The sequence below is a fragment of the Erythrolamprus reginae genome, chromosome 5 (genome assembly GCF_031021105.1).
Source record: "Erythrolamprus reginae isolate rEryReg1 chromosome 5, rEryReg1.hap1, whole genome shotgun sequence".
Lineage (NCBI taxonomy): Eukaryota > Metazoa > Chordata > Lepidosauria > Squamata > Dipsadidae > Erythrolamprus > Erythrolamprus reginae.
This window is the reverse complement of record NC_091954.1, coordinates 107,409,746-107,539,557: the sequence shown is the minus strand read 5'-3', so window position 1 is coordinate 107,539,557 and position 129,812 is coordinate 107,409,746. Positions and strand designations below refer to the sequence as shown.

The window sequence follows — 129,812 nt, the reverse complement described above, 5'->3', positions numbered from 1 at the left end:
GTGGGTTTTAAGGAGTTTACGAAAGGCAAGTAGGGTGGGGGCAATTCTAATCTCAGGGGGGAGCTGGTTCCAGAGGGCCGGGGCCGCTACAGAGAAGGCTCTTCCCCTGGGACCCGCCAGACGACATTGTTTAGTCGACGGGACCCGGAGAAGGCCAACTCTGTGGGACCTAATCGGTCGCTGGGATTCATATAGGAAATCCTCAACTTATGACCACAATTGAGCTCAAAATTCCTGTCATTAAGTGAGGCATTTTTAAAAGTGAATTTTGCCCCATTTTATGACCTTTCTTGCCCCTGTTGTTAAATGACTCACAGAAGTGGGTAAGCTAGAAACCCAATTGTTAAGCGAATCTGGCTTCCCCATTGACTTTGGCAGTCAACGGATCCCCTTGCGTATAACATGTGCTCAGTGATCCCATCACCAGACAATCAATCATTCCCCACCACCAGTTGGGGGTATTTCTTGTATAAATAATTTAAACCCAAGAATGAAATATCTCTTTACATATTATAGAGCAGTGATTTTCAACCTTTTTTGAGCCGCGGCACATTTTTTACATTTACAAAATCCTGGGGCGCACCACCAACCAAAAGGACACAAAATGACACTCTAACACAGTACATATTATACATATAGTTAATAATATAGCAGCTTCAACTACTCACCGCGGCCATACAATGACAAGTGCGCGGCAGCCCGAGCGGGGACCTTCCTGGGTGTGGATGAGAGGTGGCCTGCTATTGGTTCATCGCTAGTAGTCGGGATGAATCCTAGAAAGTGATTGGTCAGTGAGCGTTCCCTGTGCCTCCACTCCTCCTGTCGCTGATAGCTGGAGGGATTGTGAGGGGAATGTTTATGTTCGGATGGAGGCGGCTGGCGGCGGGTAAGATAAATGGCCTCCATGGGCCGTATCCGGCACGCGGGCCATAGTTTGGGGACCCATGTTTCATTTCCCCATGGCACACCTGACCATGTCTCACGGCACACTGGTTGAAAAACACTGTTATAGAGTGATTCCAACTTGTTTCTTATAGCTTGGTCTCGGATCCTACTAGCCATATATCGTCTATTAATTGTCTGGTGGTGGGATCACTGAGCACATGTTATATGTAATATGTTGTGTGTATGCTTTATATTATAAAAATCAATAAAATATTAATTTAAAAAAACTGATCCCCTTGCACAAGGGGATCTCATGACCTCAGGACACAGCAACGGTCGTAACCAGGGGAAGAGCCTTCTCTGTGGGGGCCCCGACCCTCTGGAACCAGCTCCCCCCTGAGATTAGGATTGCCCCCACCCTCTCTGCCTTTCGTAAACTCCTTAAGACCCACCTCTGCCGTCAGGCATAGGGGAACTAAAACACCTCCCCCTTGCCCATGCTGTTTTGTTGATTGATTGACTGTGTGCCTGTTTTTTATATATATTGGGATTGTTTTATGAAATTACTAATTTTAAATTGTAATTAGATTGGTGGGCATTGGATTTGTTATTGTGTACTGTTTTTTATTATTGTTGTGAGCCGCCCCGAGTTTTCGGAGAGGGGCGACATATAAATCCAATAAATCTAATCTAATCTAATCTAATCAGTTACCAAGCATCTGAATTCTGATCACGTGATCATGCTACAAAGGTTGTAGCTGTGAAACTTGGCATTAAGTCACATTTTGTTTCCATGCCATCATGACTTTGAACGTTGTAAGTCAAGAGTTGTCTGTAACTGGAATCAGTTCAAGATGGCTCCCATCCCCAAAATGGTCGGAGAGGGTTTCACGCAGTTGCTAGGCAACAGCAATGTGCTTCCTTCAATCAACAGACCAGCACTGTTGGCTCACAGGTATGATGAAAAAGCAAACAGGAGTTTTTAGCAGCTGGCTGCCTTATGTCTCAGCAGGTATCTGGCTGTTGTATCTGCTGAACCTTGTTTTGAGCAGAGCTCACAACATAGAGTTTATAAAACTTGCACTTTAATCTAGCTTTCTTGTTTTTTCTTTTAAAGGAAGACCACATGCTGTGCTTTCAACTCCTCAAAAGCCAGGGTTGTGCTGAGCTAAACCAAGGTTCCCTAGCTTTAAGTGGCTGTGGACTTCAACTCCCAGAATTCCCCAGTCAATGTGGCTGAATGGAGAATTCTGGGAGTCGAAGTCCACACCCTTTAAAGTTGCCAAGTTTGGAAAAGCACAAGAAGAAGGCTACCTTTTAAAATAAATAAATAAATAAATAAATAGAAGTTGCACAATTACAGTGGAAGATTGAGATAACATGGATGGCAAATATTGGCAATGAGAGAAGGTACAACTGTTCCTTCACCTATCTCAAGAAAATGTGTATATGGGCACATCAATGTCTGAAGTGGTATAGGCCGCAGGGGTAGGCAAAGTTGGCTCTTCTGTGACATGTGGACTTCAGCTCCCAGAGTTCCTGAGCTAGCATAATTGGCTCAGGAATTCTGGGAGTTGAAGTCCATAAGTCATAGAAGAGCCAACTTTCCTAGTGCAAGGTTTCCTGCCTAAGCAGGGGGTTAGACTAGAAGACCTCCAAGATCTCATCCAACTCTGTTATTCTATATTCCTGCCAAAATCTTTTGGTCAATGTTAAAGGGGGGGTTAAAATACCCCCACCCCCACAACTCCAATAGGAAAGAAGCAAATTGAGCTTCCTTTAAACACAAATGCAGGAGTTTGTGATCTATTGGCTCCAGGTACCTCAAGACAATAAAGTGCCTCATGAAGAAAAAAACCCCATCCCCTTAATTCATCAAGAAAGGGTCATAATCAGTAGTGCTACCCGTACAGTAGGGGACGGCGCTCCGGTAGGGGCTGCTAGATTGTGCAATTTGCGCACTAACGCTACTGTGCCAATCCTATAGGCACCACCATTTTTTTTCTTCAATTTTTCGTATTTTTGCTTTGTGCGCATGGGCAGAAGCTAAAGGGACCATACGGGTCATCAAGTCCAACCCCCTGCCTAAGCAGGAACCCTATAGCATCCCAGCCAAATGGCAGTCCAATTTCCTCTTTAAAATGTCCAGAGTATTGGAGTTCACAACGTCCGCTGGTAGGTTGTTCCACTGGTTGATCGCTCTGACCGTCAGGAAGTTCCTCCTTATCTCCATGTTGAATCTCTCCTTGGTCAGCTTCCAGCCGTTATTCCTCGTCCGGCCCTCTGGTGCCCTGGAGAATAAAGTGATCCCCTCCTCTCTGAAGCAACCCCTCGTATACTTGTAGACTGCTATCATGTCCCCTCTGGCCCTCCTTTTCTCTAGGCTATCCATGCCCAGTTCCCACAGTCTCTCTTCGAAAGTCTCGGTTTCTAGACCCCTGATCATTTTGGTTGCTCTTTTCTGCACCTTCTCCAGAGTTTCAATGTCTTTTTTGAAGTGTGGTGACCAGAACTGAACATAGTACTCTAGGTGTGGTCTGACCAGGGCGTAATAGAGTGGTATTAAGACTTCCCTGGTCTTGGAGTGTATTCCCCTGTTGATGCAGCTTAGGATTGTATTGGCTTTTTTGGCTGCTGCTGCACATTGTTGGCTCATGTTTAGTTGAACCTGTACATACGTACAGATTACATACATACATACATACATACATACATACATACATACATACATACATACATACAAAAGTGAACTTCTGCCAGTTTAAACCAGTTCACGTGAACTAGTAATTAAGATTCTGTGCAGTTTGACAAATCGGTGAATCCCACCACTGGCTGCCCTATTGCCTCCGCTTGTTTTTCAGCCCGTTTCAGCCCATTTTGGGGGGTAAAGTGTCCTGAAAACAACCTCAAAAGCAGCCCCAAAACACCCAATAAACAGGCCAAAAAATGGGCAGGGGTGGGACCAGCCAGTGGTAGAATTAGCCCCAACTGATTGAATCCTATCTCTGCCTTTGAGGCGAGTGGCTGGGAGGCGGGACAGGGTGTGATAGGTGACATCACCCGCCCAGTCACATGACCAGAAGTGAGCTGCTGCATGGACAGATCAATGCGCAGTTCCAGTTGCAAAAATTGGAATAAAAATGCCGCTGTGCATCCCCGACGCACGCACACTTGCCCTTCATGAGATTCGGCTTCTGCGCAGGTACCAGGAGTGAAATCTTGCATGAGGTTGCTCATGTGAGTGAGATTTTGGTGATTTTTGCTGATTTTTCTGCGCATGCAAAAATATCAGCAAAAATTGCTGAAATCTCTCTCTCATGCGCGGCCTAACACAAGATTTCACTTCCGGCCGGTATGCAGAAGCCAAATCTTATGCGACACACGCACACCACCCGCTCACGCACATGTGCCAGCCTCCAGGAGCACACTGGTAGCACCGGCGATGGGTAGCCCTTCACTGCACATGACCAACCAACCACGGCTACCCAACCAGAGAACTGCTTAAGTTATTCCAGTCTCATCACTGCATACAGCAGTGTTTCCCAACCTTGGCTACTTGAAGATATTTGGACTTCAACTTTTTATTTTTATTTTATTTTATTTTTATTTTTTATTATTTTTTATTATTTTTTATTATTTTTATTTATTCTTTGTCCAATATACAATACATATGAAAGAGAATAGACATTAAGTAATATATATAAAGATAGAAAGTAAGAAAGAAGAGAAGTAGAAGGGAAGGAGAGAAAATATATGATATATGAGATAAGGAAAGACAATTGGACAGGGGACGATAGGCACATCAGTGCACTTATGTACGCCCCTTATGTATGAATGCTGGCTGGGGAATTCTGGGAGTTGAAGTCCAGATATCTTCAAGTTGACAAAATTGGGAAACACTGGCATACAGCATGCTACCTGTATCTTCCGATGAAAGCAAGTATCTGGGATCTCTTTTGTTAACTCTTCCAACTATCCACTCTTATTTCTGAACGTGGAATTGCAAGGCTTCCCACCGGCCCGAAATATCAAATGTTATTTTCAGCACATGCCCACAAAGGAAAGCTATTCGGTTATAATAGCCAGGGACCTTAGCAGATGCAATAACATTTAGATGCAAATGCTGCAATCCATCTTGCCGCTTCCCTCACCACCCTTCACCCTCTCCAGTGAGGTTATAAAGCAGCTCATGCATATCTATGGGAAAGTGCCATTTATTTTTATGATGAGTGAGCAAATGACCTCTCCTGCCTCTCGGATGGCTCTCCGAGAGAGAGTCGAGATGCAACAGTTCATTAGCAGGACTGAAATAACTCCCATTATATTGTTTCACAGTAGACTGGAATGTCAATGTAATGGGATGAATGGTGCCTTAAGGGAGGGAGGAGGCAAGCCCAGAAAAGGATCTTTGATGAGATGACTGCCTACATGACTGTATATTTCATGTGAGAGCTCTCTCTTTCATAAAAACATAGAAGATCGACGGCAGAAAAAGACCTCCTGGTCCATCTATTCTGCCCTTATACTATTTCCTGTATTTTATCTTAGGATGGATATATGTTGATCCCAGGCATGTTTAAATTCAGTTCCTGTGGATTTATCTACCACGTCTGCTGGAAGTTTGTTCCAAACATCTATTACTCTTTCAGTAAAATAATATTTTCTCACATTGCTTTTGATCTTTCCCCCAACTAACCTCAGATTGTGCCCCCTTCTTCTTGTGTTCACTTTCCTATTAAAAACACTTCCCTCCTGAACCTTATTTAACCCTTTAACATATTTAAATGTTTCGATCATGTCCCCCCTTTCCCTTCTGTCCTCCAGACTATACAGATTGAGTTTTATGATAAGTTTTATGCTTAAGAACTTCCACCATTTTTGTAGCCCGTCTTTGGACCCATTCAATTTTGTCAATATCTTTTTGTAGGTGAAGTCTCCAGAATTGAACCCAGTATTCCAAATGTGGTCTCACCAGCGCTCTATACAGCGGGTTCACCATCTCCCTCTTCCTGCTTGTTATACCTCTAGCTATGCAGCCAAGCATTCTACTTGCTTTTCCTATCACCTGACTGCACTGTTCACCCATTTTGAGACTGTCAGAAATCACTACCCCTAAATGTTCATCATAAAAGTTTGATCAGGATTGAATGTAGATTGCATAGGGACAGGGGTGGTATTCACTTCCCTTCCCTGCCGGTTTTCAAATGTGACCTCAGCGCATGCGCATGACTTCTCATGCATGTGCTTCATACATGCACGGACCTTCCATGAATGCGGCCAGCCTCAAAATTGTGGCTAAATAGGACAGCATTATATGGCTGAATAGGACAGCATTACGTCTGGATTCGCTGCTATCAGTTTGCCCGAACCAGTTTGAACCAGCAGAATACCATCTCTGCATTGGGACACATGCTGGATAGTGAGGGGCAAACCGAACTCGCACAATTTGGGTCCGTACCGAATTTTGCGGTGTTCAATATGCCGAACACGAACACGAAATTTTTTGAAACTTCGGGCAAAGTTCGGGGTCGTGTTTGGCATTCGGAGCTTTGACGTCACCGGCAGGTTGCTAAGGATGCCAAGGTGATCACTTCCTGGATTCCATAGAATCCAGGAAATGATCACCTTGGCGTCCTTAGCAACCTGCCGGTGACGTCAAAGCTCCACCCCCAGAATCTCTTCGTGGGAGGGATTCCCCAGCTCCTTCAAAGGGAGGTCTTCACGTAAAAATAAACATTCTTATTTTTACGTGAAAGGATGCCGCAGGGGAGCTGCAAGCAAAGGGCGGTCTTTTCACGTAAAAATAAGCAATACACAATAATACACAATGAAGGTTATAGAGTATATAGTAGAGAAGAAATACAAGACATAGGAGAGGCTATAGGACAGGGGAGGGAAGGCACTGGCTGAGGAATTCTGGGATTTGAAGTCCGCAAGTCTTAAGGTTGCCAAGGTTAAAGACCACTGTTGTAGAAATGGTTTTCAACCTGTGGTCCACAGAACCCGGGAAGAGCTTCCCAAAGCAAAGTCTGTCCTCCAAAGCACTGCAGCGACATATCTCAGCTTTTGTCAATTTTTAAGGCCTTGTGGGTTTCAACTCCTAGAATTCCAGCAAAATTGGCTGAAGAATTCTAGGAGTTAAAAGTCTGCATCTTTTCAAGTTGTCAAGGCTGAGAAATGCCGCAATAGTGTGAAACTAGTGTGTGTGTGTGTGTGTGTGTGTGTGTGTGTGTGAATCAGCCTCAGGTTTTATAGTTCTGCAGGCAAGTCAAAGATTCACACATTTGCGAGACCCCAATATTTCTGTTTTCTCCATCTGCATCATTTCTAGGACTTACAGACAAGATGAAGACTGCATTTTATGTTTGCAGCTTTTAATCTATGCTACCCGCTGTACATTTAGAGGATATATTTATAAATATACATATATATTTGATAACTCAAGTATAAGGTCTAGATGAAACTCAAGTATATAATTTACAGGAGAATTTTATGCTGCTTTTGCTATGTGATGTTTGCGATTTAAGGTTATTTCTTTTGAACTACAGTGGATAAGAAGAAAGTCTGACCACTCTGCCCTCATTTACATCATGATATATAAATATAATTTGTGTACGCATCAAAATTAAAATTATTGGATTGTTACATGAATTGAAGGGAAAGAGTCATTTCTCACTCTAATGAATGTTGTACTTTTATCCAACTTTTCTGCATTTTACATGTTACATGTTTTTCCTCTAAGTTTTACATGTTATATGTCTTTCCTCATTGACTTGCTGGCACATGGAAAATACATTTAAAGGACTGCCATCACTATACAGGTAGTCATTGATTTACCATAATTTAGCCAGGAATTTCGGTCAGAATTTGTGATACTCATAAAATGGATCCTCAAATAAACCCACCCAACTGTCCAATCTTCTTTGCAGTAAGCAAACACAAGAGTTATAAAGCAAGCATTGGCAGTCGTAAAGCAAACAGACATCCTTAAGTAGAACCATGGTTCTTGGTGGGTGTGTTTTGCCAAAAACCAGAAGTAAATGTCAGTTTCTGGAGGGGGGAAAAACCATAGTAAATGCAAGCCAATTGCCGAAAATTCAATTATGTGACTAGGGATATAAAAACATAGAAGATTGATGGCAGAAAAAGACCTCATGGTCCATCTAGTCTGCCCTTATACTATTTTCTGTATTTTATCTTAGGATGGATATGTTTATCCCAGGCATGTTTAAATTCAGTTGCTGTGGATTTACCAACCACATCTGCTGGAAGTTTGTTCCAAGGATCTACTACTCTTTCAGTCAAATAATATTTTCCCACGTTGCTTCTGATCTTTCCCCCAACTAACCTCAGATTGTGGCCCCTTGTTCTTGTGTTCACTTTCCTATTAAAAACACTTCCCTCCTGAACCTTATTTAACCCTTTAACATATTTAAATGTTTCGATTATGTTCTCCCCTTTCTCTTCTGTCCTCCAATACTATACAGATTGAGTTCATTAAGTCTTTCCTGATAAGGAAATTATGTCAGAACTTGAATCTGGGTTGTAAGTCCCTTTTTTCAGGATCTGTTGTAACTTCAAACTAGTCATAACTCAAGGACTACCTGTATACAGTGCCAGTTTTGTCTCCAACCTGATGTGTTCCAGATATGTTGACTGTCAACTGGAGGACATCAGTTGGAGAAGTCATAATTCTTGGAACTTCATCCTTTGGGGGGTGTCAAAGGAATTCAGCATCACCTCTGTCAAGGTTTTTAAATATTAGCGCATATGGGTCATACATTCAAGATCAAACTCCATTGTGTAGTAATTTAGTATGCTTTAAAATCATGCTTAAATTGGTTGTGTTCATTATGAAGGAATCACCTCTCGAATCTGCAGATTCATTACTCACTCCACCTTTTCTCCCTTACCTGTTTGCTAGACTCTGGCAAGACAGGGAGAATATAAACAATTGTGGGAAATCAGATGTCACAATTTTTTCAAAATTAGAAGCTTATTCCAGACTACATGACAAAGATGCATGTATGAGCAGAATAACCCTTTCTCTTAGGATTTGTTCTCATTTGATAGGATAAACCTGGATTGGGCTAATTTCTAATCCAATGAGGTTTATCTCCAATCAATAGAAACAACTTTGCTCCCATATATTTAGTGTGTTATTAGCAGCAAATACCAACTTCTATAATTAACTGCATCTTTAAAGTGATTTTATTTTTGCTGTGCTCATTAATGCAATTTACAGCTTTATTTTGGAACTTGTACGGAATCAAACTATGTTTAATTTATATGGCTGACAAAACCTACAGAGCACCACAGTAAATGTATTTTTGTACAGTAACGGAGGAAGCATGCCTTCCTGTTTTATTTTCCTGTATTTCTATAAAATTGTGCAATTTTTAAATAAGTTTTAAAAAAATAAACTTTTCTCTATGGCTTCAAGTTCATTGCTTAGCTGGACATTTGCACTGATTATTTCTGTTACTGGTGATGGCTTTCTTATTATTTGAAGTTAATTTGTTTTAGTTTTTACTGAATTAAGCCAAGGAAGGAGACAAAAGCTTTCTTTGTATTGTGCCTTGCCAAAAGTAGCGCATACATTTTTATCATTTATTTATTTATTTATTTATTAATCAGATTTGTATGCCGTCCCTCTCCGCAGACTCGGGGCGGCTCACAGCAATAATAATACAATGTAAACAAATCTAATATTTAAGTTAATTTAAAACCCCAATTTAGAAACCAATCATACATACTAGCATACCATGCATAAATTTTATAAGCCTAGGGGGAGGGAAAAGTATCAATTCCCCCATGCCTGACGACAGAGGTGGGTTTTAAGGAGCTTACGAAAGGCTAGGAGGGTGGGGGCAGCTCTGATATCTGGGGGGAGTTGGTTCCAAAGGGTCGGGGCCACCACAGAGAAGTCTCTTCCCCTGGGTCCTGCCAAACGACATTGTTTAGTTGACGGGACCCGGAGAAGGCCAACTCTGTGGGACCTAACTGGTCGCTGCGGCAGAAGGCGGTCCCGGAGATATTCTGGTCCGGTGCCATGAAGGGCTTTATAGGTCATAACCAACACTTTGAATTGTGACCGGAAACTGATCGGCAACCAATGCAGACTGCGGAGTGTTGGTGTGACATGGGCATATTTAGGAAAGCCCATGATTGCTCTCGCAGCTGCATTCTGCACAATCTGAAGTTTCCGAACACTTTTCAAAGGTAGCCCCATGTAGAGAGCATTACAGTAGTCGAGCCTCGAGGTGATGAGGGCATGAGTGACTGTGAGCAGTGACTCCTGGTCCAATTTTGATGGAGATATCCGTTCTGTTGGAAATGGTGGCCTCAAACACAAACACACATACTCACAAATGACAAACTGAACCAAGGGATGCAACTTTGTTCGTTTTAATTTTAAAAAATGGCAAATCATTGTTTCTTCGAGTCAGACAAAGCCTTTCCAAAATATGAATAACGATTCAAGAAAAGAAATCTAAACAATGCAAAACTCACCAAAGTTACAAACACTTCCATGGATGGAGGAGTTAGCTGCAAGTAACAAGGAAAGACCTTAAACTGCGAACTAACTCAGTTTGAAAACCAGGGTGACCAAGAGATGAAATTCAGAGGCACATCCTGTCAGGAATTCAAAAGCCCGAGGTAATCTCTTAATGAAGAATGTAGGCCTCTGTTAGGAATGCTGAGTCATTATGAGGCAGTTGAGCATGCAGCAACCTAGTAATTATGTGAAAAGTATTTAACTAGGCAAGAGGTCTTTGCTCTTTCTCTCTGTCTGTTCGCTGTTAGCTGTGTGCTGTTGTTGTTCATGAGAAGTGTGCTCTGAAGAAGCAGTATTGCTGTATAGGTTGGTTCCTATGAGGTATTGAACTAAGATAGTTGTGGCAAGGTACTAGTAAGATACTAGTTTATTGTATGTATAGTATAGGTAGTTGTTCTGTCGGGCTCTCTGGTAGAATCCTCCCAAAAATTCACAGGTACAAATTTCAGACACACACACGTTTGAAAATTCAAAACAATGTTCTTTATAATGAAAGTTCACTTAAACCAAGCCCTCTTTTGGTATAGCAAAGAGCACTGGTCTCCAAACAAACTGGTAATTTGTACAAGTCCCTTATCAGTTCTGTGATACTTAGCTTGCAGCTGTGAGGCAATTCACAGTCCTTCTTTCACAAAGTGAAAAACACTTTGCTCTGGTTTAGTTTCAAAGCAGGGAAAAATCAGCACACAACAAGTCAGTCAGTAAAGCAGTCACGAAATACAACAATCAGATAATTCTCCACAATGGCCAAACCCACAGGCTGCTATTTATAGCAGCCTCACTAATTACCACAGCCCCACCCAACCACAGGTGGCCTCATTTTCTTTTATAATAATCTCTCAGTTGTTGTTGCCTATGCATCGCTCTCCGCATGCCTGGCTGTATCATTAACTCTTGTTCTGAATCCAAGGAGGAGCTAGATAATTGATCTCCTTTTGAGCTGTCTGCCACACTCTCCTCCTCCCTGTCACTCATGTCTTCTTGGTCAGAGGAGCCTTCATCAGTAGATTCCACCGGGGGCAAAACAGACCTGCAGCATGTGGATGTCTCCCCCACATCCACAGTCCTTGGGGCAGGAGCTGGGCCAGAGCTAACCACAACAGGTAGTAGTAGTAGTATAAAGAAGTAAATATATTTTTCCACAACTTCCTACTGCTGCTATCTTTCATTGAAGACTTCAACTCCATTTCTACTGGTCTGTGGCTGGCTGGTTAGGTTGGTGGGCTGGCCAGACTGGTTTGCTGCTTGGGCACAAACTGGCTAATTTATGCAAATGCAGCTCTGATACATCCAATTCTACTATAATTTTGCGTAGCTCAGAGTCAGAAGTGAGAAAGGAATGAAATCAAATAGAATATGCATCAAATTAATTTAGACATATGCAATTGGTAACTAGGGACAGGTCTTACAACTCAACATTTCTCTTGTGGATGCTTTCAAATGCTCCATATCTGTAGTTACAAGCAGTGGTGGGCTGCTACGGGTTGGCCTGGGTTCAGGTCAGTAGCGGGTTGCTACTGGAATGGTAAAGGACGCCGCACCGGTAGTAAAATTTGAGCTGCGCATGCAGATTTGGGTGTGTTGCATGTTCGCACATGCATCCCAGTGAGATTTTGCACTTGCGCATGTGCAGGAAGCAAAATCTCATAAGGGAACATGCACACGTATGAGATTTTGGCCATTTTGGCATGCGCAGAAGCAAAGAAATCACTGAAATCTTGTCCGTGTGTCCAGTAATGGGCAGTCAAAATTTTTACTGCCACACTGTGGGTGTGGCTTATTTTGTGGGTGTGGCTTAATGGTCATGTGACTGGGTAGGCGTGGCTTGCTGGCTATGTGACCAGGTGGCAGTGGCTTGAACGATCATCATCATTCAAGTTCAACTCTTAGAAACATAGAAACATAGAAGTCTGATGGCAGAAAAAGACCTCATGGTCCATCTAGTCTGCCCTTATACTATTTTCTGTATTTTATCTTAGGATGGATATATGTTTATCCCAGGCATGTTTAAATTCAGTTACTGTGGATTTATCTACCACGTCTGCTGGAAGTTTGTTCCAAGGATCTACTACTCTTTCAGTAAAATAATATTTTCTCATGTTGCTTTTGATCTTTCCCCCAATTAACTTCAGATTGTGTCCCCTTGTTCTTGTGTTCACTTTCCTATTAAAAACACTTCCCTCCTGGACCTTATTTAACCCTTTAACATATTTAAATGTTTCTATCATGTCCCCCCTTTTCCTTCTGTCCTCCAGACTATACAGATTGAGTTCATTCAGTCTTTCCTGATACGTTTTATGCTTAAGACCTTCCACTATTCTTGTAGCCCGTCTTTGGACCCATTCAATTTTGTCAATATCTTTTTGTAGGTGAGGTCTCCAGAACTGGACACAGTATTCCAAATGTGGTCTCACCAGCATTCTATATAGCGGGATCATAATCTCCCTCTTCCTGCTTGTTATACCTCTAGCTATGCAGCCAAGCATCCTACTTGCTTTCCCTACCACCTGACTGCACTGTTCACCCATTTTGAGACTGTCAGAAATCACTACCCCTAAATCCTTTACTTCTGAAGTCCTCTTAAGTCCTCGACTTACAACCTTACCAGTGTCACTCGCTGGGGTGACAATTTGCTTCATGTTTCCCATGCTTCCTGGGTCACCCCCTTGCCTCAGGCTGGGTAGCTAGGCGAATGGGTGCTGCCAAAAGCATAAATGCTGCCAGAACCGCTTCCACCCAGGCCTTCTGCTTGCACCTCAGGTGGGAGGTGGCTGTGTGAGGCTGGAGGGGAGCCAAACAGGAGAGAGGGAAGCTCGTCTGAGGCCAGGAAGGAGGAAAGAGGGAAAAAGCAAGGAGTGCAGACGTAGCAGCAGCAGCAGAGGAAAAAAGGAGAGCTGAGCCGAGATCAGTAATCCAGGAAGTGACAGCCGCCGATCAGCTGGAGTTGCACATGCATCTTCATTTCCGCCAGTGGAATTGCATTCCACCCCGTCCTGCCTGCTGCCCACCCCTGCGTGTGTCCCCTCACGAGATTTTGCTTCCTGTACATGCGCAGAAGCAAAATCTCACTGGGACACATGCACTCACACGCAACACACCTGAAGCTGTGTGTGCAGCACACTGGTAGCAATGGTAGGAGGAATCCACCCCTGGTTCAGTTTAACCCGTAGCCAATGTTATTGCCGGTTTGGAAAATCTCCAAATCCCACCCCTTGGTTGGCCCCACCCACTCCACCCCTCCCACCCTGCCCTACCCCTTCCAGGAGTCTCCACGCGGCCCGTTTTGGATGCGAGGTAAGCGCAGGGTCCATGTGGAGGCTCAGGGAGAAGGAAAAAACAGGCCTCTCGGAAGCTCCGGAAGGCCGGAAACGGGCACATTTTTCATATGAGGGAATAGGGGGCTTTTATTCTTCTCTTACAATGTGTATGTGGTAGATACATCAACAAATTCTCCTGCTATTTACTTGATGTTCCAGTGAAATACATTATCACAACCATCCCAAAACATTGTCACATTTTTGGAAAGCAAAACTAATTCAATTTAACTCCATGCAGTTAAAATTGATAAGGAAGAAGTGTTTGCTATGACCAATAACTATTTAACTTTGATTTGTCATCCTGAAGAATCACCCAATAAGATAAGGATTTGTTTTTCTCCAAACAAAATCTCTCTGAAATAAACTAAAGACTTCTTTTTTAAAAAAAACACCTTAAAACTTCTATTTAATAAAGTCCCATTTAGCAAATTTTGAAGAGGACAACCAAATTTATTTGGAGTAAAGGACTAAGTTCAGTTTCCCCTCTAAAGTTGAGTTCTTTGTCCTACTGATGTAATTCATACTCTATTTCCATCATTTGCATAATTATACAATTAACATCTTTTGTGTCAATTTAGGCCCTCCGGGTATCATAAATGATGAAAATGGACACAATTGACACTAATGATGAAAACAATGTAATTACATTAATTATCAACATTGAAGTTTGACAGAAGTTTGCATTTAGCTAACACCCGTTTCCCCTAAATGGGTAGTTAAATCAATGCTGCACTCTATAACTTTTTAGCCAAATATATAGATTAAACCAGGCTCTTTGAAATCATTATCCCAGAAAAGAGTCTAGCAGGATCATAATTTCATTATCCCATGGGTTTTGCAGATAATTCCTTCAGGACTTTTTTTCTACACAAAATCAAATTAACCTTCCTGCCTTTCAGAATAATATTTCAGCATAAATATTTTTTAAAAGTCTGGCTCGTTTTGAATAAAACCAATAACATCTGATGTTCTAAGAAGAAGAAAAAAAATCAGTTGGCAGCAAAGCTGCCCTGACTAAATGTTTTGCATTCAAAACACTCCCCCCAGAGATTCGCACTGCCCCCACCCTCCTTGCCATTGGTAAGAATTTGAAAACGCATTTATGCCGTCAGGCTTGGGGTCAGTAGACCTCTGCCCAGTGAATGTGTTGGATGTAGTAGCATGCATGTGAATGTTTGATTTTTTTTAAATGTTTAGGTTTTTTTAAGATAAATTTTAAATTAATTATTTCTGTTAATTGGATTAGAAGTGTTTTATATATTGTATCTTTTTTATTGAAATGTTGTAAGCCATCCCAAGTCCACAGAGAGGGGTGGTATATAAGAGAAAGAAAGAAAAAAAGAAAGAAGGAAAGAAAAAGAAAGAAAGAGAAAGAAAGAAAGAAGGAAGGAAGAAAGGAAGGAAGGAAGGAAAGAAAAAAGAAAGAAAGAGAAAGAAAGAAGGAGAAGAAAGAAAGAAAGAAAGAAAGAAAGAAAGAAAGAAAGAAAGAAAGAAAGAAAGAAAGAAACATTATCTTTGAAATAAGCGGTTCCAACCTTACCAGAAGCCATCTGCATTTGAAACAGCTCTTTGGTACTGCAGTTGGAAAAACTAATTTCAACCTTATAATGCTTTCAGGGGTGTTTGGTGCTCTCCAAGCTTGGTTGCTTTCTAGCTCAAACCACTGCAAATGATTCTCTTAACAACTGTGGCGAGAAAGGTCTTAAAATGGGACAAAACCAACTTGACAACTGCCCTGCTTAACAACAGATTTTGGTCTCAGTTGTGGCTGCTAAATCAAGAACGTACACTGCTCAAAAAATAAAGGGAACACTTAAGCAACACAATATAACTCCAAGTAAATCAAACTTCTGTGAAATCAAACTGTGCACTTAGGAAGCAACATTGATTGACAATCAATTTCACATGCTGTTGTGCCCATTCAACTTTGTACAGAACAAAGTATTCAATGAGAATATTTCATTCATTCAGATCTAGGATGTGTTATTTGAGTGCTCCCTTTATTTATTTTTATTTGTTTTTATTTTTGAGTAGTATAGAAACATAGAAGACTGACGGCAGAAAAAGAACTCATGGTCCATGTAGTCTGCCCTTATACTATTTCCTGTATTTTATCTTACAATTGATATATGTTTATCCCAGGCATGTTTAAATTCAATTACTGTGGATTTACCAACCACGTCTGCTGGAAGTTTGTTCCAAGGATCTACTACTCTTTCAGTAAAATACTATTTTCTCATGTTGCTTTTGATCTTTCCCCCAACTAAGAAAGAGTAGTAGTAGTAGTTTGATGCTAAAGGCTGTAGTAGCAACCTTTGGGATCAAAGTACAGGAATGCCGCGTTCTTGAAAGTAATGCCTAATACAAGTAGTCCTCAACTTATGACCACAGTTGAACCCAAAATGCATGTTGCTCAGTGAGAAATTTGTTAAGTGAGTTTTGCCCCATTTTACAAATATTTTGGCTACATTTGTGAAATGGATCCATGCAGTTGTTAAATTAGAAACACATTGTTAAATGAATCTGGCTTATGACACACAAATTGACTTTGCTTGTCACAAATATAGCAATAGCACTTACATTTATATACCGCTTCATAGTGATTTACAGCCCGCTCTGGGTGGTTTACAGAATCAGCATATTGCCCCCAACAATCATGTTACCCACCTCGGAAGGATGGAAGGCTGAGTCAACCTTGAGCCTGGTGAGATTTGATCTGCCAAACTGCTGGCAGCTGGTGATCAGCAGAAGTATCCTGTAGTACTGTACTCTAACCACTGTGCCACTGCAACTCTTAAGGGGAATCACATGACCATGGGATACTGCAATTGTCATAAAGCATCTAAATGTAAATCATATGACCATGAAGAGGAAACAATTATCTCAAGTGTAAATCATGGTCGCTCCTTTTTTTCCAGTGCCTTGTTTGATCGTTTGTAACTTCAAATGATCACTAAACGAACTGTTGTAATTTGCAACCTATAGTTTGCTAATCTCCATTTCTGGTTATGGTTGCATTGTGAATCTTAACTTTTTAGAAGAACTTCTGGGCGTACAAATTCTTTGCTAGTGAGTTCTTGTCTTTGACCTTTATTTAGGTATTCTTACAATTTATATTAATATTGTTTCCTTGTTTTTATTTGTACCTTATGACAATCATTGTGTTGAACCTCATGATTCTTGACAAATGTATCTTTTCTTTTATGTAGATTGAGATCATATGCACCAAAGACAAAACGATCCCTTGTGTGTCCAATAACACTTGGTCAATAAAGAATAAAGAATTCTATTCTATTTTCTCATTTTGGCTCATGGGAAAGCCAGCCAGGACTTGAAATGATTACATTTTGACTTCTAGACCATTTTGATTATTGATTATTGTCCCAGGTGCTAGTAAAACAGTTTGACTGTTTTGCCCCTACTGACTTATGGTTCATAAGTAGCCCCTTCTAGAATTATGTCTTGAACTGTCCAACTATTTCTCTCTTTCCTAATTCCTAAGGATAATCTTTCAGGATAAATTTGGAAAAATGAAAAAATAAGTCAGATTGGAGAAAGGATCAAAATAAGAAAAAAAAATCCAATTGCCTCTCTGGCTAAGTATAAAGATACAGAAGGTCAAACTTGTGTTGAAAACTCCCAAATCTACCACTGGAGCAGCCCAGATCAGTATGCCAGGATGACTATAAAGAAATAGCAGGAGATACCACATTGAGTTGGAAGGAGATCAAAATCAGAAGTTACTCCTTAAAGTAGGGTTTCTCAACCTTGGTAACTTTTAAGATGTGCAGACTTCAATTCCTAAAATTTCCTGGTCAGCCTGCTGGCCAGGGAATTCTGGGAGTTGAAGTCCATACTTAAGGTTATTTTAGGGCATCATTATTTATTTATTTATTTATTTATTTATTTATTTATTTATTTATTTTATTACTTAGATTTGTATGCCGCCCCTCTCCGAAGACTCGGACTATTTATAAAGGTAATATACAGGGGGTGGACAAAAAAATGGAAAAACCTTGCAGCTCTTCCATGGAATCCAGATTTGTGAAGCTCCCTTCGAACAGTTTTTGTGGAAACTGGGTTCTGTACGTGTCTATTGAGCTCTGCAGTGATTTTAGGAGCTGTGGTCTTGCGATCCGCTCTAACAATTCGCTTTAGAGTCCGACGGTCTCTCTCAGACAACTTCGACTTTCGACCTGACCTGTGCTTGGCTAAGGATGTTTTCCCTTCTCTTTCAAAAGCAGTCATTACTTTTGAGACATTACCTCTTGAAACGCCAAACATTCGGGCACTTTCTGTTACACTAGCGCCTGCCATTCGAGCACCAACAATTTGGCCTCTTTGAAAGTCTGAGAGGTCTGCCATTTCTAGAAGGTTATAACCCATTTCCTTAAATTTCTGTTTTAAAAAAAGGTAGTTTAAAAAACATATCAAATAACAGAATTTAAAAAACAACAACATTAAAATATGTCAAGTTTTGATTGACTTGAACATGTTCAAACATTATGATGCCAAAAAGTCAAGTGTTTCCATCTTTTTGTCCACTCCCTGTACGGTAGTATTATTATGCCTTGTCTTGTAGGGTTCTGGATACAAGCCCTTAAACTGCAGAATATAGAACCTCAAACATAAGGAACTTTAATAACTGCCTTTCCATATGAGATGGGGATACATGTATAAATGTGTTTTAACGTAAATTTGTTCATCCATCCATCCATCATAATTTCCCACTGTTTTAATCCAGGTGACTTGCCCTTGGATTTGAGTTTCTTTTCCAATTATTAGAAATGATTTTACATGCCATTGTAAAGTCCTCAATGAACAAATGATTCAGGAAATGATAATGCTTCTCAGGCCTATGATTTATGCAAACAATCAAAGTCCAGAAAAGCTATTAAAATGTTCGAGAAGAGAGGGTTTAAAAAAAAACAACAACCACAAGTCTCCAAAATGCAGCCACGTGGAACAGCCGGTAGACTGACTTCATTGCAAACTACCGGTGAGCCAGCACAATCTGTGTTTAAAATGAAAAAGAGGAAAAATCAAGTGGTCAGCACTTTTACTAACCAATAATTTCCACTGAAGAATGAAATTATTAAAAGATCTTAGTCCTGATATCAAGACAATATACCTGAGTGCTTCTCAGACCTGGATAAATAACCAAACTTGGATAGAGTTTGTTTTATCATAAAATAAGGGATTTTAGAGCAAGGCGTTGCCCTATGTCAGATTAAAATCCCTGGGTAATATCATAATGCAGAAAGTAGGCCTCAGGTAAGAATGCTGAGTCATTCTGAGGCAGCTGAGCATGCAGCAACCTAGTAATTATGTGAAAAGTATTCAACTAAGCAAGAACTCTTTTCTGTGTCTCTCTGCTCGCTGTTCACTGTTAGCTGTGTTCTGTTGCTGTTCATGAGAAGTGTGCTCTGAAGAAGCTGTAATGCTGTATAAATTGGTTCCTACTGCTCCCACCCTGCTGGTTTTTCATAAGGCCATGAATACCTGGCTGTGCCAGCAGGCTTGGGGACCCTAAATTAACACCAACGGAGAGGCCCCGGCATCTCCGCCTTACCGGAGTTGGACAACCTCTTCAAGAGGATCGGGACCATCACCAGCATGCCTGGGATGGTCTATGAGGACTTGAGATACAAGCTGTCCTTGGAATTCCCCAGCGGTTACCGCTACAACGCCCCCACTGTCCGGCTCCTCACCCCCTGCTACCACCCCAACGTGGACCTTCAGGGCAACATCTGCCTGGACATTCTCAAGGACAAGTGGTCAGCCCTCTACGACGTCTGGACCATCCTGCTCTCCATCCAGAGCCTGCTGGGAGAGCCGAATGTGGAAAGTCCTTTGAACACAGAGGCTGCCGAACTCTGGAAGAACCAAGCAGCCTACAAAAGACGCCTCCACGAATCCTACCAGAAACACCGAGTCTACAGAGAGGGGCGGCATACAAATCTAATTAATAATAATAATAATAATAATAATAATAATAATAATAATAATAATAATAACAACTTGAAGAACCAGGATACTTGACGTCCTTCCCAGGCAGCAGCACTTTGCCTTGGGGGTGGGTGGGTAATATCTTTTCCCTCTTCTGTTTTGTCCTTGGGTTTCTGTACGTCAGTCCCTCTTGTATTACAGGCCGTGTTAAAGTTTTGTTTCTTTGTTTTACCCCTGGTATTAACGTATAAATAAACGTGTTTTGCTTTTATAAACCAACTGACCACCTGTATGAATATGACTCTGCGTGAATGATATGAACGTGTGTTGTTGAGCCCCTATTATAACTTTTAATTAAGGTTTTAGATTTCTTGACTTATTTATTATTGTTTTGTAACTGTATATGTAATTTTATATTGTTGTAAGCCGCCTGAGTCCTTCAGGATTGGATGGCATAGAAGTCAAATTAAGTAAGTAAGTAAGTAAGTAAGTAAGTAAGTAAGTAGGTAAGTAAGTAAGTAAGTAAGTAAGTAAGTAACTAAGTAACTAAGTAAGTAAGTAAGTAAGTAAGTAAGTAAGTAAGTAAGTAAGCAAGTAACTAAATAACTAAGTAAGTAAGTAAGTAAGCTCACATTAGAGAACCATCTTTCAGCTGTGGTGAGGGGGGCGTTTGCCCAGGTTCGCCTGGTGCACCAGTTGCGGCCCTATCTGGACCGGGACTCATTGCTCACAGTCACTCATGCCCTCATCACCTCGACGTTCAACTACTGTAATGCTCTCTACATGGGGCTACCTTTGAAAAGTGTTCGGAAACTTCAGATCGTGCAGAATGCAGCTGCGAGAGCGGTCATGGGCTTACCTAGCTATGCCCATGTTTCACCATCACTCCGCAGTCTGCATTGGCTGCCGATCAATTTTTGGTCACAATTCAAAGTGTTGGTTATGACCTTTAAAGCCCTTCATGGCACTGGACCAGGATATCTCCGAGACCGCCTTCTGCCGCATGAATCCCAGCGACCGATTAGGTCCCACAAAGTGGGCCTTCTCCGGGTCCCGTCAACTAAACAATGTCGGTTGGCGGGCCCCAGGGGAAGAGCCAACTCCCCCCAGAGATTAGAACTGCCCCTACTCTCCCTGCCTTCCGTAAACTCCTTAAAACCCACCTTTGTCGTCAGGCATGGGGGAACTGAAACACCTCCCCCGGGCATGTACAATTTATGCATGGTATGTTTGTGTGTGTGTTTGTTAGAGAAATGGGTTTTTAAAAAATACTTTAAAGTTATTTGGATTTGTTATTAATTGTTGTGTCTTACTGTGAGCCGCCCATAAATAAATGAATGAATGAATGAATGAATGAATGAATGAATGAATGAATGAATGAATAAATAAATAAATAAATAAGTAAGTAAGTTCATCCAGTGAGGACGACCAACTGCTTATCCCCATCACAAGATAATATTGAGAGCCATTTCCCATGCATTTCTATGATGCATGTTTACAACTTTATTTGCAATTCATAACAGAAAACAGAAAAATAGCCGTAGTGATGTTTATGGATCCACAGACCCACATAAACAATTGTGCAGGGTGGTGGTAGGGACACCGTTCTACAGCTATATAAATGCAAATGTGCTTATGCTGATTCATTGAAGTAGATGACGTGGTCACTTTCTTGCAGGGAAACTTTAGGACCATCAAACATTCGGTGCAGAAATTTTTTAAAAAATCATGGTGTGTGATCAAATCCCAAATGAAAAAAAAAGAACATTCAGACTGTATTGGAACACAATACAAGTCACCTTGGCTTCAATAATTAGGTTTAATTTCAAGCTCTGACGTCTGCAAAATATTCTGGGGTCTCACTTTTGTTTTTGTTTCCTTTTTAATCAGAGATTTTGGGCTCCAGATAAGCAACTTTTCATGCTAGCAAATAGCCAGCATAGTGGTGAATTCCTAGTTCAAAGCAACTGCTCAACTACCATCAGTCCTTTAGGATTAAAACGAAGATGGCAGGTTCTTCTCAGTGTGGGAACAGTTTTGTGTTTTCTGGATGTTTGCTGCGACCTCTTCTAGTGGTTCAGAACAGTCTTAAGGTCTCCACAAAATGTAGACAAACTTTTAAGCCCTACAATGCACCATCATTTAACAGAAAACTCTCCTCTAAAGGTTTAAGAAGGCATCAATTGAATCATTCTGATTTAAGCTATAAATAGGACCAAATATTTTTCCTTCTTGCTTTTCTTTTTTCTTTTTGGCAGTCCAAAGGCTTTGCTTACATGAAACACATTTTTTGGCAGAATAAAAAGGCTTATGGCTTTTTAAAGGCCAGAGAACATAGTGAGGTCTAACTTGGTATCCTGTGATAGAAGTAAATATATCCTAGCTCTACGGGTGGCTGCTCGGAGGCACAAACTTTATGGTCGTTGTAGATGACCCACCTGAAAAGGAGAAAGAAGAAGAAAGTGCAGTGAGCATCATGAAATTGAATGAAACAGACAAGCAAAACTTACAACCGCTGACACCACTATTACTATCACCGCCATCTTACTTCATTAAGCCCGTATATTGATTTTTCTTATCTGGAGAATTAGGATAATGAACAAGCTTCAGTCTGACTGCTTCCAACATTTAAAAGAATCTGTGGTAGGCTCTTAATCCTCATCCAAAACCACTGCTGATATGGAAGTCAGCCTCATCCATCCATCCATCTATCCATCCATTCATCTTGCCTACATTTAGGCAAGAAAAATAGAAGCCACAGGTACAGTATAGGTGATACATTTATTTATTTTATTTATTTATTTATTCATTGGATTTGAATGCCGCCCCTCTCCAGAGACTCGGGGCGGCTAACAGCAATAATAAGACAGCATATAATAATAATCCAATACTAAAAACAATTAAAAACCCATTATAATAAAAACCAAACAGACATACAGACATACCATGCATAAAATTGTAAAGGCCTAGGGGGAAAGGGTATCTCAATTCCCCCATGCCTGGTGGCAGAGGTAGGTTTTAAGTAGCTTACGAAAGGCAAGGAGGGTGGGGGAAATTCTAATCTCTGGGGGGAGTTGGTTCCAGAGGGCCGGGGCCGCTACAGAGAAGGCTCTTCCCCTGGGTCCCCCGCCAAGCGGCATTGTTTAGTTGACGGGACCCGGAGAAGACCTACTCTGTGGGACCTTACTGGTTGCTGGGATTTGTGCAGCAGAAGGTCAACAGATATTTCTCAACAGTAATAACTGTGAGAGGGATCTTGGAGTCCTAGTGGACGACCATTTAAATATGAGCCAGCAGTGTGCAGCACCTGCCAAAAAAGCCAACACAGTTCTAGGCTGCATTAATGGAGGGCTAGAATCAAGATCACGTGAAGTGTCAATACCACTTTATAAGGCCTTGGTAAGGCCACACTTGGAATCCTGTATCCAGTTTTGGTCATCATGATACAAAAAAGGATATTGAGACTCTAGAAAAAGTGCTGAGTAGAACAACAAAGATGATTATGGGACTGGAGGCTAAAACATATGAAGAATGTTTGCAGGAACTGGGTATGGCTAGTTTAATGAAAAGAAGGACCAGGGGGGACATGATAGCAGTGTTCCAATATCTCAGGGGTTGCCACAAAGAAGGAGTCAACCTGTTCTCCAAAGCACCTGAGAGTAGAACAAGAAGCAATGGGTGGAAACTAAACAAGGAGAGAAGTGACTTAGAACTAAGAAGAAATTTCCTGACGGTCAGAACAATTAATCAATGGAACAGCTTGCCTCCAGAAGTTGTGAATGCCCCAACACTGGAAGTTTTTAGTAGAAGACCTCCAAGGTCCCTTCCAACTCTGTTGTTGTTATTATTATTTGTTATTTTCCATCCATCCATTCATGGATGTTAGCAATGGAATTTTCTGACATGGTTGGTTTCCATAGAAGCCTATGGAGATTCTCAGTCATCCAGGTCATGGTTATTCCCAAAATGCTTTATCAAAAAGTATCTGGACAGTTCTTTCCTTGAGAAATTTCGCTTCTCATTCAAAGAAGCTTCATTAGCTCTGACTGAATGGTGGAGGATGAAAAGATTTACATTGCTTGCAGTCACCTTCTCATTAGCATTCTTTCTGAGAGTTGTTGAGTCTACTTGAAGGGAATTTATGAATCCTTCCATCCTCGAAACGCCTTCAAGGGGGAAAAAACCCAAGTCCAGTGGCCTTTTGGAAAAAGCCAGAGAGGACCAGTTGCTAACTTCCTAAGCAGTTTTGTGAACATGTTGTTGGAAAAAATCATTAGGGCAGAGAAATTATTTGAATCACACCACAGGGTTTTGGGTTTCCATAGAAGCATCAATCTCAAAATATTTGTCCAACTTTGGGCACTACCTAACCATTGTAACCCAACGAGTAATGCCATGCTGTATTACCTTCCTTCCTTTTTAAGATGACAAACATAATGGCCGCTCATGGTGGATGTTCCCATGTGACTGATGAAGCCAAAGAGTTCATATCCTGTCCAAGAAAACATCAGGGTATGATGAGCAAAGGTATGATGAAGACAGTCCAGAAATCTTGCCCACCTTCCTCTAGCAACAATTCCTTAACCAACTCACACTTGATTTCTTAAAAAAGCTACCTTCAAGAATACAATGGGCAGTTTTTGAAAATTGCAAACTTTCAAACATGCACCCAAATATATCTCCTCTCTGTTGGAAGTGTAAAAAGAAACAAGGAACCTATTATCATATCTATGGTGGACATGTACATACGCCAAAAAATTTTGGACAGAAATGAAAAGAATAATAGACCAAGTCATATCGATAACGATAACAATCAAACCCGAACTATTAATGTTAAACATTAATCAAACATTAATCACATATTCTGTCTGAATTTAATTTTTCTTGATACTTACCTATAACCTACTAATAACTTAACCCACAATTATTCTTCAACATATATATGCATCACACATAATCAAACAATATGTCGTTAAAATACATACGCCTGCTACATTGCAGGTACTAATCCTCTTCCCTTTCCCCATCCAAACTCCCTCTCAGCTTATCTATCTCTTAATATCTACACTATCTCACTAACATATTCTTAAACCAACGTATATCATAGATATGAAATCACGCAACTCTAAACTTTGAATATAACAAGAATATGTATACTTTAATGTTTGCAATTGATATACAATTAGTTATATACGTTATCTATGTTGTTTCTAACCTTTTTTTTCACTTTTTATCCCTTTCATTTTCTGTATCCCCACCCACCCTTTTCTTTTTTTCAATAAATTAATAAACTATTTTTTAAAAAAAAGAAAATTGCAAACTCACATGACTATAGATCAGGCATTATTTATTATTATTATTATTATTATTATTATTATTATTATTATTATTATTTATTAGATTTGTATGCCGCCCCTCTCCGTAGATTCGGGGCGGCTCACAACAATAACAAGAACAATGTTAGAACAAATCTAATAATTTAAAAAATGCTAAAAAACCCATTATTAAAAGCAAACATACACACAAACATAACATGTATAAACTGTATAGGTCCGGGGGAGATGTCTCAGTTCCCCCATGCCTGACGGCAGAGATGGGTCTTAAGAACTTTACAAAGGGCAAGGAGGGTGGGGGCAGTTCTAATCTCCGGGGGGAGCTGGTTCCAGAGGGTCGGGGCCGCCACAGAGAAGGCTCTTCTCCTGGGTCCCACCAAACGACACTGTTTAGTCAACGGGACCCGGAGAAGGCCAACTCTGTGGGACCTAACCGGTTGCTGGATTCGTGAGGCAGGCATGTCAAACTCACAGGTACCCCTAACATGAGTGATGTTGAACTGGCCACACCCATCCCACAGTCAAACGCAGCCCTGATGTGGCCTTCAATGAAATCGAGTTTGACACCCCTGCTATAGATCATTAAGCATTGCACACTGTAACTCCCTAGCATTTATAAACCCTGCGAATATATTCTGCGTGTGGTTGTCATGAATCACATCTACTTTAATGCTATTTCCTAGAAAAGATGACATAGCGTAATAGCCCCGAGCAATATTCAACCTTCCCTGGACTGCACACAATATCTCTCGGGATATTGTTTTTTTATTTCAGACATTCATTATCTCCCTTAAAAGTTCCATAGTTAGGCGCATCAAGTATTACTTTGTATTCTCAGGTTACTTGGATTGTGCTGTTGCATTCGTTGATGCTCAACAAATTTTAACTGCTATCTAAAAGCTCCACCCTGTGGTTTATTCTCTTGCAAGAGTTATGATGGTTAAAAAAAATAAAGGTTAAAAAAGCAGGGAATGTTGCAAACAAATTTAAGCATGAGCACAATTCCTTAAAGATATACCCCCATACCAAAATCTATATGTGTATCTTTCACTTTTACGATCAGCTACTTCATACTGTAGCTGATCGTAAATCAATTTATTTTAACCATTTTTGCTGGCTGGGGAATATTCAGAAAAAGGCGAGATCATTTAGTGATGGCAAAGACTGAACTAGGGTCATCTAAAGCAGGCGTCTCCAACCTTGGCAACTTGAAGCCTGGAGGACATCAACTCCCAGAATTCCCCAAGCAGCTTTTGCTGGCTGGGGAATTCTGGGAGTTGAAATCCCCCAGACTTCAAGTTACCAAGGTTGGAGACCCCTGCTCTAAAGGATTGTTCAACACAGCAACAATCAAATTCGACATTAAGCAAATATTTAACCGAAACTAGAAATCATCCCTGTTCTTTAGTTATTATTATACATATAATGTACATGTTTGGCTCACTGATACATTCATAGGTATGTAACTTTGCAAATCACTGGTGTATTAAAACATATGAAAAGTCTAAAAGCCTACTGTCATAACCTAATATTAAAAATAAAATAAAATGACATTATCTAAGTTTTAAAAAACAAAACTTGTGTTTTTTGTTTGCCGGCATCCTGAAACCGCTATTTTCTTCCCTGTATCATTCTTCAGCTTTTACACAATCCCAATAGATTATGTACAGAGATTCCCATTGGTCAGAACTAACCTATATTATTTATTAAATTTATATGATGCCCATCTGACTGATACAGCAACTCTGGGCAGTAGTTTACCCATTGCTGTTTGTTTTATAGCTATTCTATTTGATGCATCTGAAATGGATAGAAAAACAATTAATAAGCGTAATCAACGCACAGAGGTACCTCTGCCTAAGAACGCCTCTACTTATGAACTTTTCTAGATAAGAACTGGGTGTTCAAGATTTTTTTGCCTCTTCTCAAGAACCATTTTCTACTTACAAACACAAGCCTCCAAAACTGTAACCAGAAAAGACAGGGAGAAGCCTCCGTCGGGCCTCTCTAGGAATATCCTGGGAGGAAACAGGGCCAGAAAAGGAGGGGAGAAGCCTCCGTGGGGCCTCTCTAGGAATCTCCTGGGAGGAAACAGGGCCAGAAAAGGTGGAGAGAAGCCTCCTTGGGGCCTCTCTAGGAATCTCCTGGGAGGAAACAGGGCCAGAAAAGGTGAAGAGAAGCCTCCTTGGGGCCTCTCTAGGAATCTCCTGGGAGGAAACAGGGCCAGAAAAGGTGGAGAGAAGCCTCCTTGGGGCCTCTCTAGGAATCTCCTGGGAGGAAACAGGGCCAGAAAAGGTGAAGAGAAGCCTCCTTGGGGCCTCTCTAGGAATCTCCTGAGAGGAAACAGGTCCAGAAAAGGTGAAGAGAAGCGTCCTTGGGGCCTCTCTAGGAATCTCCTGGGAGGAAACAGGGCCTCCACCCTCCCTGTGGTTTCCCCAATGGCACACATTGTTTGCTTTTACATTGATTCCTATGGGAAAAATTGCTTCTTCTTACAAATATTTCTGCTGAAGAACCTGGTCACAGAACAAATTAAATAAGTAGAGGTACCACTGTATATGGAAAGGGGAAAAATGAATAAACCAGGCAGATCAACATATGCAACATAGCAAGGAGAAACTTACTTCCTGGCCCATCTTTGATCCGAGGCCCTTCTGGATCTGATTCTGCAAGGATGTTAGCATTCACATGGTTTTCTATATTCATGACCTCAGAAGCCACTTCGGTCTCTTCCTCTGTTTCAGGATGACTAAAAATCCACTCCAATGCGTGCTCCAAGTTGTTATTCTTCCAGTCAAAATAGCAAGGAATAATAAAATAGACAAGAGCTGTCAATATCTGGTCAGAGCTCCATAGTATTTTCTCTTAATGAGTAGTGTTGGGCAAACTTTGTGTGGTTCAGTATACCGAACCTGAATTTTTGCAAAAGTTCGGCAAAAGTTTGGCAAAGGTTCAGCAAAAGTTCGGGTTTGGGAGAGCGCCAGGAAGCACCGTGGTTCAGCTGTCACCTTCCGAAACAGCCAGGGAGCTGTCGGCCAGTCGGGAGGTGAAAAAGGAGGTGGGGAATCCCACAAAGAGATTCCAGGGGTGGAGCGTTCCTTCCTGGCCGGCTGAAATGGGGACTCCAGGAAGGACGTCTCAGTGATGTCAAAGCTCCGCCCCTGGAATCCCCTTGTGGGATTCCCCACCTCCTTTTGCGCCTCCCGACCGGCCAACAGCTCCCCGGCTGTTCTGGGAAGTGCCGCCGCCCAGCTGTCACCTTCAGAAACAGCCGGGGCGCTTCTCAGCGGTCTCCCGAACGCTGAACCCAGAGATTTGGCAAAAGTACGGGTACGGGTTTGGGTTCAGGAGAGCCCGGGAAGCGTCCCGGCTGTTCCAGAAGGTGACAGCTGGGCGGCGGCGCTTCCTGGCGCTTTCCCGAGCGCCAAACTCGAAAGTTCAGCAAAGGTTCGGGGTCAGGTTCAGGTGCCGAACCCGAACTTTTTTAAAAATTTGGGTGCCAAACCCGAACCTCGTTGGGTTCGCCCAACACTATTAATGAGCTGTTGTTTTGGGTTATGACTGGTGATTGTTCTAACATAGGATTCCGCAAACCATGAAGCAGACTCCACGTCCCGACCAAAAACCCTTTTAGTTAAATTATTGTGAATTCTTCTCATTCACATCCAGCAAAGTGTTTCAAAGGTAAATTTACAGTCACAGAGCTTATCTGGCTTGGAGGGCCAGACAAGGCAGATGGCTGGGGGCGGAGCCTTCCAGGTGGGTGGGTGGAGCCTTCTGACACCAACACGATTGGTTCGCGGAACCAAGCCTAACCGAGAGTAACCCACTGCTGCTAAAGGATCATCGGGGGAGGAAGCATCTCCCTTTTGGCTACCAATAAATCCCAAAGAACTTTCCAGAAAACTCACTGTTGCTCGTAGTGCCTGAAGAGCTACATTCCGCTGAAATCCCATAGAGGAAATTATGGCTACTATCTCTTCTGGCGGCCGATTATCCAGTCCAGGAACTACTGAGCCTCCTGTTTGGGGAAGAGCTGTCCCCCCATAACCAGGGATGGATAAAGGCTCTGCAAAATCTGGAATAAAATGGAAGGTATTCATTTATTCATTTTATTATTATTATTATTATTATTGGCAGATGGAATCTCAGTAGGCTCAAGGTTGACTCAGCCTTCCAAGGTGGGTAAAATGAAGACCCAGATGGGGGGCAATAGGCTTACTCTCCATAAACTGCTTAGAGAAGGCTGTAAATCACTGTGAAGCGGTACATAAGTCTCACCTACATTGGAGACCTCACCTACAAAAAGATATTGACAAAATTGAACGGGTCCAAAGACGGGCTACAAGAATGGTGGAAGGTCTTAAGCATAAAACGTATCAGGAAAGACTTCATGAACTCAATCTGTATAGTCTGGAGGACAGAAGGGAAATGGGGGACATGATCGAAACATTTAAATATGTCAAAGGGTTAAATAAGGTCCAGGAGGGAAGTGTTTTTAATAGGAAAGTGAACACAAGAACAAGGGGACACAATCTGAAGTTAGTTGGGGGAAAGATCAAAAGCAACGTGAGAAAATATTATTTTACTGAAAGAGTAGTAGATGCTTGGAACAAACTTCCAGCAGACGTGGTAGATAAATCCACAGTAACTGAATTTAAACATGCCTGGGATAAACATATATCCATCCTAAGGTAAAATACAGAAAATAGTATAAGGGCAGACTAGATGGACCATGAGGTCTTTTTCTGCCGTCAATCTTCTAGGTTTCTAAATGCTAAATGTTAAATGCTAAAAAAAATACTTTAAAAAAAAGAGAATCTCCATAGACATCAGACCTGGTTCTTCCATGTGTGCAATGATCCAGTTGAAAGCCATCTCAGCGCCCATGTTGCCAGTGTAGTACACGGCTTTCCGGCATGCTTCCAATGGGAACCCCATCTCTGCCAGCTGCATCACAGAGGATTCATCAACATCTGGGGCTGAGAGAGAGAGAGAGGACATTCCAGGTGAAAAATGACATCATCACTTCCCAGTCAATGACCCCGGCTACATTTATCCCCCAAGACACAAATAGGGGCATCAAACTGTGACCCAGCAAAACATTGCACAGGTAGTCCTTGACTTACAACCGTTCAGTGTAATGACCGTTCGAAGTTACAACGGCACTGATAATTCATTAAAAATCAGACAATGTGATTTTCTGGATGCGTTTTCTCATGTTGTCTCTCATGGTTGAAGTCTACTTATGATGACAATTACAGGCCTCTCTCATCTTTTTAAGTGGTAGAACTTGCACAACTGGTGTTTTACTAAATCCCCCCCCCCATTGTAGATCACTTTATTGGCCAGGGGGTCTAGACCTAATTGCCCCAAGCCTGGTGACATAAGTGAGTCTTGAGACTCTTGCGGAAGGCAAGGAGGGTCGGGGCAGTGCGAATCTAGTGGGGGAGCTGATTCCAGAGGGCTGCCCCCCCCACAAAGAAGGCTCTTTCCCTAGACCCCACCTAATGACATTGTCTGGTTGATGGGACCTGGAGAGGGCCGACTGTGGGACCTAACCAGCCGCTGGGATTCATGCAGCAGAAGGCAGCCCCTTAAGTAATCTGGCCCAATGCCATGTAGGTCATTACCAACACTTTGAATTGTGTTGTCAGAGAGCCGGTCACAAAGTGTTGGTTATGACCTATAAAGCCCTTCATGGCATCGGACGAGAATATCTCCAGGACCGCCTTCTGCCGCACGATCCCAGTGACCGGTTAGGTCCCACAGAGTTGGCCTTCTCCGGGTTCCGTCGCCTAAACAATGCCGTTTGACGGGACCCAGGAGAAGAGTCTTCTCTGTGGCAGCTCCGAACCCTCTGGAACCAGCTCCCCCCGGAGATCAGAACTGCCCCCACCCTCCTTGCCTTTCGTAAAGTTCTTAAGACCCAACTCTGCCATCAGGCATGGGGGAACTGAGACATCTCCCCCTATACAGTTTATACATGGTATGTTTGTGTGTATGCTTGCTTTTAATAATGGGGGTTTTAGTGTTTTTTAAATTATTAGATTTGTTCTTACATTGTCTTTGTTATTGTTGTGAGCCACCCCGAGTCTATGGAGAGGGGCGGCATACAAATCTAATAAATGAATGAATGAATGAATGAATCAATGAATCAATGAATAAATAAGAAAGAAAGAAAGAAAGAAAGAAAGAAAGAAAGAAAGAAAGAAAGAAAGGCAATGTGAGGCTCCACCCACCTGCCTGGACACTGCCATTTGTGACCGCCCACCTACCCAGAACAATTTACGTATGCGCAGGGGGTAAAAGAACCCAAATACTGGCATCCGGGCGAGTGGGCAGAGCCTAGCGCTGCCTTCGCAACCAGCTCTCCAACGACCGACAGGCACGAGTGAACCATGAGCATTTCAACCCTGAACTTACGGCAACAAAAGTCGTAAAATGGGACAAATCCGCTTAACCATTTTTTTTCACTCAACGACATACATATTGGACTGCGTTGTGGTCCTAAGTTGAGGACTACCTGTAATTGGTTTCTTAATACGAATGCTATAGCCTTGGCTTTGCGGCTGTTTAAAAAAATCATAACCACAGCATTAGATGGAGGTACAAATTAGAAATTACGGAGAGTTCGCCATTCCTTTTCATTCCTTGTACAAGAACGGCACACCAAGTTGAGATGTTAAGTTTTTGCTATGATCATTGCAAAAAAAAGAAAATGATGGCACAGTGGTTAGAATGCAGTACTGCAAGCTACTTCTGCTGACTGCCGGCTACCTGCAATTTTGGCAGTTCGAATCTCACCCGGCTCAAGGTTGACTCAGCCTTCCATCCTTCCAAGGGGAATAAAATGAGGAGTCAGGTTGTTGGGGGCAATAGGCTGTAAACCCGCTGAGAGAGGGCTGCAAAAGCACTGTGAAGTGGTATATAAGTGGTTTTTGCTATTGCTATCAGTCTAGGAACTAAACATGCAAAGGAAGAGCTGTGCAAATTCTTGCGACAGTCTTCACATGGTTTGAAGAATAGCAACGCCAGCATTGAGAGAAAGTGCTGACCCAAATCACTCCTAAAAGCAAAAGTGACAAAGGTTATTAGACTCTACAAACATCGGCTAAAGCTTTGGCTGTTCTCCATGCAAAACCGTTTCCAAAGTTAAGCTATTCCAGGCTCTGTGTGTGTGTGTGTGTGTGTGTGTTTCTGAATTTTAAAGGTCACACATATTGATGGAGCTCCTGCACTGAAATCATCAGTCAGAGCAAGCATAAATGATCAATTGAAGCAACACCCTCAATCTTCATCTGGTTTAAGTAATGGTTGGGTCTTACATACAATTAATCGTCCAGAGGAGTTGGCATTTATGCGCAAAGGCAAAATTATGCTGCAGTATCAGAGAATCTTGATCTCTGTTCTATTCATACCTTTAAAGTTTCTAGTTCTCATTCATGTAAGGCTAGATAGGAATGCATGAACCAAAATTGATATTATTCCTCCTTTCTGCCTCTCTCAGTCTCTCTTTAACACTGCAGTGGCTATTGATTCAGAAGATCTTGCTTTCTATTCATCTGCAAGTCTCTGATAATATTCTTTTGCTAAGCAGTGAAGAAAAAAGTTTCTTTTTAAAGGTAGATATTCTGAAAAGCGGAGAAAACTGTAGCTCTTATCTTCAATTTTTGCCAAATCCCTGTGTTGTGAAATCAGGGAATGTTCCAATCGAATAAGGTTGGAAAGTGTCCAAGACTTGATTTTAAATCTGGGATATTGATCAAATTTGAGTCCAGAATTTTTACAAGAAGCTGACCCAAAAATTGTCCTGTGACTATGGAATGTTACAAATGGCTCTAAAGGTGAGTCAATTGCCAAGCTCAAAATGACTCTATATATGTATGTCTGTGCGGCCATACACATGCAATGGTCATTGTAACTTCAAAAGTGGGTCATAAATAAAAGTCCATCATAACTTCATTAGGCAAAGATGAACTTGTGATTCTTTGATCTTTATTTATTTATTTTTATTTATTTATTTTGTCCAGTACACAATGAAGGTTTTAGTGGGTGTGTGTATGTATGTGTGTGTGTGTGTGTGTATATATATATATATATACAGTGATCCCTCGATTATCGCGAGGGTTCCGTTCCAAGACCCCTCGCGATAATCGATTTTTCGCGATGTAGGGTTGCAGAAGTAAAAACACCATCTGCGCATGCGCGCCCTTTTTTCATGGCCGCGCATGCGCAGATGGTGGAGTTTGCGTGGGCGGCAGGAAAACCCGGATCTTCGTCTGCTCGCTGCTGCTGCGGCCGCCCAGCAGCTGATCTGCTCGGTGGCAGCAGCGAACAGACGAAGATCGGGGTTTCCCCGCCGCCCACGCAAAGGGGAAACCCCGGCTCCTCGCTGATGCCCCCGCTCACCCGCCCGCCCACCCACCCGCCGCCCGCCAGCAAGAGGGGGAGAGATAGAGAAAGAGAGAGAAGGAAAGAAAGAGATGAGAGAGGGAGGAAGAGAGTGTGAGAGAGGAAGAAGCAAGATAGAGAAAGAGAGAGAGAAAGAAAGATGAGAAAGGAAGGAAGAGAGTGACGTCATCGGGTGGAAAAATCGCGATATAGCGTTTCGCGAAGAACGAGATCACGAAAATTGAGGGATCACTGTATATATATACACACACATAGTAAAATACATGATGAAGGTTATAGAGGAGAAACTCATAGTAAAATATATCTAAGAAAGAATAGAAAAGAAGGTATAGTAATATAACATATCAATGAAAGAATAGAAGAAGAGATATAGGAATAGAAGAAAGATATAGGAGATATAGGAGAGCAATAGGACAGGGAACGGAAGGCACTCTAGTGCACTTGTACTCGCCCCTTACTGACCTCTTAGGAATCTGGATAGGCCAACCGTAGATAATCTAAGAGTAAAGTATTGGGGGTTTGGGGATGACACTATGGAGTGCGGTAATGAGTTCCATGCTTTGACAACTTGGTTGCTGAAGTCATATTTTTTACAGTCAAGTTTGGAGCGGTTAATATTAAGTTTAAATCTGTTGTGTGCTCTTGTGTTGTTGTGGTTGAAGCTGAAGTAGTTGCCGACATGCAGGACGTTGCAGCATATGATCTTGTGGGCAATACTTAGATCTTGTTTAAGGCGTCTTAGTTCTAAACTTTCTAGGCCCAGGATTGAAAGTCTAGTCTCATAGGGTATTCTATTTCAAGTGGAGGAGTGAAGGGCTCTTCTGGTGAAGTATCTTTGGACATTTTCAAGGGTGTTAATGTCTTACATGCGATATGGGTTCCAAACAGATGAGCTCTCTTATATCCGTGATGGGAACCTATGGCACATGGGCCACAAGTGGTACACGAAGCCATATTGGTGGGCACATTTTTTCAGGTCCGGTGCGGCCAGCTGATTTTGGGGCCTTCTGGGCCCACCTGGGTGTCAGGAAACAGGCTGTGAGAATGTATGAGAATGGCTGGTCCAAATTTACCCAGCCAGCTTTCACGTCTAAAGCAGAATTCACTATTCCATAATTTCTAAAATGGTGTCTTAACTACTAGACCACATTTTATTTCTTCCTTTGTCTTTCTTTGTCCTGCTTTACATTAGTTTGGGTTAGGAGGAGCAAAATAATAAAAGAGGCTGTTGCCATCGCATCTAAATTTCAAAGGAGCATTTGATTAGCAGTGGCAAACAAAATACGAATCCCTTGGATTAATCCAGTGGTTCCCAATTTGGGGGTCAGGATCTCTTTGGGAATCAAACAACCATTTCACAGGGGTCACCTAAGACCATGGGGAAAAAACTAAATTTCCCATGGTATTAGGACCTAAAGCTTCTATTCTGGCACCTTGGAACATATTTTTACAATCCGACCAATCGGGCATTTACAGTGGAAATGTCCCTCTGACCTTCCTGCCAATCAGCTTAAAGCTCTGTCGGGCGAATTGGAGCTAGACTTATGGGTGGGGGTCACCACAACATGAGGAATTGTATTAAGGGGTCATGACATTAGAAAGGTTAAGAATCACTGGATTAATCTTTGGTTGCAAAAATTAATAAAAATAATATTTAAACCCAACTTTAAGGAAGTGAAATAATCCAAGATAGGGAACATCTCTCTCCAGAGTTTTAAGATTTCTTCAACTATGTCAACACAGACCCAGGGCAGGGGAAAAGTTATGAAGGAGAAGAGCACCGTTAAATGAAGAGCTCTCGTGCAATCTGTAAAAGCTTTTCTGTAAATCACAGCAAGTAAGCTCAGCCATTTCAAACAAAAATAAAACTGAACGTAAAGAAATGGGATACATACGCTCCATGAAATGGTTCATCATGCCATCTGCAAGTCAAGAAAGTAAATTAAGGGAGACCAAAGTATTTTGGAATGGCAGGAAAATGGAAATTGGCCAGTTCTGCATTTGGTGTAAATACTAAATCGCCATCCTAGAACTTAAAAGAGTGGGTGCGGTGGCCTAGACATGGAGCTCTCGCCTCACAATCAAGAGGCTGTAAATTCGATCCTAGGTAGAGGCAGATATTTCTCTCTCTGGGCACAATGAGAATGTCTCTGCTGGAAAAAAACCTCCACATTGGCAACAGGAAGGGCATCTGCCAGTAAATACTCCACTCCATTCAGTTGCCCAAATTCCACCCCGCAAGGGATTATGGGGTCATTAAAAGAAGATGATCACTCTATAACTTTTTTTAAAAAGTTCTTTGTGGTCCTATTCTAATCTGGTGTCTTCAGAGTTATTACCTGTTCCAGGGGTAGGCAAAGTTGGCTCTTCTATGACTTGTGGACTTCAACTCCCAGAATTCCTGAGCCAAACATGCTAGATCAGGAATTCTGGGAGTTGAAGTCCACATGTCATAGAAGAGCCAACTTTGCCTACCCCTGACCTATTCCATTTTGGAAATGATAAGAATTTTAACTTAAACCAGGGGGAGAAAAAAATTATACTAGAAAGTCCAAATGAACCACTTTGACCTTTAGACAGAATTGAGTCCAACTTTTTCTGGCCACACCACTTCTGCAGAAACCTTTCTTTTGAGGAGTTAAAAATAATGCCTACACCCCCCCTCCCCTTAGTATATATGCTTGAATTCCAATCCTGAAAATTGTGTTTGTGGATAATCCATGAATGGCACACACCTTCCTTAACTTAGAGTGGTTGAACTGGTACCTTACGTCAAACTCCTACTAGAGTTTCCATGACTCTACCCCTTCCCTACTCCAGGTAAGGGGCTACAGTATATCAGGAAATATTTGATAGTTCTACAGAGGAATGACTGAGTCTGTCATTTGTACCTCGGCAACTATCTGGTTTGCTACAGCAACCAAATAAGACAGACACAGATTATCTAATGCAGAAAAATATAATTGCAACCAGGCTGCCTTCCATCAAGGACCTGTACACTGCAAGAGCCAGAAAGAGGGGTGAGACTTCTAACATTCGAGACATAAGCTGCTTCAACTCCAGGACGCTGCTATAGGGCACTGCAGGCCAAACAGCTAAACACAACACAGTTCTCCCCCACATACCATCACTCTGCTAAACAACTATTTCCCACAATACTGTGTTAGGCCTAAAGATATTTACCCATATAATAGGTTGCATTGCTACTGATCTTCTCATCTTTTTCATCTTCTCATTTCTCATCTTTCCTACTATCCTCTCCTATTGGTATCTTATGTTTTCTCACTTGTTGTTTGCAACTTTTTATCAATGATTGTAACTATGGTTTATGATCTTCTGGACTAGAAGACCTCAAAGGTCCCTTCCAACTCTATTCAAACCTATCACTTTGTTGTTTGTATGTATGTTGAGAGCTTATGCACCAGAGACAAATTCCTTGTGTTGTCCAATCATACTTGGCCAACAAAGAATTCCATCCTATATTCTTGTGATTTTACACATTAATTGACCACCATAATGCAGGACAATCGTATTGTTCTTTGAATAGATTTCCTCAACTTTGGCTCATGATCTCCCTTTCTCTTGACCTCCAGCCTGCTCCAATCACAGCTTTGACCTAAAACAGATACAGAACACGCCAAATCCACCAAAGCAAGCATGACCAATGGATCTCTGTTTACACCAAAAAACCCAGGTCTTGGTTCCATCATTGTCTGCTTTTCTTGCCAACAAGACTTTCAGTGATCATGTTTTAGCTTGACATCCAGGAAGATGGTCCATGCGAACAAGAAAGCAGGCGAAATGACAAGAGAACAAAAAAGAAGATCAACTAACAGTTGTGGTGGAGAATGGTGTGGAGGTAGGAATCCTCATGGTAGTAGGCAATACCTTTGGGGTCCTCTGGAATGATCACAGGTGGAGAGATGTCTGGGAGTTCTTCCTCTCCTGGTTGGAAGCCTGTTGCTCGGAGGTGAGTGATGTCTAGAAGATCTGGCATGTCTATAGAAACATCTGCAAGCAAAAGGGTAAACGGGAAATTAATTACATTACAGTGTTCCCTCGATTTTCGCGGGGGATATGTTCCGAGACCACCCGCGAAAGTCGAATTTCCGTGAAGTAGAGGTGCGGAAGTAGAGGTGTCTCTGCTTCTGGTTCACTGTCTGATTTGTCCTCTAGCCAGACTGGTCTTCTGTAAACAGACATCTCCCACTCCTCTGTGTCAAAATCAGCAGCCACGGGAGCTGGCCTGAAGCCAATCACAACACCTCGGAAGGATGGAAGGCTGAGTCAACCTTGAGTCGGTGTTGAGATTTGAACTGCTGAACTACAGCTAGCAATTCGCTGAAGTAGCCTACAGTGCTGCACTCTAACCACTGTGCCACTCTGGCTCTGAAGAAGCTTTTCAGCTCTAACAGGAGAGTGAGAAATGGAAGGGTTTATATTTCTTGCAGAATAGCTGGTTATTTTCATCCTTTTAGAGGGAGAAGGAATGAATTTCCACAGGGGGAAAAAATTGCAGACTACGGGAACCAGGAGCACTGCTCAGGTAACCCTGAGGATACAGATAAAGCTCCAAGTATTTGAACGACCCTCTAAAATAAGGCTTTTAAACTTGCACCAAGTGGGCCAGATGTATCACCCGCTGGCCACGCCTATGCCCGGTTTAGCAAAGGGGGTAAAAGTCCTGATACGTTACGGGATGACATGAGTTTGACACCTCTGCTCTAAAAGGATGCAAACGACCAGCCATCTGCAAGGAGTATAAATCCTTCCATTCCTCACTCTCCTGTCAGAGTTGAAGAAGCTTCTTGGATGATGTTCTGTTGGGCTCTCTGGTAGAATCCTCCCGAAAATTCACAGGTACAAATTTCAGACACACACACGTTTGATAATTCAAAACAATGTTCTTTATACCGAAAATTCAAATAAACTAAGCCCTCTTTTTGTATAGCAAAGAGCACTCATCTCCAAACAACCTGGTAATTTGTACAAGTCCCTTATCAGTTCTGAGATACTTAGCTTGCAGCTGTGAGGCAATTCACAGTCCTTCTTCTTTCACAAAGTGAAACACACTTGGCTCTGGTTTAGTTTCAAAGCAGGGAAAAATCAGCACCCAAAGGTAGAAGTCAGCAAGGCAGGCACGAAACACAAGGATCAGATAATCCTCCACAATGGCAAAACCCACAGGCTGCTCTTTATAGCAGCCTCACTAATTACCACAGCCCCACCCAACCAAGGTGGCCTCATTTTCTTTGATAATAATCTCTCAGTTGTTGCTGCCTATGCATCGCTCTCCGTGTGTGTGGCTGTATCATTAACTCTTGTTCCGAATCCAAGGAGGAGCTAGATAATTGATCTCCTTCTGAGCTGTCTGCCACACTCTCCTCCTCCCTGTCACTCATGTCTTCTTGGTCAGAGGAGCCTTCATCATCAGATTCCACCGGGAGCAAAACAGGTTTGCGGCATGTGGATGTCTCCCCCACATCCACAGTCCTTGGGGCAGGAGCTGGGCCAGAGCTAACCACAACAGATGAGAAGTGCAATGTCTTCAAAAGGGGAGAAAAAAACAAGGAAGTCCAGTTGCCTCCTGAAAAAGCACCTATGGGACAGCCCTGGAGTGGATAAACAAGGCAATTCAATATGGAAGGCAGCCATCAAAGTACATACCAAGCTTCTTTGGGATCCAGTCAAGGCCAAAAGTAAACTTCTTTATCTGAACCACCAGGTATTCGGGGAAGGAAGCAAAGCGAGACGTTCTGGAAGTGTAAAGCAATTCCATATGAAATTAAAAAAATAAAATTAAAAGATCCAAAACTCAAGATCAGAAATTTCATCTTTTTAACAGAACAGCTGAACTACTCTTATTAGATCATATCCATCTCTTCCACTATACTTTTCTATCACAGCCAACCAGGTATGTTTGTTTGTTTAGTAAAGTATTAGTACACAAAGGTAGTAGTATACAAAATAGTATGCGGTAGTGTACAAAAATATAACAATGTTTATATACATGATACTAGTAGGAGGGGACAGGGGACAGTAGTGCAGAGGACGGTAGACACGCTATTGCACTTATGCACGCCCCTTACTGACCTCTTAGGAATATTCCCACGCATGGGCGTGATTACCAATAAATCAGTTGAATTGATTGAATGAAATCTCGTTGACTGAATGAAATATTGCTTAGATCCGGCCATGAGTGAAAGTGACCTTTACGTATGTGTTGTTAGGGTTTTTCATTAAGTATTTTAAATTGTTTTTATTTATTTTTTTCCTTGCTGGAAGCCACCCAGAGTCCTTCGGGATTTGGGCGGCATACAAGTAAGACAAACAAACAAATAAAGAAAGAAATAATCAATCAATTAAATCAATCAAACAAGCAGGAAGAGGGAGATTGTGATCCTGCTGTACAGAGCGCTGGGGAGACCCCATTTGGAAGACTGTGTTCAGTTCTGGAGACCTCACCTACAAAAAGAGATTGATAAAATTGAATGGGTCCAAAGATGGGCTACAAAAATGGTGGAAGGTCTTAAGCATAAAACGTATCAGGAAAGATTTCATGAACTCAATCTGTATAGTCTGGAGGACAGAAAGGAAAAGGGGGACATGATCAAAACATTTAAATATGTTAAAGGGTTAAAAAAGGTTAAGGAGGGAAATGTTTTTAACAGGAAAGTGAACACAAGAACAAGGGGCCACAATCTGAGGTTAATTGGGGGAAAGATCAGAAGCAACGTGAGAAAATATTATTTTACTAAAAGAGTAGTAGATGCTTGGAACAAACTTCCAGCAGACGTGGTTGGTAAATCCACAGTAACTGAATTTAAACATGCCTGGGATAAACATATATCCATCCTAAGATAAAATAAAAGGAAGTAGTATAAGGACAGACTAGATGGACCATGACGTCTTTTTTTCTGCCGTCAATCTTCTATGTTTCTAATCAATCAGTAGGACCTGATCTTTTGTGCCTGACACATACTCACTTGACGCCAGCAGACTTGGCTTGAAGGGCACTGCTCCAGAAGTCGTCTACATTTTCCGGTTCCGTAAAGGCTTGGAGACAAGCACTGAAAGGTATCCTTGCCCGGACCACCTCTGGTGGGGGCCTCCTTGCTGTTTCTGCTTCTCTTCTCTTCAGCTCATAAGCAATCAATTCATCTAATTGGAAGAACAAGTGATATGGAATAAGCACCATCCATCTGTTGAGAAAGTCGTGGATGGGCTCACTTGATGGCAAATGAACATGAGAAATGGCTCCCCTGACCACGTTTTGATGCAAAGAATGGATCATGCGAAATGACAAGGTCTGACTTTGTCGCTGAATCCCACAGCAGATTGTTCATAATGGGGGTCACTCGTGGGACTGAATGGGGACTTCCAAGGAACACACCTCTGAATTGTAATCTGAATGTTAAGACAGAATCCTTTGGGAGTTGGGCAGCATATATATTTAATTACCATATTTTTCAGAGTATAAGACGCACCCTTTTCCTCCCTAAAAGAGGCTGATAACTAGCTGATAACGATCTTCCCAGCTCTTACCTTGTAGGCTCTTTCATTGTTTCTCTCTGCGAAGAATGTTTTCCGAGCCCTAAGTCTTTGCAGGGTTTTTTCATTGCTCTTATTTATATATTTACTTACTTACTTACTTACTTACTTACTTACTTACTTACTTACTTACTTACTTACTTACTTACTTACTTACTTACTTACTTATTAGATTTGTATGCCACCCCTCTCTGAAGACTCGGGCGGCTCACAACAGTCATAAAAACAATATAGCAGTGGAACCAATCTAATATTAAAAAACATATAAAACCCTATCATTATTTAAAAAAACCAAACAGCACATTCATACCAAACATAAAACAAAGTATTAAAAAAAGCCTGGGGGAAAGGTGTCTCAACTCCCCCATGCCTGGCGGTATAAGTGAGTCTTGAGTAGTTTACGAAAGACAGGGAGGGTGGGGGCAGTTCTAATCTCCGGGGGGAGTTGGTTCCAGAGGGCCGGGGCCACCACAGAGAAGGCTCTTCCCCTGGGGCCCACTCTGAATTTGCTCCGAATAAGTTTCTTTTCAACCCTAATCAGGTGCTAACAATGTTCCCAGCTCTTACCGGCTTTCAAGCTCTTTCATTGTTACTCTCTGCAAAAAATGTTTTCCAAACCCTGTCTTTGTAGGGGGGGTGTTTCATTCTCTACTTGCTCTGAATGTTTCTTTCCAGCCCAAACCATGTGCTAACAATGTTTCCAGCTCTTATGGCTTGCAAGCTCTTTCATTGTTATTCTTTGTGAAGAATATTTTCTAAGCCCTAAGTCTTTGCAAGATTTTTTTCCCCATTGGTCTAACTTGCTCCAAATGTTTCTTTCCAGCCCTAACTAGGTGCTAATGATGTTCCCAGCTCTTAGCAGCTTGCAAGTTCTTTCGTTGTTACTCTCTCCGAATAAGTTTTTTTCTTTTATCCCTTAACAGGGGATAAAATAATGTGCTGCAGCTGACCAGACTAAAGATGCTAACCAGATGAATATCTGGTAAGCAGATTCTTTTCCCTATTTTCCTCCCAAAAAACTAAGGTGCGTCTTATACTCCGGTGCATCTTATACTCCGAAAAATACAGTAATAACTGTTGTGGTTCAGCCTGAGGCTGCTCAGGGACCGGCTGTGTCTCTGCTGGCTCCATGCCCGGAGGACGATGACAGCGAAGAGGAGGGGGCTGAACAGTCGGACGGGGGAGAGAAAAATCAGGAATGGGATGAAGGAGAACAGCATGAGAGCCCCGGGGGGGGGGGCTCTCCCCAGCCAGTAGCTTGGAGTCATTAGGTGATGACGCACAAGCCGTCATTGACATGCGACAGAGACGTTCAGATCAGAGAAAGGATCAATTAAAGAAGTATTATCAGCACTGAATTAGGAACAGCTGGGCTTGGGTGTGGTCCTCCTTAGCAAGGTTTAAAAGGCAGGCAAGCCCTTGAAGCCATGTGGAGTGTTATCAATTGGAGTTACGGTGTCCTGCTTTGTTCTGGGCATCTCTGTTCCTGGCTTGTGGCCCAGCAGTTTGGAAGACCCGTGGGAGGTGTAGGTCTGCTATCTACAGTCTCGTATTGGCAGCAAGAATCCTGTATTGCTGCATGGACTTTTGCCTTCGTGGATATATCTGAAGATACAGCGTTTTCCTGTTTGTAAGGACATTTTCTGTTACCTGTGTTTTTTCTTGAATTTTATAAACTGCCTTTGCCTTTTATCGGTGTGTCTGGCTTCTCTTTTTGGGTTGGTATTGGCTTCCGGAGTGACCCAGACAGAACAAATAACTAAATAAATAAATAAATTCATACATTCACTTTACCTTTGTTTATTGCAGCTTCCATCGCTACGGGCAGTTGCATGAGATATTCCACCCTCTCTGTGTACCGTACTTTCCTGGTTTGGCAGCACTGGGTCCGTTCTTCAACCAAGAACCGAAAGACATCACTGGGGTTTTCCGAGCCAATTCGGTTTCTCTGAAAAGACCAAAAAAGAAAAAAGTGACAGGGAAGCAAGCATTTTGATTGGGGTTTGCCCAGAGTTGGTTATGAAATGCATGGCTACATATATGTTTGAGGGGTCTTTGGGTGCTCTCTGAGCTTGCTTGTTTTCTTGCAGAACATCTCATTACCATAACTAGGTAACATCATCAGTGCTAGCAAGTGTTCTGTGCACGGCCCTCGGAGCAAACACATCAAAAATCCTTTATTTTATGATAAAATCAAACTCTTTATTGAGAAAAGTACACATAACGAAAGGCAGATTTTGAACGGCAAAGGAAAAGGAGTTATTTCTCTTTGGAGCTAAACATAAAAAATGAAATGCCAAACATTTGGGCACTTTCTGTTATACTAGTGCCTGCCATTTGAGCACCAACAATTTGGTATCTTTGAAAGTCTGAGAGGTCTGCCATTTCCAGGTGGTTATAACCAATTTCCTTAAATTTCTGTTTTAAAAAAAGGTAGTTGAAAAAAACATATCAAATAACAGAATTTAAAAAACAACATTAAAATATGTCAAGTTTTGATTGACTTAAACATGTTCAAACATTATGATGCCCAAAAGTCAAGTGTTTCCATTGTTTTGTCCACCCCCTGTATTTCTTTATGGAATTCACTTCCAGAAGAGGTCGTGATAGCTGTCAGCCTGGATAGCTTTAAGGTAGGATTAGACAGATTAATGGATGCCAAATGTATCGATGGTTATTGAAACGGATGTCCAAGTGCCGCCTCTATGTTGGTTGAGGCTGGCAGGCTTCCCTTGAGTACCATTTGTTGACGGTCAAAGGAAAGGGAGGGTGTTGCCTTCTCTTTCTGCCCAAGATCCCCATGTATAATTGGTGGCACAGATGTACCAATGTGTGACACAGAATGCTGGACTCAATGGGCTTTGGCCCGATTCAGCATGGCTCTTCTTGTGTTTTTATGTAACCTCCAAGAGCTTTGCCAACCCTCTAAAAGATGCAAATAATCAGCTGTCTGCAAGGAATATTAATCCTTCCATTCCCCACTATCAGAAGCAAAGTATCTTCCAAGAAAAAACAAAGAAAGTCCAGTTGCCTCCTGAAAAAACATCTTTGTGACAACCATGACCTGGATGAGTGAGAATCTCTACAGAGTTTTAGTCTATTTGTGGTTTCTATGATATTCTTGATGTATGGCAGTGTAATTCTTTTAATGTTTTAAATGTTTTAAATAAATAAGTCATGACAACAAACTTGATTGTTGACTATCCCAGATCTTACAGGCAGGGGAAATGTTGATTATCCCAGGTCATATAAGCAGCTTTTTATGGCTAGAGCTTCCAAGAAAATAATATACCAGCTTGGAGAGAGATTGTAAAACCCAAACAATTCCCATGCCACCATCACAAGCCTTAGTAAATCAGAATTAAGCCAAGTAATGAATCCCACAATTTCTACGACCCGGAACTCTCAAAATCCTAGCTGAGGATTTTGAATTTGTTGTTTGAGACACCTCAAGGGACTTCAAGCTGTGGAAAGCTTTAATGCCTTGTCAAATTGCACTTTCATGGTTCTAGAAATAGATACATCTCTTCCTCTGGAGATACTTAGATTAAGGATTTGTGCGTAGGGGGAAAAATATTGCACAAAGCACCAGGGAAGTAAACTGTAGCTTTATAGTCTCCCCTGGGAGAACAAGAGCTTCAAAGATATCAGTCAGCACTTAACAGTAAAGAAAGTTCCCTCTGCTCCATTTTTCAAAAAATCATTGTGTATGCAAGCCAATGGAAGTTTCATAACTTGAAGGCTCATTGATTTCAGCAGAGAACTGCCAGTAAAATCAGTAAGGGTTGGGAATACTTAATGTGATATGGAGTATATTCTGGGTCTGTGGATCATTTATCAACAAAAGGTGTTAATGTATGAACAGAGTAATTCTATGCACACACAAAAATGTTTAGATTGAGATTATTAACTGATGATGCAGTTCTACAGAGGAATCATTGAGTCTGTCATCTGCACCTCTATAACTGTCAGGTTCGGCTCAGCAACCCAACAAGACCAACACAGACTTCAGAGGAGAATCAGAACTGCAGAAAAAACAATTGCTGCCAACCTGCCTTCTATTGAGGACCTGTATACTGCACGTGTCAAAAAGAGAGTCGTGAAAATATTTACTGACCCCTCACATCCTGGACACAAACTGTTTCAATTCCTACCCTCAAAACGTCGCTACAGAGCACTGCACACCAAGACAACTAGACACAACAACAGTTTTTCCCCGAACACCATCACTCTGCTAAACAAATAATCCCCTCAACACTGTCAAACTATTTACTAAGCCTGCACTAGTATTACTACTAATTTTTTCTCATCATTCCTATCACCCATTTCCTCCCACTTATGACTGTATGACTGTACTTTGTATTGTATCCTTAAGATTTTAAGAATAGTCCTAAAAATGTGAGTTCCAGGTACGTGTGTGAATGATGAGGCAGCAGCCATCTCGATCACCGGAACATAGAAACTTTAATAAAACCACTTAGCTTTCGTTAGCGTGCTGCTAACTTCGTCAGAGTATTAAAATGCCATGGGAGACAATCACCTTTATAAAGCATTATTCAGTCTGCTCATTGCCCGCGTCATAGGGCCACACCCTTCCCTCCCCTCTGCGGCAAGCCTAATTGTGGGCTTGCTCATGCTGGCTAACGGGGGATCTACCGCTTTTACTCGTGTCTGTTGCCTCTTTCCCTCCCCAAGGGAGGAGGTGGAGTTATGAGGCAATACTTCGGAGGTGTTTGGTATTACTTTTTCCCCCCCATTATCGTTGTTATTTTCTATAGTGGTACATGTCTGCTCTTGCAATTTTTTTGCCCATGCCCTCGTCTTAGGTCTGCACTGTTCTAATCCCCCCTTGTCCCCTGTGTTGGCACTGCATTGTGCCCCTCCCCCTCTACCTCCATGTTGCTCCAGTATGTTCCCTTGCTTCCCGTTGGGGGTTGCTCTACCCTCATTTAGCTGGTTTCTATGCCCGGCCTGGGGAATTCTGTTAGGGGCTTTATCCAATCCTAATGACCTATCCCCTTTAAGTCGTTGCTGGTGCCTTAAAGCCTGGTATGCCGATGGCATATCAATATGTCTATTTAAAGAATTTTCATTGGAGAACCAGGCTTCCTTTAGGAGGCGACCTCCCTTGGTTTCATCTCGCGCCAGAATCTCAGTTCCCTGGAAATCGAAGCCATGATCCTGCTCCTCCATGTGTGTCCAAATCTGGGAACGCTGTTCATGACGTCGGACCGCCAATTTGTGTTCGTGTATACGAGTTCTCAATCTTTTTGCCATTTCCCCCACATAGTGGTGTGCACAATTATTGCAGTTTATACGGTAAATTACCGAGGAGGACTCCTCCTTCACTAAGGTTTCCTTCGGGCGCATTACTGATTTTCTCAAAGTTTGATCTGGCTTGTGCGCTACTTTGACCCCGTGGGGTGCCAGTATGCGTGCGGCTGTTTCGGATACCCCTTGTATGTACGGGAGTACCCTCCACGCTGATGTTTCATTTGCGCTTTCAGTAGGTTGCCGGAGTCTAGGTGTGACGCACCGTTGGATAAAATCTCTCGAGTAGCCATGATTTCCTTAAGATTTTAAGGATATTGATTGTTTCTTCATTGCTTGTTTGACTCCTATGGCAATAATTAAGTGTTGTACCTCATGATTCTCAACAAATGTATCTTTTCTTTTATGTACACTGAGAGCATATGCACCAAGACAAATTCCTTGTGTGTCCAATCACACTTGGCCAATAAAGAATTCTATTCTATTCTATTCTATTCTATTCTATTCTATTAGTTGTGAATAACTACTCAGCCACACACAAATACACTAATTTGAATTGAAATTTACTTTGAGAGGTAACATATTCCTATAAACAGTCTAAAGTCATACACATAATAAATCAAAATAACAATCCAAATATTACCAAGTACATAATCTTTCTTACCAGTTTATTTATTATTTATTTATTTGATTTCTATGCCACCCTTCTCCTGGGACTCAGGGCAGTTGTCTTTGTCATAATCTGCAAATACATCAAGCCTAAACACATTTTAACTATAATATATAACTACAATACAGAGAGATTGCAGAGAAAACAAAACTGAGGAACTGATCAGCTGTGCTTTGGGTGAAGAAATAAGGTCCGTATGAAGCCAGGCGTGGGTGGGAGGGCTCTTTTTCAAACCGAGAAGCCATGCAAAGATCGAAAAATTCGCCGATTTTTTTTTTAAGATGGTGGCACTCAAAGACCAACACCGACCAAAACCATGATGCCACTGTCACATTACCAGAAGGTTGCTAACAGTTCGAGTGATCTGCCAGAACACAGTGACCTCCCTTTAAAAATGAATGGCTTTAAATTGAGGATTATGTCTGGTTTATGTGTTCTGAAGCATGCTGGTCTCTTGCATATAAGTAGATAGGACGGAGAGAGGGAGGAAGGGAGGAAGGAAGGAAGGAGGGAGGGAGGAAGGAAGGAAGGAAGGAAGGAAGGAAGGAAGGAAGGAAGGGACTAGTATGCTAGTCTCTTGTATTTATGTAAGTAGATAGATGGGAGGGAGGGAAGGAAGGAAGGAAGGGACTAGTATACTAGTCTCTTGTATTTATGTAAGTAGATAGATGGGAGGGAGGGAGGTTGGGAAGGAAGGAAGGAAGGAAGGGACTAGTATGCTAGTCTCTTGTATTTATGTAAGTAGATAGATGGGAGGGAGGGAGGGAGGGAGGGAGGGACTAGTATGCTACTCTCTTGTATTTATGTAAGTAGATAGATGGGAGGGAGGTAGGGAGGTTGGGAGGGAAGGAAGGAAGGAAGGAAGGAAGGAAGGAAGGAACTGGGAGTTGAAGTCCAGATATCTTCAAGTTGCCAAGGTTGGGAAACACTGATTTAGAGACATTAGTCTTCCTTCTTACCTATAATAAAGCAAGGTATCTACCAGCACCAAGTTCTTGAAATTTCTTTCAGTGGATCCTATATGTGAGTTTGCACTTCTAGAAGAATTGAAATTCACAGATGTCCTTGACCAGAAACCTGACAGTCGGTACCACATTTCTCTATAAATAAAACGTCTAAATGTTTGTGCACAATGGGTTGATATTATATTTTGCTAGTTTGCTCATGTGAAAAAAAGACATTAACCTTTGCTCACCTCTATCAGGTTGATAAGGTGCTGGAAAAATTCTAGTGCATCTTGTTGCCGACTGGAGGAAAACTCAGGGTGCCCTTTGCTTACAAAAGCTTTGAACATGCGTGGAGAAATACCATTGCGCTGAGGCTGAGACACAAAACGAGAAGGAAAAGAAAAAAAGGTTAAAATGCATTTTCGAAATATACCGTATTTCTGAACAGGGCAGCAATTACTGTGAACCTTTATTTTCAGTAACTCTGGAAAAAAAAGCTATTACTTTCATTTTATCCATTCCCGTCACCCACCCACCCTGGAAAACGTAAGGAGAGAAAAGAAGAATTGCTTTGACACTGATTGATTCTGGTTCTATTATTGAAAAGACGTACATTAAAATCCCATGGGCGAACCGGAGCCATTGGCAAGATATCTCCATTATAAGTGCAACGGTAGTTTATCATCCTTGCAGAAATTGCCATTCAAGGTACAGAGCTTCATATATACTGCTCAAAAAAAATTAAAGGGAACGCTCAAATAACACAGCCTAGATCTGAATGAATGAAATATTCTCATTGAATAGTTTGTTCTGTACAAAGTTGAATGTGCACAACAGCATGTGAAATTGATGGTCAATCAGTGTGGACAGTTTGATTTCACGGAAGTTTGATTTACTTGGAGTTATATTGTGTTTTTAGAAACATAGAAGACTGACGGCAGAAAAAGACCTCACGATCCATCAAGTCTGCCCTTATACTATTTTCTGTATTTTATCTTAGGATGGATATATGTTTATCCCAGGCATGTTTAAATTCAGTTACTGTGGATTTATCTACCACGTCTGCTGGAAGTTTGTTCCAAGGATCTACTACTCTTTCAGTAAAATAATATTTTCTCACGTTGCTTCTGATTTTCCCCCCAACTAACTTCAGATTGTGTCCCCTTGTTCTTGTGTTCACTTTCCTATTAAAAACACTTCCCTCCTGGACCTTATTTAACCCTTTAACATATTTAAATGTTTCGATCTTGTCCCCCCTTTCCCTTCTGTCCTCCAGACTATACAGATTGAGTTCATTAAGTGTCCCCTTTATTTATTTATTTTTTGAGCAGTACACATACGTTCGTTCCTGAGTTTCTCCATGGCCTGCACGCTCTTTCAATGTGATAGAGGCTGGCTCTATCTTGCAGATTCACAGCATGCCGTTTTCATTCTTAGCGGATAATGGTAAACAGATTGTACAAAGCAACGAAGAGGATAGATCAGTGATGGTGGATCTATGGCATGCATAGGTGGCATGCAGAGCCATATTGGAGAACTCATGCACACATGGTTTGAGAAAGGCCGTTTCGCTTTCCAGAGCTTTCTTGAAGCCCCGGAGTGCGAAAAATCCTGTGAAGTATGAGAACTGGTGAAGTATGAGAACTGGTCTCACACATAACTCTCTTATGCACCCATACAAACATCTATAATGGTTAGCATGCCTCAAACAAGGACCACTAAATTTACAATTGTAAATCCTGTGGACTACTAATAGATTTTTTTAAAAAAACATAAATAGTATCTAGTGGAATATAAAAATGCAAAAAGTTTTCTCACAGACCACCAGTGGTCCACGGAACCCCAGTTGGTGACCACTGGCTTAAAAAGTACTACCGTGTTTCCCCGATAGTAAGGCAGTGTCTTACTATCTTTTTACCCCCAAAAGCCCCACTGTGTCTTACTTTGGGGGTATGTGTTATATTGTCCCGGGCACCGGGGCCAGCTCGTCTTCGGGCTTCGGCCCGGGCGAGGCCTCTTCTCCTCCGGGCGGGCGGCGTTAGGAGGCGTTGCGCGGCAGGCGCGGCTGCCCGTCGGGCCTGGCCTCCATCCCTCCTGTGCCGTGGCGGGGCCGGTCCGCAATGCACGTCCTGGGGGCGCCCGGCTGGCCGGCTCCAGAGGCTGCGGCTCCTCCCGCTACTGCCCAACGCCGAGGATGCCCCGTGCCCAGCCCGGCTACGGCAGCAGGCAGGCAGGCAGCCCCAGGCGCGGCAGGGAGAGCAAAGGCGGCGGCGGGAGTAGCGGACGCCTCCCTCGCTTTTAGTACCGTGTTTCCCTGAAAGTAAGACATATGTCTTACTTTCGGGGTATGGCTTATATTAGCCGACCCCCCTGAGACCCCCCATATGTCTTACAATCAGGGGGGTCTTACTATCGGGGAAATACGGTATATCTCCACTGTTAGCTAATGAAAATTCTCCTCTTTCAGCCCATTCATTTGATTTCCTCCCATCTTACAAGTACTTATGCTTTAAGGAAAGCATAGGAGATTAAAAATGGGAAACATCCATCCATCCATCCACCTATTTACTTACCTAATCTATCCTTCCTCTTTTACTTTCTTTTTTTTCTCTTTCTTTCTCTTTCTTTCCTTTTCCTTTCTTTTTCTTTTTCTTACGTTTTCATTATCTCTCTTTCTTCCTCCTCCTCTTTCTTTCTCTTTCTCTCTCTTTCCTTTTCCTTTTTCCTTTTCCTTCTATTTTTCATTATCCTTTCTCTGAATTTTCTATCCTAGCTCCTTGTAAACCACCCAGAGTCCTTGCCGACTTAGGCAGCATATAAATTTAATTAATTGATTGATTGATTGATTGATTGATTGATTAATTAATTAAGGGGGACAGATATTCCATTATGGTCAAGTCACCAACCTTCCAAACCCTGAACACGTAATGACAGGTTTCAGCATCCCGATGACTATCTATGTATATTTATATTCAGCAATAGAAAATTCTGGCCATGCCCTCCTCGTCAACAGTTGCAAAACAGCTTGGCTAAAAATAAGCTGGATTGGATTATTCAACCTTTCACACATATAATTTAAGCAGGAGGCACTCCGTGACGTCCAATGGTGGCATGACATGAGGATAACTTTATAAAGTGCATTAACAGACGTACGTGTAAGCTATGTATGCCATCCATATAAATAAGGCTATATTTATAGAGACGTAGTCAATGAGAAGAAGCAAACATGCTGATCCGGTTATGCTTTCTGCCTGTGAAGGATATGAATCCAATTTGGGGGAACCAGAAACATCCCAATATGGCAAAGAAGCAGCTGCCAAAGCCTTTTGAAAGAGGTGTTCCTCCTTGGCAACTTTAAGACTTGTGGACTTCAATTCCCAGAATTCACCAGCCAGGCTCTCTGGGAATTCTCAGAGTTAATCCACGAATCTTAAAGTGGCCAAAGTTGGGCTCTCCTGCTCTATCCATCCAGTGATGGGTAGACCAATACATTTCTGATAATTAATTCCACTGTTAAATTTGTTGGGAAGTTTTCCAACATTTAGTAGAAATCTGCCTTCCTGTATTTTTAATCCATTCTGCATTCTAATGCAATAGAGCAGTGTTTTTCAACCAGTGTGCCGCGGCACACTAGTGTGCCGTGGAACATGGTCAGGTGTGCCGCAAGAGGGGAGAGAGAAAGAGAGAGAGAGAAAGAAAGAGCAAGGGAAAGAGAATGAGAGAGAGAGAGAAAGAAAGAGAGAGAGAGAAAGTGAGAGATAGAGAAAGCAAGAGAGAGCAGGGGGAGAGAAAGAGAGAGAAAGAAAGCAAGAGAGAGAAAAAGCAAGAGAGAAATAGAAAGAAAGCGAGACAAAGAGAGAAAGAGAGAGTGTGTATGTGAGAGAGAAAGAAAGCAAGAGAGAGAAAGAGAAAGAAAGAGAGAGAGAGAGAAGGAGAGGGAGAGAGGGAAATGAGAGAAAAAAGGGGAGAAAAAAAGAGAAATGAGAAAATGATTGAGGCAGAGAATGAGAGGAAAGAAAGAGAAACAAAAGAGAGAAGTGACTCTTGATTTAAAGCATATGATAAAAAGCACCCAAAGAATAAGAGAGAGAAAAAAAACCCAGCCCTCACCTGTTTTTGGAAATGGTTCAAGACTGTGTATACAAACACACAGGGGGGGGGATAATATGTATAATATGTACTGTCTTAGAGTGTCATTTTGGTTGGTGGTGTGCCCCAGGATTTTGTAAATGTAAAAAATGTGCCGCATCTCAAAAAAGGTTGAAAATCACTGCAATAGAGAACAGGGCATCCCTCCCAATACCTAAAGAACTTTATCAAATTCACCTTTTAGTTTTATCTTCTCAAAACCAGACAATCATAACCTCTTCAATCAATCTCTCATCAAAGGACTTTAATTTCCCAGCCATTGCCACTATCTTTCTCTGCACTAGTTTCTCTCAATCCTTCTTAAAATATAGTATCTAGAACCGGAGAGAATATTTTTAGTTATTCTCTGGATCCACCTCTTTTTCCTTTTTAAAGATGGAAACTTCTCCAAGATATCCCAAAGGCAGAACATTCAGCCTATCTGTGAGCAAATTATTAGGACTTGGATAGGGAACACCAGTGAATTCCAAGACTGGAGACTAAATAAGTAGTGATGGGCGAACCCAACGGTGTTTGGGTTCGGCAATTTCGGGTGAATTTTATGCAAAATTCGGCCGAACCTGAACCGCATCCAAACTCGAACCCGAAGGGGGAATCCCTTCCATGAAGAGATTCCGGGGCGGAGCTTTGACATCACCGGAAGGTTGCTAAGGACGCCAAGGACTTCCTGGATTCCATGTTTATTTTTATTTTTACGTGAAAGGACAGCCCTTTGTTTGCAGTGCCGCTGCGGTGTCCTTTTTCATAAAAATAACAATGCTTATTTTTATGTGAAGACCTCCCTTTGAAGGAGCTGGGGAATCCCTCCCACGAAGAGATTCTGGGGGTGAAGCTTTGACGTCACTGACAGGTTGCTAAAGACACCAAGGTGATCACTTCCTAGATCCCATGGAATCCAGGAAGTGATCACCCTGGCGTCCTTAGCAACCTGCCGGTGACGTCAAAGCTCCAAACGCCAAACACGACCCCAAACTTTGCCCGAACTTTGGAAAAATTTCGTGTTCGTGTTCGGCATACCAAACACCGCAAAATTCGGTATGGACCCAAATTGTGCGGGTTCAGTTCACCCATCACTATAAATAAGTTAATTTTAAAAAACTTTTATGATATTGCCAAGAACATTCCACGAATGGGTCAGTGAAATCACTAGGGGTTGACTGCGGCATGGTGAATATTAAAATTGCATTTGGATTTTGGGGGGGGGGGGGTTGGGCTGAGATATTGAATAAATAAAGCTGCTATTACTCATTATTAGAAAGAAATTGTCACTGTCAGCATTTTCTCACCTCCAAATTATACGCATTTCACTTTTCATTTGTCTTCAGAAAATCTGCATAGATCTCTCTCTCTAGGTGGCCTTTAAACCTCTTTGACTTCATTCAACATGCTTTCACTGACCTCTTTTTAGGATTTTTAATTTTGGGTCTTCAAACAAGCACAGCACAGAAATCCAAGAATCCACAATCAAAATAAAATGCAATCAAAGGGGCTGTCAGAAAGAGCTGCTTTTTTAACTCTTGACCTGACATTAATCACTCGCAAAATTTGCCTTCTAGACAAAGTTCGGCTGATTAACCTACTGATTCAAATTGCAGCCCTCCATAAATATATCTCTGTTTACCCATGTAGCTCTTCCCAGAAGAAAAATATCCGCATTAGCTACTGCATCCCTGTATCTGTTACACAGCGACCTTTCCTTTTTAAATATGCCATGTGTAATCAATCTATGAAAAAAGGCACATCAAAAGGGGGGGGGGGGTAAGAATAGGAAAAAATAAAGTAACAAGTGGAATAAATAGCAAATTTACAGGCTTTCTACCCAGTTACCCAGTGGTAAGATGGATGGCTAATAAAATGTAATTAGTTAGTTGTTGTTGTTATTATTATTATTATTATTAATAATAATAATAATAATAATAATAATAATAATAATAATAATAATTTGTATGCCGCCCCTCTCCGTAGACTCGGGGCGGCTCACAACAATAGTGGCAAAACAATATGTAATACAAATCTAATAATTTAAACTAAAAACCCATAATTTAAAAACATGCACACAACACACCATACATAAACAATGTAGGCCTGGGGAAGTTATTTCAGTTTCCCTATGCCTGATGGCAGAGGTGGGTTTTAAGGAGTTTACGAAAGGCAAAGAGGGTGGGGGCAATTCTAATCTCAGGGGGGAGCTGGTTCCAGAGGGTTCCAGGTGGTCGGGGCCGCCACAGAGAAGGCTCTTCCCCTGGGACCCGCCAGAGGTTGGTTGGTTGGTTAGTTAGTTAGTTAGTTAGTTAGCTAATTAATTAATTAATTAATTAATTAATTAATTAATTAATTAATTAATTAATTAATTACATTACATTACATTACATTACATTACATTACATTACATTACATTACATTACATTATATTACTGAGATGGTTGGTTGGTTGGTTGGTTGGTTGGTTGGTTGGTTGGTTGGTTGGTTGGTTGGTTGGTTGGTTTTGTCTGTCATTAATTAATTAATGACAGACAAAACCAACCAACCATCTTAGAATCGGTCCCTTTTTATAGATTAAAGTAACTGCATGTACTGACATCTTTTTTAAAAACCCACAAATCATTAAAACCCATGAATACTGACAGCAACATTCAGCAGTACAGTATAAATCACAAAACGAGATTGACATGAGAATTACAGTCATTTCCACCCAAGCAATTAAAGACATTGCTACAAAAAATTTAAAAAAATCAAATTTCAGAAGCGGTACCAGCTTCTGAAAAGAAATATACCAGTAAATAGTTCTGGGATTTAATTAAAGTCTGTGTTAGATATTTTTAGGAAATATGGTACATTGTTCTTGTTATTTTTGTGAGCCGCCCCGAGTCTACAGAGAGGGGTGGCATACAAATCTAATAAATAAAATAAATAAATAAATAAATAAAATGATGGGATTTTTTAAAAAAAATATGACTGACCCCCCAGAGGCACTTGTTGAAATGAGAGCCCATAAAAACTGAATGAATGAAAGACAGATAGATAGACAGACAGACAGACAGACAGACAGACAGACAGACAGACAGACAGACAGATACATCTCATTTTAGAGAGAGGGGTAAGAGGTGAAGTATGAAGGTCTGCAATGAATTTCCATATTTAGGGGTAATAAAATCTTGCCTGGGACTCCGAGGCTAACTAGATGTAACTATTATGTCAATGGTCTCTCAGTAAACAAAGTTTATAAAGTAAGGCAGGTATAAATAGCTTCATAGTGTATTTCATTCTTACTTTTATGTACAATACTAGCTCAGTGTTGTTTTCTGTAGAAGAAAGAGTGCTGGGGTGGAGTCAAAAGAAGAATCAGCCTAGAATCTCTACATAGTCACAAGTGGACTAAGTCTATTCTCCCCTCTTGAATTCCACTGGCCCTTATCTAGCATCAATTTAGTGTTGAGAAGATTCCTGTGCAGAGGCCCAAGATTATTTCCAGGCCCGACAGCAGAAGCATCTTTTAATGAACCCTAATCCCTTGCAGAATGGAGTCTGGGTAACTAAATGGAGCTGAGTGTTTACTGGCCCGATGCCCTTCCTGTCACCAATGAGGAGTTACATTCAGCAGATATATTCTCAACATGCCCAGAGATAGAAATATCTGCCTCTAACTGGGATCAAACTCACAGCCTCCTGTTTGTGAAACGAGAGTCTCACCTCTAGGCCACTGCACAAATCTGTTCCCGTGCAGAGGCACGATTAACAATAAATCAGTTTAATGGAACATTTACATTTCAGAATACAAAGGCATTTTTAGCCAAAGTAGAAAAACTGGGATACCAACTGACATAACTTTTAAATATATCAATTTTTCCTCTATCCGTGTTTATACTGCATGAGACTATACTTTGTAAAGAATTAATTTTCAGACTGAATTCCCTTGGAAGCCACTGATAAAGGGATGGGTTCCACTTACCATATTTGGGGGAGTATAAGACCAATCGAAGTTACAATGGTACTGAAAAAAGTGACATGATAGTTTTTCACACTTTTGATCCCCTTTCGCAAAGTCAATGGGGAAATCAGATTCATTTAACAACCGAGTTACTAATTTTACAATTAAAGCGATTCACTTAACAACTTTGATTGATTGACTGTGTGCCTGTTTTTTATATATATTGGGACTGTTTTATGAATTTATGAATTTTAAATTGTAATTAGATTGGTGGGCATTGGATTTGTTATTATGTACTGTTTTTTATTATTGTTGTGAGCCGCCCCGAGTTTGCGGAGAGGGGCGGCATATAAATCCAATAAATCTAAAATCTAAATCTAAAACTGTGGCATGAATGTGACGTAAAATGGGACAAAACTGACTTAACAACTGTTTTGTTTTGCAGTGGAAATGTTGGGCTCAATTGTAAATGACTACCTGTATTTCACTAAGTAGATGGACTGAATGTTTGGCCCAATTTTTTTCCCCCTTTGGTGTGCATTTTGCTAGTTTCTGTTGCAATAAGTTTGCTAAGCTTCTTAGAAGCATTTATTGTACTCAATATCCTGTCAAAATTGGCAGAAAATCATGTTGCTGTTATTTGAAATCTGGATGTCCAATTTCAGTGATGCCCTCAGAGAGATGCACAACATTTTCTCCTGCGTCAGCCTAACATTTGAACAAAGCTATTGTGACATGGCATAACAACACGGGATTTAATTTCCAAATCTTTGAAGTTCCATAAAAAGAATTCTATCTTGAGCTTTGCAAAAATCTTTCAGTATAAGATAAGATATATGATATGATATAGTAATATAGTATAGTATACTAAATGAATGAATATGATATAATAATATAATATAATATAATATAATACTGTATATATAAATATAATATATATTTTATTTTATTTATTTATTAAATTTGTATGCCGCCCCCTCCGTAGACTCGGGGCGGCTCACAACAGTTACAGAAAAACAATGTAGAATACAAATCTAATAATTAAAACTAAAAACCCATAATTTTAAAAAAACATGCACACAACATACCATACATAAACAATATAGGCCTGGGGAAGTTATATCAGTTCCCCCATGCCTGATGACAGAGGTGGGTTTTAAGGAGTTTACAAAAGGCAAGGAGGGTGGGGGCAGTTCTAATCTCAGGGGGGAGCTGGTTCCATAGGGTCGGGGCTGCCACAGAGAAGGCTCTTCCCCTGGGATGCACCTAAGTGCACCAGCATGCCTACAGCCCTTGTCCTAATGTCCCTACGTATTCGTAACCATTTCATGTACTCATAACCATGTTTATAAATTTTATGTATTCACAGTCATGTTCATACTTTTCTGTAATCATATGTACGCTTGACAAAACAAATAAATAAAAAATAAATACAGGATCATGTCCATTGTCATCATAAGTCATAACAGTCACGAGTCGGTTGTGTGACTGAACCTATTTTGCGACTTTATTTTGTGGTGTTCATTAAGTAAGCACAGTGCTTGTAAAATTCACTCAATAGTTTGTTATGAGCACAGTTTTGCCAAAAATCAGTTTTGGAACAAAACTGTTGTGATGGATGGTCACATGATCCCATGACACTGAAAATGGCTGCAAATGGGTCATGTGACCATGAATACCTTTGGGGATACATCGTAACTTCCAACAATCATTAAACAACCGGTCGTAAGTCGAGGAATACCTGTGCCAAAATTATAAATAAAAATTCAGCTATTGCCGAATCTGTGATTTTCAAAGAGACAATTGTCTTGCTAAAACGATGGTGGTTATTCACATCTCCTTACTTCTCAAGATGAATATGGTGGGTCAAATACCTTGTGTTGTTCCTTCATCACCTGTTCAATGAGTTCAGATTTCACTGGAGGTTTTGAATACTGGCCTGAAAGAAGCCCATGTCCCAATTTAGCCCTGCAGCAAAGGAGAAGGGACAGGGAAGAGACAGAAAGCATACCACTAAGTTTTTAAAAGGGAGAAAGGACAGGAAGCAAAAAGTAAGTTTAAATCAGCCATCTGTCAACAGGAATCTAATCTGGACTCATCCGACATTCCCAAGAAGACATTATTATTATTATTATTTATTAGATTTGTATGCCGCCCCTCTCCAAAGACTCGGGGCAGCTCACAACAGTAATAAAAACAATATAGTAATGGAACAAATCTAATATTAAAAAACATATAAAACCCTATCATTATTTTAAAAAAAAAACCCCAAACAGCACATTCATTCCAAACATAAAACAAAGTATAAAAAAGCCGGAGGGAAAGTTGTCTCAACTCCCCCATGCCTGGCGGTATAAGTGAGTCTTGAGTAGTTTACGAAAGACAGGGAGGGTGGGGGAAGTTCTAATCTCCGGGGGGGAGCTGGTTCCAGAGGGCCGGAGCCACCACAGAGAAGGCTCTTCCCCTGGGGCCCGCCAAACGACATTGTTTAGTCGACGGGACCCAGAGAAGGCCAACTCTGTGGGACCTTATCGGTCGCTGGGATTCATGCGGTAGCAGGCGGTTCCGGAGGTACTCTGGTCCAATGCCATTAGTGTATCCTCAAGTCTGGCTGGGGAATTCTGGGACTTGAAGTCCAAATATCTTCAAGTTGCCAAGGTTGGGAAACACTGTTTTATACAATGGGTTTTAGACTTCTTTTAATGTATTAGATTTGTTACATTGTTGTTATTGTTGTGAGCCGCTCCGTGTCTTCGGAGGGGGGGGCATACAAATCTAATAAATAATAATAAATAATAACTGAGCGATGCAAGAAGCAGCCGAGCATGCACACACATAAAGTTGCATTTGTGCAAGTGGCACACACACACACACAAAATCATCATCACCACCCAGCCACTGGTCCACAGAGCCCAAAAAGCCCAGAGCCCAGCCACTTACATTTGAGTGTTGAAATCTTGTGTTGGGTCCAAAGAAGAATAGTCAAATATCCGTGGAAGGTTTCCCACATACCTAACGTAAAGAACAGCAGAAGATAAATAGGAAAAGGAGAACATATTGAAAAATTACAAAAACCAACGACTTTTATTATCCTTCACTCCTCCTCACGTAACAAATTACCCTACTCCTCCAGACTTCAAATACTAAATCTAGAAAATGTACAACTACGTCGTCTCCGAACTGATTTAACTGTTGTACATAAAATCATACATCATAATGTACTCCCTAAAGGTGACTACTTCACCTTTAACAACAACAACACAAGAGCACGTAATAGATACAAACAGAATGTAAATCGCTCCAAACGTGACTGCAGAAAATACGATTTCAGCAATAGAGTGGTCACCGCCTGGAACTCATTACCTGACTCTGTTGTTGCTTCCCCCAACCCCAAAATCTTCAACCTTACATTATCTACAATTGACCTCTCCCCTTTTCTAAGAGGTCTGTAAGGGGCGTGTATAAGTGCACTTATGTGCCTAATGTCCCTGTTCTACTGTCTTATTATCCTTTCTATCACTATGTTCTACTTATGTTATGTTATGTTATGTTAATATGTACTATACTCTACTTGTTTGACAAATAAATAAATAAATAAAAAAGAAAGAAAGGCAGACATTTTGGAATCCCATAATAATTCACAGAAGGTTGCCTTCTTTTACAGATGGATATAATCTTTGACACAGAACCAAACAGATTTTAAGTTACAAGAAGCCCTCCCTACTACCATTTGTCACTCCTGTACTACAAGAGTCTACAGAGAGGGGCGGCATACAAATACGGCATCCAATCAATCAATCAATCAATCAATCAATCAATCAATCAATAGCAGAAAGACTTTATTGCAGTGATGACGAACTTTTTTTGGTGTCCAATATTCCTCAAGGAATATTTGTGTGCAAGTCGCGTGGGGAAGGGCGTTGCGTCCTTAGCAACAGCCGGAGTTTCCCCTAATTGGATGGTTCAGGAAGCGGGAGTTTCAGCCATTTTTTTGCTTTTGCGCATGGGCAAATCTTTCTCTCGTGTGCGCATCCCATCATGAGATTTTGGTTCCTGCACATGCGAAGAAGCAAAATCTAGCTCGGACCCATGCACAGTGCTGGAGACATTGCATGGCATCGGACCAGAATATCTCCGAAACCGCCTTCTGCCGCACGAATCCCAGCGACCGATTAGGTCCCACAGAGTTGGCCTTCTCCAGGTCCTGTCAACTAAACAATGCCATTTGGCGGGACCCAGGGGAAGAGCCTTCTCTGTGGCGGCCCCAACCCTCTGGAACCAGCTCCCCCCAGAGATCAGAATTGCCCCCACCCTCCTCGCCTTTCGTAAGCTCCTTAAAACCCACCTCTGTCATCAGGCATGGGGGACTTGAGATATTCCTTTCCCCCCCCAGGCCTATACAAGTTATGCATGGTATATTTGTGTGTATGTTTGGTTTTTAATAAGGGTTTCTTAGTTATTTTAATATTAGATTTGTCATATGCTGTTTTATTATTGTTGTTAGCCGCTCTGAGTCTACGGAGAGGGGCGGCATACAAATCTAATAAATAAAATAAATAAATTAAATAAATAAATTAGGGGAATGTAGTAACAGATTGCACTTTGGGTAATGTAGTCCATGGCCTCATCTGTATGTTCTTATTGGCCATTGAGCTATACCTAGGCAGCTGGGTAAATTGTGCCCTGCTCTCCAACAGCCATTTTAAAGTTTTACAAATTTATTTATTTTATTTATTATTTTATTAATCAGATTTGTATGCCGCCCCTCTCCGCAGACTCGGGGCGGCTCACAGCAAGAATAGTACAATGTAAACAAATCTAATATTTAAGTTTAAGTTAAATTAAAACCCCAATTTAGAAACCAATCATACCTACTAGCATACCATGCATAAATTTTATAAGCCTAGGGGGAGGGAAAATATCAATTCCCCCATGCCTGACGACAGAGGTGGGTTTTAAGGAGCTTACGAAAGGCTAGGAGGGTGGGGGCAACTCTGATATCTGGGGAGAGTTGGTTCCAAAGGGTCAGGGCCGCCATAGAGAAGGCTCTTCCCCTGGGTCCTGCCAAACGACATTGTTTAGTTGACGGGACCCAGAGAAGGCCAACTCTGTGGGACCTAACTGGTCGCTGGGATTCGTGCGACAGAAGGCGGCCCTGGAGATATTCTGGTCCGGTGCCATGAAGGGCTTTATAGGTCATAACCAACACTTTGAATTGTGACCAGAAACTGATCGGCAACCAATGCAGACTGCGGAGTGTTGGTGTGACATGGGCGTATTTAGGAAAGCCCATGATAGCTCTCGCAGCTGCATTCTGCACGATCTGAAGTTTCCGAACACTTTTCAAAGGTAGCCCCATGTAGAGAGCATTATAGTAGTCGAGCCTCGAGGTGATGAGGGCATGAGTGACTGTGAGCAGTGACTCCCGGTCCAAATAGGGCCGCAACTGTTGCACCAGGCGAACCTGGGCAAACACCCCCCTCGTCACAGCTGAAAGATGTTTCTCTAATGTGAGCTGTGGATCGAGGAGGACGCCCAAGTTGCGGCCCTCTCTGAGAAGGTTAGTTTTTTGTTTTGTTTTTTTAATATATTTTTATTAATTTTGTAAATATGGTTACATAAAACAAACATAAAACAGTGTACAGTGCATGTGCCCATCACCTGACCGACAAAAAAAAAAACCCATCACCACCACCACCCATTGCGGGGGGTTCAAATATTTACTAGTTTATATATATATATATTTCCTTGGCTCTACTTTGCATTTGTTATTACTGAAAGAGTGATTGGAGTTTATTTTTCACATTTGCATCACAGATTCTACTCAGCATATAACCTTTCACCTTATTCCATCGTGCCATCAGCTTCTCCAGTTTGTTTTCATCAAAGTTGTTTAATCTTATTTCCATGATTTCAAAATGAATGTGATCCACCATGTACCAGTACCAGTTCTGTAATGTCCATTTTATAGACTCTTTCCAACCCAATACCACTACCGCTTGAGCACTTTCCAATGCTGCAGGTTTTTTTTCTTTAAAATCTCTTAGTTCTCTTTGTTTAATTAAAATCACTATTTCTTTTGTAATTGTCCAATTAATATTTAACATTTTATTTATTTCATTCTGCACTTCCTTCCAAAATTTCTGAATTTCTACACACTCCCAGAACATATGCATGAAAATTCCTTTCTTTTGGCAACCATGCCAACAATTACCTTTCTCTTTCCCTGGAAGTGTGCAAATTGTGCTGGTGTATAATACCATTTATGTAAGATTTTTCTTCTCATCTCTTTAACTCTTGTGTTTTTAATCTTATGTATATTTTCTACTATTTCTTTCATTTCACTTTCATCTATTTGTAAATCATTTTGCCAGCATCTTGTCAAACCTTTTATTACTTCCTGTTATGCTTGCAATAACATTCTATATATATTGCTAGTTTGAGCTTTTGCATTATTAATCTTTTCTTTTATTATTTTCTCTAAACAATTTTCTTCTCTCAAGAAATTTTATTTATTTATTTATTTATTTCGATTTGTATGCCGCCCCTCTCCGCAGACTCGGGGCGGCTCACAACAAAGTGAAAAACAATTTATAACAAATCTAAATTTCTACTAAAAACATTTTAAAAACCCCATTTTCTAAACACTTCTTTATTCTCACTTTTATTTAAATATTTACTTATTGCATTAATCTGCAGCCATTTCTGTTGACCCAGCCACCATTCCAGCCAAGTTCTACTAACTCTCCCGTCCTTCTCATATAACTGTTCAATTCTCATTATCCCTTTACTATTTAACTCTTTTATAATTCTGCTTAAGTTAACGTCATTACCTGTATTCAATACATGTAACGTTGATAATTTTGAGTTTCTAATTCCCCATTTCCCCTGCCATTTAAACCATATTTCTAAACCTGCTTTCAGAGGGTCGGTTAAATTATTAATTTCTATTTTACTCCATTTTTTAAATAATAACTCCTTATTATTTATATTATTAATTTCCTTTTCCAATTTCACCCACTTCTTTCCCCCCCATAACTGTAGTTCAATTAATCTTTCTATTTGAAATGCTTCTCTATATAATTCTAAGCTCGGGCTTCCCCACCCCCCACCCCTCTTTCTCGTGGGCAAACAGCCATTTTTTCCTTATTCTAGGCCTTTTGTTTCCTTCAATCCAAAAATTTAGTTTACTATCCCATTCTCTCAATTTTGCACCAGGAAAGGTACCTGGTAAAACCTGAAATAAATACATCATTTTTTGTATAATCATCATTTTAAGGGCTCTAATCTTAGCAATTCTTCTCAACCTTTTTTTCTTCCAGTTTTTTATCTGCTTTTGAAGTCTCTTCCATATTGAATTATAATTAACCGTCGCAATTTTGTTAGGATTCTTTAACAACCAAACTCCTAAGTATTTCATTTTTTTACATCCTAGTTTCAATCCTGACACTTTTTGTATCTCAATTTGCTCTTTAGGGCCTGTATTTAAACAAATTATCTCTGATTTCTCTATATTAACTGTAAGACCCGACTGGTCTTTAAATTCCTGGAGTATGATCTTTATTCTTTTCATCATTTCAATTGGGGTTTAGTCCAATACTATAGCATCATCTGCAAAAAGGTTTAATTTTAATTCAAGTTTTCCTATTTGGTAACCTCTCCACTCCTTGTCATTTCTAATTTTATTTGCTAAGACCTCAATTGCCAATGCAAATAACAGGGGGTTAGTGATTCCCCCCCCCCCCCCAGGGTAATGGACGGACAGATGGAATTGTCCTTGGGAGGCAAAACCCACAGCCACTCCATCTTATCAAGGTTGAGTTTGAGTCTGTTGACACCCATCCAGACCCCAACAGCCTCCAGGCACCGGCACATCACTTCCACTGCATATAGGAGAAATGAATCTCTTTTCACCTACATGCAATGGGACAGATTATGAATATATCTGCTTGTTTCTAATCTGTAAAAATTGAGTTTTTATGAAATGCCTAGAAATGACTTACGCCCTCTGAAATTCAGGAATACTGAAAATGGCTTGCAATACACTGTTGATGTAGCAGCTGTTCCCCAGGTTTTTCATGCCAGTATATCCAGGTCCATACATTGGTTTCAGCTTCATGCCTGCTTCTTGGATGACTTCCCATTCAGAGACTCGGAATTTTATTTCATTATCTCTTAGGCCATTCTCTGTCTGAAAAAGAAAAAGGCTTGTTACCAACTTGCAAAGCTAGGATGTTTAAAAGAAAAATCACACACTTGTTTAACTATGAACAACTATTCAACCCAGTGGTGAAGTCCAATTTTTTTGAAACTACTGGTTCTGTGGGCATGGGTTGGTGGGCATAGCAAGGGAATGATACTGCAAAAATCTCCATTCCTTCCTCACTCCTTGGGGAAGGATACTGCAAAAACTCCATTCCCTCTCCACTCCTGGGGGAAAGATATTGCAAAATCTCAATTCCCTCCCCACCCAAGGGGGAAGGATACTGCAAAATCTCCATTCCCTCCCCACTCCAAGGGAAGGATACTGCAAAATCTCCATTCCCTGCCCACTCCTGGGGGAAGGATACTGCAAAATCTCCATTCCCTGCCCACTCCTGGGAGAAGGATACTGCAAAATCTCCATTCCCTCTCCACTCCTGGGGGAAGGATACTGCAAAATCTCCATTCCCTCCCCACTCCTGGGGGAAGGATACTGCAAAATCTCCATTCCCTGCCCAATCCTGGGGGGAGGATACTGCAAAATCTCCATTCCCTCCCCACTCCTGGGGGAAGGATACTGCAAAATCTCCATTCCCTGCCCAATCCTGGGGGGAGGATACTGCAAAATCTCCATTCCCTCCCCACTCCTGGGGGAAGGATATTGCAAAATCTCCATTCCCACCCTACTGCTGGGAGATGGATACTGCATAATCTCCATTCTCTCTCCAATCCAGGGGAAGGATACTGCAAAATCTCCATTCCCACCCCATTCTTGGCCCAGCCAGAGGTGGTATTTGCCAGTTCTCTGAACTACTCAAAATCTCTGCTACTGGTTCTCCAAAATTTGTCAGGACCTGCTGGATTTCACCCCTGATTCATCCCAAAAGGAAACAAACTCTCAGCATAAAACTACTTTATTTTACAATTGCTGAGATATGTGACTATGTCTCCACCTGCTGAGTTATCCAAGTAATTGAAATCAATACATGTATCCCACAGTTAGGTCGCATTTTCAGTCAATCATCCAGCATTTTATTTATGTAATTTTAGGCTTTGCAAAGCTTTGAACTTTTTAAGATGGCAAGCGGCCCAGGATTACCTTGTGGCGAGACGGGCAGCCAATAAATGTTATAAATAAATACATTTTATAGCTTTGTACATAAAATTTTCCTTACATCCACAAAAATGTTCAAGTACAGGTAGTCCTCAATTTACAACTGTTTCTTATTTAGACTAATAGCATTTATTTTTCTTTTAAAATTTTTATCAGATATATTTCATTAGAAAAGCCTAAAGTGAAAAATTGTAGAAAAAGGAAGAGAAACAAAAGAAGCCATTATGGCACAGGGGTTAGAATGCAGCATTGCAAGCTAACTCTGCCCAATGCCAGGAGTTCGATCCTGACCAACTCAAGGTTGACTCAGCCCTCCATCCTTCTGAGATTGGTCAAATGAGGGTCCAGCTTGTTGCGGGCAATATATTGACTCTGTAAACCCCTTAGAGAGTGCTGTCATGCACTGTGAAGTGGTATATAAGTTGAAGTACTATTGTTGTTATTTATTTGTTTTCCTGAGTTATTTATGATATTTGTGTGTCATTATAACCGGGCACAAAGGACAAGTCACTTACCACATGCATTTGGAGCATGTCAATTCCAAAATGAGCTAAATGTTTGGCAATATGAGGATCTAAAACAGCCTCCTCTTCCTCAAAGGAATAAACGTCTGCAAAAGTAAGAACAAAGGGATTAATTCACCAAATGTAACCTATGAATAGCATTTGATATTCCATGCTCTACAGCAGTGTTTCCCAACCTTGGCAACTTGAAGATATTTGGACTTCAACTCCCAGAATTCCCCAGCCAGCATTGCTGGCTGGGGAATTCTGGGAGTTGAAGTCCAAATATCTTCAAGTTGCCAAAGTTGGGAAGCACCTCTCTACAGATCAAGGAGATACAATATGCAGGTAACAAAAAATTCCTAGCAGAAATTCTCCACTTACTATGGAAGGAGGAGCAACAAGATTCTAAGTCAACTTTCAACAAATTGTAATGAGCCGAGGTGGCACAGTGGTTAGAGTACAGTACTGCAGGCTAAGCCGGCTGACTGCCGACTGGCTGCAATTTGGCAGTTCGACTCTCACCAGGCTCAATGTTGACTCAGCCTTCCATCCTTCTGAGGTGGGTAAAATAAAGATTGTTGGGGTCAAGATGCTGACCCTGTAAACCGCTTAGAGAGGGCTGTAAAGCAGTGTGAAGTGGTGTTTATGTTTAAGTCCTGTTGCTGCTGCTATAAACAGTGTGCAACAGTGGTTAAACTACGGGATAAGGACCGGGCCAACTCAAGGTCAAGCACACATTTCTTCATCAAAGTTCATGGGTTAACTTTGAACCAGTGGCTATACTCAACTTACCCAAAGAGATTTGACATTGAGGAAGAAATCAGGGGAATCTATTACAGATAGTCCTTGACTTAAGAACACTCAATTGAGCCCAAAATTTCCCTATTGCTAAGCAAGACAGTTGTTATCTCAGGGACCGCCTTCTGCTGCACCCAGTGACCAGTTAGGTCCCACAGAGTGGGTCTTCTCCGGGTCCCATCAACTAAACAATGCCGCTTGGCGGGGGACCCAGGGGAAGAGCCTTCTCTGTGGCGGCCCTGGCCCTCTGGAACCAACTCCCCCCCAGAGATTAGAATTGCCCCCACCCTCCTTGCCTTTCGTAAGCTTCTTAAAACCCACCTCTGCTGCCAGGCATGGGGGAATTGAGATACTCTTTCTCCCTAGGCCTTTACAATTTTATGCATGGTATGTCTGTATGTATGTTTGGTTTTTTTATTATAATGGGATTTAATTGTTTTTAGTATTGGATTATTGTTATACGCTGTCTTAGTAAGTAAGTAAGTAAGTAAGTAAGTAAGTAAGTAAGTAAGTAAGTAAGTAAGTAAGTAAGTAAGTAAGTAAATTACAACAGCAGAAGTTAAATTAGTAAAACATTTAAGTGAATCTGGCTTCCCCATTGACTTTGCTTCTCAGAAGGTTGCAAAAGGTGATCAGATACTCCAAGACATTGGGAGAGTCATAAATGTGAATCAGTGTTTTGCTCATGTGGCCATGGGGATGCTGCAAACCATCATGAGTTACTTTTTTTGTTACTTCAAACAGTCACTAAATGAATAGTTGTAAGTCCAGGACTCCCTGTATCAGTGTTCCCTCTAATTTTTTTTTGGGGTGGGCGGAAAAGTATAGTGTCTGAGCGGCAGTCCCTTCGGGACTGGGCAGCACAGAAATAATAAAATAAATAAATAAATAAATACTGTGTGTCTATAACAGTGAGCTCATAATAGGGCAACTCTATCAATATCAAAATGCCACTTAAATAGTTGAGCTAGTTTCAAACTAGATTTTGATTTTCTTTCTCTCTTCCTTACTCCCATTCTTTTTCTTTCTCTTTTCCTTCCTCTCTTTTTTCTATCTGTTTCTCTTCCTATCTTCCTCTCTCTCTCCTTCCCTCTCACTCTTTCCCTCTCGGCTTCTGGGCAGGTTTGGAAAACTCTGAGTTGATGATGATTTTTAAGTGAGCGATTGCTCACTGCTCAGCTTAGAGGGAACTATGCCCTGTATACTATATTGAGTTCCAAGAGGAAGGGGGAGATACAAATCTCATTAGATAAATAATCACACATTTCATTTGTGTATTCATTCATTCAGGCCAGAGACAAGGAGTTATTGTAATTCAACCCGGAGGTGGGTTCCTACAGGTTCTAACCTGTTCTTTAGAACCAGTATCAACTCAGCAATGACATCACAGAACTGAGTTTCTGTCAGTGTCTCTGTGGGCGCCGCCATCTTGGATTTTTTGACTGATTCGTCGCATGCACAACGCAACCCTGAGCAAACCAGCAGCAAAAGGATCCAGAATCCACCCCTGATTTAACCCATCTTGAAAGACCAGGGGTGACATGATAGAAGTTCCAATGCTTGAGGGGCTGCCACAGAAGGTCAGAAGGCCAGGCAAGGAATAACGGATGGAAGCTGACCAAAGAGAGATTCAACCTGGAAATAAGGAGGAACTTTCTGACAGTGAGAGTGATCAACCAGTAGAACAGAAGTTGCCTGCGAAAGTTGTGAGAGCTCCAACACCAGTGATGGGTTCCTACAGGTACAGTCAGGTAGACAGAACCGGTAGAAAAATTTTGAATTTTTTTCTTTTTTTCCCTTCTGGGCTCTAGGTATGTTTTTTCCTATCGCAGTAAATGATGTTGAATGTGTATAATTTTAGAAGAGCTGTGCGTGTGTGTGGGTGTGTACATACACATACAGTTTATATAGTAGATAATGTATATTTTTATATGTCTGTATGTAATATCCACAGCTCACATTAGAAAAACAGCTCACATTAGAAAAACACCTTTCAGCTGTGGCGAGGGGGGCGTTTGCCCAGGTTCGCCTGGTGCGCCAGTTGCGGCCCTATCTGGACCGGGAGTCATTGCTCACAGTCACTCATGCCCTCATCACCTCGAGGCTCGACTACTGTAACGCTCTCTACATGGGGCTACCTTTGAAAAGTGTTCGGAAACTTCAGATTGTGCAGAATGCAGCTGCGAGAGCTATCATGGGATTTCCTAAATACGCCCATATCACTCCAACACTCCGCAGTCTGCATTGGCTGCCGATCAGTTTCCGGTCACAATTCAAAGTGTTGGTTATGACCTATAAAGCCCTTCATGGCACCGGACCAGAATATCTTCGGGACCGCCTCCTGCCGCACGAATCCCAGCGACCGGTTAGGTCCCACAGAGTTGGCCTTCTCCGGGTCCCGTCGACTAAACAATGTCGTCTGGCAGGACCCAGGGGAAGAGCCTTCTCTGTGGGGGCCCCGACCCTCTGGAACCAGCTCCCCCCTGAGATTAGGATTGCCCCCACCCTCCCTGCCTTTCGTAAACTCCTTAAGACCCACCTTTGCCATCAGGCATGGGGGAACTAAAACACCTCCCCCTTGCCCATGTTGTTTTGTTGATTGATTGACTGTGTGCCTGTTTTTTATATATACTGTTTTTATGAGATTATTAATTTAAATTGTAACTGGATGGGTGGGCATTGGATTTGGTATTGTGTACTGTACTGTTTTTTATTATTGTTGTGAGCCGCCCCGAGTTTGCGGAGAGGGGCGGCATATAAATCCAATAAACCTAACCTAACCATAAACCTAATATGTATGTATACATATGGCATATATACATAGAATTAAATAGTATATTTTGGATGTTCAGTAATAGGAAATAGATAGGGAAATTGTATCTCTTTGAGGCGAGGAGAGGCCAGGCACCCTAACCCTAACCCAAACCCTTGATGTGAGTGATGTCAACTTGGCCACCTTTAAGCCAGTCACATGACTTTTAAGCCAGTCACATGACCTTTAAGGGGGGTGTCACCCTATTGTCAAGCCACACCCACCTGGTCATGTGGCAGGCAAGCTACATCCACAAAATAAGCCAACTTTTTGCAGCTCTTAACTGTCCAACACTTGAGACTTTCAAAGGGAGATTGGACTTCCATTTGTCCAAAATGGTGTAGGGACTCCTGCTTGGGTCCAGCAGGGGTTGGACTAGATGTCTATATTTACTCGTTTGAGCTTCTTCTCAACCCAGAGAGATTTCTTCCTAGCTCGGAACAGCTTTGCTCTGAAAAAAATAATGTCTCTGTGTCCATTATTCTATTCTATTCTATTTTATTTTATTCTATTCTATTCTCTATTCTATTCTATTCTCTATTCTATTCTCTTCTCTATTCTATTCTCTATTTTATTCTATTCTCTATTCTCTTCTCTCTTCTCTCTTCTCTCTTCTCTCTTCTCTCTTCTCTCTTCTCTCTTCTCTCTTCTCTCTTCTCTCTTCTCTCTTCTCTATTCTCTATTCTATTCCACTCCATTTTTCATAAAATCCAGCTTGGCATTGGCATTTTTTTTAAAAAAATCCTCTACTTATTCTTCTGCCAAGCATTTATCAAGCCCAGCATTCTCTCTCCCTGTGTCCACCAAGAATGATGCTGTTGGCATTTATAGATACACCACATGGCCTTTTGCTGGCATCCCAATTTAAGAATGCCTCTGTTTCTCACTGCGGGTTATTGTTCCCTTCTATAAATGTAAGTTCAGAGAGGCCTCATGCTTTTTCAGTAAAGTCATGATGCAGCATGACACCCAGTCAACTTTTCTGCGTCAGTGTGGCTCTAAATGAACCTTGCGTGGATATTTTTAAGCATAACCAATGGTTGGCTAGAGAGAAGCGATGAAGAATTACTCCCAGCAGAACAACACAGAACTAAAAACCGTAACAGAGCAACACTGCAAATTGTTTGTCTCTACTAAAGTCCCACTGAGGTCAGATTGTTGTCTTGGATTTCGTCTAACCCAATGTTTCTCAATCTTGACAAGTTTAAATATCTGGATTTCTATTATTAGAATTCATCAGGCAGCAAGCACAAGTCTGTTAAGATATTAATGAACTAGGAGAGCCAATGGTAACAAGGTCAGCCTGTGAATAGGCATAGCAACTAAGTAAGTTGAGTCTGTGCAGAGAATCGAAACTGAAGCTAGAAGGCTGGGCGTGGCACAGCCCACTCTGAACTCTTTCGCTCTCTCTCTGAACTAGAAGCTACTTGTATTTGGCTTGTAACTGCTACTATAATATAATCTCTCTCTCTCTCTCTCTCTCTCTCTCTCTCTCTCTCTCTCTCTCTCTCTCTCTGTGTGTGTGTGGGGGGGGGGGGGATGTATCTGTAAAATAAGGTTGAAATAGATCCATACTGGGCTCCCTTCCTTTTCACTTATCAGCAAAAATATGTAAATATATATATGTGAGATGATATGGCTAGCTGATGAGGCCAGAACAAGGCCAAAACAAGTCTATCCTAGTCTCCCTTAATTTTTAATTCAGCAAAAAATAAAACCCACATATGTATAGATTTTCATGGGTACAAGTATGTAGGTCTTGGCATATTCAGGTTTCTTCCTCTCTCTGAAACTTACACGGGAAGAAACCTGAATATGTCCAGACCTACATATATATATTGGTATCCTTCAGTCTCGAAAGACCATGGTATCATGCTCTGGATTCCCCAGAGCATGAAGCCTGGGTGGGTTATCCTACTTGTGTGTGTGTGTGTGTGTGTGTGTGTGTGTATGCATGTGTATATATGTATGTATGTATGTATGTATGCTTGTTCTTCTGTCAAATCACCCTGGTATACCTGGTATATGGGAGGAAGCATACTGCTTTCCTTTTTGCCTTTCAGCACCTCCAGGGCAGATACAACAAACTATTATATACATGTGTGACATATTTTGCTGATAAGTGAAAAGGAAGGGAGACTAATATACAGTAGCTCTATTTCCAGCTTATTATGTTCTCATTGGCTGGCTATACCCTTACTGGGATTTGAACCACTAGAAGAAAGACACAAAAAACTGGAGTGGCTTTGAAGGAGGTATTAGCAGGCCTAGCAGGTATTTATCTGGCTAACGCCCTTAGTCTGGTCAGCTTCGGCATATTATTTTATCCCCTGGTTAGGGCTGGAAAAAAACCTTCTTCGGAGAGAGTGACAATGAAAAAGCTTGCAAGGTAAGAGCTGGGAAAATCGTTAGCACCTCGTTAGGGCTGAAAAAAAAGCTTCAAAAAAGCTACTTTCGGAGTAGAAGACTCAGCCTCTGTTAGGGAGGAAAGAGGTGCGTCTTATACTCCAAAAAAACAGTACATATGTACTGCTCAAAAAAATAAAGGGAACACCCAAATAACACATCCTAGATCTGAATGAATGAAATATTCTTATTGAATACTTTGTTCTGTACAAAGTTGAATGTGTTGACAACATGTGAAATTGATTGTCAATCAATATTGCTTCCTAAGTGGACAGTTTGATTTCACAGAAGTTTGATTTACTTGGAGTTATATTGTGTTGTTTAAGTGTTCCCTTTATTTTTTGAGCAGTGTACAATGATAGTGAAGAACAAAGTACAGAGACCAAAAGGTCTGTTGATGACCATCAACACAAGCTTTCATTCACCTGCACCATCAGGAGTAATCGTTCCAAGCTTCACTGCTAAGGGATAACCCATTTCCTTGTAATGTTCAAGCACATGTCCATTTCCTCCACTGCCATCAAAGAACCATTTGCCGCAGAGTATTGATCCATCAGTGAGGTTTAGCCAAAGGTTCTCCCGTAAGTCACACTTGGAGCACTTCCAGCCGCTGAAAAACAAATTTGCAGAGTCAAACAGCCCGCAGGAAGCTGGTTCCAGCTTTAGAATTACCAGGGATTCAATTAGCAAAAGATCACCTCATTTTTTTCTATGATTCCAGAGACTCCACCCCACTGATTTTTCAAAACTGTAGTTCTCTAATAGAAGTTTCTTATATACCATATTTTTTGTAGTATGAGACGCGCATTTCAACCCCCCTAAAAGAGGCTGAAAATTTGGGTGTGTCTTGTATTCCAAATATAGGTTTTCTGAAGCTACTCCCCCCCAGTCCTAACTAGGTGCTAACGATTTTCCCAGCTTCCTAAATCTCGGAAAGGTTTTTTTCCCAGCCCTAAATCTTTGCAGGCTTGTTTTCATTCCTACTCCCTCTGAAAAAGTCTTTTTCAGCCCTAACCAGGGGATAAAATAATGTGCTGAAGCTAAACAGACTAAGGAGGCTAGCCAGATGAATACCTGGTAGGTAGATTTTTTTCCTCTATTTTCTTCCCCCAAAATAAGATACGTCTTATACTCCGGTGCGTATACCCCAAAAATATTCTGTATACAAATGCAAATACAATAAATACCATAAATAAATAAATAAGTCGAGGACTTGCTGTAACGAGTTGATTTAGGATTACTTCTTTTATGCTAAACCCAGATGTATTTATCTACTCAAGGAAACAGAAATATATTTTGCCCCTTAGCCAACAATGATCAGAGTCCCAAAATATAGAAACAAAATCATAATGAGAGTATCACTCCCCATCCTATCATCAATTGAGAAATTTCTATTCTAGCCCATTAGAATACCAGAAGAACATCTTCCTTTTCATTACTGCTAAAGAATCCGTGCCCCATTGGGTCATCATTTCAGAGATATTTCTTTTCTTAAATAGAGAAACATACATTTTCTTTTCTTCCTTTTCTTTCCCTTCCTTTCTTTCTCTTTCCTTTTCCTTCTCTTCTCTTCCTTTCCTTCCCTTTCCCCTTCCTCTATCACCCATCTCCTCCCACTTATGACCGTATGACTGTAACTTGTTGCTTGTATCCTGATGATTTATATTAATATTGATTGATTCCTCATTCCTTATTTGTACCCTATGATAATCATTAAGGGTTGTACCTCACGATTCTTGACAAATGTATCTTTTCTTTTATGTACACTGAGAGCATATGCACCAAAGACAAATTCCTTGTGTGTCCAATCTTGGCCAATAAAGAATTCTATTCTATTCTATTCTATTCTATTCCATTCCATTCCATTCCATTCCCCTTCCCTCCCTCCCTCCCTCCCTCCCTCCCTTCCTTCCTTCCTTCAATAATTTACTTTTTCGTATATAAAACACAACAGTCTCACCTGGGTGGAATTCTGACCCCATTGTCCATTTGCACCAGAGTGTTGGCATGTTTTGAGACTTGCAACTCTTCTTCCCATGAGTCTGGGTCTTGCTTTCTGTAGGGAGATTTTGAACTCAGGACTGCATCGCAAGCTATTGTCACCTGAAGTAGAGGAAAGATTCAGATGAACATCAACATTTTTCCACCGGTTCTGCATTCCTGACCAAAATGTTTCTACCAGTTCTGCGTATCTGACTGTACCTGTAGGAGCCCCATCACTGCTTCCCCTTAAAATTAAGACTTGCTCCATTCTTTCCGATAGAAACATAGAAACATAGAAGTCTGATGGCAGAAAAAGACCTCATGGTCCATCTAGTCTGCCCTTATACTATTTTCTGTATTTTATCTTAGGATGGATATATGTTTATCCCAGGCATGTTTAAATTCAGTTACTGTGGATTTATCCACCACGTCTGCTGGAAGTTTGTTCCAAGGATATACTACTCTTTCAGTAAAATAATATTTTCTCATGTTGCTTTTGATCTTTCCCCCAACTAACTTCAGATTGTGTCCCCTTGTTCTTGTGTTCACTTTCCTATTAAAAACACTTCCCTCCTGGACCTTATTTAACCCTTTAACATATTTAAATGTTTCGATCATGTCCCCACTTTTCCTTCTGTCCTCCAGACTATACAGATTAAGTTCATTAAGTCTTTCCTGATACGTTTTATGCTTAAGACCTTCCACCATTCTTGTAGCCCATCTTTGGACCCCTTCAATTTTGCCAATATCTTTTTGTAGGTGAGGTCTCCAGAACTGAACACAGTATTCCAAATCTCACCAGCACTCTATATAGCGGGATCATAATCTCCCTCTTTCTGCTTGTTATACTTCTAGCTATGCAGCCAAGCATCCTACTTGCTTTCCCTACTGCCTGACTGCACTGTTCACCCATTTTGACACTTTCTCAAAATGGGTGATTTTCTGGAAGCTACTAAAGAAAACTTTTCACACAGAATTGGATGGAATAGTTTGCTCTCACCATCTTAAATCTATTTTGCTTTAAATTACTTTCATTGATTCACTTGCCATTTGATTTCCATATGAAGTCTTTTATCTATTACTTATCATCACTATTTTTATGATTTATCCTGGTATTGTTACCACTGGGATTAGTTAATGTTTTAATTTTAATTATATTTATTATGGACATTGCTGATAATCATTTTAATCCACTCTAGTTTCTGTTAACAAAACGATATGCAGATAGAATAAACAGACATTAAACAAAAAACATTCCAGAATCTTGCCCTTTATTTATTTATTTATTATTTATTTATTTATTAGATTTGTATGCCGCCCCTCTCCGTAGACTCGGGGCGGCTCACAACATATAATAAAACAATTCACAACAAATCTAATAAATTTTTTAAAAAAATTAAAAACCCATTATTAAACCAGACATACACACAGACATACCATACATAAATTTTACGATCTTTGCATGGCAAGTATAATAATTTGTGTTGGCAGTAACAAGTCTATACAAGTTTTCCTGTACATTGAACAAGGCAACTGACTTCCTTAAATCCATAAAGCCAATATCAGTCTTTTTCTCTCTCTCTCTTTTTGGCTATCCCATTCTCTCATTCACTCACCAGTGCTGGCAGTTCTTCTATATTGGGTAAAGGAATTTCGTAGTGGTCTGGAAATATGACAAGCTTAGCTTCATCCTCATATTCATAATCCTCATTATTTAAATCGCTGTTAGATTCAAGATCTGTCAAGAGAGAGAAAAAGACAACTTTATTGGAGGGGGGGAAAACCCAATGCATTAACTAAATTAAGAGTGTTCACAGAGATGTATCTTTAGTCCTGTTGTAATTACACCTGAAATACTCATTTATGGACACAGAGGTGTAATCAGGAAACACACACCCTAAGTCAGTGATGGTGAATCTATGGCAGGGGTGCCACAGGTGGCACGCAAAGCCATATGTGCTGGCACACAAACTGTTGCCCTAGCTCAGCTCCAACATGCATGTGGGTGCCGGCCATTTGATTTTTGGCTCACACAGAGGCTCTGGGAGGTTGTTTGTGGCTTCTAGAGAGCCTCCAGGAGGTGAGGGTGGGCACTTTTATCCACCCCCAGCTCCAGGGAAGCCCTTTGGAGCTTGGGGAAGGCGAAACACTGGGCCCACCAGAAGTTGGGAAACAGGCTCTTTCTGGCCTCCAAAGGGCCTCCGGGGAGCAGGGGAAGTTTTTTTCACCATCCCCAGGCATTGAATTATGGGTGTGGGCACTCACGCATGCACGATATTGCGCGCACCCAAGGGAAAAAAGGTTCACCCTCACTGCCCTAAGTTATCTGCAGTAATTGCAAAACATGCCCAGATCCTTCCAAGCATCTCATCCAAGCTTTACCTGTGTTTAGCTCTGGCCTAACAGCATCAGTAACAGGTTGCTACCGGTATGGTAAAGGACGTGATCACTGCGCTGCACGCACAGCTTTAGTTAACGTTCATGTCCCAGAGTGATTTTATTATTATTTATTATTATTATTATTTATTATATTTGTATGCCGCCCCTCTCCGCAGACTCGGGGCGGCTCACAACAGGGATAAAAAAAATACATAATGACAAATCTAATAATTAGAATCTAAAATAACAATTATACATATAAAAATCTAAAAAGAAACGCCAGTATATAAAACATACATAGTCATATTATGCACAGAGACTACATAGGCAAGGGGAAAGTGCCTCAGTTCCCCCAAGCTTGACGACAGAGATGGGTTTTGAGGAGTTTTCAAAAGGCAAGGAGGGTGGGGGCAGTTCTAATCTCCGGGGGGAACTGATTCCAGAGGGTCGGAGCTGCCACAGAGAAGGTTCTTCCGCTGGGTCCCGCCAGACGGCATTGTTTAGTCGACGGGACCCAGAGAAGACCAACTCTGTGGGACCTAACCGGTCGCTGCGCACCCAGCTTCACTTCTCCTGCGTGCACGCATGCATTCCCATTGACATCATGCTTCTGTGCATACACAGGAAGCAAAATCTTGCAAGGGAATGCACACGTGTATGAGATTTCGGTGGGGTTTTTTTGCTTCTGTGCAAGCAAAAAAGTTGCTTCACAAAAGCAAAAAAAATTGTCATAATCCCGCATGCACACATGCACAGAAACAAAATCTCGCTGGGGAGCACATGCGTACACACCAGAGAAGTGAGGCTACGTGCACAGCACACCAGTAGTAGCGAGAATGGAAATCCACCCCTGATTACAATGTACTAGTTGAAGTTGAATCAGAGGGTTAAATATTATTTTGATGGCCATTCTGAAGGATATCTAGCAACATCTGATGAGTCATTCATTAATCAATTAGAAAGGACTAATTATTTAATCCAATATCACTGGGTTCTCTGGACTAGAAATCCACTTCTCCACCTTAACAGAAAAGCAGAGTTGCTGTTCAAGCAGGAGACAAATGGTTGTCCAACCTCTTCTTAAAAACCTTCAGTGTTGAAGCATCCACAACTTCTGGAGGCAAGCTGTTCTACTGATTAATTGCTCTAACTGTCTAATTGGTTCCAAAATGGTTATCTTTTTGATTAGTCTGTATCCATCGCTTCTTGCTCTGCCTTCAGATGCTTTGGACAAATCCCCTTCTTCTTTGTGGCAGCCCTCAAATATAGCAATAGCATTTAGCAACAGCATTTAGCTTTTATATACCGCTTCATAGTGCTTTTACAGCCCTCTGTAAGCGGTTTAAAGAATCAGCATATTGCCCCCAACAATCTGGGTCCTCATTTTACCCACCTCGGAAGGATTGAAGTCTGAGTCAACCTTGAGCCGGTTGTGAGATTTGAACTGCTGAACTACAGATAGCAGTTAACTGAAGTAGCCAGCAGTGCTGCACGCTACCCACTGCGCCACCGCTGCTCTATATTTTGATGAAATATTGGAACATTACTATGTTACCCTTAGTGCTTCTTTTCATTAAACTAGACATACGCAATTCCTGCAACCGTTCTTCATGTGTTTTAGTCTTCCCTCCATTTGTGATGAAACAGTAGAAGTAGCCCTATGAGTGTATGTACTGTATATTTCCACATTATATATATAGAAATAGATAGTTCTCCAGAAGATTGTTTTTACACTTGTATGACCCAGAAGTTATTTTGAATAAAGGCTTCTTTTCCAACGTTGGCAAGCTCCTCAAAATGCCTACAGTCTCATTCCGTTTCTTCTTTCGCAGATGTTCCACTGCCATCAGCGCATTTCATTAAAAGGAATTCAGAAATGCCAAAAAAGAAGAGAATAGAAATGCCAAAAAAGAAGAGAATATTTGTGGCTCAGAATTGAACTGTCAAATCTTTGGCATTCTCTGAGCATGGCTGTTGGCTTATAAATGTTTCATTACCCAACTAGGTACCAATCTCAGACACAAACCAGGTAATGAAACATCTGGTAAGTCCTTCTTTCCCTTGTGGTGGTCTTGCCCCAAAGCGAAACGATTTTGGAACACAATATAGTGATACCTTATCTTACAAACTTAATTGGTTCCGGGATGAGGTTCTTAAGGTGAAAAGTTTGTAAGATGAAACAATGTTTCCCATAGGAATCAATGGAAAAGCTATTAATGCGTGCAAGCCCAAAATTCACCCCTTTTGCCAGCCGAAGTGCCCGTTTTTGCGCTGCTGGGATTCCCCTGAGGCTCCCCTCCATGGGAAACCCCACCTCCTGTTGCCAGCGAAGTGCCAGTTTTTGCGCTGCTGGGATTCCCCTGCTGAGATTCCCCTGCAGCATCACAAAAACACGGAAGTCCAGAGGTGGGGTTTCTCATGGAAGGGAGCCTCAGGGGAATCCCAGCAGCGCAAAAACGGGTGCTTCGCTGGCAACGGACGTCCAGAGGCGGGGCATCCCAGTGGTGGCGGTTGGTTTGTAAGGTGAAAATAGTTTGTAAGAAGAGGCAAAAAAATCTTAAACCCCGGGTTTGTATCTCGAAATGTTTGTATGATGAGGCGTTTGTAAGACGAGGTATCACTGTACATAGGCAGCTATCAGAAATTACAAAGGAGGAAATTGGATTTACCCCTGAAGGCATGCTATTAAGGAATTTGGAAGAAAAAAAACTCCAAAAACTCAGAAAAAACTCAATATCTAATAACACATATAATAATTGTAGCTAGAATATCCTATGCCCAATTATGGAAAAATGAAAGGACCCCATCGAAAAACAACACTGTAAACAAAATCTACAAATGCGTAGAAATGGACAAAATGACTATGAAATTAAGAGAATAAACAAAAAAGAATTTGATGAGACATGGAACAATTGGTATAAATGGATTGAGGATAGAAACAAACTATTATGATACAATGTGTTAATGTACAGAAAAACAGGTAAACATATGAACACGATATAGATAATGTTTAAGGGAACACAAAGACAGATGGATAAATAGAGAAAGCCATTGACATACCTACCTCTCTATCTACCTGTTATGCCTATCTATTGATACCTCTGCACATTTATAATTGTATGTATCTACTATCTATTCATCTTAATTACCATACCTATCTTATTTTCTTGAATGAAATACATTGAATATAGATACGTAAATAAGAAATATAATGAAATGGGCTGTGATCTGTAAAAGACTATTGTGATGTATATTAATTTTTAATCTGTAAAAATTAATAAATAAACATTGGGTAAGTCAATGTTTATGGAGAGTGTCAATCACCCAGGTCATGGTTTTCCCAAAGTTATTTTTCCAAAAAGAAACTGGAAACTTTGTTAGGGGTTTTTTTTCTTGAAAACATATTGCTTCTCATCCAAGAAGCTTTTTCAGTTCTGAACTGAAGAAGTGTCTTGGATGAGAAGCAAAACATTTTTAAGGAGGAAAAAAAGCTTTTTGGAAAAAGGGCTTTGGGACATCTGTAAGCAAAGCTCAGAAAGCATCAACTCCTCCATGGATTTAACCTGGTTATGACCCACAAAGCCCTACATTGCTTAGAACCAGACTACCTTCTGGACCATCTCCTGCCTCATGCACCCCAGCGCCTGGTTAGGTCCAACAGAGTTGGCCTTCTCCAGGTCCCGTTGGCCAGACAATGTCGGCTGGTGGGGCCTAAGGGAAGAGCCTTCTCTGTGGTGGCTCCAGTCCTCTGGAACGAACTCCCTCTCGAGATCCGTACCGCCCCCTCCCTCCTGGTCTTTCGTAAAGCTCTGAAGATCCACCTCTGCTGGAGGGCATGGGGACCGTGAGTGACGAGATTGTTTCCGGCCAATATTATGAATGATTGAATTGGATGAATGTGGGTGACGGAACATGGGGGTTTTCTAGATTTTTTTTTAGTAATTTTGTATAGTTCTTTTCAAAAATAATTGTATTTCTTACATATATTGTTATGTACGCCATCCGGAGTCGCCTTGAGAAGGACGGCATAGAAATCAAACAAACATACATACATACATACATACATACATACATACATACATACATACATACATTTAGAGAGATAGAACATAACCATTACAGTATTGTACAGTGGTCCCTCAATTTTTGCGGGTTCAAACTTCACGAAACGTCTATACCACGGTTTTTCAAAAATATTAATTAAAAAATACTTTGCTGTTTTTTTCCCTATACCATGGTTTTTCCCACCCGATGACGTCATAGGTCATCGCCAAACTTTCATCCGCCTTTAATAGTTTTTTAAAAAAATAAACTTTAATAAATAAACATGGTGAGTAATAATCTAAATGGTTGCTAAGGGAATGAGAAATTGCAGTTTAGGGGTTTAAAGTGTTAAGGGAAGGCTTGTGATACTGTTCATAGCCAAAAATAGTGTATTTACTTCTGCATCTCTACTTCGCGGAAATTCAACTTTCGCGGGCGGTCTCGGAACGCATCCCCTGCGAAAATCGAGGGAACACTGTAATACTAAGTCGCATAGAAACGAAAGTCAATGGATAGATGATAGATGTTCTTATTGAAGAAAAGCAGTAACACATAATCATAAAGGATTACTTGGGAAAATATATACAACAATAAAATATGTGTTAAGATAAAGAAAGGTATAGGTAGGTTAGTTTTGCTTTACAGTTGTTTTAATAATTTTAATCTGTTTATTATTTTTACTTTTTAAAATATTTTGAAGTATGTAATAAATAAAATATAAACTTTACAATTTTTGGAAGGGGAAGGGTAATATAGCCTGCATGATAAATCATTGAAGTATATATGAAATTAATTTGTTAATGAGAAAAAAGCATGTACTAATTTATATACTTGAGACAAATTATAGTCTGGTGTATAATTATAATATAAATATAGTGACTTTAATGCTAATATAACACTAATATCTGTATATACTATTGATTTAATTTAATTTTCTTTTGATTTTCTTCTGTGTTTTCTCTTTTAAAAGTGGAAAATTAATAAAAATATTTACAGTGATCCCTCGTTTTTCGCTGGGGATGTGTTTCAAGACCACTCCGTGAAGTAGAGGAAAGATATTTTTTTATGCATTTAACGAGTATTTGGACTTTTAAAACCCACCCTTTGCATTAAACAGTCATTCTATAATGTTTCTCAGCTGGAACTACATGTGATATACTACCAGTGTCTTTAATAGAGTACAGTAGTACTGTAGAAGAATTTTATGAATTTTTAATGGATTTAAAATTTTCAATGGATTTAATGGATTTAATCCCCCTTTGAAATCCCATGAAGTAGGGAATCTGCAAAAGATGAACCGCGAAGTAACGAGGGATTTCTGTAAAAAGAAAATAAATAAAGAAGGAAAGAAGGAAGGAAGGAAGGAAGGAAGGAGAGAGACAGAGACGGAGAGAAAGGAAGGAAGGAAGGAAGGAAGGAAGGAAGGAAGGAGACAGAGAGAAATGAAGGAAGGAAGGAAGGAGAGAGACAGAGACAGAGAGAAAGGAAGGAAGGAAGGAAGGAGAGAAACAGAGACAGAGAGGAAGGAAGGAAGGAAGGAGAGAGACAGAGACAGAGAGAAAGGAAGGAAGGAAGGAAGGAAGGAAGGAAGGAAGGAGAGAGACAGAGACAGACAGAGAGAAAGAAAGGAAGGAAGGAAGGAAGGAAAGAAAGAAAGAAAGAAAGAAAGAAAGAAAGAAAGAAAGAAAGAAAGAAAGAGGTGCTAATGTCAAGAGTAGAGACTATTTCCCGTCTAAGGGGCTGGAAGCTCTCCGAAGCTGAATCAGAATTCTCAATTAAAACTGGTGGCGTCTTCTACAGAGACGCCACCAAATGACACGAGAAAAGAGAAGAGGCCACAGCAGGCAAAGCAAAATAAGGCCTGCTGGCAGCCCACAAAGAGTGAGGTGACGCAGGGGCCAGGCGCAGGAGAGAGGGGATGGGGAAGCTGTTATTTTGGGGCAAGCTCTCAATGGGGTGGGTGGGATTTTCTTCGGTCTACCATCTGACCAAGCTGAACAGCGAGCGTCACTCCCCGGTGTTAGGACGATGACAAACGTTCGTTGCCATCTGACTGAAAACAGCAGCTGCAACTTCAGCTTCAGGCAGACGGCCGAAACCCTGGAGTTAGCTGACCGGCTGGGAGGGGGGAAAGGAAAAGAAAGGCTGCGCCAACAGGCATGTCCAGATCAGGTTTAAACGTTGCTAAGTGAATGTGCTAATTATAGCGGGATTATTAGATCCCCAATTGGGCTGCCAAAAAAGAGGACTTGTTGCATTCAAGGAAGGGGAGAAGGGAAAGGAAGATACACCCAGGATCAGTTGGGATCACCGTTCCAGTAGCGGAAATAATAATAATAATAATAATAATAATAATAATAATAATAATAATAATATATTAGATTTGTATGCCGCCCCTCTCCGAGAACTTGGCGCAGCTCACAATAATAATAACAAAGTACAAATCCAATATCTAAAAACACAATTTAAAAACCTTATTAATAAAATAATCACACAACCCAATCAAACCATACATAAAACAGTAGTTAGGGGAGGTGTCAATTTCACCATGCCTGGCGGCAAAGGCGAGTTTTCAACAACGTACGAAAGGCAAGGAGGGTGGGGGCAGTTCTGATCTCCGAGGGGAGTTGGTTCCAGAGGGCCGGGGCCGCCACAGAGAAGACTCTTCCCCTGGGCCCTGCCAGACGACATTGCTTAGTCGACGGGACCCGGAGAAGGCCTTTAGTGACTTTAGTGACCATCTGTGATGTTACAACAACACTGGGGGGGGGGGTCACAGAAGTGACTCATGATCGTTTTTCACACTTAGGACTGTTGCAGCATCCCGGTGGTCACTTGATCGAAATTCGGACCTTAGACAACCAGCATCTATTTTATGACGATTGCAGTGTCTCAGGGATGGTATGATCCATTTCTGAGAAGACCTTTTCACAAACAAAAGTCAAAGGGAAAGACAGGTTCTCTTAACAACCGGGATACTAACTTAACACAGCAGTGACTCACTTAACACTTGTGGAAAGAAAGGCTGTAAAATGAGGCAAAACTGTCTTACTTAGCAACGGAAATTTAGGGCTCAGTTAACTTATGTCCATAAGTCAAGGGTAAGAAAAAATAGCCAGGGATTATGAACCAAAGCCTGCAAAGTGGCCATCATACTGCCATTTTTAATATGCCAAAAGAGGCTCATTATTATTAATTACAGCTGCCCGCTCTTGTAGACTCTTAAAACATATTACACACACACTTACTCTATTAAACCCATAGAGAATAAGCACATTAATTGCATTACATTAATCATACTCAACTACATTAATTATACTCATATCAACTTTAGCCCAAGAGAGCCTGCATTTTGGCAGTATTTCTCTCTCGGTCTGAAGAACATTGCCCTATTGTAAGGAAACAATTCTCAACTAGATGCAAGAATTATGGGCTTTAATTTCCAGCCGAGACCATGAACTATAAATAGAGGTAGATTACTGTTGTGCGTGCTCCACCTCTGCTAATGTCAGATTCTGAGGAGGATGAGCCAGGCCCCTCTGGATACCCTGGGCCAGTGGGGTTACCAGCTGATGCAGAGGGGGTAATGGAGTAATAGACCTTGATGTACCTGAGGAACCACCAGAGGGGGCAGATATGTCAATGTGGGATTGGTCACAGTCTGAGGAGGAGGAAGACATTAGAGTGGATGAGCCACTCTTAGATGCTAGATTCAGGAGGTTACAAAGCAGACAACAACACTTGTATGGTAAAAGGAAGTAATTTTGTAGCTTTAACTCTAGGGGTTTTTGTCAGAAATAAGTTCATTTCTGAAGGTAATATCACAATGCAAGTACAGTGATACCTCGTCTTATGAACCCCTCTTCATACAAACTTTTCATGATAGGAACCCAGTGTTTAAGATTTTTTTGCCTCTTATTCCGAACTATTTTCATCTTACGAACCTGAGCAGCCGCCCCTGGGATGCCCCGAAGCGATGGGAATTCCCTGAGGCTCCTCTCCTTGGGATTCCTTTCATTTTTGCCAGCACTGCTTTGAATCCCAGCAACAAACTCCCCCCTTCCAAACTGCATGGGGAAAAGACTCATAGAGCTCAAGAGAGGAAAAAGCTGTGGGTGAAATGAGCAGAACGGGGGTGGGCAAAAACGGGAGGGACTCATGGAGCTCAAGACAGGAGAAAGCTGTGGGTGAAATGAGCAGAATGGGGTGGGAAAAAACAGGAGGGAAAGGCCCATGGAGCTCAAGAGAGGCTCTTTTTGCCTTCTTTCGTTGGGACTGCCACCTCTTGCCACCTCTGGCTGTCCCTCCCCCCACTCCGTTCGACTCAGCTTCGTCTGCCCGCCGTTTTTGGTTTTTTTTAAGCCTTAATGTTTTAGATTTTCCTAATGGGCTTGCACACATTACAGTGATCCCCCGATTATCGCGAGGGTTCCGTTCCAAGACCCCTCACAATAATCGATTTTTCGGGATGTAGTGGTGCGGAAGTAAAAACACCATCTGCGCATGCGCGCCCCTTTTTCCATGGCCGCTCATGCGCAGATGATGTTTTTACTTCCGCACCTGGGAAGACCCAGCAGCTGAGGAGCCGCCTGCCTGCCCGCTTGTCCGCCGCTTTTCAGCTTGTCCGCCGCTTGTCCGCTTGTCCGGCGCTTTTCAGCTTGTCCGCCGCTTTTCCGTTTGTCTGGCCGCCGCTTTTCTTGTCCGGCCGCCGCTTTTCCGCCGCTTGTCCAGCCGCCGCTTGTCCGCCGCTTTTCCGCTTGTCCGGCCGCCGCTTGTCCGCCGCTTTTCCGCTTGTCCGGCCGCCGCTTTTCTGCTTGTCCAGCCGCCGCTTTTCTTGTCCGCCCGCCGCTTGTCCGCCGCTTGTCCGGCCGCCGCTTGTCCGCCGCTTGTCCGCTTGTCCGGCCGCCGCTTTTCTTGTCCGCCCGCCACTTGTCCACCCGCCGCTTGTCCACCGCTCTGGGAGTTGAAGACCCAGGGAAGGTTCCTTCGGCCGCCTATCAGCTGATCTGCTCGGCAGCGCAGTAGCAGCGAGGAGCCGAAGATGGGGTTTCCCCGTTGCCCACGCAAAGGGGAAACCCCATCTTCGGCTCCTCGCTGCTACTGCGCTGCCAAGCAGATCAGCTGCTAGGCGGCCGAAGGAACCTTCCCTGGGTGCCGCCCGCCGCTCGAGAGCAAGAGGGGGAGAGATAGAGAAAGAGAGAGAAGGAAAGAAAGAGATGAGAGAGGGAGGAAGAGAGTGTGAGAGAGGAAGAAGCAAGATAGAGAAAGAGAGAGAGAAAGAAAGATGAGAAAGGAAGGGAGTGACGTCATCGGGTGAAAAAATCGCGATATAGCATTTCGCAAAGATCGAGATCGCGAAACTCGTGGGATCACTGTATTGGCTTTTCCATTGATTCCTATGAGAAACATTGTTTTATCTTATGAACTTTTCACCTTACGAACCTCGTCCTGGAACCAATTAAGTCCGTAAGACGAGGTATTACTGTAAATGGTTTGTAACCATGGGAGAGGCTGATGTAAGCCATAATCAGCACGGAATCATGAGTTTGCTAATTGTGCTGCAACCTGATTGGCTGTATCCTATATAAAAAGGAACACCCTTGCAGGGTGTGGTTTGTTCCAGAGTGGTTTGTTACAGAGAGTGTTTTGATACTGAGTGGTTTGTGATAGAGTGGTTTGTAATTTAGTGGTTAGTGCTTAGTGGTTGCAGTGGTGGATATTATAAGAGTTATATACTAGTATTGTATGATAGTTTATTTAGAGAAGCAGTTTGATAAAAGAGAAGTAAATATATTTTTACAAGAAAGTCTGCTGCTGTGTTTCATTGAAGAGTTCAATTAAGTATAGTGGTTAACTTGGTGGGTTAACTTCTGTGTGTGCAAAACTATCACTCTGTCCAACAGGTTATGGGCCAAGTAGCTCTGCCCAACAGATTTGCTGACCACTCCCAGCAGGTATAAAAGCAAAGGATCTTGGGAAGTTCTAGGTGGAGTTTCGATGTTGATTACATGGATGTTGTGTAACATCTGGGGTTCTAGAAAATGCCCCCCAAAAGACCTGATTTCTGCTTTGCAAAAGTTCTTTGCTAGAAGCCGCCAGCCTCTCATAATGTGGTGAGCTGTATTTTATATTCTCTGACTCATTGTTTTATCTTGCTGGAATGCAATTAGGCCTGAAGCTGGTGCCTTTCCCGGAAGCTTATCTGATAACTTCGCAGCAGAGAAAAATATCCCCTGAATGTTTAAAACCTGCATTCTGCTTGTAAAATGCTGGGATTTTTTCAAATAAGGAGTGTAAATCAAAGCTTCATTCATGGGTTTTAACCATTTGTTTCAATCTGAAAAGCCTGGGATAGAAGAGTTACAGATTGCTTTATTGCCAGTTCTGGAGGGTTGTGCAATGAAGGGACTCTGAAAGGGTATTGGGCAATTCCTATTGTGGCTAATGGCTTTTGTCCTGTGTTAGCTCTTGGGTGAGGGGCTGCTTATTCTAATCCTACCATTCTGTTTTTGTTAGCTGTCAAACTTTGCTGCAAGGGGTTTCGCAATATCCTGTCTTGAACGGGTGTCTGCTGGCAGTATTTGCTTTGCTTATGGATGGAGCCATCTAGACAGTTGGCTTCCTCTTTTCAATAAGCTCTTTATGTCTTAAATGCTGGCATCTGCGGTGGACTATTAAGAAAGACTGCTTTCTGCCTCTAAAAACATGTTTCTTCATTTCTCTTTTAGGGAAATATAATATAACGTAATATAATGTAATATGCTGCCTTTTTTAATATTTCCCCAAAATATTTCATTCTTGGGATAGTGGCACTTTTCACAGTATGACTATCTCCTGGCTAATTCCTAGCAACTTGTAACTCCACATCCCATTGATGTGAGTAGGCTTCAAGACAATGGGACCAATCAATCATCAGAGCATCCCTGGTGATAATTAGATAATCAGAAGAAAAACTTCCTGAACTCTACGCAAGCTTTTATTTGAATACATGAAAAACCAAACTAAAATATAGCATTGGGGTTTTTTTCCAGCACTCTTTCTCTACTTCAGTGTTTCCCAACCTTGGCAACATGAAGATATCTGGACTTCAACTCCCAGAATTCCCCAGCCAGCATTCGCTGGCTGTGGAATTCTGGGAGTTGAAGTCCAAATATCTTCAAGTTGCCAAGGTTGGGAAACACTGCTCTACTTAATTGGTGGGTGTGATAATACTTCCTGAAAAACCTGGAAGGTTTTTTTTTCCCCACAGCTTGAGAAGATTAAATCTGTCACCCCCTTTTTTTTTCTGCACTGCAGCTGTTGCTCTTTAGGAAAATTCCAAAGAATTAAAGCAGCCAGCAAACTCCTTCTTTGTTATTTAACCTCAGGACCCAGGAGCATTGTTGTCTAGACTTAATCTTACTATTTGAGAATTGTGGGTGCATTTCTGCCTTTAGGGGCTTCTTTAGAACCACAAATTTTCTGAGATATACATTTTTCTCCAAAAATAAGATGGGGTCTTATTTTCTTTTGCAGCCCAAATTAAGCACTTCTTCTGCTTGCTGGTGGCAATAAATAACAAGGGTGATAACTAAAACGGATAACTTACAAGCACAAACATGCACATTATAGTGACCTCTATCAACTTACACCCTACTGATTTCAGAAAAGCAAATGTGGATTTATAAACACCGCATTTAATCCCGACAAAAGCCACCAAATTCTCAGCACTGAGAAAGATAGAAAATGTGTTTATTAAATTTATTAAATTGAATATAGGTATATACAGTATATAGTAGAATATTAAGAAATTAAAAGGATAAGGTTTTTAGATTGAATAAGTGATTTTAATTATTTTATAATATTGTTATAATAGATATAAAGAAGTAGATTAAAAACACTATAATCATAGAGGTTTTTTGTAATTTTAGAAATTTTAAATGCAATTTTTCTTATTTGTTTAATTAATTGACTTTAACTACGGTAGTTTAATTATAATATCAAAATGATATTTTAGAAATAAATCGAAAAAAATTATAGTTATGAGAACTCATTTGAGTTATATGAATTATTTATTTATTTATTTATTACTTAGATTTGTATGCCGCCCCTCTCTGAAGACTCGGGGCGGCTCACAACATGTAGAAACAAATCATAAGTAAACAGACAAATTTAAAAATATTTAAATATTTAAAAAACCCCATATGCTAACAGACGCACACACAGACATACCATGCATAAATTAAACATGCCCAGGAAACATAGAGGTAAAATTAATAAGAATGTAGAATATTATAAATTGTATTTCTGTATTGATCTGACTAGAGTTAGATTTTTCTTTTTTGTATTAGTTAGACTTCTATGACGAGCGGAGCAATGGTAGCTCCTTTAAATGTTAAATGTTGTCTGTCTTGTCTGTTTAAAGAAAAACAATAAAAATATTTTTAAAAAAGAAAAGAAAATGAGTTATTGATTTATTCAGAACAAAGAAGTTGTGTTCAACAAGCAAAGACCGACTCAAGAGTCGGAAGTTAGCCTCTCCCACTCTTTCTGTGGGACCTTTTCAGCAACACAAAGAAAGGATTCATAATTAAATTTACTAAGTCATGCAAAATGTTTGTAGGGTACAGCAAGTGGGGCGGGGAACAAACAGTACATAAATGATAAATTGTCAACGCAATAATGGAATCCCTCCACAGGACTGCAGCTTATAAAGTGATTTTTTTTTAATTTAAAAAAATTATACACTTTTATAAAATTTAAAAGCCTCCCCCATCAGCTATAGAATTTGCACTTAACCCAGTGTGAATCAAAACTCAAGACATAAAAACGCATGCACCTAGGTTAGTTAGAAGAAGGATGTGAAAACAGCTCTTTTACAATACCTAAAAATAGCTTGGTGTTTCTCCTTTTTGGTAAAGCTCCACCAGATGCCCCTGTTACCTTCTGAAAAGAAAGAAAGAAAGAAAAAATAGATAAAAAAGAAGAGGAAGAGGAGGAAGAGGAAGAAGAAAGGGTTTTCTTTTTAAAAAAATCTAATGTTGCTACAGAGTCCCCAACCAACCAACCAAATATTCAGGGGGGGGAATGGAACCCACATAAAAGCAGTTTGCATTGATACTCTAGGGCAGTGTTTCCCAACCTTGGCAACTTGAAGATATCTGGACTTCAACTCCCAGAATTCCCCAGCCAGCATTCGCTGGCTGGGGAATTCTGGGAGTTGAAGTCCAGATATCTTCAAGTTGCCAAGGTTGGGAAACACTGCTCTTGGACAGAGGTAGGGAAAGTTGGCTCTTGTATGACTTGTGGACTTCAACTCCCAGAATTCCTCAGCCAATCATGCTAGCTCAGGAACTCTGGGAGTTGAAGTCCACATGTCATAGAAGAGCCAACTTTGCCTACCCCTGATCTAGGGTAAAATGGATACTATTATTACTAGAAATTGGTTGTATTGCACCACACAGAATTGTAATAAAAAGCAAATTCCAAACAAACAATAGAATCACTAGTTAATCATTGCACATTGTTGATAGCGTAGTGATGGCATACAGATGCTAAGACCTAACAGAGATTTAAAAGGAAGTACAGTGGTACCTCAAGATACGAACCCCTCGTCTTACGAACAACTCGTGATACGAACCCGGGGTTCAGAAAATTTTTGCCTCTTCTTACGAACTTTTTTCGAGTTACGAACCTGCGTTCGGAGACTGCTGGGAAGCCGCGCGGCTGTTTTAAAAGGTAACAGCCGGGCGGCGGGGCTTCCCAGAAGCCTCCCGAACGCCGGTTCGTAACTCGAACAAAGTTCGTAAGAAGAGGCAAAATTTTGCTGAACCCCGGGTTCGGTTCGGGAGGTTGCTGAGAAGCCCCCAGGCCAGCTGCGACCTTTTAAAACACCCACGCCGCTTCGCAGCTGTCTCCCGAAGCCGAACGCGGAAGTTCGGCTTTAGCGTTCGGCTTCAGGAGACAGCTGCGAAGCGGTGCGGGTGTTTTAAAAGGTGACAGCTGGCCTGGGGGGCTTGCCAGCACCCCCCCGAACCCCGAACCCAGGTTCGGGGGGGTGCTGGGAAGCCCCCCAGGCCGGCTGTCACCTTTTAAAACAGCTGGAAAGCCGTTTTTTTGCGGGGGGGGGTTTTGGTTGCACGGATTAATTGACTTTACATTGTTTCCTATGGGAAACAATGTTTCGTCTTACGAACCTTTCGTCTTACGAACCTCCTCCTTGCACCAATTAAGTTCGTATCATGAGGTATTACTGTATTCCAACAGGTTCAGATTCATTTTTTCCTGAAAAGGTAGCCTTTATTTTTACTTACCTGCTTTTTAAACAAAGCAGAGTTCAGTCTTCTACAACCCAGTTGCCCTCAAAATACGTGGACTTCCAACAATCAGAATTCCACAGATACCCCTTGCTAAAAATAATGCATGCAAATTCCACACATTTGAAGGGCATTCATATTGCAGAAGGTTGTTCTACTCAATGTACATTTGTGGCCAAATAGAAAAATCAAGTGCTACTAATGCCCTAATGCAGGGGTAGGCAAAGTTGGCTCTTCTATGACATGTGGACTTCAATTCCCAGAATTCCTGAGCCAGTCATGCTAGCTCAGGAATTCTGGGAGTTGAAGTCCACATGTCATAGAAGAGCCAACTTTGCCAACCCATGCCCTAATGCATTGATGGCAAATGTATGGCACACATGCTAATGCAGAGCCATCTCTCCAGGTACACCAGCCGTCCAGCAAAGGCCTGCCGTCTTCGGTGCTACTGGTGTGCCCTCCAAAGCTGCTGTGGGCATGCATGATTCTGAAGGGCATGCACGCACCCATCACATGAGATTTGCCTTCTGCACAGAAGCAGAAAATCAGTGAAAACCACTGAAATCTCACTCACGAAAGTATCTTAGTGTGATATTTTGCCTGCTGTGCATGCACAGAAGCCAAATCTCACACGGGGCAAATGTGCACAAGTCAGGGGCGCACAGCTGCGCATGCATCCCAAAAATCGCTACTGGAATGTAGCATTTTGCTGTTCTGGTAGCAGGCCATCACTGCAGTCGTTGCCTTTTGGTTTTCTGGGTTCCAATCAGGGGTGGGCAGCAGGCAGGATGGGGTGGAACAGAGTTCCACTGGCAGAAATGAAGATGTGTGCGCAGTTCCAGCTGATTGGCAGCTGTCACTTCCTGGATTACTGGTCTCGGCTCAACTCTCCTTTTTTGCTGAACTCCTTGCTTTTTTCCTCTTTCCTCCTTCCTGGCCTCGGACGAGCTTCCCTCTCTCCTACCTGGCTCCCCTCCAGCCTCACACGGCTACCTCCTGTCTGAAATGCAAGCAGAAGGTGTGGGTGGAAGCAGCGCTGGCAGCATTTATGCTTATGGCAGCACCCATTCACCTAGCTACCCAGCCTGAGGCAGGGGGGGCGACCCAGGAAATAGAGCGCAGGAAACGCGAAGCAAATTGTCACCCCAGCGAGCGACACTGATAAGGTTGAAAGTCAAGGACTTAATAGTTCACTTGAACAATGATGATCGTTCAAGCACTCCACCTAATCACATGGCTGGCAAGCCACTCCTACCCAGTCACATGACCATTAATCCACACCCACAAAATAAGCCACACCCATAGTGTGGCAGTAAAAATTTTGGCTGCCCATTACTCGTTCCAATACACACATGCGCGCCGGCCAGCAGGAGCACCAGAAACCAGAAGAGCAGCTCCCTGGCACACACATGGGTATGCTGGAAACCAGAAGACCAGGTGACCAGCGCGCATGCACATGCTGGAAAACGGGATGCTCAGCTTCCCAGTGCACACATGCCCAGTAGTCACCTGGTCTTCCAGTTTCTGGCGTTCACCCATTACTGTGTGCTCCAGTGGTAGATTCTAAATTAGATTGCCACTAGTTTGTGTGCATGCTCTCGACACTTCTGTGCATGCAGAGAAGCTTCTGCATATGCGGAGAAGCAGCCTGAGTGGGTGGGCAGAGCTTCCCACCACCACCGATACCGGTTCTAAGAACCAGTCAAACTGGGAGCAACCCAGTGCTGGTGCCCTCCCATTTCAGCACTCGCTGCCTAAAAGATTTGCCAATAATGCCCTAATGTGTTATAAAATATGATTGTTAGTCATATGATCCATTCATGTGAAGGCACAGAAAGCATTCATACCATGCACCAACCTTTCTCAAATCCATGTTGGCTCAGGATGATAAACTTTGCAATTCAATACAGTAAGAGAACCTCAGGTTGAAGAATTTCCTTTCCTGTCTCCTCTAAAAAATCATGGGAACTGAGGCTCAACTTATCCTGCCACCAAACAGTGGTCACCACCGTGCTTTTGATGGGAGTATGACAAATGTAATGCATTGGGGGGGAAAATGGGTAAGCGTTCCCTCTCCTGATGGAGCCTTCTCTAGCCTGGGATACTCCAGATAAACAGACCTCCAAGATCCCTTCCAACTCTGTTGTTCTGTTATTCTGTTGGGATTACTTGGAGCATACTCACTAAAATTCAGAGCATTGCATTTCATCACATCTGGGCAGGACTAACATAGCGAAGACTATCCTGAAACATAAAATCTGGATCATAAGCTCCAAAAATACCATCACTTTTTGGAATATATATATATATATACAGTAATACCTCGTCTTACAAACTTAATTGGTTCCAGAAGTAGGTTCGTAAGGTGAAAAGTTCGTAAGATAAAACATTGTTTCCCATAGGAAACAATGTAAAAGCGATTAATGCGTGCAAAGGGGAAAAAATTGCAAAATGTCACCTTTTAAAACAGCCGGGGGGCTTCTCGGCATTCGGCTTCAGGAGGCCGCCAAGAAGCACCGCCGCCCAGCTGTCACCTTCTGAAGTTCGGGTTCGGGTTCTGGAGGCCGCCGAGAAAGACCCTCCTTATTTTGTGAATTAATCTATAGGTTCATACAAAAAGAACCTGAACCTTAGCCTTTTAGAGCAAGTGCCTCTAACCCTGGCAACTTTTAAGACATGTGGATTATAACTTCCAGAATACCCAAGCCATTGGAAATTCTGAGAGTTGACGTCCATCAGTCTTAAAATTGCTATGGTTGGACACCCCTGATTTAGAGCTTTAAAGGGAATAATCACACATTTATATTTTGCCAAGAAACAAATTGGCATCCAGTACAGTGCCTTAAGAATAGACACAGCATTTCCTTTTGAATTTTGCTCCAGATCCACCAGCCACCAAATTATTTTATCAACCAAAGTTTCCGGACAAGATACGGGCCTTCTCTTTATGTTAGTCAACCTATGACATAAATAGCACACTCTTAAGGCCATGTTTTAAGGCTATGAATTAAGGCCGCCCCAAGTCTACGGAGATGGGCAGCATACAAATCTAATAAATAAGCAAGCAAGCAAGTAAATAAATAAATAAATAAATAGTTTTCTAAGAGAGTGATGTAACTAATGCACTAATGAAAGGTGATAATGTTTCTGCTTGTGGCCTCTAATTGGGAAACCTGAGAAGAATTGACAATATAATCCTGTTACCACATCTAATAAAATCTAATCCAATTTAATCCAAATCTAATCCAATTCCAATCCTTTATTATTAGTAGTATGTCAACTATATTCAATCTACTTTACAAACCTGCAAACTACCCTAAGTGGAAAGTATTTAATTTAATGTACACACACCTATACTTAATACAATATGTATTGGGTGTGTGGGTGTGTGGGGGTGGGGGTGAAGGTCTTGGCATATTCGAGGTCCTTCCCGTGTAAGTTTCAGAGATTCCTGGCAACGTTTCGACAAGGTCCCACTCAAAATATTGCCAGGAATCTCTGAAACTTACACAGGAAAAAACTGGAATATGCCAAGCCCTTTATACCTGTACCCGTGAAAATCTACAAGTGTGTGTGTGTATTTCAAATCCCAGTTAAGGTATCGCTAACTGATGAGGCCAGAACAAGGCTGAAATAGATCTATCCTAGTCTCCCTTAATTTTCAAATTCAGCAAAAACATGTTACACATACAGAATATAGTGTGTCGGCTATGAATAAATTAATTAACTGCCTTGGAAATGGCCCTGGGTTGGGCTGAGAGATAAAAGGAAGCATTAAGCTCCTCCCATATTTGGGTATACCAGGGTGATTCAACAGAAAAAAACCATATAGCACTTTCCTGGTACAAAGCTGAAAGGATGAGATCCCATAGCCTAGAGGTTAATTCTCTGCTTTACAAGGCAAAGGCTGCAAGTTCAAATCCCAGTGAGGGTATGGCTAGCTGATGAAGCCAGAACAAGGCCAAAATAGATCTATCCTAGTGTCCTTTCATTTTAAAATTCAGCAAAAACATGGACTACTATAGATCTATTTTGGGCTTATTTGCCTTCATCAGGTAGCCACACCCTTACTGGGTTTTGAACCTGGGGCTATAACTTGTAGGGCAGAAACCTTAGCCTCTAGGCTACAGGCTCATTTCCTGTATCAGCTACAGGTATGAAGGTCTTGGCATATTCGGGTTTCTTCCCATGTAAGTTTCAGGGATTCCTGGCGACGTTTCAATGAGTTCCCACTCGTCATCTTCAGGCTGGTGCTTTTGGCTGTGTGCTTTGCTCGCCCAAAAGCACCAGCCTGAAGATGACAAGTGGGACCTCGTCGAAACGTCGCCAGGAATCCCTGAAACTTACACGGGATGAAACCCAAATACGCCAAGACCTTCATACCCACACACACACACACACACGTACACGAGGGTTGCCCAGAAAGTAATGCACAGTAATGGTACAAATGCGAAACTTTAGATATACAGTACATTATTTGAATTACTGTGCCACGCCCCTGTGCCAATAGGCATTGCCATCTTGTTTTTTGCTTTGGTGTATGTGCAGAAGCTTTTTTTAGTATTTTCTAATCGTGAGAGCAATCAACCAATGGATCAACTTGCCTCTGGAAGGCTCTCAAAAAGAGACTGGACAACTATTTATTTGAAATGGAGTAGGGCCTCCTGATCAAGCAGGGGTTGGACTAGAAGAATTGGAAGTTCCTTCCAATTCTGCTGCACGAATCCCAGCGACCAATTAGGTCCCACAAAGTGGGCCTTCTCCGGGTCCTGTCAACTAAACAATGCCAGTTGGCGGGCCCCAGGGGAAGAGCCTTCTCTGTGGCGGCCCCAACTCTCTGGAACCAGCTCCCCCCAGAGATTAGAACTGCCCCTACCCTCCTTGCCTTTCGTAAACTCCTCAAAACCCACCTTTGTCGTCAGGCATGAGTTGAATCGAAACATCTCCCCCGGGCCTATCCAATTTATGTATGGTATGACTGTATGTATGTTTGCTTAATAATGGGGTTTTTTAAATATTTTAAATTGTAAATTATTAGATTTGTTATGTATTGTTTTATTGCGCTGTGAGCCGCCCCAAGTCTACGGAGAGGGGTGGCATACAAATCTAATTAATAATAATAATAATAATAATAATAATAATAATAATAATAATAAGTGCTCTGAAGTGCTCTATTTCTGGTAATTTCCAGAAAGTTTGGGAGATCTACTTCCTACAAAGAAAATCAAAATCCAGCACAGGATTTTGCCCTGCACAATATGTAACTGAGTGTGTTGGGATCCCCCTGCCCAATCTCTTAAAGCTCCATTTGGCAGGATACAATCTTTCCTTTTTTAAGTTCCCAGAGAGATTTGTAAGTGGTTTGCTGCAAAACCATCAAAGCAATTTTTTATAACCAAAGTTGGATAGCGAGAGCTGCTGGTACCAGCTGCTACATAGCTGATCGTTGCAGGGAAATTATTTCTAACACAATTACAAAGTGCTTACAAGGATTCGAAACTGTACGTAGCAAGAAGCATTCAATATAAATGTCAAAACAGATAACAAAATACTCAGTATCTTCCCAAGCATGCCATAAACAGTGTTTAAATTTATACAATGCAGGCCGCCACTGCTGAATGAATCAAACACATAAATGGGCTGAGATTTATTGTCATGAACCATGAATCGCCAAAAACCTAGAATGTGGCATATCCAGATGACTTTAAATGCTGCTCACCAAACCAAAAAGAAAAAACATCACAGAGCAATTCTGCCTTCTTTATTCCTTCCCCATCTTTACTCTCATAACAAGCTTGGTTTTGCTTCTTAACCAAGAAGCTTTCTTCAGTTCCGACTAAATGGTAGAGAAGCATCTTGGATGAGAAATGAAATGCCTTCAAGCTAAAATAAAAAGGCCAGTTGCCTCTTAAAAACACCTTTGGGATAAACTTGTCAGGTGGATTGAGTGCTACCTCTTGTACATACTCCTGATCAGTTGGAGGATGATGAAGACATTGAGGACTCGGATTCAGATAGTATTTATGAATTAGTGGGGGGCCCGGGGTTACAGGTAGTAGAACAGGTGGGAGGCCAGCCACAGGATGGGGCTATGAGTTCAGGATCTAGCGAGGGAGAATCAGATGCTCTCTGGGTTAACCCTAAATTCAGAAGGGCCCAAAAACGTAGAGAACAGAGGTCTGGAAGAAGATATTATTATTATTATTATTATTATTTATTTATTTTTTTAATTGGATTTGTATGCCGCCCCTCTCCGTGGAATTAAGGAGAGGAATGGGTTAAATACTGTAGTGATGTATTTCGCACGTTAGGGGGTCAGTGGAGAAGAAGGGTGGAGTTTCAACATTGCCGAAGGGAAAATGGATGTGTTTTTGCTGCGCTAAAGTAAGCTAAAGTATTCTGTGTTGTTAACAGTCAGTTCTGCTGTTTTTCAAAGTCATGCTGTTAGGAAAATAAATCTTGTTAAGTGGAGCAGGAAAAGGAATGTGAGATATGCAGCTAAGAGAGATAACGGACCGAGTGTCTGTATGGAATGTGTTTGAATTACAGGAAAGCAGAGAACTAAATGGAGTTTCTTTATTCATGAAATGATGCATTTAATAAGAGTTATTTGTAATTGCTAAATTTCTACCAGACACCAGAACAGTACCAACCTTAATTTCATTGTGTTTCCCACAGGACAGGGCTAAAGGGAGAAGGCATTGGTTCTAAATTATATTTCTCATAAAATGGTATGATTTTATGGTGACTTTCCCACTGTAGGGCTATGGATCTATTTTTAATTATTTGATTTTATTTCTTCTTTAATCACGTGCCACTCTTACCATACTCAATAATCATAGAAATATAGAAACATAGAAGATTGACGGCAGAAAAAGATCCTATGGTCCATCTAGTATGCCCTTACACTATTTTCTGTATTTCTAAAAACATGTAAAAAATTCTAACTTGATTCATATTCTAAAATCCAAAATCATTTAAAAAACCAATCATCCACATTTATCCTAACATTATAGTTTCAATCATATGCTGGGGTAGATGTTGAAATTCAGTGGCCCCAAGCCTGTCGGCAGGGATTCATTTTTAAGGCCCTACGGAAGGCTGGGAGGGTGGGGGCAGTATGAATCTCTGGGGAGAGTTGATTCCAGAGAGCCGGGACCACCACAGAGAAGGCTCTCCTCCTAGGCCCCACCAGGAGGCATTGCCTGGCTGATGGGACCTGGAGAAGGTCAAGTCTGTGGGACCTGCCCTATGCTATATTCAGAACCTTTTATTGACCTGTTTTCCATCACTAATTCTTTCATTATTGCTTAGCCAGAAACAATTAAATTGTGCTCTTCTCCTGAGTTTTTGAAAAGCTATAAAGGACCTTTTATAGCTTTTAGTCTGGCTTTGGGAATTTGATGTGCTATCAAGTTCTCTCCTGCAGGAGAATGTGAATCCTTCAAAATAGCCCTGATAAAATCAGAAAGCACAACTATGAACATAGCTATATTGCCATTGCAAAATTATACTGTTACAATCTTGCAAGATTGAAAGTATTTATCCTCCTTTTCTTTTATTCTCCAGAAAACTAGCAAAAGTTCCTTTCAAAATGCCTCGCATACCTCCCTTCGTTCTGTGGACTCAGAAATCTTTTTTATTGCTTGTTGACCAGTTTGGTTCTTCTTCCTGCCTCCCAAAGTCTTTCTCATAGACCATTACAGTATGTGAATTGCTGTTAAAGGTGTAGGTGTGAGTTTAAATGGACTCCAGAGGATGGTAGAGAACAGGAAGGCCATAGGGTTGCTATGGGTCGGACACAACTTTGCAACTAACAACAACAAAAACAACAACATCTGGAGGTTTATCTGTGTCCTTGGAGGTTATATATGTTCAGAGAAAAAACAAAAAGCTGAAAAAAGCACCTTTGAGACAACCATGACTTGGAGGGCTGAGAATCTCTATAGACTCATGGCCTTCTGGTTTCTACCCTGGTGTCTTAATAACTACCTACATCAAGCTGGTTCTTGTAAGCTACCCCAAACATATCATATAGATGGTACTATATAATAAATCTATGTTATGTTATGTTATGTTATGTTATGTTATGTTATGTTATGTTATGTTATGTTATGTTATGCATTGTGTTATATTGTAGTATATTATATTGTATTATATTGTGTTATATTATGTTCATAATATAATACAGATGATATTAGAGACAAATAACCTACTCTCTAACAAGCAGTTTGGTTTCAGGAAAAAAATGTCCTATAATCTGCAACTCCTACACTACAAAAACATATGGACCACACAACTCGACCAGGGTGAAGCAATAGACGCAATTTACATAGACTTCTGCAAAGCCTTTCATTCATGGTACATGACTAACTACTGTTAAAACTAAACTCTTACAACATTTCCAGATCCCAAGTCCCCATTTTTTCATACCTATTTCCTGTGTTCATGTCCACGTTTATACTTATACCTGTTATCTCGTACATGTTTTGATAAACTAAATAAGTTAATAAAATAAATACTTTGCTAGCCACAATACTGTTCCCAACTAAGATGCAGTTAGAAAACCTTGTCTGGTTTAGAGAAAGATGCTGTGGGTACATTAGGAAATAGTTGCTCTCCAAAGATTTCAATCAGACCTGACTGAATTGCATCTGTTTTTTTCAGTAGCAGTGAACATTTTTATGGACACAATGGCTAGTCTCATGCCTATTCTTTCTTCCTTTCATCTGAGTTCAGGATCAGCAATATGAGGCCTAAGGCTTAATAAATTTCAATTTTTACACAGGTGAAGTATGCCATCATATGCAAGTTAATACATCCTTAAATGATACATGTTTAATGCATCTATCCTTAACTGATAGATAAATATAAGGAAAGATATACAGCAGTAGTAAATCACATTTTTAGTTCCATCTTCCTTTTACTTGTACCCTTTATAATGAAGCAGTCACAGGTGCCCCTAATAAATACAGATAGATTGGCATGAAAAATATAAGAAATATTATTGCAAGAGAACCACTGAGCCTAAAGAGAGATGATGTGGAGGGCCTATCATTTATGGAAGAGGTGCTCCTTTATTATTTTATTTATGAACTATATACACTGCTGACTGTGCAACAGATCAGGAACAGCCCTAAAACAGAAGGGGAAAACTTATCGATTTCCACAATATGATTCTGAGCATGTACCCACCATTTTCAAAGAGAATAGCAGGTTTTGCTTCAAAGCCCTGATCATTATCGAAATGGAACCAGGGGGAACAGGAGAATGAAATCAAAGTTCTGAAGGATGAATGTGAAGTGAGACTGGCAAAGAAAGAGAATAAAACAAAATTGATGTCAGAATAGAGATGGATTACTCCCAATTCTGACTATTTCTATAGAACAGGTAGTAGGCTCACTGAACTGGGAGTGATTGCCAGTTGGCCATACCCCCGAACCAGCTCTAATGGTGGCACCATTTTGTTTTTGGCTTGGGTTTTGGCAATGCATGCGCACCCATGCGGTGTGGGAGGAAGCGAACCAGCAGCGAAGTAAGTTAGAACCCACCCCTATGTCAACACAAATTGTGGTAATTGCCAAGAAGAGAAGCCAAAGCAAAAAAGGTTGGGGGGAACTCCAGAAGGAAATTAACAAAGGGATCCAGAGAGGTGCTAGACAAGAAGCTAAGATCACTTTCAAAAGATCTTATAATTCAAAAAAGGAGATTATAACCTAAATTGGCATGCTAAAGGATGCAAATAGAGACAGTAACTGATTCTAAGAAAATCAAATATGCTGAAATATACTGAAATTATGCACAATACAGGTATCAGATATCCCAAAATATATTAGATAATATTCCCTATTTGCAAGAACATCTAGTGCAGAGTCTTCACACTTGGCAAGTTTAAGACTTGTGGGCTTCAACTCCCAGAATTCTCCTATACTCCTATGCTGGCTGGAGAATTCTGGGAGTTGAAGTCCACAAGTCTTAAACTTGCCACGTTTGGGGACCCCTGCAATTAAGTAACATGCTATAACTACCGTGTTTCCCCGATAGTAAGACCCCCCCGATTGTAAGACATATGGGGGGTTTCAGGGGGGTCGGCTTATATAAGCCATACCCCGAAAGTAAGACATATGTCTTACTTTCGGGGAAACACGGTATAAACGGTATTGCGGGGGGGGGGCGATGACATTGCTTCCAAGCTCCCCGCGCGCCCCTCGCCTTCGCTCGCCGCGGCCTCTTCCACCGCCTCTTCCCCTGCCGAAGCTCAGCTGCAAGCGGCCAGCGAGGCCACTTGCAGCTTCGCTCGCCTTCCAAGCTCCCCGCGCGCCTTCGCATTCTCCCCGCGCGCCTTTGCCTTCCAAGCTCCCCGCGCGCATTGCTTCCAAGCTCCCCGCGCGCCTTCGCTCGCCTTCGCTCGCCACCCGCCTCTTCCCCTGCCGAAGCTCAGCTGCAAGCGGCCAGCGAGGCCGATCGGATCCGAGGCGAGCGGCCGGAGCTGCGCCCTCCTTCGCCCGCCTCCTTTCCGCTCGCCTCGGAGCCGAGCGGCCTCGCTGGCCGCTTGCAGCTGAGCCTCGGCAGGGGAAGAGGCGGTGGCGCCGCGGCGAGCGAAGGCGAGGGGCGCGCAGGGAGCTGCGCCCTCCTTTCCGGCAGCTCCCTGCGCGCCCCTCGCCTTCGCTCGCCGCGGCGCCACCGCCTCTTCCCCTGCCGAGGCTCAGCTGCAAGCGGCTCCGAGGCGAGCGGAAAGGAGGCGGGCGAAGGAGGGCGCAGCTCCGGCCGCTCGCCTCGGATCCGATCGGCCTTGCTGGCCGCTTGCAGCTGAGCTTCGGCAGGGGAAGAGGCGGTGGCGAGCGAAGGCGAGCGAAGGCGCGCGGGGAGCTTGGAAGCAATGCGCGCGGGGAGCTTGGAAGGCGAAGGCGCGCGGGGAGAATGCGAAGGCGCACGGGGAGCTTGGAAGCAATGCGCGCGGGGAGCTTGGAAGGCGAAGGCGCGCGGGGAGATGTAAGACATACCCCCAAAGTAAGACACAGTGGGGCTTTTGGGGGTAAAAAGATAGTAAGACATTGCCTTACTATCGGGGAAACACGGTAGATGCTACCTCTGCTAGCTTGGTTGTGTTCTTGCAGATCATTTCATTCATTGTCTATGGAGATTCTCAGTCATCCAGGTCATAGTTGTCCCAAAGGTGCTTTTTCAAAAAGCAACTGGACTTTCTTTGTTTTTCTTTGAAGACATTTCGCTTCTCATCCAAGAACTGAAGAAGCAAAAAACCAGAAAGTCCAGTTGCCTCTTGAAAAAGCACCTTTGGGATTTCATTCATTGGGTAATGAAACATCTGCAAGAAAACAACCAAGCTCAGAGAACACCCAAGAAGTGACCATTCATGTCTGAACTATATTGTCTTCTATTAATAAAGAACACTTTTGGAGTCCCCATTGCTTCTCTTCCTTGATCTGGCCTACCCTGAATACATGGTACCCAGAACAGACCATGGTATTCAAAATGGGATCTATTCAATTCCAAAAAGAGAGGAATCATGACTGTCAATGCCCTATGACCAAGTTCCTCTATATCTATAAATCCAAGGAATACTCTATAATTCAGACCACATCTTGACAAAGTTTCCATTACAAAGATAGGCACTGGAAGAGGTTTGGGAAGCAGAATGTTCTCAATAGGTATTCAATAGGTGGGGGTCAGAGGTTGACCTCTAGGTTGCTCCCTTGTGGGGTGCCTCAGGGGTCGGTCCTCTCCCCCCTGCTGTTCAATATCTACATGAAACCGCTGGGTGAGATCATCCAGGGGCATGGAGTGAGGTATCAATCCGGATAAGAAGGAGTGGCTGTGGGTTCTGCCTCCCAAGGACAATTCTATCTGTCCATCCATAACCCTGGGGGGAGATTATTGACCCACTCAGAGAGGGTCCACAACTTTGGCGTCCTCCTCGATCCACAGCTCACATTAGAGAAACATCTTTCAGCTGTGGCGAGGGGGGCATTTGCCCAGGTTCGCCTGGTGCAGCAGTTGCGGCCCTATCTGGACCGGGACTCACTGCTTACAGTCACTCATGCCCTCATCACCTCGAGGTTCGACTACTGTAATGCTTTCTACATGGGGCTACCTTTGAAAAGTGTTCGGAAACTTCAGATCATGCAGAATGCAGCTGCGAGAGCAATCATGGGCTTTCCAAGGTATGCCCATGTTACACCAACACTCCGCAGTCTCCATTGGTTGCCGATCAATTTCCGGTCACAATTCAAAGTGTTGGTTATGACCTATAAAGCCCTTCATGGCATCGGACCAGAATATCTCCGGGACCGCCTTCTGCCGCACGAATCCCAGCGACCGGTTAGGTCCCACAGAGTTGGCCTTCTCCGGGTCCCGTCGACTAAGCAATGTTGTTTGGCGGGACCCAGGAGAAGAGCCTTCTCTGTGGCGGCCCCGGCCCTCTGGAACCAGCTACCCCCAGATATCAGAGTTGCCCCCACCCTCCTTGCCTTTCGCAAGCTCCTTAAAACCCACCTCTGTCGTCAGGCATGGGGGAATTGAAATTTCCCTTCCCCCTAGAGGCTTATAGAATTTATACATGGTATGCTTGTATGTATGAGTGGTTCTTTAAATTGGGGTTTTTTAGATTATTTTTAATATTAGATTTGTTTACATTATCTTTTTATATTGTTGTTAGCCGCCTCAAGTCTTCGGAGAGGGGCGGCATACAAATCTAATAAATAAATAAATGAACTGCCACAACTTTATAATGTCATTTATCAAATTCCACTGTCCAATATAAATGCTAAAGTAGTCATTTTTGAAGCAGCCTTCTGAATTCTTGGATAGAGGATCACTTACCTCTCTCATATGCCTCTTCATATGCAAATATACACATTGTCCTGTCTTGCGATAATGCCTTTCTACATGTTCCCTTCCAAATCCCAGGAAAGTATTCATGCAAACATAAAGGCCTCCTTCCGAATCCTGCAGAGAAGAACAGAAAATTATTTAGGGCATATTAGGGGGCACCTAATAGAATTCTTCAGCAATGTGAGAGAGATATGTTCCCCTTTAAAAAATCAAAGAATTGGAAGATATCTCAAATGTCATTCCCTCCCATCTTTCTGCCCCAACTCAGGAAGCTCAAACTGCCCAAGGATCTGCTGATAGAGTTCTACAGAGGAATCATTGAGTCTGTCATCTGCACCTCTATAACTGTCTGGTTTGGTGCTGCAACCCAACAGGACCGACACAGACTTCAGAGGACAATCAGAACTTCAGAAAAAAACAATTGCTGCCAATCTGCCTTCCATTGAGGACCTGTATACTCCACAAGTCAAAAAGAGGGCTGTGAAAATATATATGGACCCCTCGCATCATGGACACAAACTGTTTTAACTCCTACCCTCAAAATGTCGCTATAGAGCACCGCGCAGCAAGACAACTAGACACAAGAACAGTTTTTTTCCAAAATGCCATCACTCCACTAAACAAATAATTCCCTCAACACTGTCAAACTATTTACTAAGTCTACACTGCTATTACAGTACTACTAATTTTTTCTCATCATTCCTATCACCCATTTCCTCCAACTTATGACTGTATGACTGTAACTTGTTGCTTGTATTCTGATGATTTATATTAATACTGATTGTTTCCTGATTGCTTTTTTGACCCCTATGACAATCATTAAGTGTTTGTACCTCATGATTCTTGACAAATGTAACTTTTATTTTATGTACACTGAGAGCAGATGCACCAAAGACAAATTCCTTGTGTGTTCAATCACACTTGGCCAATAAAGAATTCTAATCTATTCTATTCTTTGTCAATGGGCCATCAAGTCCTGAGCCCAGCTCACTCATTCCCCCCACCTTTGTCAATGGGAAGTCTACTCTAATCTACATAACAGGCATCTACAGGAAGAACCATAATAGGAATCCCAAAGCCATCTCATCTCAGAAGTTTACATCAGCCACGCCTGGTGGGACACAGACAAAAGCCTACAGTGTTAGCTATGACCCTCATCCCTTGGGAGTCAGACAGCCAATGGGATACATTTCTTACACCCTTTTCTTCACCCAACATCTTGAAACATGTGATCACCTTTGCTGTTCAGGAACTCAAGCCATTTGCTCCTGTCCACCATTAAACCATCTTTCCAAATAGCCTCCATGCTTCCAGTGTCTTTTTCCCCACTTGGAACTGAACTTGCTCCTAATGTCTCACTTTCCTACAGTTTTAACACTTATTCTAGTTCTATTCCTTTTTGTATATGACAATCCATTCGAAGACTGGTATAACATCTCCCTCGGTCTTCACTTCTTTCCTACCTTTAACTATTCCTAGATGACTTGGCTGCACCTCTCATAACTATTTTGTAAGTCTCTTCTTAAAACCTGCACCTGCTCAATGTTATTGTTTGTTGTGGTGCCTGGAACTGGACACCCATCTTCCAAATTCAGCCTGACCAAAAAAGAATACAGTGGTACCTCTACCTACGAACGCCACTACTTATGAACTTTTCTAGATAAGAACCGGGTGTTCAAGTTTTTTTGCCTGTTCTCAAGAACCATTTTCCACTTACAAACCAGAGCCTCCAAAACTGTAACCGGAAAAGGTGGGGAGAAGCCTCTGTGGTGCCTCTCTTGGAATCTCCTGGGAGGAAACAGGGCCAGAAAAGGCAGGGAGAAGCCTCTGTGCGGCCTCTCTAGGAATATCTCCTGGGAGGAAATACAGCTGGAAAAGGCATGGAGAAGCCTCCGTGGTGCCTCTCTAGGAATCTCCTGGGAGGAAACAGGGCCAGAAAAGGCGGGGAGAAGCCTCCGTGGTGCCTCTCTAGGAATCTCCTGGGAGGAAACAGGGCCAGAAAAGGCAGGGAGAAGCCACCGTGGTGCCTCTCTAGGAATCTCCTGGGAGGAAACAGGGCCAGAAAAGGCGGGGAGAAGCCTCCGTGGTGCCTCTCTAGGAATCTCCTGGGAGGAAACAGGGCCAGAAAAGGCAGGGAGAAGCCACCGTGGTGCCTCTCTAGGAATCTCCTGGGAGGAAACAGGGCCAAAAAAGGCAGGGAGAAGCCTCTCTAGGAATCTCCTGGGAGGAAACAGGGCCTCCACCCTCCCTGTGGTTTCCCCAATCACACACATTATTTGCTTTTACATTGATTCCTATGGGAAAAATTGCTTCTTCTTACAAACTTTTCTACTTAAGAACCTGATCACGGAACAAATTAAGTTTGTAAATACCACTCTATATCCTATGACAGTGATGGCAAACCTTTTTTGGTTCACGTGCCCAAAGGTGTGTGTGTGTGCCTATGCTAGTATACATGCATGTGTCCATGCCCATTCCCTCCCCCCACCCACACATGCGCTGCCCTGCTCATGCACACAATCCCCACCATCCTTGTGCATTCGCACAGGCCTCACTAAAGCCTAAGATAGTGAAAAAACAGCCAAATTGGTAAACCGGAAGTTCAGAAAAACAGACTTCCGGTTTGCCCTTTGTGCCATTTTTCGCACTCCAGAGCCTTCGGGGAAGCTTCCTGAAGCCCTGGAGTGCGAAAAACAGCACAATGGGCAAACCAGAAGTCCATTTTCCAAACTTCAGATTTTGGGAACAGGTTGCAAATCATTCAAAGGAAATAGAACCAATGCACAGCTTTCCTGCTCACTAAAGACAATCACAGTGGAAATATCCAAAACCCTGTAATTCTGTAAAACCCTGTAAAAGACATTTCCTTGCAAATTTTGATTGCAAATTTTTCTTGTGACACCAACTCCTACATTATGAACCTTAAGCATATTTGCTACAGAAGAAGCTCAAACTAGTAATAGTATTTGTACTCTCATTCTTGATATTCCAATTTCTGGAAGACTCACTTTCTAAAAGCATATTTGGGGACAAAGGAGTAGATGACTATTAGAATAATGATGCTGTTAGACAGTCTGGTTGAATATTATATGTGATACATTTTATATGTTTATTGCACAGGATAACACTGTATTATTTTCCTTCTGAGTTACCTGCAGCCTATTGGGATACAATAAATTTAAAATAATAATCCCTCTGAAATAGCATAAAAGCACTTGTGATAATTAAATAAATGCAAGTGACACGTAAATAATACTGGAGTAATTGTCTTTTTCTTCTTCCTCAGCAATCATCTCCTAATTGCCGCTAACATTTTCCAGCAGATAATGTGGCTAAGAAAACTGATAGAAGGCTTAAAGAACATTAAAAACATTGCAAGTATTTTGGATTTAGTCCTTTAATAATTCAGATTTTGACATCAAAGTTATGGCCTTTTTTTTTGTATGTGTTATGTCGGGCTTCTCGTTAACAGCCCCCAGTGAAAGAGGAATGCAAAGTCAAACACACATACAACGACCAGAAGAAATAAAAGTAGTTTATCTGAAACAGTGTTAAAAGCACACATGTTTAAGCAGAGTCAAATTTCTCTCACCTAGATTACAGTTCTGGAATGTGGTCAAAAGCAGGAACAAAAGAGAACAAATTAAGGCAGCTGTGATTCCTTACAACTCCCCCTTCTCTGAGTCCAAAAGAGTTAACTGTGAATTGTCCAAAGAGTCAACAGAAATCCTGGAATAGTCCAAACCTTGGCAATGATCCTTCTCCAAACAAATAAACGCCCACATGTGCACTCTCCAACGCCCGTAAGTTATCATCAACCCCATTAACCTAATTGCCTCAGCAACAGGTGTTCTCCCTTATCTCCGACAATACCTGCGCAGTTGGTCCCTTCTAGCCATGAGCCTGCGCATTCGGGCATCTATCCACCGATCTTCCTCCGAGTCTGATGACTCACTAATGGGGTCATTAACTAATGGGCTGGCTGCACCGATCTCTCCGTCTGATTCTGCTTCCACACCGTCTGACCCTGACAATGAATCTTCACTATCAGATGCTGCTGGCAATAATACAAGTCTCTGTGACCCTGAAGATTCCCCTAAACCAATGTTGCAGGAGCTGGCCCAGAGTCAACCACAACAGTATGTAGGTTTTGTTCTTTGTGCTATAATATTGCCTTTAAAATTATTGCATTTGTAAGACATGAGACAACCACAGACTTCAAAACAATTAATAAAGGAAACCAAAAGGTGCTTTTTCAAGAGGCACTTTCTGGTTTTTCTTTGAAGGTGTTTCATTTCTCATCTAAGAAGCTTCTTCAGCTTTTCCTTTGTAAAGGAAAACAGCAAAGTCTGAACAACAGTACTTCCAAGCCACTCAAAAGATTTCTTTCTTTCTTTCTTTCTTTCTTTCTTTCTTTCTTTCTTTCTTTTGTCAAGTTCATATTGGTGGCATGCAAAGATATAATAATATTCATATACAAGATACTAGTAAAAAAGAAACATTAAGGACAGGGGATGGAAGGCACTCTGGTGCACTTATTCAAGCCCCTTACTGACCTCTTAGGAATCAGGAGAGGTCAACAGTAGACAGTCTAAGGGTAACGTTTTGGGGGTTAGGTGATAATACTACAGAGTCCGGTAGTGAGTTTTTGTGCATCAACTACTCAGTCATATTTCCTGCAGTCGAGTTTGGAGCGGTTTACATTAAGTTTGTATCTGTTCTGTGCTCATGTGTTGTTGTGGTTGAAGCTGAAGTAGTTGTTGACAGGAAGGACATTGTAGCAGATGATTTTATGGGCTATGCTTAGGTTGTGTTTAAGATGACGTAGTTCTAAACCTAGGATTGAAAGTCTAGTTGGTTAGGGTATTCTGTTGCGAGTGGAGGAGTGGAGGGCTCTTCTGGTAAAGTATCTCTGGACGCATTCTAGAGTGTTTATGTCTGAAATGCGGTGTGGGTTCCAGACAGGTGAGCTGTATTCAAGGATTGGTCTGATGAAAGTTTTGTATGCTCTGGTTAGTAGTGTGAGATTGCCGGAGCAGAAGAACATGACAAGAGAATCTCAAAGCTTGGTGAGAACGTGCATGTGTCATACATTTTTTTTTTTAAACTGAACTGTTCACAATGATGCCTCTATCAAGGATCCCATAATGGGAAACAGCGCATTAGAAAGCCTACATCCAAGTAGCTACAGGTAGTCTTTGATTTGCAACCACAGTAGAGCCCAAAATTCTTGTAGCCCCATGCAGAGTGCTTTACAGTCATCTAACATGCAAGGTTATTAAAGGATTTAGATCACTGCAGGCATTTTCTCAGGCCCAAGAATGGCTACAGCTGTCAATTTTATACAGCTGTCAAAAACATACAGCTATTCCAAGCCAAAAATAGGCACATTGCAGTCACCTGGGCCTCCTCCCCATGCTGTCCACCTGCTCTTTTTGGACAACAACAATTTAATGTAAAAGAAGACCTATTTCTCCGCTTGTGAATAGTATTCCATGTTTGTTTGTTTGCTTGCTTGCTTGCTTGCTTGCTTGCTTGCTTGCTTGCTGATTTGATTTGATTTGATTTGATTTGATTTGATTTGATTTGATTTGATTTGATTTGATTTGATTTGATTTGATTTGATTTGATTTGATTTGATTTGAATGCCGTCCCTCTCTGAGGACTCGGAGTGGCTCACAACAAAAACAATACAAATCCAATATTAAAACGATTTAAAACCCTTAATATAAAAACAATCATACATCTCCTACAGACCATGCGTAAAGTGGAAGCAGCCCAGGGGAATCAATTTCCCCATGCCTGACGATAAAGATGAGTTTTGAGGAGTTTGCGAAAGGCAAGGAGGGTGGGGGCAGTCCTAATCTTCAGGGGCAGTTGATTCCAGATGGTCGGGGCCGCCACAGAGAAGGCTCTTCCCTTGGATCTCGCCAGACAACATTGTTTCATTGACGGGACCCAGAGAAGGCCAACTCTGTGGGACCTAATCGGCCGCTGGGATTCGTGCAGCAGAAGACAGTCCTGGAGGTATTCTGGTCCGGTGCCATGAAGGGCTTTATAGGTCATAACCAACACTTTGAATTGTGACCGGAAATTGATCGGCAACCAATGCAGACTGCGGAGTGTTGGTATAACATAGGTATACCTGTGGAAGCCCACGATTGATCTCGCAGCTGCATTCTGCACGATCTGAAGTTTCTGAACACTCTTCAAAGGTAGCCCCACGTAGAGAGCATTACACCTCGAGGTGATGAGAGCATGAGAGACTGTGATGGGATTAAGTGCCCCTTTCCTGTTTTTAACATAGTAGGAACCAACTTTAAAGAAGGGTGCAATTAGATTTCATGTGTAACCTATTTTCAAATTGATTTTGTGGTTAAATCCTATTTTTCTATGTTCCCACATCCATATTTGATTATTACAACATCTTTAAGTGACTCCAGGATACACCCCAACTATCATAAATAGGAACCAGTTGCCCAGCATCCAAAATTTGATCATGTGACCACCACAGGGAGGATATTGGGGAATTGAAAGATTTATATTCCTTGCAGACTGCTGGTCATTTGTATCCTTTTAGGGGGTCCTTGAAGCACCTGGAGGTTTTTGGAAGTTTTTCTGTGTCCCCAAGGTCACCTGAGTGGTGCTCCTGGTTCCTGTAGTCTGCAATTTTTCCCTTTGGAAATCCATTCTTCACACACACACACACACACACACACACACACACACACACACACACAATTCAAAGGGTATTCATCCCAAATTGTATAGCTAAAAGTCCATAGCGATTTTCAGTCATCCAGGTCATGACTGTCATTACTCAGGTTAATTAAATGGTTAAAATACTGTTACATTTTCAGACTGAAGCACACAGGCTTCAGCCAGGTCCTCCATTCTGGAGGGAAAATACTGACTGCTGATTGGCTAGCCCAGGGATAGGCAAAGTTGGCTCTTCTATGACTTGTGGACTTCAACTCCCAGAATTCCTGAGCCTATCATGCTAGCTCAGGAATTCTGGGAGTTGAAGTCCACCTGCACTTACCTTTCCCTACCGGATCGGTCCTGGAGGCAAACAAAGGGGTGTGCACCCTCGCGCAAGAATTTCCTTCTGTACATGAGCAGAAGCAAAGGACTCGGCAAAAATTGCCAAAATCTTGTGCACATGTGAGATTTTTGCAATTTTCAGCAATTTCTTTGCTTCCATGCATGCACAGAAGCAAAGAAAGGCCAAAAATCTCCAAAATCTCATGCGTGTGAGCATCCTTGCATGAGATTTTTGCAATTTCCGGCGATTTATTTGCTTCCACACATGCGTGGAAGCAAATTCTTGCATGGAGGTGGGTGGGGGCATGCAGCGGGGATGAACAGATACGCATGCATCTTCATTTCCACTGCCGGATCAGCAATTCCAGACATACCTGATACAGCCTAATACTGTCCACCAGTGGTAGGCAAAGTTGACTTATCTATGACTTATGGACTTCAACTCCCAGAATTCCTGAGCCAATCATGCTAGCTCAAGAATTCTGGGAGTTGAAGTCCATATGTTATAGGAGAGCCAACTTTGCCTACCCCTGGGCTAGACTGTCTGGCAGATCCCTATAAAAGGGCTGGCTGTCAGACAATGCCTTTTCTGGGTTGTAAACACAGTGGTACCTCTACCTAAGAAGGCCTCTACTTACAAACTTTTCTAGATAAGAACGGGGTGTTCAATATTTTTTCCCCTCTTCTCAAGAACCATTTTCCACTTACATACCCAAGCCTCTGAAATTGTAACCAGAAAAGGCAGGGAGAAGCCTCTATGGGGCCTCTCTAGGAATCTCCTTTGAGGAAACAGAGCTGGTAAAGGCGGGGAGAAGCCTCTGTGGGGACTCTGTAGGAATATCCTGGGAGGAAACAGGGCCGGAAAAGGCAGGGAGAAGCCTCCGTGGGGCCTCTCTAGGAATATCCTGGGAGGAAACAGGGACGGAAAAGGCAGGGAGAAGCCTCCGTGGGGCCACTCTAGGAATATCCTGAGAGGAAACAGGGATGGAAAAGGCAGGAAGGAGCCTCCGTGGGGCCTCTCTAGGAATATCCTGGGAGGAAACAGGGCTGGAAAAGGTGGGCAGAAGCCTCCATGGGGCCTCTCTAGTAATCTCCTGGGAGGAAACAGGGCCTCCACCCTCCTTGTGGATTCGCCAATCACACCCATTATTTGCTTTTACATTGATTCCTATGGGAAAAACTGCTGCTTCTTACAAACTTTTCTACTTAAGAACCTGGTCATGGAATGAATTAAGTTTGTAAGTAGAGGTACCACTGTACTTAGTTTCCAAATACAGAGCTGTTGTTTCGAAGCCACTTTTGTCTGTCTCTTCCATTCACCCCATTCAACAAATACAATACACCCCTTCTTGCAGAGAGTCCCAGGTTAAGCGTCATTGCAAAACATGTACAACCTAATTCTCATTCTGCTTGTGCAGCAACACAGCCCTCAATCAACATAGATTTTACGTATCTTGGAAGGAACCAAGAAGAAAGTGCCTTGGTGAAGTTTTAGCTACGTATGGAGGGATGTCCTTCACCCCTTCGACCTTAAGCATTTCAATCCATAACATTGTTTTGGAATATTTTTGGCCTTCCTAATCAGTGCAGCCCCCCTATTCAGAGAGACCTGCTGGGTGACACTTGAGATATGAAGTGTGTGGGTTATAAATATAACCTATCTCCCAGCCAGATGACAAACACCAGGCAGCTGAGTTGCCTTTGAATGCTGTGCAGAACTTTTCATGGGCAAACTACAAAAACAATCTTTAAAAGAGGCAACCCTACAGCTAAAAGCAGAGACTCCTTGAACAGTATATTTTTACAGGCAGGTAATTAATGCATGAAAGGTGTAAATTAAGATATTTTACAGCCTTTCTTGCCACAATTAATTTAATTTGACTTTTAAGCCGCCCAACTCCTTACAGACTCTGGGTGGTGCATAGTAATAAATAGTATAACACAATACAAAATAGGCAAATAATAGACAGCATAATAAAACAGTGTAATATAACACAGTTGGACTCAAAAGATATTGCTGGAAAGTAGGTGGCAGATAGATAGCCAGAAGGGTCTTTGCTCAAGTTCATTTTGTGCACCTGTTGCATCCTTTCTATGATCAGAAGAACCTTCAAAAAATCACTTAGAAACATAGAAGTCTGACAGCAGAAAAAGACCTCATGATCCATCTAGTCTGCCCTTATACTATTTTCTGTATTTTATCTTAGGATGGATATATGTTTATCCCAGGCATGTTTAAATTCAGTTACTGTGGCTTTATCTACCACGTCTGCTGGAAGTTTGTTCCAAGGATCTACTACTCTGTCAGTAAAATAGTATTTTCTCACGTTGCTTTTGATCTTTTCCCCAACTAACTTCAGATTGTGTCCCCTTGTTCTTGTGTTCACTTTCCTATTAAAAACACTTTCCTCCTGAACCTTATTTAACCCTTTAACATATTTAAATGTCCCCCCTTTTCCTTCTGTCCTCCAGACTATACAGATTGAGTTCATGAAGTCGTTCCTGATACGTTTTATGCTTAAGACCTTCCACCATTCTTGTAGCCCGTCTTTGGACCCGTTCAATTTTGTCAATATCTTTTTGTAGGTGAGGTCTCCAGAACTGAACACAGTATTCCAAATGTGGTCTCACCAGCACTCTATACAGCAGGATCACAATCTCCCTCTTCCTGCTTGTTATACCTCTAGCTATGCAGCCAAGCATCCTACTTGCTTTTCCTACCGCCTGACTGCACTGTTCACCCATTTTGAGACATAAGAGACTTATGCTCTTATCTTGGTCATCTCACTATTGGATTATTGCAATGGACTCTATATGGGACTGCCCTTGAAGACGATCAAGAAGGTACAGATGGTTCAAAATGCAGCAGCACAAGTAGATCAGGGGTAGGCAAAGTTGGCTCTTCTATGACGTGTGGACTTCAACTCCCAGAATTCCTGAGCTAGCATGATTAGCTCAGGAATTCTGGGAGTTGAAGTCCACACGTCATAGAAGGGCCAACTTTGCCTACCCCTGAACTAGTCGATTGTTCTGTCAGGAAATTTCTCCTTATTTCTGGGTTGGATCTCTCCTTGATTAGTTTCCATCTATCGCTTCTAGAGTCTTTGAGCGAGTAAAACTGGTGGGTCAGGGGAAGGCAAAGCTAGCTCTTCTATGACATGTGGACTTCAACTCCCAGAATTCCTGAGCTAGCATGATTAGCTCAGGAATTCTGGGAGTTGAAGTCCAGCTTTGTCCACCCCTGGCCTAGATAAACTGGGATTAACACCAGACAATCAAGCAAAACACCTCTTTAATAAAGAAACTACCAAGGAGAAAACCACATTCCCATCAACACTGAAAGGGCAAGCTACTGTGTATAAACCAGAAGCTGATCCCACACTTAGTATTGATGCTGTTGCCTACTTGGGTAATGAAATGTCTAGCAAGCAAACAACCAGGCTCAGAGCACTAAGGATCCAGAGCTCAACCATGAAATACCTACATCAGTGATGGTGAACCTTTTTTGGTTCGCATGCCAAAAGGGAGTGTGTGCATGGGCACCCCCACGCTGCCCCGGCACATGCGCATAACCCCCCCATCCATGCACCTGCACATAGGCCTCACTGAAGCCTGGGATGTTGAAAAACCACGCTAACAGGCAAACCGGAAGTTCAGAAAAACCAATTTCCTGTTTCCAATTGGGCTGTTTTTCATACTCTGGGGCAGTAGTGGCAAACCTATGGCACGGGGGCCACAGGTGACATGTGGAGCCATATCGGCTGGCACGCAAGCCATTGCCCTAGCTCATCTCCAATGTGCATTTGTGTGTCGCTCAGCTGATTTTTGGCTTGCACAGATGCTCTGGGAAGGCATTTTTGGCTTCCAGAGGGCCTCCAGGGGGATGGGGGAGGGTGTTTTTACTCTCCTGTGGCTCCAGGGAAGCATTTGGAGCCTGGGGAGGGCGAAACACGAACCTACTGGGCCCACCAGAAGTTGGGAAATAGGCTATTTCTGGTCTCTAGAGAGCCTCTGGGGGGTGGGTGACAGGCTACAAGAATGGTGGAAGGTCTTAAAACGTATCAGGAAAGACTTCATGAACTCAATCTGTATAGTCTGGAGGACAGAAGGAAAAGGGGGGACATGATCAAAACATTTAAATATATTAAAGGGTTAAATAAGGTCCAGGAGGGAAGTGTTTTTAATAGGAAAGTGAACACAAGAACAAGGGGACACAATCTGAAGGTAGTTGGGGGAAAGATCAAAAGCAACATGAGAAAATATTATTTTACTGAAAGAGTAGTAGATCCTTGGAACAAACTTCCAGCAGACGTGTTAGATAAATCCACAGTAACTGAATTTAAACATGCCTGGGATAAACATATATCCATCCTAAGATAAGATACAGAAAATAGTATAAGGGCAGACTAGATGGACCATGAGGTCTTTTTCTGCCGTCAGACTTCTATGTTTCTATGTTTCTATGTGGCTCCGCGTTCCCACCTGTGGCACACGTGCCAGAGGTTTGCCATAACATCCCTATACAGTAATCTTCTTTTGAAAAGCATAGTCAGTTCGGTGTCTCTCCTTCACCTCTACCAACGCTGCAGGCAGATGGCATAGTTTTTTCCCAAACAAAAAGTTTCCCTTAGTTTCTAAACAATGTGCAACACATATTCCAAATTTTAGTAACCAGCTCCGGCTAACTGAAAATTCTACAAAAGGCATTTGACCACAGATATCGCAAACATTAATTACATCCCAAATAATCCCCTGCAATGCACATCAGTCCTTCACAGATTCCAACCACATCATTCATAATTATCCAGGTTGATGAGAGAGACAAGACTATGGGGGCCTGCATTGGCTGCCGATCAGTTTCCGGTCACAATTCAAAGTGTTGGTTATGACCTTTAAAGCCCTGCATGGCATTGGACCAGAGTACCTCCAGAACCGCTTGCTACTGCACGAATCCCAGCGACCGATAAGGTCCCACAGAGTTGGCCTTCTCCGGGTCCCATCGACTAAACAATGTCGTTTGGCGGGCCCCAGGGGAAGAGCCTTCTCTGTGGCAGCCCCGGACCTCTGGAATCAACTCCCCCCGGAGATTAGAACTGCCCCCACACTCCTTGTCTTTTGTAAATTACTCAAGACCCATCTATAACACCAGGCATGGGGGAGTTGAGACACCTTTCCCCCAGGCTTTTTTTATATTTGTGTTTCGGTATGTGTTGTGGTTCAGCCTGAGGCTGCTCAGGGACCCGCTGTGTCTCTGCTGGCTCCATGCCCAGAGGAGGATGACAGCGAAGAGGAGGGGGCTGAACAGTCGGACGAGGAGAGGAAAATCAGGAATGGGATGAAGGAGAACAGCATGAGAGCCCGGGTGGCGAGCGGGCGGGCGAGCGAGCGGGCGAGCGGCGAGCAGTGAGCGGGCGGGCCGCGAGCGGGCGGGCGAACGGCGGGCGGGCAGGTGCCTAAGGGAAACGGTGGCCGGCAGCGCTGCTGCAGGAGGACCCGTGTCCGAAGAAAGCCGGTGAGAGGGGTAGTTTTTGGCTGTCCATAGCCAAAAATGGTGTTTTTACTTCCGCGCCGCTATACCGCGGAAAATCGAGTATCGCGGGAGGTCTTGGAACGTAACCCCCGCGATAATCGAGGGATCACTGTATAGAAAAAAGTTTTTAAAAATTAGCCAAGTAGAGTTGCAGATGCTTCAGAAGTCAGATCTATTCAGCAATGCACCTTTCTGGGATCCATTTATCCTCGTCCCCCCCCCTCTGACTTCGGGAAGCAGCCTCTTGAGTGCCTCTATTTTCTCCTGCATAACCACACATGTGTCAATAATTTCCATTGATTTAGTGAGCGGTCCCTCCTCTGCTTCCTTATACTTTGAGAGAGCTACTAAAAAGATGAAACTTGAGAAGAGGTTTTACAAAAAACGATCCAAATTTGAATAAAGGTGACCTTGCAGCCCAGACAAATGGAAGTCCAATCTCCTCTTGAAAGTCTCAAGTGTTGGAGCACTCACAACCTCCGCAGCCAGGCCGTTCCACTGGTTGATCGCTCTCACCGTCAGAAAGTTCCTCCTTATTTCCAGGTTGAATCTCTCTTTGGTCAGCTTCCATCCATTGTTCCTTGTCTGGCCTTCTAGTGCTTTGGGAAATAGCCTGACCGCCTCCTCTCTGTGGCAGCCCCTCAAGTATTGGACCACTGCTATCATGTCATCATGTGTTTTTAATAGGAAAGTGAACACAAGAACAAGGGGGCACAATCTGAGGTTAGTTGGGGGAAAGATTAGAAGTAACGTGAGAAAATATTATTTTACTGAAAGAGTAGTAGATTCTTGGAACAAACTTCCAGCAGACATGGTTGATAAATCCACAGTAACTGAATTTAAACATGCCTGGTATAAACATATATCCATCCTAAGATAAAATACAAGAAATAGTATAAGGGCAGACTAGATGGACCATGAGGTCTTTTTCTGCCGTCAATCTTCTAGGTTAATAATAATAATAATAATAATAATAATAAGAAGAAGAAGAAGAAGAAGAAGAAGAAGAAGAAGAAGAAGAAGAAGAACTACTACTACTACTACTACTACAACAACAACAACAACAACAACAACAACAACAGAGTTGGAAGGGACCTTGGAGGTACAGTGTTCCCTCAATTTTCGCGGGTTCAAACTTCGCGGAAAGTCTATACCACGGTTTTTCAAAAATATTAATTAAAAAATACTTTGCGGGTTTTTTCCCTATACCATGGTTTTTTCCCACGCAATGACGTCATATGTCATCGCCAAACTTTCATCTGCTTTTAATAAATATTTTTTTTATTAAACTTTAATAAATAAACATGGTGAGTAATAATCTAAATGGTTGTTAAGGTAATGGAAAATTGCAATTTAGGGGTTTAAAGTGTTAAGGGAAGGTTTTTGATACTGTACATAACCAAAAATAGTGTATTTACTTCCGCATCTCTACTTCACGGAAATTCAACTTTCGCGGGCGGTCTCGGAACCCATCCCGCGCGAAAAGCGAGGGAACACTGTATTCTAGTTCAACCCCCTGCTTAGGCAGGAAACCCTACACTACTTGAAACAAATGGTTATCCAACGTCTTCCTAAAAACTTCCAGTGTTGGAGCATTCACAACTTCTGGAGGCAAGCCGTTCCACTGATAAATCATAACAACAATAATAATAATAATAATAACAATAATAAACCAAAACAAAAGCAACTATTATATTATTATTAATAATAATGATAATAATGATAATAATGATAATGATAATAATAATAATAATAATAATAATAATAATAATAATAATAATAATATTTGTATGCCACCCCTCTCCGAGGACTTGGAGCGGCTCACAGCAACAATAAAATACAATAGAATACAAATACAATATAAACTATATTAAAAAGCCCGGCCTTATTGTTAAAAACTAGCAATTCTAAAACAATCACACTGTTTTAAAAACTCCCAATGGATCACCGATCCCATTCGTACTAGGTGGGGCCCGTCACTGGATAGGAGTTTAACAGGGTACCTAAGAAAGGGTCTCATGCTGCGGGTTGATAGATTAATATCAGATCTCTTCCCCCCATCCCCCACCTCACTGATCCTATTCCTCCCTCCCCGTCTTTTAGCTGCCATGTTTTGGACTTTTATATTTTGAATTATCGTATTTTTTGGAGTATAAGACGCATCGAAGTATAAGAAACACCTTAGTTTTGGGGGAGGAAAATAGGGAAAAGAATCTGCTTACCAGGTATTCATCTTAGCCAGCACATTATTTTATCCCCTGATTAGGGCATTAAAAAAACTTTATTCAGAGAGAGTAACAATGAAAGAGCTTCTTTCAAGCCAGTAAGAGCTGGGAACATTGTTAGCACCTGGTTAGGGCAGGGAAGAAACTTATTCCAGCAAATTAGAGCAATGGGAAAAAAAACCCTGCAAAGACTTAGGGCTTGGAAAACAATCTTTGCGGAGAGGAACAACGAAAGAGCCGGCAAGGTAAGAGCTGGAAAGATTGTTAGCATCTAGTTAGGACTGAAAAAAAGAGCTGTATTCACAGTATAAGACACACCCAAATTATCAGCCTTTTTAGGGAGGAAAAAGGTGTGTCTTATACTCTGAAAAATACAGTATTTTATTTATATAGTTTTATCTTTTTAATATCGTAAACTGCCCAGAGTATTACCTTGTAGTAAGATGGGCAACCATTAAGAACATAAGAAGAGCCCTGCTGAATCGGGCCAAAGCCCATTGAGTCCAGCATTCTGTGTCACACAGTGGCCCACCAATTGTCCTTGGGGATTTTGAGCAGAAAGAGAAGGCAAGACCCTCCCTTTCCCTTGACCCCCAACAAGTGGTACTCAAGGTTTATTTACTTAAATGTAGTACAGTATATAAATACATAGTAAGTTGCCCTGGGATGAAGCCATACAGGACTTTCTAGATCAAAACCAAGATATTCAGGTTCGAAACGCTGTTGGTAACCAACTTGGCAACTGTTAAACAGGAAACTATACCACAATTTATATATGAATGTGTGCCTTCATAGCAGTGTGTTGCTTTCGGTTTGGACCATTCCTAGAACTGGTAGCAGTGGTGACAGAGGCTCTGCCCACCTGCCTGTTCTGCCAGCGTGTCTCAACCGCCAGTAATTACAGGGTAATTAGTCCAGGAAGACACACACCACGCGATAAAAGGAAAACCCAAAAGTTTTTATAAACAGAAAAACAGAAACAGCTCCCTTTTTAAATGTCAAAGGGATTTTCTGGTACACACAAGGCACAGGTTAAATGCACTCCAATTGCTCACCCAATAACTGGGAAATTGAGTCCAATTCTAAAGTCTAGAGAGTCCACATGCACAATCCTGAATAGCAAAAACTACGATCTTGACAAAACAATGAATCAGATAAACTGCCATGAGGCTAAAACACCAGGCTGTACTTTTATCTGTAGCACTAATTACAGCAGCCCCACCCAACCACAGGTGGCCTCATTTTCTATTGTAATAATCCTTCAGTTGTTATCTCCTAGGCATCACTCTACACATGTGTCATTAATTCTTGTTCAGAATCCAGGGATGATACAGATGATTGATCTCCTCCTGGGCTGTCTGCCAAACTCCCCTCTTCCCTGTCACTCATGCTTCCTTGGTCAGAGGAGACTTCGTTGACAGATTCTACTGGGAGCAAAACAGACCTGCGGCATGTGGATGTCTCCCCCACATCCACCTCCACATTCCTTGGGGCAGGAGCTGGGCCAGAGCTAACCACAACACCACCCGGGATGCTTCTGCGCATGTGCAGGAGCATCCCACACAAATGCAAACTAATTTAGATTCCACTACTGGTGCGCATGCAGGGGTGGGCAGCAGGCAGGACGGGGTGGAACGCAGTTCCACCAGCAGAAATGAAGATGGGTGCATAGCTCCAGATGATTGGTGGCTGTCACTTTCTGGATTACTGGTCTTGGCTCTCCTTTTTTTCTTTGCTGTTGCTGCTGCGTCTGCGCTCCTTGCTTTTTTCCTCTTTCCTCCTTTCTGGCCTTGGACAAGCTTCCCTCTCTCCTGCCTGGCTCCCCTCCAGCCTCATGCGGCCACCTCCTGCCTGAGGTGCAAGAAGAAAGCATGGGTAGAAGCAGCCCTGGCAGCATTTATGCTTCTGGCAGCACCCGTTCGCCTAGCTACACAGACTGAGGTGGGGGCGTGACCCAGGAAGGAGACCGTGGGAAACATGAAGCAAATTGTCACCAATTTACCAGCGAGAGACACTGGTAAGGTTGTAAGTCGAGGACAAGAATGGTGGAAGGTTTTAAGCATAAAACGTATCAGGAAAGACTTAATGAACTCAATCTGTATAGTCTGGAGGACAGAAAGAAAAGGGGGGACATGATCGAAACATATAAATATGTTAAAGGGTTAAATAAGGTCCAGGAGGGAAGTGTTTTTAATAGGAAAGTGAACACAAGAACAAGGGGACACAATCTGAAGTTACTTGGGGGAAAGATCAAAAGCAACATGAGAAAATATTATTTCACTGAAAGAGTAGTAGATCCTTGGAACAAACTTCCAGCAGACATGGTTGGTAAATCCACAGTAACTGAATCTAAACATGCCTGGGATAAACATACATACATACATACATACATACATACATACATACATACATACTTACTTACTTACTTACTTACTTACTTACTTACTTACTTACTTACTTACTTATTTATTTATTTATTATTTGGATTTGTATGCCGCCCCTCTCCGAAGACTCGGGGCGGCTCACAACAAGTGAAAAGCAATCCAATACATAATCCAATTAATTAAAATATTGAAAATTTTAAAAAAAACCATATACTAAAATACATACACACAAGCATACCATATATAAATTCAATGTGCCCAGGGGGAGATGTTTAGTTTCCCCATGCCTGATGGCAAAGGTAGGTTTTGAGGAGTTTGCGGAAGGCAGGAAAAGTAGGGGCAGTTCTGATCTCCGGGGGGAGTTGGTTCCAGAGAGTCGGTGCCGCCACAGAGAAGGCTCTCCCCCTGGGGCCTGCCAACCGACATTGTTTAGTTGACGGGACCCGGAGGAGGCCCACTCTGTGGGACCTAATCGGTCGCTGGGATTCGTGCGGCAGAAGGCGGTCTCGGAGATATTCTGGTCCGATGCCATGAAGGGCTTTAAAGGTCATAACCAACACTTTGAATTGTGACCGGAAATTGATCGGCAGCCAATGCAGACTGCGGAGTGATGGTGAAACATGGGCATACCTAGGTAAGCCCATGACTGCTCTCGCAGCTGCATTCTGCACGATCTGAAGTTTCCGAACACTTTTCAAAGGTAGCCCCATGTAGAGAGCATTACAGTAGTCGAACCTCGAGGTGATGAGGGCATGAGTGACTGTGAGCAATGAGTCCCGGTCCAGATAGGGCCGCAACTGGTGTACCAGGCGAACCTGGGCAAACGCCCCCCTCGCCACAGCTGAAAGGTGGTTCTCTAATGTGAGCTGTGGATCGAGGAGGACGCCAAAGTTGCGGACCCTCTCTGAGGGGGGCAATAATTTCCCCCCCAGGGTAATGGACAGACAGATGGGATTGTCCTTGGGAGGCAAAACCCACAGCCACTCCGTCTTATCCGGGTTGAGCCTGAGTCTGTTGACACCCATCCAGGCCCCAACAGCCTCCAGGCACCGGCACATCACTTCTACCGCTTCGTTGACTGGGCATGGGGTGGAGATGTAAAGCTGGGTATCATCGGCATATTGATGATACCTCACCCCATGTCCTTGGATGATCTCACCCAGCGGTTTCATGTAGATGTTAAATAGCAAGGGGGAGAGGACCGACCCCTGAGGTACTCCACAAGGGAGAGACCTCGGAGTCGACCTCTGACCCCCCACTAACACCGACTGCGACCGGCCAGAGAGGTAGGAGGAGAACCACTGAAGCACAGTGCCTCCCACCCCCAACCCCTCCAACCGGTGCAGAAGGATACCATGGTCGATGGTATTGAAAGCCGCTGAGAGATCGAGGAGCACCAGGACAGAGGATAAACCCCTGTCCCGGGCCCGCCAGAGATCATCCATCAACGCGACCAAAGCGGTTTCCATGCTGTGACCGGGCCTGAAACCTGACTGCTGGGGACCTAGATAATCGGCTTCTTCCAAGGACCGCTGGAGCTGGAGTGCCACCACCTTCTCGACAACCTTCCCCATAAAGGGAAGGTTGGAGACTGGACGATAGTTGTTAAGTACGGCTGGGTCCAGGGAAGGCTTCTTGAGGAGGGGGCGCACAAGCGCTTCTTTATAGAGTGTTGGAAAAACTCCCCTCCCCAAGGAAGCATTGGTAATCTCCTGGGCCCAGCTCCGTGTCACCTCCCTGCCGGCCGAGACCAACCAGGAGGGACACGGATCCAGTAAACAGGTGGCGGAACTCACAGCTCCAATGGCCTTGTCCACTTCATCAGGTGTCACCAGATCAAACTCTTCCCAGACAGGTGGACAAGTACGTGCCCCAGTCACCTCGACTGACTCATTGTCAGTCGATTCTGTTTTACAATTGGAGTCGAGATCGGCCCGGATCTGAGCGACTTTATCAGCGAAAAACGTGTTAAACTCCTCGGCACTACTCTGCAAGGGCTCCCCAACTCCCCCCTGTTTAAGAAGGGAGCGGGTCACCCTAAACAGAGCGGCCGGGCAGGATTCCGCTGATGCAATCAAGGCGGCATGATACGCGCATCTTGCCGCCTTGAGCGCCACTTTGTAAGTCTTAATAAAAGCTCTTACAAGTGTTCGATCAGATTCAGACCTATTCTTCCTCCATCGCTTCTCTAGACGTCTCTTTTGGCGTTTCAACTCCCGGAGCTCCACGTTGAACCATGGGGCTCTACGGGGTCTAGCGCCACGGAGAGGTCGCAAAGGCGCAATCCGGTCGAGATCCTCCGCAGCAGCCGTATTCCAGGCCTCCGCAAGAGACTCCGCCGAATTGTGGATGAGTGCCTCTGGAATAACCCCAAGCGCCGTCTGAAAACCCTCTGGGTCCATCAGGCGTCTGGGGTGGAACATCTTCATTGGTTCCGCCTCCCTGCGGGGAAGGATTGGAGCCAGGAAGTCAAGCCGTAGTAGAAAATGGTCTGACCATGACAAAGGCACTGCTTCTAAGCCCCTTAGTCTCAGACCATTACTCAATTGCTCGGAAAGGAATACCATGTCAGGTGCGTGCCCCCCCTCATGAGTCGGACCCTATCCATCCTAAGATAAAATACAGGAAATAGTCTAAGGGCAGACTAGATGGACCATGAGGTCTTTTTCTGCCGTCAGTCTTCTATGTTTCTATGTTATTTAACAATTCACTTGAATGATGATGATCATTCAAGCCACTCCCACTTTATCACATGACCAGCAAGCCACTCCTCCCCAGTCACACGGCCATTAAGCCACACCCACAAAATAAGCCACACCCACAGTGTGGCAGTAAAAATTTTGGCTGCCCATTACTGTGTGCATGTATGCACTCAGCCAAGTAAGCGCACGTCAGTAAATGTGGTAGTAAAGGCAGATGGTCTTCGGCACACATCTCTATGTTTATGAATTAGAATTAGGCTTGCAAATCACTCCCTTGGACATAAAACTGAATGCTACAAAGAATGTTCCGCTGAGTCACAGGCGGCCAGCCAGAAGGTCAACCCCAGAGAATGAAAAAGACAACAAAAATCTGAATTCATGACTCCCAAATAATGAGGGAGAAACCAGACAGGCAAGCCCCCTCTCCACACTTCTATTCAGCTGAAGCTGACCGTTGCTAAAATAAGAATATCCCAATTGGGATGGACAATGTGAAGAAAAAAAGGAAAGTGGCCGTATCTGCTTTGCAGTGGTGGGTGACAGCTGGAAAAGTTAAAACGGTTCAAGAAGTTAAAATATCAGAAGAAAGAATGTGTGCCTTTCTTTCAAAGACCTCTGGCTACTTGCGACCTCAATGTGATAAACCTAGAAGAGTCACTTTTTCTTTTTTAAAAATTTTTTAAAACTCTTTATTAAAGAAAAACACCAACACAACAAAATATACGTGTTTACATATACAGACCACAAAAAAGTAATTGGAAAATGAGGAATATGAAAATGAATACAAATATGTGGCTTTTACATTAAAGCTCTTTCATAATAGGTAGTTAGGGTCTTGGTTAAATTAAAAAAAGAAGAACAACACATTAAGAAAGTGAGAAAAACTGAAAGAGGGAAGGAAAGAAAGAAGAGAGAAAGAGAAGAAAAGAAAAGAAAAAAGGAGAGGAGAGGAGAAACATAGAAACATAGAAACATAGAAACATAGAAAGAAACATAGAAACATAGAAAGAAACATAGAAACATAGAAACATAGAAGACTGACGGCAGAAAAAGACCTCATGATCCATCTAGTCTGCCCTTATACTATTTTCTGTATTTTATCTTAGGATGGATATATGTTTATCCCAGGCATGTTTAAATTCAGTTACTGTGGATTTACCAACCACGTCTGCTGGAAGTTTGTTCCAAGCATCTACTACTCTTTCAGTAAAATAATATTTTCTCATGTTGCTTTTGATCTGAGAAGAGAAGAGAAAAAAGAACTATACGTATGTACAACAAAGATATGTCAACCTCTCTGTTGACTGTTGTATCACACAGCTTTTATGATCTTGTTACATTTCTACTGTTTACTGATGTTTTTTAGTAATCTTTGTTTTATCTAACATGAATTTCTAATTCTAAAACTAATACTTTATCCCATTGTTGTAGTGTATTAATTAAATTGCCTGTGTACGGTTTCAGCCTCGTAAATGGAAACGTCTCTCCTATCCTGAAGAGTCACTTTTTCACACACCAACTTCTCCTAAACTAAAATATAACTCCCCTGTTACGTTCAGTAGCTCCTAAAGATAAGTGTCTGCAAGTTGAATTACCTACACTGCTGTTTCTCCTCCTCCTAGCTAGCAAGTACAGTCGTTGGAAGTTTAATTATGGCAAGGATAATTAGCCTACAGGTAGAACCATTTACGTTCAACTTTAAGATGTGTGAACTTCAGTTCAAGGCTGGCTAGGAATTCTGAGGACCCAGATTATTGGGGGTGATATGCTGACTCTGTAAACCGCTTAAGAGGGGGCTTTAAAGCAGTATATAAATGCTATGGCTATTGCTACCTTATTTCCACACATGTTAAAATTGGCAGAATTGATAAACACTAAGCTAGTCAAACACATTTAATAGTGCATAAACTCAGAAAACTACATTACTCAAGAGAACCTGGCTAAATTAATACAGCAAAAAAGAACTTAATTTTCCATATGGAATAGAAGCAGTAGAAGTCACAAATATTTATCCCCCAAAAAATTAAATGTTACTTTGTTTCTGCCCAGGAGTGGAAATAAAGAATTGCCATCAAAGGCTTTTTTGCTTGTGTGTGTGTGTGTGTGTGTGTTACTTTGATAATTCATTTCCTAGGTTTGCACCAGGTGCTGAATCATCAGCTAACCAAAGCCTCACCAAGATCAATACTAAAAATCAAGGTACTGGATTAAGGCAGCTACTTTAGCAAATACCTTTAATAGACCTGGTTCAATACACTGCATTGTGAGGAACAGACAAGCTAATGGGGAAAAAGTGACATTTTTATATTTGGCAGTTCCAATAAGGAAAGACAAGCAGGGCAGCTGATGGCTTAAAATCAGCAGAATTGGGCTATATTGCCAATAAAATGGGATGAGTTGCATATGGAGGAAGGAATCTTATTCCCAGGCCTGTAACCAACTCCAAAGTCCAACTTTCAGCAAAATACTTGCATCAAGTCTAAGCAGACTTACAACTCCAAATATATATTCATTTGGAATGGAATTAGTTTGCCATTACTTTTAGATGAGGTTAACAAGAGTTGGAAGGGACCTTGTGGGTCATCTAGTCCAGTGATTTTCAACCTTTTTTGAGCTGCGGCACATTTTTTACATTTACGAAACCCTGGGGCACATTGAGCGGGAGGGGGGGGTTAAAAAAAGTTTGGACAAAAAAATTATCTCTCTCTCTTCCTCCCCTTCACTCTATTTCTTTCTCCCTCCCTCTTTCTATCCCTTTCTTCCTCTTTCTCTCTCTCTCCCCATCCCTTTCTTTCCCTTCCTTCCTTCCTCTGTTTTTGCTCTCTTCCTCGCTCCCTCCCTTCCTCTATGTCTTTCTCTCTCCTTCCCTCCCTCTCTTTCTCTCTCTCTTGCTTTCTTTCTCTCTTTCGCTCTCTCTCTCTCTTTCTTTCTCTTGTTTTCTCTCTCTCTTGCTTTCTTTCTCTATTGTTCTCTTTCTCTCTCTCTCTTTCTTTCTCTCTCTTGCTTTCTTTCTCTCTTGCTTTCTTTCTCTTTCTTTCTCTCTCTCTTTCTTTCTCTCTGAGCTTCGCGGCACACCTGACCATGTCTCGCGGCACACTAGTGTGCCACGGCACACTGGTTGAAAAACACTGATCTAGTCCAACCCACCCATTGACAAATGGCAGCCCAATCTCTTCTTGAAAGCGTCTGGTAATGAAGCTCCTACAACCTCCCAAGGCAACTTCGGTTGCATGGATTGATTGTTCTCACTTTCTTTCATGGTTGTTTTTTAAATTTCCCAACCTGGACATTTCCTGGTGGTCTCCCATCCAAAGCCCTCCCCATAACCAAATCTAACCCCCCACCTTCCCTTTTTCTACCTGTGTAGAAAAATATAGATATAGCCATCTATAGCTACATTTAGAATGGTCAAATATCTGGCAACTCCAAATCTCAACCCAAAAGTGCTCTGTCCTACACATTGGGGGGGGGGGGAAATCAGAACACCAAATACAAGATGAATAGACAAGACCTTACAGACAACCCTCACTCCGTAAAAGACTTTGGAATACTCATATCAAATGACCTAAGTGCCAAAGGCCATTGCAACAACATTGCCAAAAAGGCTTCAAGAGTTGTTAACCTAATCCTACCTAGCTTCCACTACGGAAATCTCACACTGCTAACCAGAGTTTACAAAACATTTGCCAGACCAATCCTTGAATGTAGCTCATCTGTCTGGAATCCACACCGCATTTCGGACATAAACACTTTAGAAAATGTCCAGAGATACTTTACTAGAAGAGCCCTGCCCTCCTCCACTCGCAACAGAACACCCTACGCAACTAGACTTACAATCCTTGGTTTAGAAAGTTTAGAACTACATCCTCTTAAATACAACCTAAGCATGGCCCATAAAATCATCTGCTGCGACAGTCCTTCCTGTGAACGACTACTTCAGCTTCCACCACAACAATGCAGGAGCACACAACAGATACAAACTTAAAAGTAAACGGCTCTAAACTCGTCTGCAGGAAATTACTTTAGTAACCGAGTAGTTGATGCATGGAACTCACTACCAGACTCTGTAAAACTACATCTGTGCCGCCACCAAACTGGAGGAGGGTAGGGGCAACACGAATCTCCGGGGGGTGGGGGAGCTGATTCCAGAGAGCCGGGGGGCCCCACAGAGAAGGCTCTTCCCCTGGGTCCCACCAAGGCGACATTGGGGGTTTTAAATTCAGGTTTTATAAACTTAGTTTTATATTTGACTTCTTTTCATTGTCTTATACTTTAGATGGTTGTAAGGCGCCCGGAGTCGGGTGGCATAGAGAAGTCAAATAAAAAAATAGATAGAGAGAGAGAGAGAGAGAGAGAGAGAGAGAGAGAGAGAGAGAGAGAGAGAGAGAGATAAACAAATAAATAAATAAATAGTCTACTTCACTGTTTCCCAAACTTGGCAACTTAAAGTTACTTGGACTTCAACTCCCAGAATTCCCCATTCCCCAACTCCCAGCATTCGCTGGCTGGGGAATTCTGGGAGTTGAAGTCCAGATATCTTCTAAGTTAACAAGGTTGGGAAACACTGGTCTAGTTGACGGGACCTGGAGAAGGCCGACTCTGTGGGACCTAACCTGGTAACTACAGGTTAGCGCCCAACCAGGGATGGTGGGGATGATGGGAGGTGTAACCCAAGGTAGAAAGGACAGGTGCGCGGGGTGTCCAAAGCCTCGGCGCGCGCCACCGGGCGAGCGCGATTCTGAGGTAAATGAGGTTTGGCAAGGCAGCGCGGGGAGAGGGAACGCGAGGGACGGAGGGGTCGTGGGAACGCCGCGCAGTGCGGGCCAAGGAATCCGGGCAGCCTCCGGCTACTTACGGGCGACTCGTAGGAGAAGGCACACTCGGTCTTGTAGACGCGGTCGCCCGTCTTGGGCACCCGGATGGTGGGCATGTATGGGACCAAGAGTTCGCCCACGTCCCCGGCGGCTGTCGGCGCCTCCCGGCCCTGCGCGAACAAGGCGGCCCGCTCCATCTTTCGACGCTGGCCGGACCCCCGAGAGCTGCGCCGGCGGACGGTCGGCCGAGCCCGGGCAGAAGCGCGCAGGACGAGGCCGGCCCGCCCGCCCGCAGGGGCGGAGAGACGCTATTTTTAATCCAATGGAAGGCAGAGCGGCGGCGGCGCGGCAGCTGCTGCTTCTCCCAAAGCGGGGGCCCCCGCCCCGGGGAAGCCCTGCCGGCGTGCGACCGGAGCCGGAGAGCGCCCGCGGGGGTGGCTCGGCGGTCCAGTGGCCGCCCTCCCTGGAGGCAACGCTCTGCACCTGCTCAGGAGTTCTCGGGCTCCCTCCCTCGCTCGCTCCCTCTTACTTTCCCTCTACCTCCTTTCTTCTCTCCCTCGCTTTCCCTCTCCTCCTTCCATTCTTCCCTGCCTCCTTCACACTCTCTCTCCCTCCACTCATCTCTCCTCTCCCTCCCTCTCTGCCTCCTTCTCTCCTTCCCTCCTCTCTATCCCTTTCATCCTCCCTCTTCCTTCTCTCTTCCTCAGTCTCTTTCTCTCCCTCCCTCTCTCTCCTTCCCTCTTCTCTCCCTATCCCTCCCTCCCCTCTCCCACTCTCCTCCCTCCCTCTTTGCCTCCTTCTCTCCTTCCCTCCTCTCTATCTCTCGTCCTCCCTCTTTCTTCTCTCTCTCTCCCTCAATCTCTGTCCCTCTTTCCCTCCTCTCCCCCTCTCCCTCCCTTTTCCTTCCCTCTCTCTCTCACCCTGCCTCCTCCCTTTCCTTCCTCTCCCACATTCCCTCTCTCTCCCTCAGTCTCTTTCTCCCCTTTCCTCTCTCCCTCCCTCTCCTCTTCCCCATCCCAGAAATCTGGAGGAGAGTTTTGCAGGTGGGGGTATTTGAGGGAAAAGGGAAATTCCATGGCTGGTCCTTCAAAAGAGGGAGTTAAGCTTGATCACATTCACACAAAACCAGGGTGGAGGAGGGAATTGCCTGCCAGTTGCCAGGATTCCTGCAATATCCGAGCCAAGGACAGGTACTCCTTGACTTCCAACAGTTCATTTAGTGACCATCCAAAGTTACAAGAGCACTGAAAAAAAGCCATTTGCGACCATTTTTCACACTTACGACCGTTGCATGTTCACGTAATACCCGTGTTCATGTAATTTACATTCGGATGCAGAACCACTGGTTCATTTTACGACACTCGCCATGTCCCTGGAGTCACGTGATCCCCTTTTGCCACCTTTCGACAAGCAAAGTCAATGGGGAAACCAGATTCATTTAACAACGGTGCTACTCATTTAACAAGGACCATGATTACTTAACAGATGTGGGAGGAGAAGTCATAAAACGGGACCAACTTGGCAACATAAATTCTGGGTTCAATTGTGGTCTTAAGTTGAAGACTACCCATACATCTTGGTTTCATGTCGGACATGGGCAAACTTAGAGATGTTTTATGGGGATTTAAGATGCTCCAAATCTACCATATTAAAACTTTTTTTCTGGGTTGGCACACTAAGCCCTAAAATTCTAAAAGAAAGCCAAGTGCAGTGATGGCGAACCTATGGCACGGGTGCCACAGGTGGCA

General features: G+C 42.3%; 1 protein-coding gene across 1 annotated transcript; it reads right to left on the bottom strand.

Annotated features, from left to right (window-relative positions):
- Window positions 1–21,946: 21,946 nt before the first annotated feature.
- USP13 (ubiquitin specific peptidase 13) lies at window positions 21,947–128,577 on the bottom strand. The gene is made up of 20 exons (XM_070753674.1): window positions 128,106–128,577; window positions 103,354–103,479; window positions 89,083–89,143; window positions 75,412–75,533; window positions 73,773–73,915; window positions 72,238–72,422; window positions 65,806–65,900; window positions 63,978–64,165; window positions 58,915–58,986; window positions 57,849–57,942; window positions 48,146–48,271; window positions 42,804–42,957; window positions 40,445–40,619; window positions 39,126–39,214; window positions 37,347–37,469; window positions 29,882–30,025; window positions 28,955–29,121; window positions 27,668–27,830; window positions 24,118–24,202; window positions 21,947–22,148 (listed from the first exon to the last, which is right to left on the bottom strand). The coding sequence occupies exons 1-20, from the start codon at window positions 128,259–128,261 to the stop codon at window positions 22,055–22,057; spliced, it is 2,562 nt and encodes an 853-aa protein (XP_070609775.1). The 5' UTR covers window positions 128,262–128,577; the 3' UTR covers window positions 21,947–22,054.
- Window positions 128,578–129,812: the final 1,235 nt, after the last annotated feature.

Bases quoted from the DNA above. Each gene is read 5' to 3' on its own strand.
- USP13 (XM_070753674.1), bottom strand. From the start codon at position 128,261: ATGGAGCGGGCCGCCTTGTTCGCGCAGGGCCGGGAGGCGCCGACAGCC. The intron at 103,480-128,105 runs GTAAGTAGCCGG...TCTTCTCTGCAG, and splicing joins CCTTCTCCTACGAGTCGCCC to GATTCGGAAGGAGGCCTTTA. The intron at 57,943-58,914 runs GTAAGTGGCTGG...CCTTTGCTGCAG, and splicing joins CAAGATTTCAACACTCAAAT to GGCTAAATTGGGACATGGGC.